This window comes from Temnothorax nylanderi, unplaced genomic scaffold (genome assembly GCF_030848795.1).
Source record: "Temnothorax nylanderi isolate EJ_2023f unplaced genomic scaffold, tnyl_v1.0 TNYL_tig0093_pilon, whole genome shotgun sequence".
NCBI lineage: Eukaryota > Metazoa > Arthropoda > Insecta > Hymenoptera > Formicidae > Temnothorax > Temnothorax nylanderi.
The window spans coordinates 581,158-683,471 of NW_027249155.1; the positions used below are offsets into that span (position 1 = coordinate 581,158).

At 37.1% G+C, this 102,314-nt stretch overlaps 15 protein-coding genes and 2 long non-coding RNA genes across 35 annotated transcripts; 9 read left to right on the forward strand and 8 right to left on the reverse strand.

Moving 5' to 3' along the window:
• Positions 1-1,916: 1,916 nt before the first annotated feature.
• LOC139775159 (nucleolar MIF4G domain-containing protein 1) lies at positions 1,917-7,016 on the forward strand. 4 transcript variants are annotated; one of them, XM_071710949.1, is made up of 10 exons: positions 1,917-2,092; positions 2,295-2,498; positions 2,763-3,238; positions 3,942-4,504; positions 4,652-4,936; positions 4,999-5,186; positions 5,335-5,510; positions 5,601-5,953; positions 6,399-6,530; positions 6,631-7,016. In XM_071710949.1, exons 3-10 carry the CDS (start codon positions 2,791-2,793, stop codon positions 6,919-6,921), a joined length of 2,436 nt encoding a protein of 811 aa, XP_071567050.1. In that variant the 5' UTR covers positions 1,917-2,092; positions 2,295-2,498; positions 2,763-2,790; the 3' UTR covers positions 6,922-7,016. The 4 variants fall into 4 exon arrangements, with proteins under 4 accessions (XP_071567050.1, XP_071567051.1, XP_071567049.1 ...); XM_071710950.1 differs by lacking the exon at positions 1,917-2,092 and adding an exon at positions 2,212-2,262 and having other exon boundaries at positions 2,366-2,498; XM_071710948.1 differs by lacking the exon at positions 1,917-2,092 and having other exon boundaries at positions 2,256-2,498.
• Positions 7,017-8,418: 1,402 nt separating this feature from the next.
• On the reverse strand, positions 8,419-12,065 carry LOC139775160 (lysozyme-like). Its single transcript, XM_071710952.1, has 4 exons — positions 11,902-12,065; positions 10,009-10,179; positions 8,975-9,057; positions 8,419-8,884 (listed from the first exon to the last, which is right to left on the reverse strand). The coding sequence occupies exons 1-4, from the start codon at positions 11,963-11,965 to the stop codon at positions 8,744-8,746; spliced, it is 459 nt and encodes a 152-aa protein (XP_071567053.1). The 5' UTR covers positions 11,966-12,065; the 3' UTR covers positions 8,419-8,743.
• Positions 12,066-16,672: 4,607 nt separating this feature from the next.
• Positions 16,673-21,646, reverse strand: LOC139775148 (lysozyme 2-like). Its single transcript, XM_071710937.1, has 4 exons — positions 21,485-21,646; positions 17,580-17,747; positions 17,295-17,368; positions 16,673-17,207 (listed from the first exon to the last, which is right to left on the reverse strand). The coding sequence occupies exons 1-4, from the start codon at positions 21,546-21,548 to the stop codon at positions 17,067-17,069; spliced, it is 447 nt and encodes a 148-aa protein (XP_071567038.1). The 5' UTR covers positions 21,549-21,646; the 3' UTR covers positions 16,673-17,066.
• Positions 21,647-23,642: 1,996 nt separating this feature from the next.
• On the reverse strand, positions 23,643-25,533 carry Eef1beta (elongation factor 1-beta). The gene is made up of 3 exons (XM_071710936.1): positions 25,308-25,533; positions 23,961-24,391; positions 23,643-23,858 (listed from the first exon to the last, which is right to left on the reverse strand). The coding sequence occupies exons 1-3, from the start codon at positions 25,385-25,387 to the stop codon at positions 23,704-23,706; spliced, it is 666 nt and encodes a 221-aa protein (XP_071567037.1). The 5' UTR covers positions 25,388-25,533; the 3' UTR covers positions 23,643-23,703.
• A 1,152-nt stretch (positions 25,534-26,685) lies between these two features.
• LOC139775146 (transmembrane protein 223) lies at positions 26,686-29,058 on the forward strand. Of its 5 annotated transcripts, none has more exons than XM_071710934.1 (5): positions 26,686-26,874; positions 27,023-27,267; positions 27,628-27,953; positions 28,122-28,264; positions 28,787-29,058. In XM_071710934.1, exons 2-5 carry the CDS (start codon positions 27,113-27,115, stop codon positions 28,799-28,801), a joined length of 639 nt encoding a protein of 212 aa, XP_071567035.1. In that variant the 5' UTR covers positions 26,686-26,874; positions 27,023-27,112; the 3' UTR covers positions 28,802-29,058. The 5 variants fall into 5 exon arrangements, with proteins under 5 accessions (XP_071567035.1, XP_071567033.1, XP_071567034.1 ...); XM_071710932.1 differs by having other exon boundaries at positions 26,688-26,892; positions 28,782-29,058; XM_071710933.1 differs by having other exon boundaries at positions 26,688-26,892; positions 27,087-27,267; positions 28,782-29,058.
• On the reverse strand, positions 28,317-33,042 carry LOC139775145 (uncharacterized). The gene is made up of 5 exons (XM_071710929.1): positions 32,541-33,042; positions 30,628-30,845; positions 30,282-30,496; positions 29,926-30,201; positions 28,317-29,658 (listed from the first exon to the last, which is right to left on the reverse strand). Exons 2-5 carry the CDS (start codon positions 30,760-30,762, stop codon positions 29,391-29,393), a joined length of 894 nt encoding a protein of 297 aa, XP_071567030.1. The 5' UTR covers positions 30,763-30,845; positions 32,541-33,042; the 3' UTR covers positions 28,317-29,390.
• Positions 33,043-34,752: 1,710 nt separating this feature from the next.
• On the forward strand, positions 34,753-36,587 carry LOC139775149 (microtubule nucleation factor SSNA1). The gene is made up of 3 exons (XM_071710938.1): positions 34,753-34,958; positions 35,320-35,519; positions 35,616-36,587. Exons 1-3 carry the CDS (start codon positions 34,877-34,879, stop codon positions 35,706-35,708), a joined length of 375 nt encoding a protein of 124 aa, XP_071567039.1. The 5' UTR covers positions 34,753-34,876; the 3' UTR covers positions 35,709-36,587.
• Brn (beta-1,3-galactosyltransferase brn) lies at positions 35,756-38,282 on the reverse strand. Its single transcript, XM_071710917.1, has 2 exons — positions 38,143-38,282; positions 35,756-37,889 (listed from the first exon to the last, which is right to left on the reverse strand). The coding sequence occupies exon 2, from the start codon at positions 37,827-37,829 to the stop codon at positions 36,447-36,449; it is 1,383 nt and encodes a 460-aa protein (XP_071567018.1). The 5' UTR covers positions 37,830-37,889; positions 38,143-38,282; the 3' UTR covers positions 35,756-36,446.
• Positions 38,283-42,235: 3,953 nt separating this feature from the next.
• On the forward strand, positions 42,236-45,114 carry LOC139775142 (probable G-protein coupled receptor B0563.6). 5 transcript variants are annotated; one of them, XM_071710919.1, is made up of 6 exons: positions 42,236-42,455; positions 42,670-42,961; positions 43,315-43,556; positions 43,850-44,151; positions 44,274-44,508; positions 44,647-45,114. In XM_071710919.1, exons 2-6 carry the CDS (start codon positions 42,670-42,672, stop codon positions 44,854-44,856), a joined length of 1,281 nt encoding a protein of 426 aa, XP_071567020.1. In that variant the 5' UTR covers positions 42,236-42,455; the 3' UTR covers positions 44,857-45,114. The 5 variants fall into 5 exon arrangements, with proteins under 5 accessions (XP_071567020.1, XP_071567021.1, XP_071567019.1 ...); XM_071710920.1 differs by having other exon boundaries at positions 42,696-42,961; XM_071710922.1 differs by having other exon boundaries at positions 42,237-42,455; positions 42,696-42,961; positions 43,330-43,556.
• Positions 45,115-45,475: 361 nt separating this feature from the next.
• Positions 45,476-53,092, forward strand: Gry (trafficking protein particle complex subunit 11 gry). Of its 2 annotated transcripts, XR_011718749.1 has the most exons (22): positions 45,476-45,831; positions 45,972-46,173; positions 46,277-46,446; positions 46,526-46,714; positions 46,781-46,954; positions 47,028-47,195; positions 47,266-47,470; positions 47,543-47,716; positions 47,799-47,877; positions 47,967-48,021; positions 48,178-48,385; positions 48,509-48,714; positions 48,789-49,094; positions 49,177-49,382; positions 49,499-49,635; positions 49,718-49,930; positions 50,027-50,190; positions 50,251-50,473; positions 50,539-50,647; positions 50,724-50,800; positions 50,873-51,466; positions 51,572-53,092. XR_011718749.1 is itself a non-coding variant. In XM_071710915.1 (21 exons), the coding sequence occupies exons 2-21, from the start codon at positions 45,985-45,987 to the stop codon at positions 50,897-50,899; spliced, it is 3,279 nt and encodes a 1,092-aa protein (XP_071567016.1). In that variant the 5' UTR covers positions 45,476-45,831; positions 45,972-45,984; the 3' UTR covers positions 50,900-53,092. The 2 variants fall into 2 exon arrangements, 1 of the variants encoding a protein (XP_071567016.1); XM_071710915.1 differs by having other exon boundaries at positions 50,873-53,092.
• LOC139775150 (uncharacterized) lies at positions 51,578-53,218 on the forward strand. Its single transcript, XM_071710939.1, has 3 exons — positions 51,578-51,682; positions 51,793-51,910; positions 52,640-53,218. Exons 1-3 carry the CDS (start codon positions 51,594-51,596, stop codon positions 52,766-52,768), a joined length of 336 nt encoding a protein of 111 aa, XP_071567040.1. The 5' UTR covers positions 51,578-51,593; the 3' UTR covers positions 52,769-53,218.
• A 1,737-nt stretch (positions 53,219-54,955) lies between these two features.
• On the reverse strand, positions 54,956-59,706 carry LOC139775144 (probable serine hydrolase). Of its 5 annotated transcripts, none has more exons than XM_071710928.1 (6): positions 59,590-59,706; positions 57,985-58,122; positions 57,852-57,896; positions 56,131-56,366; positions 55,429-55,776; positions 54,956-55,313 (listed from the first exon to the last, which is right to left on the reverse strand). In XM_071710928.1, the coding sequence occupies exons 2-6, from the start codon at positions 58,043-58,045 to the stop codon at positions 55,062-55,064; spliced, it is 942 nt and encodes a 313-aa protein (XP_071567029.1). In that variant the 5' UTR covers positions 58,046-58,122; positions 59,590-59,706; the 3' UTR covers positions 54,956-55,061. The 5 variants fall into 5 exon arrangements, with proteins under 5 accessions (XP_071567029.1, XP_071567027.1, XP_071567025.1 ...); XM_071710926.1 differs by having other exon boundaries at positions 59,476-59,625; XM_071710924.1 differs by lacking the exon at positions 59,590-59,706 and adding an exon at positions 58,332-58,787.
• A 1,919-nt stretch (positions 59,707-61,625) lies between these two features.
• LOC139775151 (AH receptor-interacting protein-like) lies at positions 61,626-64,354 on the forward strand. The gene is made up of 7 exons (XM_071710940.1): positions 61,626-62,134; positions 62,462-62,559; positions 62,650-62,829; positions 62,907-63,075; positions 63,258-63,444; positions 63,531-63,673; positions 63,767-64,354. Exons 2-7 carry the CDS (start codon positions 62,485-62,487, stop codon positions 63,967-63,969), a joined length of 957 nt encoding a protein of 318 aa, XP_071567041.1. The 5' UTR covers positions 61,626-62,134; positions 62,462-62,484; the 3' UTR covers positions 63,970-64,354.
• A 10,416-nt stretch (positions 64,355-74,770) lies between these two features.
• On the reverse strand, positions 74,771-77,331 carry LOC139775156 (uncharacterized). The gene is made up of 4 exons (XR_011718752.1): positions 76,389-77,331; positions 76,165-76,289; positions 75,826-75,906; positions 74,771-75,727 (listed from the first exon to the last, which is right to left on the reverse strand). It is a non-coding gene; the product is annotated as an uncharacterized lncRNA (long non-coding RNA).
• A 6,538-nt stretch (positions 77,332-83,869) lies between these two features.
• LOC139775116 (protein pelota-like) lies at positions 83,870-88,949 on the forward strand. Of its 3 annotated transcripts, none has more exons than XM_071710882.1 (11): positions 83,872-84,154; positions 85,399-85,844; positions 86,142-86,200; positions 86,279-86,371; positions 86,450-86,600; positions 87,039-87,152; positions 87,218-87,358; positions 87,457-87,679; positions 87,781-87,973; positions 88,073-88,179; positions 88,299-88,949. In XM_071710882.1, exons 3-11 carry the CDS (start codon positions 86,160-86,162, stop codon positions 88,394-88,396), a joined length of 1,161 nt encoding a protein of 386 aa, XP_071566983.1. In that variant the 5' UTR covers positions 83,872-84,154; positions 85,399-85,844; positions 86,142-86,159; the 3' UTR covers positions 88,397-88,949. The 3 variants fall into 3 exon arrangements, with proteins under 3 accessions (XP_071566984.1, XP_071566983.1, XP_071566982.1); XM_071710881.1 differs by having other exon boundaries at positions 85,459-85,844; XM_071710883.1 differs by lacking the exon at positions 85,399-85,844 and having other exon boundaries at positions 83,870-84,154.
• LOC139775117 (uncharacterized) lies at positions 88,822-90,399 on the reverse strand. The gene is made up of 2 exons (XR_011718743.1): positions 89,674-90,399; positions 88,822-89,584 (listed from the first exon to the last, which is right to left on the reverse strand). It is a non-coding gene; the product is annotated as an uncharacterized lncRNA (long non-coding RNA).
• A 205-nt stretch (positions 90,400-90,604) lies between these two features.
• LOC139775115 (pescadillo homolog) lies at positions 90,605-93,310 on the forward strand. Its single transcript, XM_071710880.1, has 8 exons — positions 90,605-90,764; positions 90,898-91,131; positions 91,206-91,713; positions 91,816-91,955; positions 92,041-92,300; positions 92,389-92,576; positions 92,662-92,861; positions 92,948-93,310. Exons 1-8 carry the CDS (start codon positions 90,741-90,743, stop codon positions 93,209-93,211), a joined length of 1,818 nt encoding a protein of 605 aa, XP_071566981.1. The 5' UTR covers positions 90,605-90,740; the 3' UTR covers positions 93,212-93,310.
• Positions 93,311-102,314: the final 9,004 nt, after the last annotated feature.

Sequence of the window (102,314 nt, forward strand, 5' to 3'; positions counted from 1 at the left end):
TTCAGAAAAATATACTGAACAACATATCCAAATTTCGCCATTTTCCGCTATCCCTAAGTATGTTTTTTATTAACAATTTATAAACAAATTTGTTTTTCTCCACAAATACGATGAATTTCGAAATTTTTGTAGAGATCAAAGTTGTAGAGCAGACAAATATCTACAAAAAATGTTCTTATGAATTTTTTGAAATATCTCATATTATTTGAGATATTTGCAACAAGAGCTACTAGGCTACGCGCGGAGCGGAGCGGAGAGTTCTAACAAGCACACGGCAGTCTCTACCGGTCGCTGCTAGTTCTCTAGGTTCTACAAGGAACTTGAGTTGGTTCTCGATACTAGTATATGTGTCTATGTATACACACACAAAATTATTAATTATTTAACAAAAAACCAAAAACAAAAAAATTAAAAAAAAATTAAAAATTAAAATCAAAAATTTAAAAATATTAAAAACAAAAACAATAAAAAAAACAAAAAATGGAGTGACAATCGAGCCAACAGCCTCCTTGTGGCCACCCTGGAAACAGATGCTAATTTATCTGGCTAATGTTGGCCGTAAGCGCGCAGCGCTATAATGTTTTGAGCTTCCGTTGCAAATATCTCAAATAATATGAGATATTTCGAAAAACTCATAAGAACATTTTTTGTAGATATTTGTCTGTTCTACAACTTTGATCTCTACAAAAATTTAAAAATTCATCGTATTTGTGGAGAAAAACGAATTTGTTTATAAATTGTTAATAAAAAACATACTTAGGGATAGCGGAAAATGGCGGAATTTGAATATGTTGTTCAGTATATTTTTCTGAACACAATGACGTAATAAAACCTTGTGTTGCAATTTTTTCTAGGTCTAATCGTATTTTGACTGGACTAATCATACGAAATTAAAATTAGGTCGGGGAGATTAAGGTAGTTCGATGATGAATGGCCGAAGTCAAAACAATGTTTATGATTTTTTTATTTATATAATTATAAAAAAATAGAATAACGCATCGCAAAGCTTCGTAACGACGTAAAAAGACCATTAGTAAGTAATTTTTACGTTGTAGAATAATATTTTGCCTGAAATAGATTAAAATAAAGTGTGTGTTAACGCGTCGCTTGACTAGTTTTTAACTTTAATTATTAATTTAAAAAAAACTGTACGGTGGATGGTGTTCACCTACAGTGTCCTCTTTCCATCGATATATATTGTTCAGACATTTTTGGCAAAAGATTTTTCGCAAACTCGTGTTATTCATAGGAAACTATACCTCTTTTCCTATTAGACCAATGTTAAAATCATTAAAACCACTTAATTTTGAAATTTAATAGCTTGAGAACGGGACGGTGAATTATCTTTTTTCTGGGCTTAATCGATTCAGGAGAGTTCCTTCTTTCGATATAAAAAATAAAACCTATCACTTTTGGCAAAAGTTGTTTCATCATCGAACTACCTTAACGCAGTCGTACAATAAATAGTCGAAAATTAACGCAATCGACCAATAAAAGTAACGACTTAACCGTTCTTTATTTGTTTGACTGCGTTAATTTATTATATTGCGTATATTACACGATATATTTTTGTTCTGGTGTATCTTTTTTTTTTACAATATTATTAGGTGTCATTTTGACATCATGTCTAATGACAACCTTTTCTGAACAAAATTATGTTATGACTGTCACAAAGACAGACTTAAAAGTTTTAATTCCGACAAGCTGCTCTCTCGAGTTCTTATATACTATCGTTCGAAGCATTTTAAATACGAGAAACGCCATCTAGCAGATGCCATCTAGCGGATGATCCGACATTCGCATACATAGATCTTATAGATAGGACTGAGACAATACATAGCAGACGCCTGTCCGGAGTAAGTTAGAGAGAGAAACATACTTTTCAGTACTCTTCTTCCTTAAAGTCAGGACCGTCTCTCCTCGAGTGCAGAGTGTGTGCCGCACACTCGGAAAAAGCAAGAGGATTACTTCAAACATATTTCACATAAGTGCTTCACAATTATATTCTCAATGTTAAGCAAAAGTGTACTCTGGTTGGAAAATTTCGCAATAGAAACGCGTGAAATTATTTATAAGCAACGGAATAACGCGTGTATGCGACTGAACCACAAATTACTTTTAACGAGTTTTAACGTATTTCCCAGCGAGAAATGACCCGTCGAATCGACGTCTATAGACGTCTAATTAGACGTCGATTCGACGGGTCATTTCTCGCTGGGTTATTGTTAAGGTAGTCCTTTCATGAGAATAAGTATTAGATAGGTACCTAAATTTGATATATGTTAAATATACAGTAATAAGGAGCATGTGTACGAAAAATCAGGCGTGAGGTTATCGACACTTTATAAGAAATAATAATATTAAGTCATTCTAAATGTGCGTTCGCGGTGTGCTACAACTCGAGGAAGTGAAGAACGAGACATCCGAGTGTATGTCTGCGCTCTTCTACCCGCCCGAAGCTGGCCGAGCCGCCGCTGCTGGGGGCTTGGAGGTTGGAGGTATCATTCCAATGCTTTTTTATATACCATCGTTCGTCGTATTTTAAATACGAGAAACGCCAGCTAGCGTGGTCATTTCTAATAGCGGCATCTCCCAACGTTGGCGCTGAAAGCGCTAGCACACATGTCACATAGCACATAGCGCACGTGTCTAATGAATTTTGAGGTTATAATCAGTTATGATGCTCAGTGATCTAAATCTAAATCAACATTTACTTTTATTGATATGTTGTATGAAGTATAATATATATATCGTGATATAAGCATTAAATAGAAAGCGTTTCTCCGCAAAATGGGGCGTATTCAACGTAAAAAGACACTGGATACTAAGAGCAAAATCAACAAAGCTAAATCAATACAGAAAACGCGCAAGCAGCTACGTAAAGAGAAAAGGCAACAAAAGAAGATAAGTAGAGCAGAGTATTATGAAAAGAAAAAGTCGAAAAATCAGTCGGGAAAAATTGTTCAAGTATCAGGGACTGACGGTGATAAATCGATGAAAATAGAAGAAAAAGATGACGTTGAGCAGGTGCCATCGACGAAGACGCAAAAACGACAGAAGTCTAAAGATACGAAGGAAAAAAGGATGCAGAAGAATGCAAAAAAGCAAAGAATGGTACAATTGAACCAGGCCAATATAGAGGAGGACAAGGCGATTAAACACTTGGAAAAGCAATTGAAGTTGAATAAACGAAAGAGCAAATCTATCCCAAAGTCTTTCGTATCAGATGGATTAGATTGTATCCTTGATCATTTACTTATTGTTAGACATTTATTTATAAGATTATTAAAATTTTTTATCCTGTATGGAGTTAAAGAAAAAAGTGCAAGGTTTAGAAAAGAGGTAGAATGGAGAAAATGAGAAAGAGAGAGCACAAGGATACTTTAATCTTTTTTGATCGCAGAAATGAATTAATCTTTATGTCGTAGATAATGAAGGACAATAGAAACAGAATAATAGGGCTAGATAAGATGCTAGAGCAAATGTATATGTAATAAGAGATAGATTTAGTGTAAATAATGTAAAGAAAAAAGTATAATATATGAGAATGTTGTATTGTGCAAAGTCGATGGTAACTTCAGGAAATTGAATAAATTCAATTGTAATTGTGTTGTATGTTCTGTATGGCTCTTTCTCTTTTGTTTTCTAAATAATACAGATTTGTAAGAATAATGAATTTACTCCAAACAAAATTTAAAATAGGCATTTAATTAACATATTATATGTGTATATAATATATGTACTTATATGTATGTACGTATATTTCTCTTCAAAGAAACGTATAGCTATATCATTTCTATATTTATATTAAAATACTACTAATTTTTACGTGAAAATTATTTTTATAAATTGTTAGGTTGTCTATATCTTAAATTTACATTTTCAGATTTATGCCAGAATTTTTTTGTTTAATCATTTATAGTTCCTTAACATTTAATTAGATCTCTTGGATTTTTGTGATTCGGAGAATAGAAGTCACATTGTTAAAACTGAGAAGCAATTGCAAAAAACTGAAGTGAGTAAAGAACTCGAAGAGGACTTGAACTTGGCTATTGGCGAGGAAGATATTGAGGATAGGCATGAAAATGACGAAGAAGATAGCATAGATGACAATGAAGATTCTGAACAAGATTCAGAAAATGAAAGTCTTTTGTCCGATCAAAATTTAACTCAAGATAATAACAAAGAAATTTCTTTAGAAGAGACAAATACAATAAACAAATCTAAAAAGTATGCAACAGATGACGAAGATGAGACAATGAATGAAGAGTTGAATCAGAGTGACGCATCAGAACAGTCAGATGATGAAGATTTATGGGAAGATATTTATGGTAGGCAAAGAGACAAAGGGGGTAACATTGTATCAAAGAAATATGTACCACCTGCTGGACGCATTGCAAGTAATATTTCTTCCGATGATGAGAAAGTTCGTAGATTGAAAAGACAGCTGAAAGGTATTTTAAATAAATTAGCAGAGCAAAATATGCATACCATTGTAAATCAGGTAATTAGTTATTAACACGTATATGCGTTTAGTCAAATATATATAGAAATAATGACCTTATTTATAATTATTTATAAATTAAATACTTTTATTAGGAAGAATGTTATTTTTGATTGACAAAGATTTATCTGAATATTTTTAATATAGGTAGAAGAAATGTATATGTCAAACAGTCGTAACGATATGAATGTAATGTTATCCAAACTAATGATGGAAAGTATAGTTGCACCAATATTAACTCCAGATCGACTTATCAGTGAACATATGATGTTAATCGCTGTATTACAAGCAAATGTTGGTACGGAAGTTGGCGCACATTTTTTGTTGACTATTGTAAAAAAGCTTCACCATATGTTTGAAGAATCTCATTGTGTTGAGAATAAGGAATTAGATAATATTATCCTTATGATTTCACATCTCTATAATTTCAAGGTAATATATTAATGCTGCTTTTTATGTGCTTATAGAGCATTTATGATTTTGTCTTTTTCTAGGTGTATGGTCATCGCCTTCTGTATCAAATATTAGAAAAACTAGCAGCAAAGTTTACAGAGAAGGAAATTGAACTGATTTTATTGATTTTAAGGACAGTGGGCTTTCAGTTAAGAAAAGACGATCCAATTGCTTTGAAGGAACTTATATTAAATTTGCAACAAAAGGCAAATAATGCTATCCTCGAAAAGTAAGTCTTATATTTTTAAATACTGTTTATGCACCAATACAGATACTTATTTTATTCTGAGTTACTTTTTCTAACTATTGCATAAATCCTTATTTACCTGCGTACTTTCATTTTTATGTTTTTAATCATATTACTATTATCTTTGTAGCTCGAGGGTCAAATTTATGTTAGATGTATTACTAGCAATAAAAAATAATAATGTGAGCAAAATACCACAGTATGATCCAACTCAGATAGAACACTTGAAGAAAATTCTAAAGAGTTTTATCCATAAGGGTAATAGTGTTGCACAATTTAATGTGACTTTAGAAGACTTACTACAAGGTATGAAAAATAATACATGGAATACAAACGAAAAATATTGAAATATTATTCTTAAATAATAAAGTTATATATTTTTCTATCTTTTTTTAGCCGATGAAAGAGGAAAATGGTGGATAGTAGGATCAGCCTGGACTGGTCTCAAGGATATTGGTAAATTAGAAAAGAATTCAGAAGACAAAAAACAAAAGTACAGTGAAGACATATTGGAGTTAGCACGAAAACAGAGAATGAATACTGATATCAGAAGAGATATCTTTTGCGTGCTTATGACAGCTGAAGATTATTTAGACGCATTTGAAAAAATGCATCACCTTGGTTTGAAAAATCAACAACAAAGGGAAATAATTTACGTTATCCTCAATTGTTGCATTCAAGAGAAAAAGTTCAATCCTTATTATGCTGTATTGGCGCAAAGGCTCTGTGATTCCGATAGAAAATATCAGGTACATAAATATAATTTTATATATAAAAAGTCTTGTCGCGTCTCTGTAATCTACATTGCGAAGAATTGGCGGCTTTAAATTGCCAGCTGTACTTTGCCTCTTTAAATTGCCAGCTGTACTTTGAATTAGCTGAACGAAGAAATCAATCAGGAAATTAATCAGCGATAAGAAAATAATTTTTCTGACAACAACCTGGCTCTTAAAACAGGAATCTGTGAGAAAACATTACTCTGTATGAGTGTGTCACGACTATTGCTTTTCTATATCACTTTATGTCGAGTAAAATTAATATTATTAGTAAAATTATATTATTTTCCGTTATTGATGAGAATACGGAAGTATCAAGTTCACGTGTGAATAATTTGCATATGGATTTCCGAGCGTAATAGTACATTATTATTTTGCTTTGTGTTCTATAATCATTAATAATGATTAATTGTTATAGTTAACTATACAATATGCATTGTGGGATAAATTAAAGGCATTGGATGATTTGAGTACAAAACAGTTAACAAATCTGGCAAAATTTTTGACCTTTCTATTCTTGGGCAAAGGTCTTCCTTTTTCCATTTTAAAGGTATAGAAATAATTATTTATTTTTTCTATAATTATTTTCTCCTACACTGATGCCTGTTATTATGTGATATTTAACTTTTATTATTACATAATAATTACAGGTTATTCAATTTACGGAATTAGACAAGTTAACCATGAGGCTTGTACGACAAATCATGCTGGGAATATTATTACACGAGAACGAGGAGGCCTGTTTAGAAGTATTTGGAAGAATATCTTTATCTCCAAAGTTGCAAACTTTCAGAGAAAGTCTTAGATTATTTATAAATCATTTTCTTGTAAAAAATATTTGTGCTTCTGAAAACTTACAGGAACATAGTGAATTATTGAAGAACCGGGCGAGGTTGGTAGATAAACTTTTAAGTACACGAGAGTCAAAACTTATATTTTAACTGATATTTTTATAATAATTAATGCATATGTAAAACATTTTATATGTATATATTAGATATAAAATTCTAGATATGAAATATAAATGTAAAAAATATATTTGTGTTACTTATACCTTTTCTATAAAATATTTAATATTTAATATGATATAAGGAATATTCAGTATTTTAAATAGTATATTATGTATATCACGGTATGAATTGTTATCATGTTACATTACATAATATACTGTAGTAATAGTATAATAGATATTATTTACATTGAAAAGTTCGTAAACACAACTTGTATTTATTTTTGTAAGTACTACCTAGCGACTCCATGCAACCGGATACATCAAGTCGATGAAGCCGTATGTAATCTTCACAATTGATCACTCCATTTTCCATTACAGTCCTATACAATTAACTATTAGATGTTACATCAGCGAAGACATGGGTAAGCCAAAATCTCAATATGAGCATGATTAATCTTACCCGACTGTGTTTAACCATATAACCTTGTACTGTATAACCAGCGCAGTACACGTCCTTAACACATTTACAATAGGCTATAATTTAAAAAAAAAGAATCGATTATTATATACTTTTATTACATTATAATTATGAAATTTGTATTTATTAGTCACTAAAGTTAAATAATATAAGCATGCAAACTATGGGCAGATTATATTAACGTTTGTTTAATCCTTATCGTCATATTTAAAGTACATATTTACATGATACGAAAATATCTATATAAAGCAAAATTAGTAGCGAAAATTTAACCAAATCACAGTCAGAATTAATTGACATTATTAGAATCGATATTCATATATGATTCCACACATACGCTTTTTTAGTATCTTTATTTCAAGAAACTAAAGTGGAAAGAAAAATTAAGTAATAACTGAAGAAGAACGTTATGTAACTAACATTCGAATTAATATCTTTGTGTCTTGTGCCAATTTTCTATTCAAAATTTGCAGAGCTTGAGATATATTAAAAATAAAAAGAAAGCAAGTCCTGAATCCTTTCGTGAAATTCGAGCGCGCCTTGCAGGGAAGTTAGTATCAATTATATCTGCAACGTTTAAAAAACTATATGCGTATTACGTAATTTAACGCGTATTACGAATCAATAAAAGAGGGAATTCCGCTTTTCCTTATATATATTTACACGTTTGATAACCGATGGCAGTCTATTAATTGATGTGTTCTGTGTTCGTAATGCTTATTATTCATTACGTAGACAAGATATTTGAAATTCTCGTTTTGCATCATTATGTGAATGATATAATATCTATCTACTCTTGTCTCAAGTTGTGATATCTCTAATTTTGTTTTCTTTTTGCAACTCCGTATTTTTCTGCTGTAAAGCTGATAACAAATGTTACTTTATACTATAGTTATTTAAATATACAGGGTGTCTGATAATAAGTGTAACTCGCAGAAAGTAGATAGAGTGGGTTAAACTAAATAGAAAGTCAAAAAATAATAAAAAAAAAGGCAATACGAGCCAGGCGCAGTAATTAGTGCGCAATATATTATATGAATAAGTAACTATAAAAATTAAATACGGACGTTTCAACTCTTTTTTGGGTCATTTTCAGCGTGATATCATTAAATTTCACGCGAATTACAAAGAAAACGAAGTTTAACGCAGTCATACGAAATTAAAATTAGGTCGGGGATTAACGCAGTCGTACAATAAATGGTCGAAAATTAACGCAATCGAACAATAAAAGTAACGACTTAACCGTTCTTTATTTGTTTGACTGCGTTAATTTATTATATTGCGTATATTACACGATATATTTGTTATTAAATATTAGCGTAATATACATATATTATTTATGTTGGAAGGTTTGTAAACACAACCTATATCTATTTTCGTAAACACTGCTTAGTAAGCCGGTGCAACCGTATGCGCCAAGTCGATGAAGACGTACGTAATCATCACAGTCGATCACTCCATCTCCGTTACAGTCCTATTCAATTAACGTTATGATTAAACGTATCATTAGCGTAGTATAAAACAAGTATGGGCCAAAATCTGAATGTGAACATGTTGATCTTACCCGACTGTGTTTAGCCATGTACGCTTGTACTGCATAACCAGCGCAGTATATATTCTTGGCACATTCGCGATAAGCTACATCGGCTATAATAAAGAAAAAATCGATTATTATGTATTATTATTATTATTATTATAAAAATGTATCTATTACTTACTAAAGTAAGAAGGCATACAAACTATGGGCAGATTATACTAATATTGACTTAATGCTAAATGCCATCATATTAGAGTATTCATGTAAAGTCTGTACTATATAAAATAAAGGGTAACGAAAAAAGTCAATAAAATTATTGTCAGAATTAATTAACATTATTAGTATTGATACATAGAATTCTATACATATGAACTCCTTTATAAGTGTTCTTATTATAATTTTAAGAAATAAAACTAAAAATAAATTAATGACTGAAGTAAAAAGTCATATAACGTTCGAAATTACCTTTCAAATATAATTTGAAATATCAAGAGACACGGTAGTGTCTCGCGCCAAGTACACGCGAAGCGAGACCGCACCGTGACTTTTTTACGCGAATGCACGATTTTAAAACAGTATACTGCATTTCTATTTTAATAATATTGTCCTTTCTTTAGGTTTAATTAAGTTGGAAATATATAATTCACAAAGAAACTACTTAATCAGATATCTAAAGACTTTTACAGAAATATCGTATATTTTCCGTTTCTATAGTTAATTAATAACGAATTTTCGAACACGTGCTGTTTCTGCAGTATTGTTCCGTTTTTAATCTACCGAATGGAGCAACCTTCTCAATGCGAATTAATAATATAAAGTGATTTCTTAGCTTAGCATTTGTTAAATTTATTTCTAAACATTTTTTTTATATTTACCTAAATACATATACATTACGTACATTTTTCTTCCATTTTTTTCTTTTTGGAGTATAATACTATAGGCTTACTCATTCCAATCACGAAATGTATAAAAAAGTGCGATTGTAAATAAAGGGGAAATAACTAGAAATTACTATTTCTAATAAATATCTAAGGTATTTTGTACAAGAGAAAGTAACACACCATCGTCGTCACTGCTCGATTTTCCGTTTGGAGGTGGTTTGCCAGCGTCAACCCAATAAGGTTTTGTTATCGAAAAGGGTCCACACGACGTGTCATCGCAACCAATAGTAGTATTACATCCTGTAGTAATTTCGCATAAACAGCCTAAGCAAACCAACGACATGAGTTGAGCTGTAATAAAAAATGGATATTTATACGTTATTAATACTAAAAGTTAGCAACATAAAAAAAGCAACAGCTTTAATTAATGCACTATCATACGCAGAAATAATCCAGCTGAAATAGAATGCGTCGATTAAACAAGGAAATATTATTTAGTTATTAATTAGCTTCCTAATTTTATTAAACAAAGTACATATATCGCTTTGAGCAAAATACTGATAAGTAATTCTGATAGATTCTCTTCTCGTGTTCAACTTTCAAAATCAAGTATATTACAATTTTATTTTATATCCTTGAATCTAAAGGAAAATATTTATCACAATGACAGTAATCAATTTTACAATTAATAATATTCTACTATCGCGAAGCAATAAAGAAGTAGAACAAACTATATTTGCATTAAAATAATCGATCACGGTTTTTTCGTTATTTTAATTTAGATTTTGTTACAAACAAAGTGCGTCTGTTGCAATATTATTTTATCGGATTTTCTGATTAATTGCTACTTCTGTAATCATTAACAATGTATTACGAAAACATAAGAAATTTCAGAATATTAATCGTGAGATTTGTTACGAACGGTCATACTTATTTTTGCCTATACGATATCGTTTACGTCATTGGCCAAGTTATATCGTTTCACAATAAGCATGTTAGTTAAATGATTTTTGTGATAAAACGTCACTAGACTGTAGCAGACTTTAGGATAGTATAATATAATTACATAAATACTTTATATTGAATGGTTATTAATAATTACTAAAAAATATATACTCAATGTGATTAGAAAAAAGAGTCAGCAGACAAATGAATTAAATATTAATTTTTATTCTTAACATGTGTGTATGAAAAATATTATATTAGATATATTATTTTATTTATTAGAGAAAGATATCTTTTAAAAAATATATTTTTTAAATCATAAATGATACCTCTAAACATAAACACAATAACATAATAAGAGAAAATTTGATTTTACAGATGAAATAGGGAAATCTTTAAATTGGTTGAAAGTCGCATAGCAGTCAGAAACGCACACAGTCATGGAATCATAAATATTTTTAAAAAACGCTGCGAGATACAAACTGTTATGATGATACATACGCGGCTGATAAAAATTCATGACACACTAGCGATAGCCGGATGCAATCGGATCTCTGTTTCTCAAATCAATTGAAGATTAATGCAAAATTTCTACTTCGCACAAAGTTTAATGAAATACTGCTTAAATTTTGAAAGCGCATTATACATAGAAAAAAAACAAAACAGAAATTGTGAAAAATATAGGCAGTTATTTTCCAAAGTAAATTCTGTTCTTCCAAATCAAGACAAGTTTTAGTACTATGTTTTTCTTTATTATTTTATTATTAAAAATTATGGTTTTAAAACTGATATTGCAAAGTTTATAACTCATATTCTTTAAATCAGCCAAAGTTAGTGATTTATGTAGTTGATTCCAATTCTATTTTCGTACACTGATAAAAAGTATTTTAGGATAAAACATTCCATTTGTAACATACTTCGGTTTTTAACGAGTCTTGAATCAATATTTTTTAAAATTATCAATTTCTCCAATTTTCAAGTACATTATTATTTAAAAATTATAACGTGGAAATAAAATTTGTAGCCATTGAATATAGTAGTAATATTTTTACAAGTTTTATACGTGTGAAAATAAGTCGTGTATTATAAATCTCACTTTTGTTAAAAAATGGAAAAACACTATCTTACCGTAAGTGTAAACGCCAAATAGCACGATCACTGTCACAAAGACCCACAAAACTTTAGCAAACATTTTAAAAATGTGTTGCTGCTGATTCACAAGGAGCAATGTTTATTAACGCACTGTGTTGGTTGACTGATGCTAAGTAATCCGTTCTTTTGAGCTCTTCTCGACGATCGTTTTCTTATATAAGGCGATAGCAGCCGCATGATGAATTAAGATGAAAATAAATGGCGAAGATATGAAGACAGAAAGACAAAAAGAAAAACCGTTTTAGACGTCCAAAAGATAAAAGTTTCATCATTGTTAAAATATCAAAAGTAAAAGTATGAAATTTTGGAAACAGGAATTAGAAGTAGCGGAAAATTAGCCTTATATTATGAGGTTTCGTTTGTGTTTAGATATTAATTCAGAATCGGTTGTTCTAATCAATTCGTCCAGAAAGATTTTTAAATAAGAGCGAATATGTGTTTTGAATGTGTTTTGAATGTCGACTTGTGTTCATGTGTTTGTGAAAAAATATTCTTTTTCTTGTGATATAAAATATTATACAGATATAGAAAGTATAAATAAATTGTAGATATAAATTTAAATATTAATAAAATTAATGTATTATTTGAATTTATGCAGTGTTTATATATATATATATATATATATATATATATATATATATATATATATATCATTTGATATAGAAATATCAAATAATGTTTCTATAAAATTAATTTATAAATAATTTATTTATGACTTAATAGAGCAATAAACGGGATCATAGTTAGCATTCAAAAATTACGGGAAACGATTATTTTTGTTCTTGTGTATTTCTTTTACAATATTATTAGGTGTCATTATGACACCATGGGACCTACAGTTTATAACGCCGATTCCGAACGGCTTTTTATTTTTTTTTACAATATTATTCGGTGTCATTTTGACACCATGGGACCTACAGTTTATAACGCCGATTCCGAACGGCTTTTTTTTTTTTTTTTTTTTTTTTTTTTTTTTTTTATGTTAATAAGGCATACTAAGGGCCGGTATTCATAATCGGATCTTATTTCGGTTTTATAAGATCTGACTATGAATACCAGTCTAAAAACTTCTGGAAAGTATTCCAACAAGCTGCTTTTATATACCATCGTTCGTATTTTAAATACGAGAAACGCCAGTTAGCGGATGCCATCTAGCGGATGATCCGACATTCGCATATATAGACCTTATGGACTGAGACGATACATAGCAGACGCCTGTCCGGAGTAAGTTAGAGAGAGAAACATACTTTTCAGTACTCCTCTTTCTTAAAGTCAGGACCGTCTCTCCTCGAGTGCAGAGTGTGTGCCGCACACTCGGAAATAGCAAGAGAATTACTTCAAACATATTTCACATAAGTACTTCACAATTATATTCTCAATGTTAAGCAAAAGTGTACTGGTTGGAAAATTTCGCAATAGAAACGCGTGAAATTATTTATAAGCAACGGAATAACGCGTGTATGCGACTGAACTACAAATTACTTTTAACGAGTTTTAACATATTTCCCAGTGAGAAATGATCCGTCGAATCGACGTCTATAGACGTCTAATTAGACGTCGATTCGACGGGTCATTTCTCGCTGGGTTATTGTTAAGGTAGTCCTTTCGTGAGAATATAAGTATTAGATAGGTACCTAAATTTGATATATGTTAAATACACAGTAATAAGGAGCATGTGTACGAAAAATCAGGTGAGGTTATCGACACTTTATAAGAAATAAGTCATTCTAAAGCGGGGAGCACACACTTCTGCACAACGCATAATGCGTAAGCATAAGAAAATTGATTGGTCCATACACATGTGCATAAGGAAATAGACCAATCAGTTTTCTTATGCTTACGTATTATGCGTTATGCAAAAGTCTGTGTTCCCCACATGTGCGTTCGCGGTATGCTACAATTCGAGGAAGAACGAGACATCCGAGTGTATGTCTGCGCTCTTCTACCAGCCCGAAGCTGGCCGAGCCGCGCCGAGCCGCCGCCGAGCGCCCAGCGCACACGTACACGGCTCCGTCAGCTGTGTGCGTGTCCCCACCAGGCGCGCAGGCAGCGGGCAAAATAGCACCATTGGCATCTCTGCTAATGGGTGGGAGTGTGGTCTAGCGGTAAAGCGCCAGACTGATAACCGCGAGGAAGCGGGTTCGAGTCCCACCTGGCCGCCTGAGCGGTCTCGAAATTAAATTAAATTGGCATTCGTGCCAGGTTGTTGGTCCACACTTGGTCAAACACGTAGCAAGCAAGCTACGTGTGTGTGTCACCTAAAACTTGATAGTTTATTAGTAAGGTTTTTTTTTTTTTTTTTTTTTTTTTTTTTTTTTTTTTTTTTTTTTAGTGCTCTGTCTGGGTATATGCTAGTAATTTGGATAAATATATTACTAAATTTTAGTAATATTAAAGTTGATAAAAGTAAAAGTTATAAGATTATTGATTATTTCATATAGTTTTTACTGTAGAACTTTTATTCAAAAAATGTTTTACGATATTATCTTTTGGATATCATAAATGAGAAATTTATATGTTGACGTGCATATATCAGTTCTTATTTAGACATCATAAGTAAGAACTCTATATATTGACAAACTTCAAATATCTTATAACGACGTCCTGTTTGAGAAATCTTTTAGATATAATTTTTATGATATCTCTCTGCTCTCAAAAAGCGGTGCATCAGATAACATTCTGACATCTTTATATGTATAATCGTTTAAAATCGAAGGAATTAGCAATTTTGAGATAGCGCATAGCTGGTACGTGTGTCAGCGTGGTCGACTTCGTAGTTGACGAGTTTGAGATTGATTCCGACCGAGTCATTTCACACAAACCTCGATGAAATAACGTAGTTTGGTGTTGTTAACCCAAGAACGGACATCTGGAGCTACTTAAACATGCCCGTGGCGAAAAAATAAAGCTCACGTTTCAGTAATTAATGTGCTTTTTTCATTTTTTAAATATTTCTTTGGTTTCTTCTTACTTTTTTTCAGAAAATGTTGAGTAAATCTATATACATATTGTTTTCAAGTACTGATAAATTATACAACAGTCCAAAATATGCAATATGTAAATATATAATGCAATATGTAATAGCAGTAACTTCTAATATGGGTGTAAAAGTAGGTTAAATGACCGTTTATGCAAAGAAATGAGGTGCCCGTTCGGGTTAACGAAGTCGTGGGCGTAATATTCAAACAATAAAATAAATACATTCATAAAGTATCTGGCGAAGCAAAAGAGCTCTTTTTCAGTAAATCATAAAATTAATATTATATTACACAGAATATGCGTTTCGTTCAAATATTACACGAATCGTATAATGTTTGTTTAGCACCTTCTACGCAAAATGCAAAATATGCAATACGATTTGAAAATATGATATTTATGTTGTAACATTCGATTCGTTGCATTTCATATGGCAGTCTGATTTTTATTAAACTTTCAATAACTAGAATAAAATAAAAACTGTTAGGTGCAAAAATTAAATTTTAGTATGCAAAATATAGCGAAATGAGATTATAAGATTATCGTTATAAATATGTGATTAGGTGATAGGTGAGGAATAAGAATTTGGTGCTTGGTTTAATAAAAGCCTGTTCAAGTTTTTACTCGCGAATAAAAGGCTTCTTCTTTGTCTCATTGAGCAAGACAAAAAAACAATAATAATGAATTATTATTAGACGCTAAAGTTTTTGTCAGTCAAATCCTTACGCAAAGGTCACTAAACATGTGTATATGCTACATTAATGTAATTACGATCTATCAGCGTTGCCTTAGCGATAGCGACTAGCACTATAAGAAGCCCTCCGCAAAAGATTTAATATTCCACGTATTTGTATAATTTGATTATAACATTATTAGCAAAACGCATAATCATGATAATAAGTTAAAATGCAATAAGGATATAACAACAATTGATACATAAACACGTAATAATACGTGGACTCCGATTATGAACCTCAAGTATTTTTAATATGATTATGAAAATATGAAAATGTGCGAATATCGACGTACACCTTCAATCGTATTGATTTTATACATGTGACCATGAGAAACGGTAGTATATCTTGTGTCAAGGGCATGCACTATCAACGTGCAGTGAAACCGATCTGCGTAGCTATATTTTATATATTTTATATAATGTAATATTTAAAATTGCATTACAAATTTTATAATTGTAACTTAGGATTGAAAGAACTGATATTAAAATTAATATAATCTCATATGATATTAATTTATAAATAATTTATAAATAATATGTTATAAAATAATATGCTATAAAATTCTACACATGATTTTATAAACGTTTTAACAAAAAGTTGCATATATGTATAATTTTTAAAATTAATGTCATTTAATTATTGTTACCTTATTACTTTTTCTTTTACTTGATTATCTTTTTTTGAGAATAGTTTTTTGTGATTTGCTAAATATTAACAAATAGAAAAATTTCTTAATGTCCATAATTATTACTTGGCGCCGTCGATAATTATGTCGTAAAATTATTCGCTTTTTTACCAATCAAATAATTTTCAAATTAAGAAAATATAAATTCTCAAAAATCAACTATAACAATAAGTATAAAAAAAGTGTAATCAGTTAGGAAGTTATATAAGCATTAACTGAAATTTGAAGAACCACGATTTTTCCTAAAATTTTCTTATTAATTACGCAAAATGTGAAAACTCGATAATTTTATAAAATATAATATAAGAAGAATTTCAGGAAATTGTGATGTTAGTAAAAATTCCACATATTAAATTTTTAAAGCTTTTATTATAAATGTTTTTGCGTTAGCTATATTAGCATAAGTAAGACTGATTATTATGCGTCAAATACACAATCATACAGCATGAATATTTAAGTAAGTTAAAATTAATACAATGCGACATATTAAAGTATGTGGAACACCACGTGCACACATATATGTTTTCGATTGATATATTTGTTGCATATCAAATCCTAAGAGATAAACTTATACTAGATAAAATTTAATGGGCAAAACTAGAGGCGGGAACTAGTTTCGTTGCTAATAATAATGAATGACTGTATCACAAATATTTGATAAAGATACAAGATGGGTTTTCATCGGACATGTATATTACGATAATTAAGGGATTGTTATTAGGCGGTAGTGTAACATACACATATTATTGATTTTGGAAGGTTTGTAAACACAACTTGAATTTATTCTCATATTTGCTGTTTAGCGCGCCGTTGCAGGCGTTTGCGCCAAGTCGATGAATACGCAAATAATCTTCGCAGTCGATCACTCCATTTCCGGTGCAGTCCTATTTAATTAATGCACATTAGTTGTTAAGATGAAGAAGTGTAGTATAAGCCGAAATCTCTACATGAAAATTGAGTGAATTACTTACGTGACCGAATTTGGCCATATAGCTTTGTACTGCACCAGCAGCACAGTAGGGATCATTGACGCATCTGGCATAAGCTATAATAAAAAAAAGAGAAGCAATTATTATAGAATTCTTATATTTATCAATCAGGTTATAACATTTATATTTATTATTTAGTCATTAAAATAAATAATATAGACATACAATTTATACAATGATTATATTAACGTTGGTTGACAAAGAAATGGAAATTATTTCCATTATTTGAATGTCTAAAGTATCTTAATATAAAAGAAAGTAACTGACCATCGTCACTGGTTGGCTCGTTGTTCAGAGTTGGTTTACCGGCGTCAGACCAGTAGCCCCATGTTATGGCGAAGGGTCCACATACGGATCCAGAACACCCGCGAGTGGTGTTACATCCTGTGCTAACTTCGCATATACAGCCTAAACAGACCTGCGATATAACTTGAGCTGAAATAAAAAACAGAGATGCAAATTAATATGTAAAAACTAGAAATGTATGACGTTTTTTTAATATCTTATCATACGCAAAATAATCGAGCAGAAATAGAGTACACTGATGAAACAGAAAAGTATCATCTAATTAGTAACTCTAACTTTCTATTTTTATTAAACAAAAGGAATATAAGTCGCTTCGAACAAAATAATGATATTTATAAATTTGACAAAATAATTTTGATACAAAAATTCCTCTCTTTATGTTAGACTTTCGAAGTCATGCAAAGTTTGTTACAATTCTATTTTATATTCTCAAATCTCTATATAGAATATAGATTTTCAATGTTACTCAAATTGAACTTAATTAATAATAACAATAATAACAATAATAATTAATATGACAATATATCGTAATTGAATTTCTGTATTTTTTTAAGATTTGTTGAAATAAAATATTTACGTTACGAATCTTTGAGAAACAAAAATATCAGCATTTAAAACGCGGATTAGGACGATGCACTTGCGATAGAATTATAATAAGAACATAAAAGTTGCTTGACTTCCAGACTCTACAATATATGAAACCGGAATTTTCGGTGTGTGATATCACTTGATACATATATCTCGCAACATTATACACAGCTTATGTATTTGTACCTGCACGGGCGCGGTTGTTTTGTATAGCGTCACGGTTAAAAATATAACTTAAATCAGCTCATGAATTTAAATTACAACTCATTCAGAGATGGCCACGACGACTGTTATAGTGAAAACCTTTCTTTCGTTCAATTCCTGTTCTTTTATTATATCTCCTTTGTTATTTCTATAACGGCCTAGGTAGCATATTTATATCAAAATATGACGTAGAGTTGAATTTTTTTCAAGTAATTAACGATTGTGATAAAATAAGAGTATTGTGATAATTAAATAAATACAAAATGCATGTATATTTTATAATATATCTTGTAACATCTTATTATCTTGTTTTAAATAAAATAATTTTATATAATTTTGATTTTCACAATCCTCTGACGTCTTAATGACGTCTCTAACGCTAACGTCAATAATACACCATTAAAACGTCTTTAGACGTCATCCTGCTACATGGCTACGTTATTGAACCGTCATTAAAACGTCTTTAAAAGGTTAAAAAAGTTCATGAAGTCACTGTTAGTAGATAATCCCCCAGCTACGCCTGCTAGCTGGGGGCTATCTAAAGTCAGAGCGAGTGGATTATACTCAAAAAATCAAACGTGTAGAACATAAAACTCTTTTCAGTATCGTTGAATGAATTACATTGTTTCACTTGCAAGTATAGCACCCTCCGTATTTGAATGTATGCCGTAATATATTATTAGTGTTGATTTCACACTTCTTTTCTTTCTGTGTATTACGATTAAACTTTAATCAAAGTGCAAATGCATATTCTGTTTAAATTATAGATTTACGATGATGAGTTGCAGAACTTGATCCACCCAACCAGTTTTAACGATCCGCATTTTTTAAGTCAGATTATAAACGGATCATTCTTATAACTCCCACTAGTTGGGTGCGGCCTGAAGCGGTTCATTTAATGAAGTCAAGACCTTTCTGTATCTTTGATCTGCTTGTATCTTTTGATCGCTAATCACAGATGCTGTGTATAGTCAATACCGTTAGATCTTTTATCTTTATAATCGATAATCAGTAAAACTGTACAATTTGATTCAAGGCCAATATGAGCTCATAAAGCGTAGGTATGCGTTCATTTTTTCTTTCACTCAATTCACACTCAGGACTGTGGAGCGAAAAAGACCTTAGTAAAGATTGAAACCAGTTTCGAAATACCAACTAAGGAATCTTTTGTATGCATAAAGAATCAAATATAAGACTGTTAGAAATGCCCCCCCCCCAAAAAAAGAGAGGAGAAAAAAGATAATCGTTCCGTTACACGTATATATTTACATTTTAAACTTATATTAGCTTGAATTAAATTTTATTATTTTTGGTGGATCTATACAGATGAGTATTATCATTGTTAGTTGATAATTAGTATGTCCAAATTGCTTTTAAAAAAACACATATAAATAACTTTTAACATATAATATACATATATTGATTCCATTCTAATAACATTTAATATGATGTGAATATTGCTCTATAATTTTAATTAATATTTCTTTTCGGTTAAAACTTTGCATCATGTGATGGATAGTAGGCAGTTATAGTTAACTGACTGTAGTTTATTATCGCGAGGCTATATATATTGCAATAACGCAAGAAAATAAAACGAGGAAATAAAACAAGGAAATTATACGGGAAAACGAGACACAGACACAAATGATATATTCGCATTAGAGTAATCAAACATGTTTTCTATATTTGGATTTCGTTATCTTAATTTGGATCGTCGCGAGCAGACCGCAACTATATATTCATATTGCATCGTCACTTTACCAATTAAATCTCGTCTAATAATTGCTATTTCTGTAATCGTCATCAACGATGTATCATTAAAACATAGTTGAAGAATACTAGTCATAACATGCATTATTGTAAACCGAGCACAAAGTTATATTTACTTACGGTATCTTTTATGGTGAAGTTATATCAATTCACGGTAAACATATATCACTTGATTTTTGTGACAAATAATATCATATAAAGCCAACAGATTATAGCAGACTTTTGACAATGTGATATGATTTATGATTATAATCACTTAACACTTTTGTCTTACATAGTCTCTAATAATCACTAAAAAACATATATAGGTACACAATGTGATTAAAGATTTAAAAAGAGAGAGAGAGAGAGAAAAGAGGTGCGAGTTAAATATTATTATTCATTCCTAACATGTGTACATATATATTAGAAATATTATACATATATTATTTTGTATATTAGATATTATTTTTTTCTTTTAAAGGTTTTAAATGACGTTTCTAATATTAGCACAATAAAATAATAGGGGAAAGGTTATAGAGATGGAATAAGAGAGTTAACTCTTTTGAGATTAGCCGACGTATTGCATAACAGTCAGGGACGTGGTCATGGACACAAAAATATGTTTTAAAGAATTCTGTGAGATACAGACTGCTATTAATGACGCGACTGATAAAAATTCCTGGAACTAACAGTAGCCGGATCTGATCGGATCTATTGTTTCTCAAATTGATCGAAGATTAATGCAGAATTTCACTTTGTGCAAAATGTAAGTTTAATAAAATATTGCTTAAATATTTAAAACGGATTATATAAACAAATATACATATAAACGGAAAATGTGGAAAACGGGCAGTAAGTTTGTATTACAAATTTTAATGTTTGAAATCAAGACAGATTTTGTTATTATTAAGTGTCTTCAAACTTGTATTTCAAAATTTTTAGCTGAAACTTTCTGAATCAAACAAAATATCTAATAAATTCTGTTCTAAAATCAGATTTCAAATAATATTTTATATTCACACATTCATAGAGAGTATTTTGGGGCTAAAATATATAATTTGTAATATACCTCAGTTTTTAATGAATTCTTGAATCAAAATTTTTTCAGATTGTCATATTTCTGCAATTTTTAAGCGAATATATTATTTCACATTCATAACATGTAAATTTTCTTGAAATTTCTAGCTTATATTTATTAATTGCTACGTAATATTATAATAACGTGCTTAAATCAGAACTTTCATACATTTAGAGAAAATTCGCGTTGTAATTCGTATTATAAATCTTCTATTAAAAAATAAAAAAAAACATCGATAGCTCACCGGAAGTATAAACGCAAAATAGCGTGATTATTGTCACAGTAACACACGAGACTCTCGCAAACATCTCGAAGATGTGATGCTGCTGATCCGTAAGAAACAACGTCTACTGCGCACTGTACTGGTCGACTGGTACGAGGTGATCCACGCTTTCGAACACTTCTCGACGATCGCTTTCTTATATATACGGCGATAACAACGCGTGACGAAGGCGAGGACAAACGATGAGGATACGAAGACACAGGAAGAGCGGGGAAAGGAAGAACCGTTCGCGGCCGAAGGACAAGAATCTCATCGTTATTTGCGCCAGAAGAAAAAGAGAAACGAAATTCCAAACACGTTTTCCAAACGGGATTGGAAATAGCCGAAAATTAGCAGTCAGATGATGTTCTGTTGTTTGATATTAAGTTAGGAATCGTTCCGTTCTTCATCAAGTAAATTTTTTTAACAACAGCGAATATGTACTTTGGAAAAGAATCTTCTAAGCGCGTAGCAATAGTCTTTAAAAATTAAATTAAACAGTTCTTCAAAATTAGAAGATATTCCGCAAATGTCTATATACATAATTTTTATATCGATAAGCTGAAAGAAGAGACAAATTTTTCTTCTATTTTTTATTACTTATTACATGGAATTTGCTAAATTATTAAAATAAGACATTTGCATATCGGTATATAAATCATATGAATAGTTATCATTACAAAGATATTAATTAATTTATGATATCTTGATTGCAATTAGTGAAGAATATTTATTCTTATATTATATTAATATTTATCAATTCTGTATATAATTTTATGCTATAATTATTTATATTAAAAGAATGTAACTTAATATACGTTTAGGATCTCATATGTTGTCATAGTTCTTATACTGCATCTTTCGACTTCTTTTATTCAAAACTTGCAAAACTCGAGAGATATTAAAAACAGAAAAAAAGCAAGTCCTGCATCCTTTCATGAAGTTTTGCAGTGAAAGTATCGACGTTAGCATGTCAATATATAAAAATCTGCGATAAAAACAAGAAGATGAAAGAAAAGAATACTAAGATCTGATCTTGCATTGTTTTACAGTAGAAGAGAACAAATCTTGAATTTTAATCCTGCATCTTTTCGCGATCCCTAACGCCCGTCCTGATAAATGGCAGATCGTCGTTACTTGGAAACTTGCAACACAGAATCGTGAAGAGACTACGACAACCGGATCCCAAGTTCAATGTCAATGCCCTAGGGACGCACCTCTCCTCGATGATCTTACAATTGATATTTTTCCTTGAGAACAAGTTTATAAGGGACGGCAAGCGCGCGTGAAGAGCGCGCGTGTCGCTCGTACGTTGCGCCATCGGCATACTATTTACTATTATTAGCCCAAATTATTCATTTAAATTTTGAAATAAGAAATTTTGATGCATATTACGAACCAATACGAAAGAGAGGGAATTCCATTTTTCTATATATATGCCCGATAACGGTTGATTGATCAACGTGTTTGCTTATTATTTATTACGTCTACAAGATATATGAAATTCCCGTTGCGTCATCGTATAAGCGATATAACATGAATAACATGATATAATGTCTGTACAACTCTTGTCCGCAGCTGACAATATCTGTAATTTGTTTTCTTATTGCAGTTTCTTTCCTGCTGAAGCCGATACTAGTTTGAATTATAATTTTTTAAACCTATATATAATTATAAAAATCGCATGGCAAAAAATTAATATTTTTAAATTGAAGCTGCAGGTAACCGTTATATGATAGTATTGACGTATTTCATATGTTATATACAATATTTTTTATTATAAAATCGTTATATTCTCTTATAGTAATAATTGCAATATTGAAACTTTTACGTTAATATATAATCTTTTCAGAGTTACATATTTCATTCTATTTATTTTGACATAGATAATATATTTATGGATATTCTGTAAAAAAAACTAATGAGATGGAATAGAACGTGCATAAAAACGTATAAATGCGAATGATTATTTGTGCGTGCGTGCTGCATATATATATTCGACAATATTAAAATTTACCTAATAATGTATACACGTAAGGTATTAAAATGAACACATGCAATGAAGCTTTAATAGAATTGTATTACTCTTGAAGACTGCACAAGGAATCCTTCGGGTATATTAAGAGAGTAACAAATTGCGTATATACAAACAATTAATATTTATTAATCCAATATTAAAAGTAATGAGCTGTTTCTGTTTCTTAGATCTTGTTGAACGAAGCAATGTCTACGGATTGAACGAATTCCTCGAATTCTTGAATCTGTTCAATCAGAAAATCCACCGATACTTTCTCGTCTTCTATCACGCACATTATTTGTAACTTGTTTATGCCGTAGCCCACTGGGACAAGTTTTGCTGAAAAATATATATATAATTCAGTTGTATAATTTGCTTACGTCGATCTACGTATATCTGTCGAAAGAGCGACAACTTACGAAAGTATACGAAGGTACTTACATGCACCCCAAACAAGACCGTCCATCTCAATCGATCTCACTGCGTTTTCCATCAACTTCATATCGGTTTCATCTCCCCAGCTCTTCACGTCCAGCACGATACTCGACTTGGCAATGACCGCGGGTTTTTTTGATTTTTTCTCCGCGTACGCCTTTAACCTTTCCTCCCTGATTTTCGCAGCTTCCGCATCCTCGTCTTCGTCCGAACCAAATAGATCTAGGTCGTCGTCGTCGTCGTTTGCCTTTCCCGTAGACGAAGCCGGCGGGGCACCGGCGGTGCTAAAGATGGCAGGTGCTTTCTTTTCTCCGGGAAGTGACTTAAAGTCGTAGGATTTTATGTGGTTGTACCAACGGAGTACATGAGGATTTGAAGATGACGGTGCCTTCCCCAATGCTTCGAGTACTGCAACATCGGCCTGAGTTGGTTGCCACCTATCGAGTGTAAATTCTTCTATATGATACGTTATCTTGTATCAAAGTCAATCCTTATTACACATTGCGTATTACTAAAAAGGACATTACAATTCCTAGTAGTGTTTCGATCGGAAACTTTAATACCACTTTAGTGTTATTAATGAGTTATTGATACAGTTAATTTGATACCAATTTTTCAATTTCATTACCATTCTTACTATGAACAAATTAATAATATTGTACAAACAATACATAAAATTTTCAAAAAATAAACGCAATTTCTTTTATATAAAAAAATCTCCATTAATATCTAAAGAAAAATTATCTTTTCCATGTGTAATATTGTTTATTTTGCGGTATATGTTATTTACAGAATATAAAAGAAAGAATGATATTAGAGTGACAAACATAAAGGGTATTTTGAACTACGCATGCCAGAAGTCATTGAGATTCTTATTCTTATGCGTATATTCAAATAGGTACGTACGTATAGATAACAAATCACATACGGAACCGTATGTAGAACAAATTCGTCAAGGAACTTGCAAAGAGTTAATTCTACGGAAGGTTTACCAAAAAGGATAGGTAGGAAGAAGATGAAAGAGACGTAAAAATAAATGCACGATGTGTGCGTGTGCGTATGCGTATGTGCTGTCCGTGTGACACATGTCCATACGTGACACTGGAAACGTCGTGTTTTACGAGTTTTATCTCGGCCGGGGACCGAGAGCCGCAAACGGGGAAGATGCTGCGCAGGTGCTCGTGACGGGACACCGGACGGTCGCTCCTCGTGGGAGAACGAGACGGCGGGAGTGCGCCGTGATGTGTACACGAGGCGAAAATGAGAAATAGGGAGGCAAGATGCCGACAAGCAGAGCACGTGTACCGGAGGGACGTTGGAGTCGCGCCGAGAACGCGCTAGAAGTAGGCTCACCCCTCGATATAACTGCGGTCGGCGAGATAGCCGTTGAGATCCTCGACGCCTTTATCGGTCTTCAGGTCACCGACAGCCATGGCGAAAATATATTCCGGGCGAGTAAATAGTTGACCGTGAGCTCGACGAGTCAGTAGCGGGGACCCCTTCGTCTGATCGCCGGAAGAGAGAGCTGCGCGCGGCGAGGCGGCGAGGCGGCGAGGCGGCGAGGGGCCGCCGCGGCCGGATCCGACGGCCCGGAGTCCGGACCCGGTTCGCGTAGCTCGATTTGAGAGCAGCGACGTGACGGTGACGTTTGTTCCGGCGCGCCTACTCGGCGGCGCTAGCGAATACGATGGCGCGCGGGGCGCCTGAGCTGAATCCGCCTGACGATGGCGGATCTAGTGAAATGATAATGGGCGCGTTCAGCAGACACAACTGTTGCACAACTGTTGAGTTCGTCTTATTAACACTCTGCGTTGATTGGTTGGTTCTAAAAGTAAGAGGCAATCACGTTCGACTGCTACTGAGCTGCTTGGTCGGCTGAACGCGACCAATGCCGGGACGAGATGAGAGAAGAGCCAATCCGATAGCGACGACTGCTGGCAACCAATCCTGTTGTAGAAGAGCACTGTCATATTTGTCAGGTTAGTCAGGTAAGACCTCATCCAACCAATGAAATGACCGAAAGCCCGTATCAGACTACGGATTGGGATTGAGATTGGATTGAAATTTGACCAATCAGAGCAAAGTTTACTAAACTTGAGATTAGTTTTCTCTGTTCTGATTGATTAAATTTCAATCCAATCTCAATCCCAATCCGTAGTCTGATACGAGCTTAACAAGTCTCAAGATTGTCATTAAACAATGGACAAAAATATCACTCATTCGCGTAAACATATTGTACTCTGGAATGTAAACTGCATGCTTAGATTGCTTGGACGACGGGTTGATTAGGGAACAATTACTGTCTCTGTTTAGCGAATTTTATAATTGATTGATGATTTTCTATTGTTCTCGAAAAGTACAACAAATAGAATAAAAGACGAGCTGGTTCTCCATCTCTTTCGTCTCATTTTCTTTGTATTTTTTATCAGGCCTGTTTTTTTTTAGCTGAACGGTTTATCTTTCCTCTTTTTCTTTTCACGTTGGAGAGAAAAAGAGAAAATATGAACTGTTCAGATAAAAAGAACAGACCTATCCTTTCTCTTTTTCTTTCGAACGTATATTTATCTTATTGGTCGCGTTCAGCAGACCAAGCCGCTCAGTAGCAGTCGAACGTGATTGGCTCTTACTTTTAGAACCAACAAATCAACGCAGAGTGTTAATAAGACGAACTCAACAGTTGTGCAGCAGTTGTGTCTGCTGAACGCGCCCATTTTAAGTGCAGAAAGAGTACGATGTAGTGTAGCTCCAAACTGGCCTCGTGTTTACCTTTTCTTATGTGCTTCCTAACCTAGCGTAAGAAATGTTAGGATTTTATCGTTGAATTGAATATTTATAAATAAAATTCACGAATTACAGGAATTGCACGTGTTCGCAGGAAAAACTTCGTAAAAATATAATTTAAATCTCGTGTATTTTTCAGGTAAAATTAACTCAATAGGTATATACGTGTATATCTTAGGTAACGAATAAATTTAATAAAAAAAGAAAGACAAAATTAAGTAAGATTGACATAAATATAATGTAAATGTCTGTAAATGAAGAAGAATAAGAAAAATTTTTATTTATAGGAAATGATGTTAAAAGCCTATTAACATTTAATTACAAGAAGTTACTAAAAATTATTTCTTGTAGTGACGCAAGACGAACACTATTCCAAAATGTTGAGTTTAATTTTCAAGCATTTTATTACTCCTAAAACTGTATTAACTCAAATGCGATCCATCCATGGGATAGCGCAAAAATATTTTATGAGTGACGAGAATATATCTTCAGCAACAATGGCTATTAGAATGTTTCTAATGAGACATGTAAGGTAAAACACATAATTATATTGAAACTTTTGATATAATATATCTCATATAAGTAATATATTTTAGTTGATTAAAGTCGAAAGAGTTAATATTTGCGCATATATATGGGATATTCTCGATCTCTATTGTTATGTATTTTAATTACAGGTGAAAGAAATTGAACACAAAAAATGGAATATTATTGTCAATATTTTAAGCTACAATTATTTGTGACACTCAGTTATTCTATCATTAAGAAATTGGTAACTCCAAATTGAATTCATGAATGTTAAAAGTGACAATAACTCTAGAATATCCTGTATATTTTACAATTATAAATTGATAATATAATATCTTACAAAATAATATAAATAAAATTGCAGATTATCTAATGGAGCAACACGACCAACAAGTTTTTTAAGACCTAATGGGTTGCTACAAAATGTATTAATACAGCGTCGACAAATGTCACAATTGGATATAAATACGAATGTACGGAACAACGTAGTTTTATATAAACTTGAAAAGAGTGCATATTACCGATATATGCGAATTTTTTCAATTGGACAATTATTTGGTTGGTCAGTATTGGCTTTTTATACTTATAAGCCATCATTCTGGGATATATTCTATACTGACATAAAGTTTAAGGAATTTTGTTACAACCATATGTTTCGACTTAGCACATTTATTTGTGCAATTCTTGCAGGTGAGAATCACTTTTTATACTCATATATAATATAATAAAAATTAGTATTTTATACGTATGCGTAAGAGAGATTTATATTTTTATTTTCTAAACAATTCTTCATATTTATAAAAAAATGGAGCAGATAAATTGTGCCCTTTTTTGAAACTGTATGTATTTATTTTGTAGGTCCTATCATGTTTTTAATCATTTATGCTACATGCGCTCGTAGCATCAAGTACATTATCTTAAATAAAGGTGGTGAAACACTTTCAATTACTACGTTTCACATGCGAAAGAATAAATCCACCATAAGCGTACCAGTGGATATGGTAAGAATTATTTGTATATAGTTATGAATGAGACTAATAAACATTTCATATATAATATTAATAATAATGAATATATTTCAATTTTTTCGACTTAACTGGCCACAATTCAGTACAAAATCACGTTTCAGCCGTTGGTTTGGGCCCTTATCAAGTGTAAAATTAGCTCATAAATTCCTTATGTATGGTGGTAACATGTCATGTCTTCGGCATCGAAGTAAAAAAATTAATTGCTGTTTAATAGTGTAAGATTTGGTCTTGATGTTAATCCAATTTTTCAATAATTTAGTGCTATCACTTCCATAGCGTTGACTCGTGGTATAAAAGAAACTTCTAATAAGAGACACCATTGTTTCAGTCGAAGGTGAATAATTTACGAGCTAATTTTACACTTGATAAGAAATTGTTTATTATTATTAATAATAATATATAACGCTTTTAGAGCGTCAATATAAAGATAAACAAAATGTTTTTCTTTTATATTTTTGAAACATTCCTCATTTGAGATATTCTTTTTAAGGTCAGATGCACCGCAGATAGAACCAGCAGAGGAGGAGTCTTACCAATTAAAATACAAAATAGATCCTTTTACTACCTGATTGATAAACAAGGCACGTTTGTAAATCCAAAACTTTTTGATTATGTAACAGGATAATTGCTTACATTTATGGATAAGTAGTATTATTTTATGAATATCTTCTCTTGTTATAATACATTGTACAAATTTTTATAAAAAAATGGAATTATTGTTACATATATTTATGCTTTATATATAAAATATAAATACATACTTAGAATTGCCTATTATTAAAAATGTTAATGTACCGATACACTAAATTGCGAATTATCAAGTTAACGCGGAAAATTCTATATGTTATTTTTGGGGGAAAGAGATTATTCTTTTTACAGATTATTTATATTGGTATTATAAAAAAGTACATTTACAAATTATATTTTTTCGAAAAAGAATATTAGTACAGTATCTATGCACAAATACACATAAGTACTATATTTCATTGCACTGAGATTAGTTTTTTATTCGTCATTGGTTTTTAAAACCCTTTATATAAGAGTTGGCAGAATGATGGGTATTTTAAATTAATGGTCAATACCATTTCTCATATTCCAATCAATATCTCTGACTCTGCCTGTCATAATACTTTCCCGAGTATTTGCTGTATCGATCGCTGTAGCCATCATCCTGATATTTGTCTTCCGTTTTATAATAAACTTCAGGTGCTGTAGAACCAACACGACCTTGCCAGTAATGAGTCCAGTATAAATCTTCTGGATTGATATCGTGTGGGTGTTTGGCATTTCTGAACACATGTACGCAATACACGAGGCTACCAATCAGTGTCAAAAAGCCAAACACAAGAAATATTATTCCCAAAATCCTACAAAAGATATTTACATTACAAATACAATTTTATAGGATATGGTATCTCTAATTAATAGTACCTCTAATATCTCTAATTTTTTGTACAATATATACATTTTACATACTCTCAACTATACATCTATATATCATGCTTTTCCTTTACGTTACGAATAATCATTAAAAATATGCAATTATAATTTGTCCTTTACAACTGAAGTAATTGAACTTATTTAAAAAATGTAAAATTCACGCGATGTAAAAATTTATTACGTAGTACTCTTACCAAACGACTAATGGCTGGAAGAATTGTATGACGATAACGAAGCCTAGAGTAACTAGAATCAAGCCAAGATTGAGAAGTAACATAAGGCAACAGACGCCCTTAGTGTTTGGACAGAACGGATTAGGCGTCGACATGGTTTCCACAATTATACCGCCTTTCCGTGACGTACGAGTTTTCACTGTCGAGGTGCCTGACCTGCCGGAACCGTAGCTATAATGACTAGGCGCTCTGTGATCCAATCTGGAGCTTGGTGCGAGGCTGGGACGTGATACTCGACTGTAACATAAAGTATACATTTTGTACTACGAGTATATTTACGGGATAATTGAATATTATATGTTTATAAATTTTGCAACCTTATGTCGGAAGTAGCTCTGTACGCAGCGCTGGTGACATATATATCTGAACCATTGTCACAAATGCTGCCGTGCGAGGCACTTTTGCGAAGCGGATGCAAACTATGCTTCGAAGATCCGGACAATACCGAGTCACGAGTATTATGCGCACTTCTGGATCTCCTATCTTCTTCTCTGTCATACCTATCTGCGTGGTTCTTTCTTGGAGGTTTCACCTGAAAAAGAAGAATTTTATAGAAAATAAAAATAACGACTAAATATACAATAAGAATGTGTACACCAATATAATAGAATAGAAGACTTTAAGTTAAAAGAATATCTTTGCTAGGGATATAAGATGCATTACCATGGTAGTATGTTCGTTAGCAACGATATATTCAGACACGGTGCGATCCGAAGGAGCTCTGTGGCTCTCCTCGCCGTCCGTAATATAATCACGATTTGCGTTAATGTGATATCCAGCATATCTCGAAGCATGCATTTTGGAGTCTGTATCAATCGACTCGCGCACAGGGAATGTCAAAGACAAGCACGTGACTAATCAGAAATGTCCGTTTAGCTCATCTGAAACAGAAATAAATATTAATTTATCCACAGATTGTCGAAAATTATGAACTACAGATGCGATAAAGGGCAGGAGAGGATTACGTTTAGACTGCACGGACACAACGTAAAAGCGCATCCGTTTTCATTCCTATTTAAAATATATCGCATATTTTAAAAGAGACTCATGCATCGGATGCATTATTTATGCTATCACCCACAACGAATATGCTTTCGCTGAAAGGAACGGACATTCGCGGATATTTTCGTTTTTAGTTTCATTCAGCAGCGGCCCGTTTGAGGCACGTTCTATCCAATTGTGTAGTCCTCCACGGTCGAATGCAAATTTATTGTTAGGTATAGCGTTCCTGTAAGTGCTGCCTGCGCATAACGATTGCAAAACGATGCATCATTATGGGATTGTCTCGCGATCCGTAGGCAGTGCCCACGGCGCGCCGTTCATCGCATTGGGCAAATCCTTATTTAGTACGATGATGTCACTTGACAAGGACATGTGCAACGTCTTCGATCAGTAATGCGCGCGTACTCTTTGCCCCCCTCTCCGATTCGTTCCCCCGCGATTCTTTCAAGACGGTCTTTCGTTTTGATTCGTTTCACGATATAAATTATAGAGAGAAGAGTCATATCTGTCACAGTTATGTCTTTATTAAACACGTACGTTCAGCGCGTCGTGATATTTCTTTGACCTTTATTGTAAAAAAAAACATTTCCTGCGATTGCATCCTCAAGAGCAAAATATATTTCATGATAAGCGATGTAACGACGATCGGATTTCACGTCGTTCCGAAATCGCTTCGAGGTGATTTAATTCAGCCCTGTGAGAGATACATATCTAATTAAAATCGATCACGAGAAATTATCATTTCTCCGGAATTAAACGCCCGTATTGCCAGATCTAAACTAATCTTAAATAACTCGATCTCCCTTTTTGTGTTAGAAAAGTGTTGTCGTAGTAAGACGAAATAAAATATGGAATGTGGATGAAATATGGATGGTGCGAGTGAGTTTTAGAGAAAATTGTAAACCAAGTCCATTTCTTGGCGATACATAAGCTGAAATTAATATTAAAAAAAATATGTATATAACTCGATCGATCTCTTTTTTCTCTCTAATTTCACGAGAATTTATCTCAAGCGATCGACCTGAGAATTCGCCAACAGCTCGCTCGAATTCATTTACTTTCTACAAAATAAATATGTGACAAACTGTATCGACGATTAATTAATGCCATTCGTCGTCTAAAATACGTTCACTCTCGTCAGCTAACCGGTTATTAAACTCCCGCATCACGTTTTTCTCGCGTTAGTCGCGATTTTTAAACGGACCCGTGCACGCAGGAGACGAAAGCAGCGGACTGCGACGCGCGCAGGCGCCGTAGATCCGATGCGACCTGTGCGCGCAGCACGTCCTCCCACGATATAAATCCCCGAAAAACGAAGAAAAAAGAGCGAGCAAGAGAGAGAGAGAGAGAAAGAGAGAGAGAAAACGGTCAATGAGGAGATGTTCAAGCGAAGCGTACACGCGGGACCGAGACCGAGATCGCGTCGCGAGGGACGCACACGCGCTCGCATCGATCGGCGCGTGCGGATCTCTTCATGGATCGGGATCGAGATCGCTCGGGAGAGGGCCGCTCGAAAAGCCCAGAAATGCTGGGGACCCTCGAGAGGATCGGGGACCAGTCGTGGGCTGGCGTACCTTGCTCGGGAGGGATTACGGTCCCTCGCGTGTGCCGATCCTTATCCGCGGGCGATTCCTCTCCTCGTGGTGACGCGCTGGCCGAACGTGGCGTGCCTGGATCGTCGCGACATATCGATCGCTCACGCGAATATTCGCCGCCTCCTTTGGTCCATCCCGTGTTTCTCTCTTCCTCTCTTTCTCGCTCTCCCTCTCTCTATCTCTCTTTCTCTTTCTTTCCTTCTTTCCTCCTTGAGATCGGTCGTCCCTGGTCGTCCCTGCACTCGCCCGAAGAGCACTCGCGACTCCGCGACGATTCCGACGGCGACGGCGCGTTCGCGCGGATCCGCGAAACTCGAGAGAGCTCGAGCTCGAGACGCGATCGACGGCCCCGGACTCCGGAGCGGCACGGCGCGATCGAGCCCCGCTGCTCTCTCGTCCGTCTCGCGGCCGAAGTCGCTGGAATGGTCGGCGGCCGTCCCGCGACCGCGAGCGAAAGGTGTGTTTATCACGGCGTGTGCTTTTCCACCACGCACTCTCGTCTGACGCCTTTAAAAGGCGAGCTCAGGTGTGCGCGCTAACTAGTCCTCGCCGCCCGCGATCGCGCTTCCATCCGGCGCGTCCCTCCTCTTCCTCCTCTTCCTCTGTGCGAATTAAAGATATTAAACGGACGCGAAATCAGGTCGCTCGTCTCGCGAAGGGAGATCTATCTGAGCTTTATAGGTATACGACCTACGATCTTGTTCCAGAAATTGTCCGAACGCAAAATGTAGAATGCAAATGACATACAGAACGTATCTTTTAGAGTTCGAGAAATAAAAATGAAACCCGCAGAACCCTAACAGCACACGTGAAAATGTTTTGGAGGATATCGCAAAAGTATAAGATCATGGGAACATCCCTGTATAATATTATTATATAGGGATGTCCCATGTCAGGTGCATTCTATTTATTTAAATGATATATGTCTTGTTACATTGGGGAAGCTTTCTTATCGAGTTGCACTTTCTGCTTGAATACGTATTTACGTCTAGAACAGAATACAATTCTAACTATTGATAATTAAAAATGTAAAATGCGAAACGACGATAGAATGTTTTCGTGCAGTTTGCGCGTCACATATATGTTAACGCTCAATCAACTTTTTGCTTCTTCGTGTCTCATGAAGAGTAAGGATTTTGTGATGATCCTCGAATCAAGATAATAACTGATACAAGAACACTGTGGTACCTTAGACTTCGAAAGTAGTTTTACGATCGTACGCGGTTATGCAATATAGATTCAGGATTCGGCTCAGAAAAAGAAAACTGGTTTTGAAAGCAGTCCAGTTAAGCCCCGATCTCGGGGATCAAGAATTAATCTGCAAAGTGAGTTGGTGTTATCTCGTGAATTTTCTGTTAAGGCAAATATATATCGATTTTCGTTAATCGTAAATCGTATTTATATATCTCAAAGGCTCGAAACTACGAAGGATCAATCAAATTTCGATTGTCCTATCGCGTTTCGCTTTTATATTCCGATTAATTTTTAGTTGAATTTGAACTCGGATTTTCGGCTCACTACTAAAGCGCATATCTCTCTGCGCCACAATCGTCACAAATATTATTAATTGTCTCGTATATATTTTGTATAGTCTCCTATATTTCAAATAAAAAGTATTTTAATTTTCCTTTTACCTATTAAATACAACTTTAAATGAAAACAACAGATTCTGCTCGGTTTTTGCTACCTATCTGTCGTCAGATTGCATTACGCAGATCCTGAAATGTGTACACTTATAATTAGAAAAATTAAAAATAATCAAAATTAATCATTTCTGTCGGCTAATTGCCCGCAACCCGTAGTGCAATACAGCCTTTTATATAGTGAGTTCATCAAAGTAGAAATAATTGTACATTACTTTCTACACTTGTAGTATAGAAAATAATTTACATTTTACCACACATTTAATTACTACGGTTTTTACACTTAAATTTATGCTTCTGCATTATTTGAATTTATTCAAGTATAACTTAAAAGTCAAATTATTTACAATATACGTCTATTAAAAATATTTAAAGATTTTTACATTTAGATGTATAAGAATGTCTCTTGATGTTAATTTTCTATTTTCTCTGGATTTTTATGCGTAGATCGTAACGATCGTAAGTAACTCGAGAAAAAGAAAAATCTTTTCGTACTTCTATGGCGCCCGACACGCATGCGCGAGGCGTCGCTCGCGGGAAATCGCGCGCCAAAACCGAAGTCCAACAGTCCGTTCGCCCAAAAGAGTTCCGATAACGTGTTGGTGAACATCGACCTCTCTTTCTTTTTTGACAGCCCTGACGTCATCGTCCGCGTTTAGATACACATTTTATATGAAGTTTCCCGTGAATGGAGGGTTCACGATGTCACAACACGGAGCTGCTCTGCAAACGTATAATCAGGAGCTCGTCAAATGTAAGTCCCGTTTAACCTAAAAATTATTTGTTACTTCATAAGTTTACGAGGAAGATAAGCGGAGTGGTATGACACAACAGAGAGATTAGTTTGAGTTTTTTGATTGGTCTGATTTTGGAGATTTGAAATAAAATACAAGTACAATATACGCTTGTGCTACATAACCCCGTAGCGTTAGACACCATAATTGCAAAACAAGAATTTGTCACTCAAATATCAGATCTCCAAACACTTTATACCACCATATCATGACTCGATAGCTTTAGTTCCCCTTTAACGGGATTACTTTGATCGTTTCGATGATCAGTCTCTCGTTGGATGTACCTATACCTGTACCTGAAAAAGAAACTTGTTTTCCTAGGTTTAGAAGAGATGAAGCTGAAGCGATCGGAACTTCAAGCTCAGATAGAGTCCCAGGAAGAAGAGAAGAACAACTTGCAACGTGAAATCGAAAAGATGTCGTGTAAGCTTACACAGTTGAACGACAGTTTGGCAAAAAGAATCACGGTCAGAAACGAATACGATAGAACAATTGCCGATACCGAGACAGCTTATGTGAAGGTAAAGGTATTTTTGTATTTTTGAGTATGTTTTAAATCGGATATGGTAATCTTACCGGTATCGTGCATCTCTCAAGTTATTTTTGTCTTATTGTAGATTCTAGAGAGTTCCCAATTATTGCTTAATATGATCAAAAAAGAAGCTGTCAGCCTGGATCAAACTTTAGTTAAAGCCGAACAGTATCGATAATAAGATATAAATTAGAATTCGATAAAAAATTTATGAGGGGCCAGATATCCAGAAAATGTATTTATTAAATTATCAATGGATGCATTATCACAGAGATATAGTTTATTAATTAACAAGTACAAAATTGTAAATATAGACTTTTAGAACATACGAGTTTTTTTATAGCCTCTACAAAATTTATGAACTATACAAACGCATATTTATGTTAATTATGTTATTTGACTATTTTATAGAAATAACATTAATCAGTCTATATGTGTGATTAAATAAAATTTATAACCGAACGATAATCGATTTATAAACTCGAACGAATACATATTCGGTATATAATTTATCACGAAATAATTATAAGTAGATACTATTAACAATATTGTTTTACTTAAATGTGATGCGTGAATAATATGTATAATACTAACAATTTAACTTTTTATTAAAGGGTATTATGTATATAAAGACTGATATGGGATAAAATCTATTCTAGAAAAGTTACAGAATATTTTTTACAATAAAACCCGAACGTTTTCATATAATTATTATTTTACATTGCCATATTTTATCTTCCTTCATATGTATGTACATACATGTGTATATCAATTGCATTTTAACTTCTTTAAGATATTCTTGTCAAGATATGCTATTGCGACACTTTATTTTCCACTCTTAACTGGAAACCCGTGTGGACCCATCTAAATCCATGTGATAATATATATTACGAATTTCTTGCGTTATTTTATAGATTTAAGCGTTTCCGAGAGCTTTCTGCTCGTTCCATATTTGTAAGAGTTCGTTTGGATCTTCGTATCCATGAGATGTTATGACATACTTGTAACTATATTTTGTGTAAGCTTTCTTATAAAAATGAAACTCTTCGCAATGAAACGGTACTATATCAGCTTTCTTAGCTACTAAACCTAAAAAGATGTCGTCGAATCTGAAGTGCTTAGTATAGAAACTTGTGTAGTACAAGTCCAAAAGGGCTTCCTTGGACAGGATATATGCACCGGCTGTGACATATGGCGGCCACAAATGATACGGATATTCTTTTAACGTGACGTACCATTTAGAGAACTTATGCCGATGTGGCGCAGATCGCATAAATACGAATCCAGCGAACAGTCTAATGTCATCTGGCAGCTCCAAATCGAAAAACTGTCGTTTTACTCTATTCAACGTAGTTGTATTTAGCCTGAGCAATTGTTCCTTTTCTATCTTGCGGCTTTCATTAATCTGACTATCTTGTTTCTCATACACATTTTTCTGACTATCGTTATTTGTAGATTCGTGAATAGCAAAACTATGCGTAAAAGACATTTTGATTGTTGGGTCGTACGTCGCATTTTTATTATTAAAATTAACGTCATTATAATCGATTAAATCCGACCGTTTGATTTCTCTTTTGTGCGCACTGTACACCTTTCTAGATTCCATTAAGTGAAATGGATAGTTAGCCGGGTTTCTAATAAACGTCACTACATTCTTTACCGATACGTACATATCGTCATCGACAAACATGTAGAACTTTGAATTGGTACAATACTTGACTAACCACTTGAAACTCATCATTGTTTTTATAGTATTATTATAATACGAGTCTACGAAGTCTGCCTGTACAATATCCTTGTAGATCCCTGCCTCTAGTTTTAGTTTGGCCTCCACTTCCTCGTCCTCCGGATGTCTGCCCACTACAAAAATAGTCCTCGCTGGCACATCGAAGAACCTCTTTTCAATTCCCCATGAATTACGTATAGCGGTCCTTCTATCAAAATTCTCTATAGCAGACTTGACTATGTATACAAGACGAAGCGTGTCGTCCGCATCTTCTTTACACTTTTGTGGCTGCTTCAAGATGAAAGCATATCTGTACTCGTTTATCGGCTCAATCTCGGGCTTCTCGTTGCGTCGCAGAGCACTCACGAACTCGTGTACGTTGCCTTCGTACGGATACACAAAGTTCTCATCGTACGTGATCTCAAATAAGTGCACAAACGCTCCGAAAAATTCTAGGAGCGCTATCATGCCGAAGCAAAAGAGCACGTATCCCAGTTTAACTTTTGACACGGCACGTCGACATCTTTGAAAATAAAGGCGGAATAAGTAGTGTTCGAGCAGGTAACAGCACATTTTGTCAGCCAAATTTCCGCATAATATTCCGTGTAAGTTTTCTCCCCTGAGTTCCCAACCCTGCAATAGAAAATTTTCCACGTTTAATATTTTTTATTTATAAAAACACCATCTTCACACGAGTTGATTATCAAGAAATAATGTCTTTAATTTATTGTCCCTTTCTATAATTTGAGAACACAGCAGCTATTAAAAGGCAGTACATTTTTTTCTGCAACGTGCAATAATTTAATTGGTCCGATCGTTCAATTAAATTAATTATATTATACAGAAGTCTACGCGTAGAGCTCGAATTTATTAAGTGGCAACTTACGGATTATCGACAATCATTTCTCGTTCAGATAATACAGAAGAACGTACAGATATCTTGTCATTTTAAAAATATAAATGCGAAAAGATGCAGCATGCAGCATTCCCTTTATTTTTTTTTCTTCAACGCCATCTAACCGATCCCTTTCGGGAATATTACAAGTGCATTCGGAAGTGGATCGTGGCGCCTCTGTAGGAAATGCTCCAACTAAAAGTCTGATCGTGTGCAGCGGACTTGACAAAGTCAATAATTGCGGCTTGAAAAGGGTCTTGTCACATCAAGTTTCCTGTTAGACGGAAAAAAATTCTCAGAAGATAACATTTTATGTGCTGCGATCGAGATTCAGATATTTTTCAAATTATATTTAAAATACAATTTAAAATATAGTGTGTTTGAAATATATAATTAAAATAAATAATATACGAGAACACAGAGAAAACAAAGATCATATTTATTTCATATTAATTTTTAATTATTTTATATTTAGAATATTATTGTGCGATCTTGTGCATATTTATATATTTTTTTATTATATTGTATGATTTTTGTTTATAATTTTAACTTATTATTTGTTAGATTTAATCGCAGTTACTATTTTTTCGTTTTTTTTCCCCCAAAACGCGCTGGCGAGGTTGACCCTATCGCATTCATTGTCCACATACCTGTTCGTTTGTCGTGCTTGCGAATAAACTCAGTGACTCGGAAGGATGCACAGTTTGCGTTTTATTTCGGGTTGATTGGTTACCGATTGGCAATTCGATATTGAAACACTTCCGAGTACAATTTGCAAAAAAATGAATTTATAATAATTGTATTAGCAATCTCTATATATAACGTTTTAACAATGTTAGTTATCTGCGTTCATGTCAAATGACATTTCTGTGAATTAATCTCTTGTGTAATTAATATATATTCAATCCACTTTAAGATGTCGAAAATTTCATGACAGCAGAAATTGCTTCCGGTTGAATCAATTTTTTTAATTTTCTCCACAGAAATATGGATAAGATAATTAGAGATTAAAGAGATATGAGAAATGTAACCCAGGTAGCAAGCACTCGTCATTTTGACGTCAAATGACGTCAAAAGACGTCAAAATGACAGACTTTTGACGTCAATTGACGTCAAAATGACGAGTCTTGCTACCTGAGAATGTTTATCAATATGTACAATTAAATAAGTAATGTACAATTAATTAAGTAATGTACAATTAAATAAATAAGTTGGTAATTAACTAAAGATTTTTCGATATTGAAAGTATCGTAAGTAAGCAAGTAAAAAAAAATAAGTAAACAAAACTAAAGGAAAAAATGAGCTTTATTGAGAGTCGAACGAGAGAGATTAGTTTTGTAATTAACAATTTAGTACAAAATTAGAAAATGTACATACGTTTCGGTTTTACTTTGAGCTATCTTCAGCAAAGTAGACACACACACACACACACACACACACACAAAGATAGTATAATTTTCACGAGACAATACTAGCAAAATTTTGCTAACATTCGTAGTTTGCAAAATGATTGAACTAGAAATGAAAATTGAACCTAATCGATAAAGAGAAACGAGATTAACTCACCAAAACCAGTTCAGGGAACGTGACATTGACAAATAGAATAGTAAAAACATCCAAAAATAAGATAATTCGATAATTCTTAAGTGGCGGTAGTTGATACAATTGAGACAATATGATACAATTAAAAAACGGACCTTTTAAATGACAATTGATTCGTTCTGACAAATCTTGACTCGACAGAATTAAATTACGCGAATTCGGTATCGAGTGTGCATATATGTAATATATAAATTGTTGTTGTTAGTCGCAATAGCTTATGATATCGAACACTTTGAAATTCAATGCACTTGTTGAAATTTTTTAAGATATTTTCGTTTCTGGCCAAGAAAGCCGGAGGAGCTTTAAAGACGTAGCGGTACCCTATCAAATTTATCCTTTTATATTTCGTTACATTGTTACATTGTTCATTATATATAAGGAGGTCTTTCTTCGCTTTGTAGAAGCGTTAGAAACAGCCTGTCGCGAATCGAGATTCTTGAGTCCGCTGTTACTCGAATTGCGCTCTTCCTCGCGTTATTAAGAAAACATCGTGAGTTAAAATTTTGACGGAAGTCAGAATTCTTATTGCGTCGGAACAGTCGCGCGTAGTCGCTTTGACGTATCCTTTACTGTCGCCCTTTTTCTATCTTCGGATTCCTTCATCTCCTCCTCCTTTGATCGCAAATCGATCATCCTATATAACAACAACTTTGTATCTTCTTCTCACACAGCATCGTCTTTGTAAGCTGCTTCCTCGACATTTTTATCCACGGCACTATACACAGAAAAAAAAGAAATGTTGAAAGAAGACTTACCATATACCATACTCGTATATACGCAAGAATCTATAATCTTGAAATAACATAATATATTGCGTTAAACGAAGAAAACTTGCTTGAATGAAGTCATTTATATAGTTCAACCAAGAAAAAAAAGTTGAAACGAAGAGTTGAAATCCTTATAAGAAGATTATAGATTGTTGCGTATATACGAGTGTATATAAATGTTGATTTGACATTTCTTTTTTTTTTTTTTCTGTGCACTCGCTCGTGTGTCGACGTTCGAGAAGGACCGCCTTTCCTCGTCGAAGTGGTCTTCCTCGCGCAAGAATTGCTCATTCTCTGCCGCGGCTCATTCATTTCACATCGCGAATGAATTGCGAGTCCGTTTCTTTTCCGCGCGAAAACGACGAGCTCCTTATCATGCCGAGGCGCCTCGGACTCGCCTGCCGTCGCCGGTGGGTCTTTATCGATCGACCGAGCGGAAACGCGATCGGGCGAGAGAAATGTCTCTGACAATGTTTTCCGCTCGAAGGAATCAGCGACGTCGTGGTCGTGGGGATATCCTCCTTCGGCATTGGCGACTATCCATCGATCGCGTCTCACGGATATGGGCGTTTGCTCGGCTCGGCGGCGCCTTTCGACCTCGATTCCGATAATTTGACACCGCGATTATTAATCTCCATATCGAGATTCCATCGTTCATTCATCGTCATCTCGCTGCTTGCCGTTGATATCATCGCTTCCGTCGGAGTTTCTGACGATCTTCTGAGGACTTTTCGAAAGAAAGGACTTGATTTTTCGGATTAGTCCTGTCATTTTCAAAATTTACAACTTTTTTAACTAATCGTTGAACCGTAGAGAGTATACATATCTCTTTTCTTGGAACGTATCGAGTGCCGGAAGACAATCCGTCTTAGAGATTACACGTATGTCATATTTTCCGCGGAAACAAACGACAAATTTATTGTCCGCTCGTTCATTAGCCCACGATCTTTTCATATTGTTTTGCAAATACGAATCTGATTCTCATTTAGTTTGATAAATTTATTATTCTCTTTGCGTTACCATCTAATCGCGCTGTCACAAAACCGCCGGAAACAATACCAAAATTTCAGTGCAACATCGCTTTTCGAAAGGCAGAAAACGCTAGAAAACTCGATATTTCTCTTTTCCCTTTATTTCATAATTTCCACGAATCACTTGAACATATATTTATGGCGTCGTTATCAAGTGCGATATAATCAGGATAGCTGTAAATTCACAATATTCTCTAATAAATAAACAAGTAATGGCTAAGTATGCAGTAAGACGTGAGCAGTAAACTATTGACCAACCACAATCGATTATTCTTGAATTGTAAAAATCCCATTAGTCAACAGCTTACTGCTTACGTCTTACTGCATACTGTTGCGGCTATTGTAGACGAGCCATAATAATGAAATGACCGAAAGGTGATGATAGCTTTTTAAACAAAGGAACACATTTGTAATGCAATATGATAACCCTGATTAACTGCATTTTAATCTTTCTTCATTGCATAATCTGTATTATCTCCACGGTGAAGTATTTGTCCGTAAACAACAATTAATAATAGACCCTTGTTGTTTGTTCAAGCAGCTTGACCTTAATAAAGGGTTTAAGTCTATCATTCTATTACGTGTTTAAATAAACCCCATATGCCTTGGCGTTACCTTCCCGGGGCTTGCGCAGTGTATATTTTTCCGAAGCAAGACCCATGAGGTGGATATGCCACAGGTAAACCTGTTAGAGTCTATCATGTCTTTATTGAAAGTAGATTTGCAGCTGGCTAAGAGCGAGAAGAGGAGAAACGAACGGCCAGATGTGCGTGTAAGAGAGACGCGAAACGTCATTTAGATCACTTTGTCGACAGTACAAGTTCTCTAACGACGATTTTATAAATATAAATTCGTATAATTGACAATCAACGGAACGTACAATGCTGACAGGAGTGATCGACGGGTTCGTATATCGCAGTTCCATAGTAAATCCTTCATTAGCAAACACACGTCGTCTTGTTCCTACTTTACTCTTAATTATATATTTTAACAAATGTTAGTTGAGTTAATTGAGCGGCACAAACCGTTTATTACGAAACAACCAATTTTTAACAATCACATACTTTTATCTTCGTCGGCAATAATATTTGTTACTTCTTTTCTATGACACATGCGAGATGCCCGATGAAGATGCTTTTTGCAGTACTCAGTTGTGCTGCGAGGATGACAACTTTACTGTCGGGCGCACGCCTATCGACGTTGACGACGACATTACTCGGAGCCAGGCATCGTCCTTGATATGGACCGCTTACGGCGTCGTAGTCCCGATCATATTGGCCGTCGGCGTTTTCGGCAATGCGGCGATCCTTGTCGTGCTGTCCGGCCCAATGTTTCGCGGTATCGCGTACTTGTACCTCAACGGACTCGCGCTGGCGCACATCGGCGTTATCCTGTCTTGGATAACAATCAGTTTGTACCAATTCGATATCAATTTGATCCCGACAGCGCGCACTGCGGAAGAAAACACTGCTTGATTGAAAAAGAAAAAGAAACCGACTGTTGCGTCCACGTCCAAACTAATGAATTGAATTGATTTAACAGAACGCGAGGACACTTGACTCATTCGTCAATTAATACTGTCACTCGTGCGACAATTGTATTCGATTACAATTAATTCTGTATTGACACAGTTTGTATCAGCGTGTGTAATTCTTGGTCGATTAACTTACATTCGTTTGCACAATAGCAGTCTTTTTTCTCAGTGCTCAATAGTAATCATATAAATAAGGTGTTACGACACGATTATATTTATGTAACTATAGATATACATGTTTCAGCGCCGAGATTGGGCTACGGCATGAGCAACAATTACCCATCAGCTTTCTACCATGCTCATGTTGAACTCGTTGTTCTGAACGCCTTCTCGGCCGCCAGTGTTTTTATCATGGTCTGCTTAATTGTAGATCGATACATTTTTGTATTCTTCCCGGCGCGCATTCGCACCGGAAACGTGCGCAAGAACGTCAATTCCTTCGTACTGTCTTCTTTCATTGCCGGTTTCATGGTAAGCTGTTTTACGTAAAATGACACTCTTATCTTTTATCGAACTATTTAGGCTCTCTTATGTAAAAAAAATTTGCATATCGAACGCTCTTTTACGAACAATTTTTTCTTCTAAAAAGCCGTTGGCGAATCGGCACGAATGATAAACAGCGTTGTCGCTTATTGATTTATTCGATACCGCCGGTTTTCTCGATCAACTGTTTTACATGGGCGATATTAAACGAGCGGATGCAATAGGCATATGTAATAATTAATACAACGCATTGTTAGATACACATTTTATTCTGTTTATAGATTAGTGGTCCGCTATCGGTTATGAGAATCGTTTATGCGGAGCAAGATGGATCCGGCGGTTCTTTTACATTACGCGAAAACGTGGTCGTTACGCAAAGTGCGATGTGGAGATCGTATATTTGGATAATGGAGATCATAGTGCGAATTTGCCCGTCGATCATATTTATCGTACTGAATAGTCTGGTCATTAAGAGATTTCTACAGCTGAATGTGCAAAGCCGACAATTCCACACCGTTTCAGACAAATTTCGGACCAACAACGCGCCCGATACGTCGTTATTGTCTCGCAATCGAGGATACAAGTATAATAATGTCTAATTAAAAAAAAATTGATTTTATTTTTAGTTTCTTTAAAGCAAAAAATTAGATATTATATATTTCTGGTCTCACCGGCCAGAGTGCTTACAAAAATCACTCTTTGCAGAGAGGAGCAACACTTGGCGATATTGACGACAACGATGATTCTATGCTTTTTTGTAACGGCTGTCCCGCCAAGTCTCACGCCGATACTGTATACCGATCGTCGCCCGTTGGACCTCGATTACCAAACGTTTCGAGTTTATTCGGCGATCGTCGAGCTCAGCAATTATGCCATTTATATTCTTATATATCTTGTCTGCAGTACGGAATTTCGAAGGGAGTTGCTGCGAATTCTACAAGTAAGCTCGTGGTACAATCGCGTGTTCATCGACCGTGACAATTCTACTAATTTGAAAATCCTATACAACTGCATATTTATAACTGCAGAGAATATTCGCAATTGATGAGGGTACAATTTTATTAATTTTTGCAAACAGGGAAAATGTAATGAAAATACGGGGCAGGACGTTGGTCAGCCGATAGGCGAGATCGAGGACTACAGCCGGCATGGCACTACTGTTCGACTGACACCGGAACATACCAAATTGAATTCCCCCGAGTCGCCGACCAAAGAAACAAAATTGGAGGAAGACGCGCAGCCGTCAGAGGCTACTTCTTTTATGTTAGAACACCGTGTGATCGCATAATTATACGTTTGCGCATTAGGATAAAAGGCAATCGGTTTATATTTGTTCTATGTATCATATGTATTTGTATTTGTTATATACACGGTACATTTCTGACGCGTCCGTAATGGAACTCTAGCTGTGTACAATTATAATGCAGGCTTTGAATTAATGTACAAAATCGTTTAATCGTTTCAAGTATTATATAATTCTGTATTATACCAATGTGTGTATATCAATTTCTGTATTATTATAATATATACCGCTAATTTGGATTAATTAGATTGAGGTAAATTTAAAATTCGATAGTCGCGATCCTTTCTCCTTTTGCATATCGAATCGCATTCGATAAATTTTTTCTTTGTGCCTGTGCTTTTCGCTTTTCCTCTTTTTTTTCTCTTTATTATACATTTTCGGATGCATTTGTAATGGAACTCTACGTGTGGTTAATGGCTTTGATTTAAGGTCTCAAATGATTAATCTCAATATTATAATTCTATTTTTATTTATATTTATCAATGTATATGTATTGTATAATATACAATTTAGAATATATATCGATAATTCGAATTAGATTAATTTAAATTCAAAGATTGATATCGACTAGCTCTTTTCTTTCCGTATCTCGATAAGACAACATGGACGATATGTTTCCTTCTTTTGGCTGAACTTTTTTTTTCTTCGTCTATTCTCCTTTTCTTTCTCTTTTCTTTCCTAATTATACATCTATTTTATCTTATCTTAAGTGCGGAAAGTACAACGTGGTGCAACTAAGGAACAAGTTCCACCGCGACTACGCGTCGCACTTTCCGCACACGAATTCTAACCTAACGTGCACCTTTTTCGCTGATGACAATTCATAACCTTAGATCTGAACTGTCAAAGTGCAAAATGACATACATATATTAATTACGGTGTCTAATCTGATCTAATCGCAAAATAATCTGCATATTAGTAACGTGTTATTCCATGTAGCTCGTTCGTAAGCAGATTCAGGTATTATTTGTATAAGAAACAATATTAAAAGACTAGTATACAAATAATATTAAAGAGCCGAGAGGAGAAATTTCTAAACATATAATACGCCTGAAAACTTGTGAGAGTTATCACATATTAATTGTTATTTATTCTTCTAGTAAAGGCCTCACAATGTTTGAGTTGCCGGCAGAATTGATAGCTAAGCCTTTAGCTCTGATAGGTTTGACTGGATTAGACATTGCAAATCCAGTACATCGCTCTATCTGGGATGCATTCAGCAATAATCGTAGACCAGATTGCGCAGCCGTTCAGTTTAAGCTGCTCAGTTTAGCGCACGAATTTCCTACTGTCAAACCAAAGGTATGTTTGACAGTATAATGTCTGCTGGGACACACGTGTGAAGAAAGTACTCAATCGATATTATTTGTCTGGTATTGCTACGTATTGTCTTTATACATTTCAGCGTAGCTCGTACGAATGGTACATACCCAAAGGAATTTTAAAACGGAACTGGATGAACAAGTATCTCAATGACATTCCTTCTGTAGTGGTTGTGTTCTATGATTTAGATTGGAATGATCCTCTATGGAATGAGAAAAAGATGGAATGTGCTTCCAGAGTCCAATCTTTAAGGTAACATTTTATAATCTGTTTAGGGTGTAATTTATTATATTTTTGATGTGTTAGACCGAGCAATATGATGTTTTTTTAGAGCTGCCCTTGATGGGAGAAGTACGAAAATAGCTGTAGTATTGATACAACATGCCGTTCAACCGCTTCCCGGTGCCGAGGACGTAGTCGCAACTGAGCGTGCAACAGCGCTGTGTGGTGCTTGTGATTTAACAGCAAAGCTTTTATATATTCTGCCACACGCTGATCACTTATTGGGATATATATCTAGGTTTTTAATTTGATTATTTTTCATTTCTGTATATTTGAAGGAAATAACAAATCTTGTTTATTACAGACTAGAGACGGCGTTCTACGATTTGGCGCAAAACTTTTATCATCACGAATATCGGAATGTCAAAACTCATCGCGATCAACTCACTAAGAATGTTCATCAGTACTTATTCGTTCGTCATCAATTTAAAATGGCATTCTTGAACGAACTCAAGCAAGAACTGCATCTTGCTCAAAAGTAAAATTAAAAATATGAACAACCGTGTATCGCAATTTATATATACATATATGTACATATAAATGTTTTGCAGGCATTATATGCAAGCTTACCACAATCTTCTAGAAACAAGAATGACAGATGCGAACGCAGTAGAAATAAAAACTATTGCTGGCTTTATAAATTACAAGTTATGCAGAATAATGTTTAGTTTAAATCTTCCAAAAGATGCTATTTCTCAGTTTAGACTTCACACAGAAAGGTATTAATATATTTATTACAATAATTAATAAAATTTTTTATTTTTAACAATAATGACCGTTTATTTTTAGATTTAAACTAAAAACTGGTCCAAAGGAACTTATGTTTGAACATCATGCTTGGATGAGTAGCCAGTTCTCTACATTTGCAGAATTATTTGATGAGGCTATTCGTCAAGGATTACCTGCTGTTCAAACGCAACATCCGGGATATTATTTCCAATTAGCTGCCAATCACGCAAGTTTACGACAATCTGCGTGTAAAGAACTCTGTCAGGTACAAATGTTGTTTTTTTAACAAATACATCATGCTTTCTGTTATAATACTTAAGTTTCAATACTATTTTAGCATATAAATAGCTATCCAGATCCAGATCCATTACTAGGTGAAGAGAAACTCGAATTTTATGGACAACGGCCATGGCGACCTGGGAAATTAAGTGCAGAACCGGCAGACACTGCTAGAGAGGCCATCGGCATACAAGCTTTACAATACAGGGAGAAGACTGCAGTTAATCATTCTGTAAGATAATTATTTATATATCTATGCTTTTAAGTAACGTGTGATAAATGAATCGTTGTAAAACATTTGCATTCCTTTTCAGATAATAATTATCGGTTTACTAGGAAATGCGATATCACAATTCAAAGTGTACCGTTGTCCGAGAATGCGGCGATTATTAGGTACAATATGTCTTTGAAAATTTAGAGATAAAAATTACTTGTAATATTACTCATAAAATACGTACATTTTCTTTTCTTTTTTTTTACAGTCGTGCAAATGGCAGAAGAATACTTCAATGCTCGGGATTATGGCAAAGTTCTTACGTAAGTTAATTGAATGTTTTCTCTGTACTTATAATGAGAGCCTTTAGCAAATAAAACTTTGTCGGCATTTAGGCGGCAAAGTTATCGATTCTTTCGTTATTTCCTTTAGACTATCCTCGTGCGTTAATATAGAAATCGTAAAATTTGATTGATCAGATTATTGATGCACATGTTGTGGGAATATCATGGAGAACGATGGCCGGTCTTACTCACAGATATCTTAAAGAATGCGTTGCGAGCCGCGTATTTGTCGACCAGTATTCAAGACTATCTTACTCTGGCCTTTGAAGCTTTAGGACCTTCAACTACATTCTCAGTGGAACGACAAGCTGTTATTTATAACAATATCATGAATATACTACAGGTCAGTTCGATGAAGCATTTATGTTTCGCTACTGGCTATATAATAATCATTGTATAAGTAAATGAGAGTTTACTTTATTTGGTATGAAAATTAACAAAAAAATGACTTAACATTTGGTAACAGAAGAAACCACCGAATCCAGAGCCAGATCTGCCAGACGATATTAAGCATCTTGCCATGGAGAAATGGATGCTGGAACTAAATCGTTCGGAGCCAAATATTTTTACAATTGATGACAATAACATGACATCATTTGTTGATCTTAAAGCAAGGTTCTTGCAACAAACATATGCAGTGAATACAATGATAACAGTGGAAGTTGTCGTAAGGTATTTAAATATGTCTTAATACGTAGAAATATAGCTTTAAAAATTACTGGAAGTCATTTTATCTTTAACTGCAGGAATTCTTACTGTGGTATCATTGAATTGTCTAATGCGTCAATAACAGTCAGTGGACCAGGTTACAATGCTGACATTCCAATTGGTGAGGCTCAACAATCAGATCTTATTTTTCAAGCAAAGGAAACGAAAAAGTTCTACTTCAACTTTAAAGCGCCTCATCAAAATGATGGCGTAGAAATTCGTATTAGCACAGTTTCCTTACAAATGGGTGATAGCGCGCATTGTTGTATCATATTGAGATTCTCAGCTATGGGTAGAGAAACGAATTTGTTGGATCGTTTGTATCCTGAGATACAACAACTTCGGTATGTTTATAGAAGCTTAATATCTATTCTTGGTATTCAATAGTCATTTGAGAAGAACTAATATAATTTTTATTTGCATCAGTGGAGGCGAGTTTGAGGCAATAAGACCGTTAATTCACACGGAGATCAAACAGGAAGAATCAAGTTTAAGTTTAGACGCAAAATCCAATAATCCTGCGCTTTTAGGCGAATGGCTACCTATCACGATATCCTTGTCAGTTAATGAGAATGTTAATGCAATCTGTTTATATGTAATACTTGTATCAGATGGTAGCAACGAGCAATCGAGTATGTTTTCACGCTTTCGTAGTATTTTATTTTTTTTGGAAATAATTTTTTTCTATCTAATCTTGTAATACTATTCTCTGTTTCTATCAACTAAGCTATTTTACAATGTATTTCAGCTGAATTAAGCATTAATATGCTTAGTAAAGAGTCAAAAGTATCTATTCTTGTTGGTGATATGGTAAGAGGTGCCTCAGCCAAACATATTGTGCATATTAGAGCACATAAAGTAGGCGATAGAAATATTATAATAAAGGTACTTATAAATAATTATCTCCAAAAATTAATATATCAACTCATTATAACACGTATTATCATTTACCATGATTATGTAACAGGCCGACTATACTAGACCCGAGCAAATTAGGGGAAGTAAAGAATTAACATATTCGTTGATGGTTAAGAAACCATTCGAGGTTGCAACACAGTTTTACACTACACTGTTCGAACCACTGACAAAAGGTTTTGTTAACGAATCTTTTATCATTATGCCTCACATTACATGTGTTTCCCCATGGCCTATAAACATTCTAAGTACATCTGTAGAACTGGTAAGTCTCCACAGAATACATGTATATAATTCAATCATTTTATAAGTTTGTGTTTGGGAAATTAGAACGTTGTGATAAATTCAAATTTGTAATTAGGCAGATTCCATTCAAAGAGAGGACACTCTCGACAACCAGGAGTCCATTTTGGCGGGTGTGAAACTCTGTGATGGTGAAACAGGGACTGACGCCTATTGTTTGATCCCAAAGATAGGTGGCGAGCAACCAATTAGTATTGGAGTATATACTATCAAGTGGAAAAGGTAAAAGTAACTTTAAGTTAAGATTTATAATACAGTCTGTAATCTCCGTTATTTTTATAGAGCAAATGACGAAACCGCATTGGAAACTAGTAGTAGCGTAACGCTAGCTCCTTTATGGGTCGAAGACGCGGTGATCGGATTGGAAGCCAAAATGCCAGCCCACGGATGGGTGCGAACGCCATTCTGTATATCGTATTTTATAAAAAACCATTCCGATTACCTCGTCACTTTGCGCTTAGCTATGGAAGGCAGTGATGCCTTCATGTTTGCTGGACAAAAACAAGTATGTGATGCACGCTTGTATTACACATGGTGTTACGCAATGACCTTATTGAGCATTTTTTTCAGGTTGATATTTACATACTACCTAGAAATGTTCGAAGGGTTGATTGGATTTTACGCCCGCTGGTCGCCGGTTTTGTTGCTCTTCCAACATTATCGCTAACTGTACCTGCAGGTAATAATATCTCCTGTATAGAACAATTTAAATATTTTATATTTGCATTTATTTGATACACAACTATAATGTACAGATGAGGAACACAAGTTGGGTAAAGGACGACTATCAGAGATGATTGAACGTTCATTACCAAGTCATATATATATACTGGTAAGAATAAAAGTCACATATCAATAAAAATGCTTTAATAACGCTATATTGTAATGTATTATATTTTTGCAGCCGAAATCGCAGTCTTTAGGAGAATAAATAAATTCGACATTGGGATCTTCTTTCTAAGAAAAAAAATATATCTTCCCTTAATCAAATTGTATTATAATATTATAATATACATTTTGCACAGACAATTAAATAAGCTAATATGTGTATCATATTTATATATATTAGAGTTATGGATATATAAATTTTTCTTGGATATAATTTATTTAAAGTATTTTATTATTGTAGTTTTAATTAAATTTAATTAAATATATATTATAAGATTACAATATTGTAAATTTTTAACATATACTCGTTAAATGTTAAGGGTCGATTCAGACACAGCCGTGCCGTACCCGTACCGTATCACGGACAGAAACATTAGACAAGGCTGGAGACACATTAGACAAGGATGGAGACAATAGGAATCCTTGTCTAATGTTTCTGTCCGTGATACGGTACGGGTACGGCACGGCTGTGTCTGAATCGACCTTAAATGAACATCACACTGCTATAGTGCCATAGTTCATACATAAATATCGATTGTTTTTAGAGTACGAGGAACATTACGTTAAGCGTTACCATGGAAACCATGCAATCTACAGTACACTAGTGAACGTACGATTGTTTTCCTTTTCTGCTTCTTTATTATAGAATAATCTTGGTCAATAATTGTAAAAACATTAATTGTGAATGAATATTGATAATTATACTCGCGTATAGTAGACCACAACGGTTCCACGAAATGGCGAGGAGCGGCGGTATTGATATTGGAAGTGTTTTTGACGAATATCTGCAAAAAGAACAGCAATTCGAACAAGAAATAGAAGAACGGTATTTACGCTGAAATTGAATATCTGTTAATATTGTTATAAGTATTCGTGCATGTACATATAACTTTTCCTGATCAACGAAAATCGCGTTATCTCTATTTTATTTTGCAGCAACAAATTACGTCGCGAGATTCGCAATGGGAATATTTCCAAAGTTTCTGACTCGTCGCCAACGAATTTGCCTTTAAATTTAGAAAAATCTCGTATTCGTAATCAGGCTCTTCTGAAGGTTTGCTATAACATACTTTTTACACAAAAAAAATATGAAAAATGTTATTTAAAGCAAAAATCAGTGTTTGTAGAATGTAGAAGATATATGCAAACTATGTTGAACATATTTTATTTTGAAGTAATTTTACTGATAAGTCCACAGTGTTATTTATATTAGATATCTATCGTTTTGTTATATTTTTCGCAATTGGAAATTTATGATAAAGGCACTTTGAATGGTTTCGATGGCTCTATTCAGATTCAGAATAGAATTTTAGTTACAATTTTATGTAACTATAGAATTCTATTCTAATTTTATGTATTATTGTGATACTGTAATACATAAAATAGTATTACTGTAATATATATTACTGTAATACTGTAAAAAAACATAGAGATTAATACAAAAAATATAGAGAGAAATCAGAATACACACATTAAAATACATAGTGTATATAAAATTATAAATACATTCTATTTTTTGAAATCAGACATTAATTATGGATATTATCTAAAATGGGCTTAATTTAATATTTTTAACTATAAACTATTAAAATTTTTAAATTGAAAGGAGTAATATTTTTTTGCAAGGTATGATGAAATGTTTGTAAAACTATATGTATGTACTGCGCGATATGTGTGTGTGTGTGTGTGTGTGTGTATCCATACATTCTTATATATAAGGTATTATATATCGAATAATAGAACTTGTATGAAATTGGGAACTTACATATTATTTTTACGGCAGGATTTGGAGATGTCTAGAGCACGTCTGAGAACTTACGCTTCTTACACGCCTACCGATGCGGAATTGCAGCAGATTTCGTTGGCCTATCGAAGTCGTCTTTCCAGAAATATGCAAGACGCGGAATCATGACAAGCTTATTTCGGCGTAATCGATTACTCGTCATGTGATCTTTTCAACCTGATAACTCGAGCCGAACGAACAAACTTACAAATGAAAAGTTTGTTGATCGTTGGGATCGATGGATCGGGTTGATTGGCGCGTGGTCTATTTTATGACGTGGCTGCTTCTTCGCGTGTCGAACGACGTGAGAACTGATCCGTAAAATGTGCGAAACACGAGCACAATATTTTTGCGCGCTTCCCTGCCGCGTACGGTTGTCACAATCGGATTCGAGTTATTGCAAACAACGGCTATCATTTTTGTTAAGTATAAAATAAAGGAAATTGTCGAACAGACTGTTATATCTTACACAAATCTATATTATCGTCGCTCATAAAATAATTATCACCACACACGTTAACATATATATTACATTGTAACTCGAACAGCGACAACGTATAATATATTGCAAAACGGATATATGCTCGCGGTTGACTTCTTACTTTCCAGCGAAATACGAGCCGTAGACTGAAATCTAACAAAGCTAATTTCCATTCTAATCTATCCGTTCAAAGGTCTCAAGAGGCTTAATTATAAAGGCAAAGACGTTGCCTTTTGAGGACAATCGCGTAGCGAGTGTTGGAACTTACCATGCGATAGACCGATGGCTCTTTTTATTCGGCGCCGTCCAGGAGCTTCCTCGAGGAATTGTGCGCGGAAGGATGCGTATAAGGAGGATGCGTGGACAAGTGGCGAACGGTGTTCACCTGCGCGCTCACGCGTGCCATATTCATATTTATTTTCTATGTGCAATGGCATTATCATCGCCGATAATTACCGGCGTGCACAACGTGCATACACGATAGGACGGCCACGTATCCAGAAATTGCCCGATAAGAAGGCTTCGGGGCCAATAATTCGCTGGGAGAACTCCGCGTTTATTTCAAGCTGCCTTTTTTTTTTACACACGACTCGCAAACGCGAATCCCGACGTTTCGCGGACTATTTTTTATTTCGCAGGCGTGACTTCTCGACGTTGAATTCGCCGGCAGAGATTAGATTTACAATTTTATCGTCGGCCTCGTCACACGAAATGGTTCTTCGTACTTCGCAAAATGCGCAATTTATGCAAATTATCGTAGAAGTCGCGCGTCCTTGCCCGTAACTTCACTTACCTTTCGCGCCTTCGGAAAAATACTTGAAAGAGACTAATTGTTAATTGTGAGCAACGCGCAAACGTTCTGTACACGTCGCAAGAAAATCTAGAAGGACTGGAAGGCACACGAAATTAAACGTGACGAATGCGTTTTCGGGAGTATAATTTTGTATATTTATACGTGGCGTACAACCGTAGCAGCTGAGTAAACGGAATAATGCTGTGACTTCTTACTTTGACCATTGTGATGCCCGCAAACATCTGTATCAACAGCCTCATTATCTCGAGGATACCATTCCTTTCGCAATTTGGTCAGAGATCCCGCGCTACACCTCTCACGAATGTATTCATAAATTAACGTTTTAATTAATTTGAATTAATTAATTTTTTTCTCGAAATCAAGATAAAATAAAGATTAGCTCGTTCTCAGGAATATCTCAATCAAAACAAAAAATGTAGATAAAAAGATCTAAATAATCTAAATAAATCGAAAAATCTAAACCTAAATATGTATACAGTATTCGATTGAAAAGGACTTGAATATAGATTGAAATTAATTCCACCCGCTTCTTGATTGTGAATATAACGAGTACACTTATGTATTACACTTGAAACATTATATCACACGAACATCCGCACTTGTCGATTCACGTTATACATTATATTCTTACATGGACTTTTCGAAATCATTTTATATTATTTCTATACGACTTCGCGCAATGCTACAAAAATATATATTTTCGTTTTATGAATTTATCTATCTAGAGCGCGTGTTGTGGATCACGCTTTTAAAGCCATTAAAAGACATTTTATGGGATTGATATAGAATATCGCGTTTCCTCATGTTTATTGTTTGTCCGACTGTAGTTCGAACCGGTTCGTTGTATTTGATGATTACTTAACTGTCAGGCATTAATACATTATTGCCGCCGCTAGTGTTCATTGGACGATGCGTAATGTTTGCTGACCTTGGTGACCAAAGTAGACCAAGACGATTATATTAGGTATTTTATTTCATTTTTTTCATAGCAAACTTATGAAATAAATCACAAAAAAAGATATTAACATTAAATAATTTATTAACTACCACGTACATCACGTGCACATCCTAATCACAAAACCTTATCTTAAGTAACTGCATTCGTTAATAACTAAACGATATTACTATTAATTCTGTAAAAAATTCTTGATTATAGGCGCAATTTTTTCAGGCTCATTCAAATGTACGTGATGCGTGCCTTTCACCTCATGATATTCAAATTTCCTAGCTCCTAGTTTTATGACGTCTAATACTTTCTGATAATTTTCAGGTCGTCCGAATTTCATTCCAGGAACAGCACGAATGTTGAGATAAGCACATTTTATCTGAGATGCGTATTCAAGTACTAAATCTAGAGACAACATGCCTAAAAGGGAAACCTAAAAAGGAAATAAAATAATTTTAAACAACATTAAAATACGTTATTCTTAGAATCAAATCTACGTTTCACTTTTCGCTAGATAATATACTGTACAGTTAATTAAGTCTTTTTACCTTTAGTCTTGGATCACGAGAAAAATAATATTTGTCCTTTTCATATGCTTGTTGCATACCACGTTTCATTAATATTTCTGCTCCTTCCTTCGTTATAGAACCATCATATGCTTGTTCTACTATCTCAACCATTTCATCGTAATCGTAGCATGGTACACTGTCCAATGTTAACAATTCGTAATTCAAAAATCTGTCAATGTATTCTCCGGTGAGCGCAGCCGTTTTCTTTTCATCCATTGTGCTCGGACTAACGATATCCAAACTTATAAGAGCATCGACTTCATCTGGGTATGATGCTGCATATAGAAATGATATACAACCACCCAATGAGTGTCCAAGAAGTCTGACCTATTTTCACAATACAATAAGCTTAACTTAATACATATGCAACGTATAACAGTACATATTAGATAGTGCAATATTATTTTTTGTTTTGTTATTTCTATATACATAAAATTCTAAAACGCACAATAACACATGTATGTTAAAACATTCACATTAACATAATTCCCATATTTATAAAAAAAAAGCCATGCAGTACGCTTGAAGGAAACATAAATATAATTGCAATTCAAGTGCAAACAAGGATGACTGTTAGATATGTATGAGACTGTGAGAACACATAAGTATCATATTGTTGCAAAAGATTGTAATATTGATCTCAATTAAACAGTGAGTGGGTAAACTTATCCACTCGCTAACCTTATTCCATTTGAAATGTTTAACAATTCTACGAAGGAATATGACACCGTCCCAATAGACATAATAGAATTGACTCTTTGGGTAGTGCGAAGATAAACCGTGCCCCGGCATATCCAAGCAAAGAACAGAAACGTCATCGGACAGCAATGGCATTAACGCGTCAAAACTGCCTGCGTTATCTTGGCGCCCGTGTAATGCCAGTATCGGTTGGAGCTCACTAGGACCCCACCATTTGCCTGCAGGTAAGAGTCCCATAATTATTTTATTTTATTTAACTTTTTTTCTAGCTTATGACATCAAGGCGCGGATCTTGCTCCAATAAACTTGTAGCAATTTGTTAAATGAAAAGAGATGAATTTTATAATCTTAAAAATGCAACAAAGTTACAGCTGAGTTAAAAAGCCTTTCTTGTCCATTATTTGAGGATTTAATGTAACACATAATATACAGTTATACAACGATACTTTGCATAATCTAATATCTTTAGAGCCACACTTCGACCAAGCTCCGATTAACTTAATCGTTGATTAGTCCATTGGAAATGACTAATCGCATTTGTCAATCTATTTAATGAGCAAATGCGATTGGTCATTTCCAATGGACTAATCAACGATTAAGTTAATCGGAGCTTGGTCGAAGTGGCCCTTTAAACAATCAATGTGCTAGTATTTAAGAGTTGTAATATTTGTATCAAATATATTACGCATACATATAACAGTCAGCCTTTTTAAACATTTTTATTAATAATCACAATGTATTTAAGCGCAATGTGAATATGAAATAGCAAATGTAATAATGCGCTATATCTCAATGTTGAACGTACATACATATAAATGCCATTGCAAAATGTAAATATTCCAAATTAAAAATGCAAATTAAGTGATTGGTAGTATAAATAGTTTTCACATACTCCATAAGTTAAGCTGCAATTGCATTTAACTTCTGCAAAATAAAGTATATAAAACCCATGCTTTTTTCCCATGTCACCGTTATACTTATAGACCGCTGTTACACGCCGCCCTTAATCGGGTTTAATAACATCGGTAGTTCTTAGGCTGGCAAATCACAGCTATTCTCTTCTTCTAAAGAATGAGTGTGATTGGCTAGTCTAAGTACTACCGATGTTATTAAACCCGATTAACGGCGCCGTGTAACAGCGGTCATAGTTTATATAAAAAACAAGATTTACATATCGCTGTATAACATTGACTCGCTGGCTAACCTTGTTCCACTTGTAATATTTAACAATTCTACGCAGCGCGATAACCCCATCCCAAAATACATAGTAGAACTGTCCGAGTGGTAGATGAGAGGAAAGGCCGTGACCAGGCAGATCTATACTCAGTATAGCTATGTTCGGCAATAATTGTACCAAGGTGTCAAAAGTGCTCGAATTGTCCTGCCAGCCGTGTATCGCCACTATAGGCTGCTTATCTGCCGGTCCCCACCATTCTCCTAAATTTATCAGTACGTTGAATTTTATGTGACATTTATAGAGTCGTTAACGCTTTTTAATTTACGGTGTCCTCGAGCTAACTCTCGCGAAAACATATTTACGACATGTGTCCGACATTCTCCACGGGTGCGACAATATTACGATTATATTGCATAAATACGTGATATAGAGTAAAATTATCTTTCCATCTCGAAACGCCGATGTACTTTACGATATCAGACGAGATCAGAATACACAAGACGTAACCTGGTACCCTGGTACTGACCTCTAATGTAGCCCCATGGCATCGGTATCTCTACTTCCTTGACATCTGCAGAAAAGCGGATATTCAATTATTGTGCAAAAAGATACTTTTAAAATATTTTAAATAGACGAGATGGCAGTGTCGAAGAACTAACCTCCTTTCTTGTATCCATTCGTGGCACTTTCAGCCGAAACCTTTCTCTCCTTAATATCCATGTCTCGACGTGACGGTTTCCGACCAAAATTCAGGCTTGCTCGACAGAACTCGTGGTTCTCGTGTGCTGTCAGTAAAACTGCAAATAGAAAAATCGTCGATCACTATATCGACCGCACAAAAGAGCAACCTCACGGCCACGAATCTTGGGGAAGATGGATTTCGTTTTTCAGCGGATACGCGGACGCGGACATTCATCGAGACCTTAAAAAAAACTCACATATTTTGTGTGTATCCGGAGGCACGGAGGCTGAATTCGTCCGTGAAAAAGAACGTCGTTCTCGTCACCTGTTTCTCGTCGAGCGCGACGATTTCGTAATCATCGCTTCTCGAAGGTCATCATATGTTACGAAGACACGTTCTGATCTGACGTTCAGGAAATCGATAATTGATCGTCGGCCGCGTTCGGAGAAAACTGTGCGGCTCGCGTGCGTGACTATGCTGTCTGTGTGAGCGGACTGACACAGCCGGTATTTATAGTTGAATCTTAAGACCGTCTTAAGTACGATCTTAAGATGTCATTAACCAATCACAGAGCCGTATTAGCATCGTTAGCGAATCGCGCGTCTAATAACAATAAAGCCCCTTGCACAATGCTGACAATGCCAGGCAACAGCAGGCAACAGGCAATAGGAACAGGAAATGACAAAAAAAAAAAACGTTAATTACAACCTATAAAATTCGTATGCTACGATTGGTTGGCAACAGGCAATAGGCACAGAATTTCCAAGGTGACGGAAACTCTGTGTGTCTATTGCCTGTTTCACTGTTTATTCTGCATTTATACATAATTTCTGATTTCTATTCCCTGCTCCTATTGCCTGTTGCCTGGCATTGTGCAAAAGGCCCTGCGAATATTACTGTAATAAATATTAATAAATATTGGGATATAGAAATGTGAATACTCTTATATTTATATCTTATATTTTATTCTTTTCCATTGTGCGTTACGTTTAATTATTATTATTTTTCTAATTCCGATTCCTAATATTTAATATTTATTCTTGTGCCTAAATATGTGCTCTCTATTGTGCGCAGGGCCTAACGGGACGACGCGACGTCACTGGCGGCGTTGGCGTTGGATCGCGCGATTGGTCGGCTCCCGCACGCGTAATCGCGGAGCGGCGTGCTTTTGAATCGATTTATATTTCGCACTTCCGAGAGATAATAGGCACGTGGAAAAGAAGAAAAGTAATAGACGCGCGAAGGGAAAGGAATAGATAGAGGGGGGAAGAGAAAGCGATCGTGTGAGAGAGTGCAATGCGATATGCCACTGCGCATTTAAGGCTCAGTCACAATGAGAAAAATAAGGAATAAGATAAAGGAATAAGGAATAAGGGAATGTACTGAAGTGAGATGCGACATTCCCTTATTCCTTATTCCTTTATCTTATTCCTTATTTTTCTCATTGTGACTGAGCCCTTACTTTTACCTCTATATCGCGCAATCGTTGTCTCGCCTATTCGCTTAGTCACGGCACTTCCGCCTCCGTGCCTCCTCTGCTCTGCTCCTTTCTTTCCTAACGCAGGTGTCAGATGTCAATTACCTCGTTTGAACTTTCGCGACACTGGAGGAGAAGCCGAAGAGAAGGAGGAAGGAAATCTCGGGGCCCCGATAGATTCGCACGCGCGAATCGCAGACCTCTCGCCGCCTGCAGATATATACTGCCGATATTTCTCTGGCGCACACCAACCATTCCATTAATATTAATGATTATTAATGATAATATTATCTTATATTGCGTCATGTTTTTTTTACCGCACGAACCAAACCGGTGTATCCTGCGACTATTAATACGTTTACGCGAGCGTTATTACATCTGTAGTAACTTACGATAATTCCTTCGCGTGCACAGGATTTTGTAGTAACTTAATTACGATAATTTACTCCGCGTAAACGAGTGAATTATCGTAAGTTACTACAGAAGTAACGCTCGCGTAAACGTAGTATGTTACGCGTGAGACACACGGGGGGTGAGACACGAATCTGTTGAGGTAAAACTGAAAGGTGAAACCCAGCGTTTTGCCGAGTAGCGAGCTGTCGTCATCTTGACATCAAATGACGACATTTTAGTCGTCATTTTTGACGTCATAATGACGACTAATGATGCCAGCTTTTGCTACCTGAGTGACCCAAGCTTTCAGGCGACGATGCAAAGAAAGGAGATTATAAAATACAGTGCAACAATGCCGAAAGTTCACTATAAATTATTGATGAGAACTGAGCGCAGCACAATGTAGATCTTTGTTTAATAAGTAGGCCGGTTCTCTTCGTTGAAATAATCGCAATTAATGCAACGCGTCCTAATCTATATACATATATAAAAATTAGAATGTCTCTGTGTGTGTATATGTTCCCTTTAATTGTTAATTCCTAAGCCCTTTGACCGATCTGGATCAAATTTTGCACAGTTTATACTCTCTAGATCCTTGTGGAAAATATAATTAAGCTACCATGAAACCCCCCTGGACATCCCACCCTCTCCCCCTGATTTCATCCCTTCAACATTGATAATATATATGCAGTTGGGCAACGCCAGGTAGTTTAGCTATATATATATAGTGTTAGAAATAATAATTGATTCGATTTTGAGGGAAAAATCTAGAATTTCTTATAGAGAAGGGAATAAGAATTGAGCGAGATTTCGGGTCGGTTGGTTGAGAAAGATGGAATTCGTTAGGTAGGACTAAATTAAATTTAAGCATAGTTATAATTTCGTGGAGAAGCTAACAAATAAAAAAATTACTTTTTATTGTTGCTACACGGGTAGCGCGATAAAAGATCTAATTTTACACTAAAGACATGATATTAGGCATTGTTTGTTAAAGAATCGTCTCGGAGAAAATTCGAAAATATTAGTAATCTTGAAACTTTATTGCGACAGCAATTTTGCGGCACGTAATGTTCGCGCATAAAATTTGAGCTTGTTTTTGCATATGCGAGCGATATGACTTCGCGCGACAAGGACGTGTAAAACTAGTTCGTAAAATCGTCCAACATTCTTGTAAATGCAATATTTAATTAGAAGCGTGACCTCGCCGTGCGCAGCCGATATTTTCACGTTCGCCGTTCGTGATTACGAACGCCTGATGCAACGTGCAGCTATCGAGTAATTAATTTTTCAAATCTGAATAAATTAGTCCTGGCGTTCGCGCTTTCGGACTCCATAATTTTTTAACACGATTTTAACGTGATTTCAACAAAATTAATATCTGACATCGTAGATTATATCTCATTATTATCTGAACACGTTGAGAATCGTACCTACGGCGACGAATTCTCTCTTGGATTTCCTGGAAACTTGATTTGCTAAAATTACTTTTTTACGCGATATGAAAAAATATTTTCAAAGGCGTAGCGTGATGTCATGTAGTTTAATTTAAACATAAAATATCTATATATATTTCGGATAAATAAATAAATATATGTATTTATCAGTAAGATATATTACTACGATTTGTGCAGCGATCAAGTTATTATAACTTTCCCTTGCGGAAGTGTGAAAAGTGAAAAATTTCACATGAACCTTAATTATCACGTGACGTGTTTTGTGCGATTATGTAATTTTAATCAGAACGAGTGGAAAGTGAAAGCCAAAAAGTTCCGCTCGAGAAATTACATAACATATAGTCTTGTTAAAATCCTATAAACTTTTGTTTAACCCATTTTTTTCTAAAATCGAAAAGAAAAGAAGTTTGGAAGGGGATCATTTAAAACGGCATTCTATATTTAATAAAATATCTTTTAACAAAAAACAAGAAAGCGCAAAAGGGCAATTTTAAAGGGCATATATATATATATATATATATATATATATAATGCAATTACCACACTCCACAGTATAACCAGAGAGGTTTCTCTCTGGTATATAACCATCATCCTTTTTCAGAAAAATTGCGGAACCTTAGATCGATATGATACTTCGCTAAAATGTGAAAAATGCAACAGGTGCAATGGAAATAAGGAATAAACTCCGATTTTATTGATTATTCGTTTTCGATATTTGTTCAATACGTAAGGGTGATATCACTAGTCCCTGCCTGCAAGTAAAATCTGATAACTCGACGAAATACCGAGCAGTAGTGTAATAAGTGAGTTTTGCATAATCATTATTCGGTGATAAATCATAATACAATGATAATGATTGCAAGTTATTTGTTTACAAAAATATACTCTATTATTTATATATTTACGTATAAGGATTAAAGTTTTGCCATATTGTTCTTTAAATAAATTGTTGAGGTTATGAAGCTGCTTTCAAATTAAGCTTTCAAAGATCATATTGCTTCTGTACTTTAAATTGCTGTGATAACATACGTGGCGAACATAGTCGTAACATTTTGCCTTAATAATCAGATCAGACCAAAGTTTCTATCAAAAGTACAATATTCGTTCTTCAAATATTATCCATTATTTAGATACCCGCACATACCCTATCATAATGGATAACGAGTACATAGTCAAAACTGTTCTTCATGCTGGGTCAGAAATGATTAATTTTGTACCAGGAACAAAGGTACGTGTATATCCTGTTTTTTCTAACCATACAAGATTTCTACTTGTAAACTTTGTTATGAACGGTTACTTTTAATTAGCTTTCTTCTAGGTTATATTTCACTTTAGAACCACAAAATGTGATTCCGACAAAACAGTGATAGATGACAGTAGGACGATGGGAAATCCAATGGAACTCATATTAGGGAAGAAATTCAAGTTGGAAGTATGGGAAGCAATTGTACAAAAAATGGCATTGAACGAAGTCGCCTGTTTCAAAGTGCATAAAAGTGTATGTTTGTGATACTTATTGCTGCAACCATCATGCACTTAACGTGGAGTATACTTTTATGATGAATCCTGTTTTAGCTAGTGACTACATATCCTTTTGTCTCCAAGACACTAAGAGAGGCTGGCAAGCCCCAATCACAAAAACGTAGTCATCACTGTTGCGGCGTTACTCTCCAGAATGAAGGCATTGGGTATGCCGATCTGGACGAACTTATAAAATATCCTCAAGATTTGGAATTTACAATAGGTACAAATATATAATCAATAAAACATCATATACTTCATCAGAACTAAATATAAGAATTTCCAATATACTTTTAATGATTTTTTACATTTATCTTTCTTTTTCACAGCGTTAAAGTGCAAAGATAGATTTTAAATAAACCTAGAAAACAGCAGGATTAACAAAGAAACTCTTGTATCTTACAGAGCTTGTCAAAGTGGTATTGCCAAATGAATATGAGAAAGAGTCGTGGCAAATGACAGAGAATGAGAAGCTTGAAAGCATTCCGCATCTGAAGGAAAAGGGAAATGCTTTATTCAGAGAAAAAAAACATGACAGCGCATCTGAAATATACGCAAAGGCGATAGGAATATTAGAACAACTCATGCTAGCGTAAGTCTTTGAAACTCGATTGTGCGATTAAGACGTAAGAACACGACCACATTATAAATTGTAATAAATCGATATTTGATTTTTAGCGAAAAACCGAACGATGAAGAATGGTTATCCTTGAATCGAATGAAGATACCATTGCTTTTGAACTATGCGCAATGTAAACTGTTGAATAAAGAATATTATTCAGTTATTGAACATTGTACAACAGTTCTAAAAACAGAGCCAGGTATGTAGAAATTTATTACAAGATCAACATCAGGTTGATCAAATTGAAAAAAGCAATATCAGAATACCATAGAGTTTTCTTTTTTACTTAAAGATAATGTGAAGGCACTTTATCGAAGGGGTAAGGCTTACATTGGTGCGTGGGACGAAAAAAATGCCACCGGAGATTTAAGGAAGGCTGCTGAAATTGATCCCTCTCTACAGAATACTGTCGAAAAGGAATTACAGGCATTTGCAGCAGCCATCAAAGAGAAGGACAGTGTACAAAAAGAGAAATTATCAAAAATGTTTAAATGAGCTTATAAACCTCATTTCGATGTTATTAACGTGAAATTAATTCATAAGTATTTGCATCGAGTCAATTTATATAAATCGTTTTCTTTTTTTAAAAAGAATAGACTAGCTTTTTATTAGCTTCCATCACTAAATGCCTATATCTATATTCTGAAAACAATATTAAATCTATTGTGTATATGTGTTAGAGATTTAGAGAAATAATCTATCGCACAAAACATATCTTTATATAAATTTCTTATCGTGCAAGTACTTAAGAGATGAGAATTATGTGCATTAATATAAATCATTGTAAAAAGAATACTATTATTGATGATAAAAGAACTGATATATTTATTATTTATTATTATAAATAAGGGACAAGAAAATAAACTATATATATTATTAACACTCATGTTTTAATGTGAAGTTTTGAAAGGTACGAAATAATGAACCGATTTATTATGTAAACGTAATTATTTGAGATTTGTTAATTATCACGCAGAGCACATCATGTTTTTTTTTTGACACATACGAATAGTGCCATCTGGGCTGCGTTCGGAAACGTCACCCGGGTCAGAGAGAAGGATGAGAGTGGTCATGCCCGCATTTTAGGTGGTCCCCGTCCATGAGCGCCTCTATGTGCACAAAACGTGCACATTGAACTACGTAGCCATGTCCACGAAAATTTCTGATGGGTAACGCGTTATGTGCACGCTCTATTGGTTCTGTTCCGTGCTATGTGCACGATCTTTTGGTTCTGTTCCGTGCTATGTCGAAAGCGTCGGTAATGCATAATACTTGTATGGAGGGGATGTGCTGGCCGCGGCGGCCGCGCTCGACGCTCGGCAACACTCGGCAAGCTTCGAGCCAGTTCGAGCGAAGAGAGAAGGACAGACATACGATCTGCTGTCTCCTTATTATGATGTAGCTGTAGCTGCTTAGCACGCATTTCGGGTATCGCGTCTCGCGTCTCACCAAGCGTCGAGTCTCGAGTTGGCAAATCGACGATGCGTTGCGTTACATTTATGTTTCCACTTACGAATTTTAATTGTTATGTTTATAAATATATATTTATTTAATTATATTATATATGAAATTTATAAATATAAAATTTACAAATATAATTAAATAAATATTAACAAACATAAAAATTAAAGTTTGTAAGGATAATGTATAAAAATAGCAATCCTTGTTTTTGCCCATACGCTTTTTTATCTGAAAAAAGTCCTACATTAAAAACATTAACTTTAGCACAGTATAGCATAATATTTAAAAATATTTAAATGCATAATAATAATTAAATAAATATTAACTATCGAGAAAAAAATTGTAGTGTTGTTTTTACTCTTATTAAGTATATAATTTTAGCTATCCATGTTTAAACGACCAAATCACGAGCGCCAAAAGAGAGATATTGGATTAAAATAGAAACAATTTATTAAACAAACAATACACACGGTTAACGTTTCGACTGTACTTATAGTCTTCTTCGGAACGGATTGCTATGAAAGAAGAAAATAAATATCAAAAAACATGATAACGTGTTTAAGTTAACATTTTAAAACATTAAACAATCTCTTAATAATAATATAAATAAAATAAACAATCTAATTCAATCACAAATATAAAAACGCCGAAATAATCGAATAAAACGATGACAATATAACTATAAAATTTATTTATATTGAGAAGTAAAGAAGGTAATCTCTTCCATCAGAAAAAAATGTAAAAAATTGTTAAGGAGATATTCTGGTTTGAAAAGTCATAAAGAAAGATATTTTTCAGGAATTTTTTGCAGGGAAACGAAAAGAGCGAATAACGCTAAACTGTATATACATGTTTATTTAGCCTTATTTTGAAAATATATTTTTAGTTTTAAGTAATAAAAATGCTCTTCTTTTCCATATTATATCCTGTCATTAGAAGGTGTAAATGACAGACGCGAGACGGTGTAAATGATTCTAGCTGTTCTAAGTATCTGAAACGCAAAAACCAAAAATTTTTTTATTCAGGAGAAGTGTGGCTATCGTCTGAACTAGAACTAAACTAATATTTCCATTCTGGCGGCCTTTTTATTAAAAATATTATAACTTTTTTCGAAACTTTGGAAGTATTTTATTAAAAGAAAAAAAAACTAATAAACGTATAATGTTTATTCTAGTTCAGACGATAGTCACACTTCTCTTCTGAATAAGAAAAATTTTGGTTTTTGCGTTTCTGATACCTAGAACAGTTGGAATCATTTACATCGTCTTTCATTTATACCTTATTCTAGTGACCAGGATATAACATAGAAAATAGAGCATTTTTGTTACTTAAAAAATAAAAATATATTCTCAAAATAATGTTAAAAGAACATGAAAAGTTTAATGTTATTCGCTTTCTCCGTTTCCTACAAAAAATTCATGAAAAATACCTATTTTTACGAACTTTCAAATCAAAATACTTCCTTAATTTATTATTTGTTATTAATATATATTGTTGGTAATTCATATATAAGTAATTAGAAAGCATATAGTACAAAATAGTTTCAATATTCAAATTATTGCAATAATGAAGAAATCAATTATTTACAATATATTTACATTTTCTTCTGTGTCTGTATCGTATGTATTATTGCAGACAAGTTTCTTTGCACGTTTACATTTCTTTTGCAGATTTTTTACAAGCTTATCTTTCACAAGTGTGATATGTCAAATACAGACAAGATTTTTGCACGCTCATCTGTTATAAGCGTAATGTCAATTGCAAGATTTTCATAATCAAACGTTCAACATTTTCGACATTTTTCTACAAACGAGGGACCAGCAATATCGTCCGCAGCATGTAGCCTCATAGGCCAGTCAATTTACGGTTTTAATCGAATTTGAATTCGGAAGTTTAATTTATGTGCCATTCGATATAGTAAATGGCACTGCAGATATAAACATATCAATTTTGTGCTTTGTAAAAAAATAATAACAATAAAATATAAATTATAAAAAATTGGTCCCTTTCGACCTTTTACTCGAAACGCTGCGAAAACCGTTCGAAATACAGCAAAATTGCACAAAGATAATTTTGTAGAGAATTAAATTTCCTATAAAAAGATCCGGGAGGAGGGCATTTCTCTTGTAAAATTAATAGCTCAGACATGAGCCGAAGTCGCGCGATCAGGAATTCGCCAGTCGCTAGCTCTGGTTAGTTGTAAAATTCAATATCAATACTTTAGCATTGAATGAAAACTCTCAAAAAATTCAAGGCTTAACTAGGTAAAATAGGAAAGCTATTTCTGGGTTCAAACATTTTTTTATCGATAAATTCAAATTATGACAGTTGTGTGACAAAAATTTATTTTTCGTTCGATACTGTATAACTTTGATCGGCTATATCTCGGAAAGTATTAACCGGAGTTCTATTCTTCCTCTATGAGAAAGCCAAATTAATAAATACTTATTATGCATCAAATAAAACACAAGAGCTTTCTCATAGAAGAAGCTTTATGAGTGAGCGAAATCAAATGGTTGATGAAGCAACGTGCAAATTCTTAATTTGCACACTTAACAATGGTGAAGAAGCGATGTGCAAATTCCTATAGGAATTTATTAATTTTGAATTCGAAGTATAGGTTCCAATCGAAATCCGCATGAATATAGAAACCGGGCTAATTAAGAACCAGCGCGGTAAATGATGCGCGAAAGTTTTATTTATATTTTTATTTTACATATTTTCCAACCTTTGACTGCGTGACGACTAGATTTGCCAGACTTGAAACACAGAACCTGGAAGAAAGTTCCAGGTTCGAACCCCCTGGCAGAGGTAATATTTTTCGCAATGATTTCTTTACAGTTATTTAGATGCATATAGCATCAAAAATTAAATCGAATCGATTTAATTAGGTGAAGGGGGGGATGATTTTACTACTCCAACCGGAGCTGTGTTTCAAGTCTAACAAATTTAGTCGTCAAATGTTAAATGTAACGCAACGCATCGTCGATTTGCCAACTCGAGACTCGACGCTTGGTGAGACGCGAGACGCGATACCCGAAATGCGTGCTAAGCAGCTACAGCTACATCATAATAAGGAGACAGCAGATCGTATGTCTGTCCTTCTCTCTTCGCTCGAACTGGCTCGAAGCTTGCCGAGTGTTGCCGAGCGTCGAGCGCGGCCGCCGCGGCCAGCACATCCCCTCCATACAAGTATTATGCATTACCGACGCTTTCGACATAGCACGGAACAGAACCAAAAGATCGTGCACATAGCACGGAACAGAACCAATAGAGCGTGCACATAACGCGTTACCCATCAGAAATTTTCGTGGACATGGCTACGTAGTTCAATGTGCACGTTTTGTGCACATAGAGGCGCTCATGGACGGGGACCACCTAAAATGCGGGCATGACCACTCTCATCCTTCTCTCTGCCAACACTAACTCAATATACATGTGTGTGTTGGTGTATCTGCGAGCACATCCGTGAGATATAAGGTCTGTTTTCTGTTGCTGCACTGCTGAACTAGTGCACTCTAGTACAGAGTTCTGTACTACAGAGTTCTGTACTACAGAGTTCTGTACTAGAGTGCACTAGTTCAGCAGTGCAGCAACAGAAAACAGACCTTATATCTCACGGATGTGCTCACAGATACACCAACACACACATGTATATTGAGTTAGTGTTGGTGACGCCGCCATGACAGGACTGGACGCCATGGCGCCATCTGCCCCGAGTTTTACACCAAACATTCCTAATTGGCTGTGTGGCTTCACAGAAGATAGCCAATGGCCCCTCAAAAGTCGAGACCAGCATTTCCGTGCTTTGATTACCGACAGACTTTGCCCCTTACCGACAGACTTTGCCCCTAGGATTGAGTCCGGACTAACCAGAGAGAAGGATGAGAGGCGCAATGACGGCGATTTTCTTGGGACGCTTTTGCTAGGCCGTACAGTAGCGCCACACATCCACTTTCAGGAATTGGAACTACGAGTCACATCCACTTTTCGATAGTGTCGATGAATTTGGTTCAAGTCCGTGCTATGTATACATCCACTTTTCGATATTGTCGGTCTTTGATGGTTCGTGTACGAACTACCCAGCTGGAGGGGATATGCTGCCGCAGCGGCGGCACGCGCCGGCTATGCGACGTTGCCACGATGCCACGCATTTTGGGTATCGTGTCTCGTGCCTCGCCGACTGCCAAGTCGACGATGCGCTACGTCATATTTATAAATATTTATTTAATCATATTTACAATTTTTATATTTATAACTTTTAAATATGCATATATATATATGGAGGGGTTAAAGCCATAGTGATGGTGTAAGTCACTTTTTTTAACCTATCGAGTTAAGTTCATAGATGCAGTCTACACATGCAGATATGTTGAAAAAAGAAGAAAAAAAAGTGGTCAAAAAAATTGACTTACACCACTATGGCTTTAACCCCTCCATATATATATATGCATATTAAAAAAAATATATATACAATATTTATTTATAAATGTAAAAATTATAAATAAAATGAAATAAATATTTATAAACACTAATTCAGGAAGGCAAAAATTTAGGAGTTAGCTTTAGGAGTAGAGAGAGCTATGTATAAATGAAATATATATTAATTGTTACTTTATTATTTATTGAAGATTATTTTTGGTAATAATATGTTGATGCCCGATATATTTTTTTCTTCACCAGCTCCGCCTCTTCCTATTCTTCTGCCTCTGCCTCTTTCTCGGCCTCTACCTCTCCCTCGCATCGCGATAAAACAAGACAAAAAGAAAAAGAAAAGGAAATATGTGTGTGTGTGTGTGTGTGTGTGTGTATGTGTGTGCAGCGTTACAGCGTAACATATGTCTTAGATCTTAGATTGTTATCTATACTAATTTATTTTGTAAATATACATATACATAAAAAAAATATGTTTTACGCTGTTATATATTATTTATTATATATATAGAATATTTAAAAAATATTAAAAAATGTACAAAAGTAAATACGAAACGCACATATTTATTTTATTTTAAAAATTTATTGAAGCAAAAACATTTTAGTAAACAGTTTATACGAATTATTTATTCAAATTGTTTGTTATTATCTAATAATTTTTGATAGTATATAATCTTGATAAGACTTTCTTGCCTTGCCCCCTTGCCTTGACATGCCCCTTGCCAAGCCTTGCCATGCCCCCTTGCCGTGCCATGCCCATCCCTCGCTCCCTCGCTCCCACGCTCCTCGCTCACTATCTCTCTCTCTCTCTCTCTCTCTCTCTCTCTCTCTCTCTCTCTCTTTCTCTCTCTCTCTCGCTCTTTCTCGCTCTGCTCCTCGGGCGGTTTATTCGTGGCCGCTCCTTCGCCGGCCATCCTCCGGCATGCGTTTAATCCATCGGCCATCCACCAGCCATCCTCCGGCGTGCGTTTAATCCACCGGCCATTCTCCGCCGAGCGTTTAATCCATCGGCCATCCACCAGCCATCCTCCGGCGTGCGTTTAATCCATCGGCCTTCCACCAGCCATCGTCCGGCGTGCGTTTAATCCACCGGCCATCCTCCGGCGTGCGTTGAATCCATCGGCCATCCACCAGCCATCCTCCGGCGTGCGTTTAATCCACCGGCCATCCTCCGCCGAGCGTTTAATCCATCGGCCATCCACCAGCCATCCTCCGGCGTGCGTTTATTTCATCGGCCATCCACCAGCCATCCTCCGGCGTGCGTTTAATCCACCGGCCATCCTCCGGCGTGCGTTGAATCCATCGGCCATCCACCAGCCATCCTCCGGCGTGAGTTCAATCCACCGGCCATCCTCCGGCGTGCGTTTAATCCACCGGCCATCCTCCGGCATGCGTTTAATCCATCGGCCATCCACTAGCCATCCTCCGGCGTGCGTTTAATCCACCGGCCATCCTCCGGCGTGCGTTGAATCCATCGGCCATCCACCAGCCATTCTCCGGCGTGCGTTTAATCCACCGGCCATCCTCCGGCGTGCGTTTAATCCATCAGCCATCCACCAGCCTTCCTCCGGCGTGCGTTTAATCCACCGGCCATCCTCCGGCGTGCGTTTAATCACTCAGCCATCCACCAGCCATTCTCCGGCGTGCGTTTAATCCATCGGGCATCCACCAGCCATCCTCCGGCGTGCGTTTAATCCATCGGCCATCCACCACCCATTTTCCGGCGTGCGTTCAATCCACCGGCCATCCTCCGGCGTGCGTTTAATCCACCGGCCATCCTCCGGCGTGCGTTGAATCCATCGGCCATCCACCAGCCATTCTCCGGCGTGCGTTCAATCCACCGGCCATCCTCCGGCGTGCGTTTAATCCACCAGCCATCCTCCGGCGAGCGTTTAATCCATCGGCCATCCACCAGCCATCCTCAGGCGTGCGTTTAATCCACCGGCCATCCTCCGGCGTGCGTTGAATCCATCGGCCATCCACCAGCCATCCTCCGGCGAGCGTTTAATCCACCGGCCATCCTCCGCCGAGCGTTTAATCCATCGGCCATCCACCAGCCATCCTCCGGCGTGCGTTTAATCCATCGGCCATCCACCAGCCATCCTCCGGCGTGCGTTTAATCCACCGGCCATCCTCCGGCGTGCGTTGAATCCATCGGCCATCCACCAGCCATTCTCCGGCGTGCGTTCAATCCACCGGCCATCCTCCGGCGTGCGTTTAATCCACCAGCCATCCTCCGGCGAGCGTTTAATCCATCGGCCATCCACCAGCCATCCTCCGGCGTGCGTTTAATCCATCGGCCATCCTCCGTCGTGCGTTTAATCCATCGGCTATCCACCAGCCATCCTCCGGCGTGCGTTTAATCCACCGGCCATCCTCCGGCGTGCGTTTAATCCATCGGCCATCCACCAGCCATCCTCCGGCGTGCGTTCAATCCACCGGCCATCCTCCGGCGTGCGTTTAATCCATCGGCCATCCTCCGGCGTGCGTTTAATCCATCGGCCGTCCATCAGCCATCCTCCGTCTTTCGTTTAATCCATCGGTCATCCACCAGCCATCCTCCGGCGTGCGTTTAATCCATCGGCCATCCACCAGCCATCCACCAGCTATCCTCCGGCGTGCGTTTAATCCATCGGCCATCCACCAGCCATACTCCGGCTTTCGTTTAATCCATCGGTCATCCACCAGCCATCCTCCGGGGTGCGTTTAATCCATCGGCCATCCATCAGTCCTCCTCCTTACTTACTCGGTTAGGAGGAGCGCGTGCCCCGAGGTCGTGCCCCGGCGGTCACGGTGTTCTACAGCCAAGCGTGTCAGAGTGGCGTGAGGCCTCGCGGCCGATCGCCGTTAATACTCCCGCGTGATCCGATTCGAGGGACGCCAGGGTTTTGTTTTAATGTCTGCACTATAGTGTAGACATTATGTGTAGCCATGGCTCGGTGTTTGGATAACTTTATGGGACCAGTATAACATGCAGCGTCAATGAAATTAGAAGTTGTATCGTTAGATAATGAAGATATGGAAGGTGTTGAAGATGTTGTGGATTGACAATTTGTTGCATTGAAAGAACCACTTTTGTAGCAGTATCTTTAAGAATGCTCTGTAAATTAGGTATGAATAAAATTTAGTTTATTATTAGATAACTGATTAAAATTAGTTAAATATTTCCGCCAATGGCTGCCGAGCCATAGTTACAATAGGCGGCCGATAAGTGGCGGCGGCGTCACTTGTGAAATGATTAATTTGTTAATTTTTCAATAAAAATGCAATAAATCATTAAAATAATGATGGAGCAATAAGGAGCAATCGTTCTATGCCGGATTTAGTTGCATAGAGTTATTAGAAATATGTTTTTGAGTGAAAGTTATAACTTTTACGTTTTTTTTAAATATCTTAAAAAATAATAATTTTAAAAGGAGAGCAATTGTTGATTCTGAGGGAGCAATTAGGGAGCAATCGTTTGAGCTATAGTTTATTAAAAAATATGAACTTCCAGCGCCAACTTATTTCCGGTGATTTCAGCAGTGATGTCAGATGCTCGACGCTCGGTCAGCCGCGAGCCGGCGAGAATCGTGCTAGGCTTCTCGACGCTCACGCTCGCGCGCGCGCACCTAGGTCTTGTCGTACTTATTAATTACTTATAATATTTATTGATTTTATATATATACATATAAAATAAATAAATAAATAAATAAATAAATATAAATATATATAATATATAATATAAAAAAAAATATATATATATATATATGAAGCCGAGACCGAGGATTAATGAACAATACTATTGTTATTATATAATAATAAAGAAAACTTATTTTGTAATTTGAAAATAATTTCTAATTTTTTTATTAGCAAATCGTTAACTTTCCTAAAGTTGTTAGAAAATATGCGAATAATTTTAATGATTGTCAAATAATTTTCCTAGTTTATATGTATTACATAACAACTTATTGCGAAAAAACCCTGACTGAGATAATATTTTTTCGCAATAAATTCTTTACAGTAATATTCGGGGAAAGAGGGGATGTTAGATACGATTTGTATCAGCATCAAAAATTAAATCGATTTGCGATTTATTTAAGTAAATTTACTGTTCTAACGAAAAAACTGTGTTTCAAGACCGACAATTCGTTGGCGCGCAGTTTAGTTCGAAATAGTATTAGAAATTCACACGGAAATTATTTGCTACTTAGATCCTAGCTCGGACTTGATGGCGTTCTTATATTATATTAATTTAATGTCAAATATACAGTCTTAATAACTAATTTTTGAAGAAAATTTATAGTTTTTAGAGAAAGAAAATTCTCGAAATTATCGATGATTATACGTGATATAAAATTTGAATATCCCATTTGTTTTCAAACTTTGTGCGCTCGCCGCAGTGACTATTGTTAAAATGCAATGCATTCTGCGCTCGCCGCAGTGACTACTGTCAAAATGCATTCTGCGCTCGCCGCAGTGACTACTGTCAAAATGCATTCTGCTCTTAGCGCTGTTTATAATGTGCAAATAAAATATACGCTCGCTCATCTATCTGCATTAGTGTCATCTTGTGCACTGTGTTCATACAAGAATTCGTGCAAATGGAGTAAATTGCTACCCATATGTGCACATGGGTGCATTTATATCTTACCGTTTAGAGTACAAAATATCTATTCTCTAATGGGTAGATATGATTGCAACCCGTCTGTAATACACAGCAGCGTGTTTATAATCCAGTAAGTAAATTAATAGCAAATTGTTGCCAATTTGGCATTAAACTCACTTACAAAGAACTTTGCCCATTTTTATAAAGGTTTTAGGCCCCTCGCGTTTAGTAACGAGATTTAAAATGAAAGATTATTGTTAGAAGATCGAAATATTTCTATATAAACATAATCCTTTATTGTAAGTTAATACCGTTCAGAGATACACTCTTTGAAAAATTAGAAAAATGTACGAAATGGCTTTGTTTCATTCGATTTTTCGACGTCCTAGGCACCTCCCTGTGATGACGGATAATAAACTATTTTAATATATCAATTGAAGTACTTTATACAAATAAATTTGTTACTACTGATCCAGCTAATTGCAAGTTTCTGGATGTGAGTCAGGGATATTCAAAATAATTGATTGTAACCATTACCACTATCACCACGGAAAAAAGTCCTGGATGCCGAGAAATCGAATGAAAGAATGCTATATAGTATATTTTTCTAATGTTTCAGAAAGTGTATCTCTAAACAATGTCGACTTAGAGGATTATGTCTGTAGAATATTCTGATCCTCTAACAATAATTTTTTATTTTAGCAAAGTCTCGTTGTTAGACGCGAGGGTTCTAAAATAGACAGGGTTTTTTGTGGCAAATCCAATTATTAATAAAGTGAAACGTGATATAAAATAATGTAAAATCTCATAAAGTGAGAGAATGTAAATGTAATGTTTTATTATAAAATAACAATAAATATTTTAAAATTGAAAAATCTTCCTATACTTATCTTCCCTATAATCATGTAATGGTCATCACCTGCGATGACGTTTAAAATTTCCAAAGAACTTTGTTCCCAATTGCAAATAACACTTATATAATACTAAAAAGCAACGTACATTAAAATATGTTTAACGCATTACATTTGTTTTGCTTTTTCACTTAACTTTTGCATATACCCTACAATAGATTAGGCAGTAAAAATAATCAATAACTCAATAACATAAATGTTTTGTCGTTTATAGATCTTCACAAGTTCGAATTCCATTTCAACGATGACAAAATCTTTTCCTGTTCATATTTTTTATTGTTTCTATCGTATATCGACTGATATCTTTCGGGAGGTCGTATCTTAAAAACTGTCACTTTACAGGATTCGTAAATTTTTGTTTTGTTGATAAGCAACAAACAAGATAGTTTGCTTTACTTTCAAAAGTATAGTGATTTGGAATTAAAATACAGCTTTATTGTTTAATTTGATATTATTCGTGGAAAACAAACGCAAAAACGCAATTTTTATAGATACGACGTACTTTAAAATTGTAATCAAATAAACAAGTTACGACATATTTAGTTTTAAATAACATTTATTATTGTTATTTAAAAATAAATATGTCGTATCTTGTTCATTATTTGATTATAATTTTGAAGTGCAAATTTGTCGTATCTACAAATACGAGAAAATACGAGAAAATTTTGACAACCAATTCATTTTTGGTAATCTATTTTAAGATAGGATGTAGACACTTAGCTTCGGGGTTGCCTGACTAAGCGTTTAAGCAGAAAAACCGGAAATTGTGTAAAATCGACCTCGAATTGTGTAAGATACGACCTCACAGCTTCGCAGGATTCCCTCGCTGCTCCGATGTCACCTTCTGCGTCGTTATTTTCTGAAACATTCAAATGAACGATTCGATTAAGTAAAGACAGAAGAAATAAAAAATTTGTGACATAAATGACATAGTACGTGAAAATCAATTACACTCACCACCTTCTTTTAGGCTGCTCGGGATGTCCCTCGTGTTCCCTCGATGCGAAGCAACGTTGCTCCTTCCCGCGTGGATATTTTCTGTAACATAAAAATAATCGAATCGATTAAATAATTGTCACGCGCATCGAACATCTTATTCGTTATTCAGATTAATATTATATTTTAAATTACTTCTTCGAAAAAAATTTTTACGTTAGAATCAACTTGAATCAAATTTTTCAAAATATTTCTTTTTACTAATTTAAATTTCGAAACACGATTTAATGTAACAACTGAATAAGCACAAACAAAAAAAGAGATTCTATATCTTTAGAAAAAATAAAAAGTAACATTTACCAGAAGTGTTGGTACGCCGATGCCCGATGCCTATCCTAGGCCTCCTCCTCCTCTCAGGCTGCTCGGAATGTCAGCTACGCAGGATTCCCTCGCTGCTCCGATGTCACCTTCTGCGTCGTTATTTTCTGAAACATTCAAATAAACGATTCGATTAAGTAAAGACAGAAGAGATAGAAAATTTTTGGACATAAGTGACATAGTACGTGAAAATCAATTAAACTCACCACTTTCTTTCATGCTGTTCCGGTCTCGAGCCACATTGAGACTCGTGGCAATGCAGTGTGACTTCATCCCTTAAGCAAGAAAAATCAAGAAGCATTTCAGCTATATTGCATTAATTTTACAACGTTTTTGCAATATAGTCGAAATGTTTCTTGACTGTTCTTGCTTAATGGAAATGTAATTGCTGAAAGGAATTAAAAATTATTCCCTACCTACGTTTTAACTAGGTCCCTTTTTTTTTTTTTTTTTTTTACGTGGTGGAAATCTTCCATCACTGGAATCCCCACGACGTCCTGGAGGCAACCCGTCAGCAGTGGCAACCAGTCACGGTGGCTATGCCACCGATCGGGGAGCACCACTGGTCGGGGAGTGCCTCCATTCTTCCGGGGTTTGAGTGACCAGTGACCCCCCTTTCGGGAGGAAGACCCCCCCTTCCCCGGGGCGGGGCGGGGGGAGTGCCGGATTCTGCGGAGAGCAGAACATTAAAGTTCCGCCATTTCCCCGCAGCCTACCGGCTAAAACCACCACGAGTGACCCTAACAGAGGATTTATTTATTACACGCTCACTGCTGAGAAAAGCGTGATGTCGCCGAAGGCAGACAGGGGGAGGATTTATTTGTTACACGCTCACTGCTGAGAAAAGCGTGATGTCGCCGAAGGCAGACAGGAGGAGGATTTATTTTTTACACGCTCACTGCTGAGAAAAGCGTGATGTCGCCGAAGGCAGACAGGGGGAGGATTTATTTGTTACACGCTCACTGCTGAGAAAAGCGTGATGTCGCCGAAGGCAGACAGGAGGAGGATTTATTTTTTACACGCTCACTACTGGAGAAAAGCGTGATGTCGCCGAAGGCAGACAGGAGGAGGATTTACTTATTACACGCTCACTACTGGAGAAAAGCGTGATGTCGCCGAAGGCAGACAGGAGGAGGATTTACTTTTTACACGCTCACTACTGGAGAAAAGCGTGATGTCGCCGAAGGCAGACAGGAGGAGGATTTACTTTTACACGCTCACTACTGGAGAAAAGCGTGATGTCGCCGAAGGCAGACAGGAGGAGGATTTACTTTTTACACGCTCACTACTGGAGAAAAGCGTGATGTCGCCGAAGGCAGACAGGAGGAGGATTTACTTTTTACACGCTCACTACTGGAGAAAAGCGTGATGTCGCCGAAGGCAGACAGGAGGAGGATTTACTTTTTACACGCTCACTACTGGAGAAAAGCGTGATGTCGCCGAAGGCAGACAGGAGGAGGATTTACTTTTTACACGCTCACTACTGGAGAAAAGCGTGATGTCGCCGAAGGCAGACAGGAGGAGGATTTACTTTTTACACGCTCACTACTGGAGAAAAGCGTGATGTCGCCGAAGGCAGACAGGAGGAGGATTTACTTATTACACGCTCACTACTGGAGAAAAGCGTGATGTCGCCGAAGGCAGACAGGAGGAGGATTTACTTTTTACACGCTCACTACTGGAGAAAAGCGTGATGTCGCCGAAGGCAGACAGGAGGAGGATTTACTTTTTACACGCTCACTACTGGAGAAAAGCGTGATGTCGCCGAAGGCAGACAGGAGGAGGATTTACTTATTACACGCTCACTACTGGAGAAAAGCGTGATGTCGCCGAAGGCAGACAGGAGGAGGATTTACTTATTACACGCTCACTACTGGAGAAAAGCGTGATGTCGCCGAAGGCAGACAGGAGGAGGATTTACTTTTTACACGCTCACTACTGGAGAAAAGCGTGATGTCGCCGAAGGCAGACAGGAGGAGGATTTACTTTTACACGCTCACTACTGGAGAAAAGCGTGATGTCGCCGAAGGCAGACAGGAGGAGGATTTACTTTTTACACGCTCACTACTGGAGAAAAGCGTGATGTCGCCGAAGGCAGACAGGAGGAGGATTTACTTTTTACACGCTCACTACTGGAGAAAAGCGTGATGTCGCCGAAGGCAGACAGGAGGAGGATTTACTTATTACACGCTCACTACTGGAGAAAAGCGTGATGTCGCCGAAGGCAGACAGGAGGAGGATTTACTTTTTACACGCTCACTACTGGAGAAAAGCGTGATGTCGCCGAAGGCAGACAGGAGGAGGATTTACTTATTACACGCTCACTACTGGAGAAAAGCGTGATGTCGCCGAAGGCAGACAGGAGGAGGATTTACTTTTTACACGCTCACTACTGGAGAAAAGCGTGATGTCGCCGAAGGCAGACAGGAGGAGGATTTACTTATTACACGCTCACTACTGGAGAAAAGCGTGATGTCGCCGAAGGCAGACAGGAGGAGGATTTACTTATTACACGCTCACTACTGGAGAAAAGCGTGATGTCGCCGAAGGCAGACAGGAGGAGGATTTACTTTTTACACGCTCACTACTGGAGAAAAGCGTGATGTCGCCGAAGGCAGACAGGAGGAGGATTTACTTTTTACACGCTCACTACTGGAGAAAAGCGTGATGTCGCCGAAGGCAGACAGGAGGAGGATTTACTTATTACACGCTCACTACTGGAGAAAAGCGTGATGTCGCCGAAGGCAGACAGGAGGAGGATTTACTTATTACACGCTCACTACTGGAGAAAAGCGTGATGTCGCCGAAGGCAGACAGGAGGAGGATTTACTTATTACACGCTCACTACTGGAGAAAAGCGTGATGTCGCCGAAGGCAGACCCTTAGGAGGATTTACTTATTACACGCTCACTACTGAGAAAAGCGTGGTGTCGTTCCGCAGACAACGCGACGCGATTTCTTACACGCTTAACGTTCTAAGCGTGGTGTCGTTCCGCAGACAACGCGACGCGGGAGTCTGGGTGGCCGAAGCCAACGACAGACTCCTAAGCAGGGCAGCCGGACCCCCGGTTTTCTGTCAGGGTTTTCCTTCCCTTAGGTCGGTTAGGAGAGCCTAAGCTCCTCCCTCACGGCTCCGACCAGCCGAGCGGACTTTTTATAGAGGCCGCTTACCTCGCGAGTCCTTAAAAGGACTCCCCGGTCCACGACAGACCCGTAGGGCTGCCGTAGATTGCGGTACTGGTGTGCTCGGGTACTCCGGGTGCGCAAAACCCGTAGTGGAGGGCTCCCCCGTGCCCCTAAAGGGTCCGGGAGGACTCCCCCCACCCCCTGGAGGGAAGATTTATTACACGCTTAACTTTATCAGCGTGATGTCTTTAGCAGACAAAATTTTTTACACGCTTAATTTTTTTCAAGCGTGATGTCTTTTGCAGACAAGATTTTTTACACGCTTAACTTTATAAGCGTGATGTCATTTATAGACAAGATTTTTTACACGATTAACTTTATAAGCGTGACGTCGTTTATAGACAAGATTTTTTACACGCTTAATTTTTTCGAGCGTGATGTCATGAGTGCCGGATTCTGCAGAGAGCAGAACATTAAAGTTCCGCCATTTCCCCGCAGCCTACCGGCTAAAACCACCACGAGTGACCGTAACACCGCGTCGAGCGAGCAAGGGGGGAAGTCGCGCAGTCGCGCCGCGTGTCACTGCCGCCGGTAGACAACGCGCCTATTTATACGGTCGAGCGAGCAAGGGGGGAAGTCGCGCCGCGTGTCACTGCCGCCGGTAGACAACGCGCCTATTTATACGGTCGAGCGAGCAAGGGGGGAAGTCGCGCCGCGTGTCACTGCCGACGGTAGACAACGCGCCTATTTATACGGTCGAGCGAGCAAGGGGGGAAGTCGCGCCGCGTGTCACTGCCGACGGTAGACAACGCGCCTATTTATACGGTCGAGCGAGCAAGGGGGGAAGTCGCGCCGCGTGTCACTGCCGACGGTAGACAACGCGCCTATTTATACGGTCGAGCGAGCAAGGGGGGAAGTCGCGCCGCGTGTCACTGCCGCCGGTAGACAACGCGCCTATTTATACGGTCGAGCGAGCAAGGGGGGAAGTCGCGCCGCGTGTCACTGCCGACGGTAGACAACGCGCCTATTTATACGGTCGAGCGAGCAAGGGGGGAAGTCGCGCCGCGTGTCACTGCCGACGGTAGACAACGCGCCTATTTATACGGTCGAGCGAGCAAGGGGGGAAGTCGCGCCGCGTGTCACTGCCGCCGGTAGACAACGCGCCTATTTATACGGTCGAGCGAGCAAGGGGGGAAGTCGCGCCGCGTGTCACTGCCGCCGGTAGACAACGCGCCTATTTATACGGTCGAGCGAGCAAGGGGGGAAGTCGCGCCGCGTGTCACTGCCGACGGTAGACAACGCGCCTATTTATACGGTCGAGCGAGCAAGGGGGGAAGTCGCGCCGCGTGTCACTGCCGACGGTAGACAACGCGCCTATTTATACGGTCGAGCGAGCAAGGGGGGAAGTCGCGCCGCGTGTCACTGCCGCCGGTAGACAACGCGCCTATTTATACGGTCGAGCGAGCAAGGGGGGAAGTCGCGCCGCGTGTCACTGCCGCCGGTAGACAACGCGCCTATTTATACGGTCGAGCGAGCAAGGGGGGAAGTCGCGCCGCGTGTCACTGCCGCCGGTAGACAACGCGCCTATTTATACGGTCGAGCGAGCAAGGGGGGAAGTCGCGCCGCGTGTCACTGCCGACGGTAGACAACGCGCCTATTTATACGGTCGAGCGAGCAAGGGGGGAAGTCGCGCCGCGTGTCACTGCCGCCGGTAGACAACGCGCCTATTTATACGGTCGAGCGAGCAAGGGGGGAAGTCGCGCCGCGTGTCACTGCCGCCGGTAGACAACGCGCCTATTTATACGGTCGAGCGAGCAAGGGGGGAAGTCGCGCCGCGTGTCACTGCCGCCGGTAGACAACGCGCCTATTTATACGGTCGAGCGAGCAAGGGGGGAAGTCGCGCCGCGTGTCACTGCCGACGGTAGACAACGCGCCTATTTATACGGTCGAGCGAGCAAGGGGGGAAGTCGCGCCGCGTGTCACTGCCGACGGTAGACAACGCGCCTATTTATACGGTCGAGCGAGCAAGGGGGGAAGTCGCGCCGCGTGTCACTGCCGCCGGTAGACAACGCGCCTATTTATACGGTCGAGCGAGCAAGGGGGGAAGTCGCGCCGCGTGTCACTGCCGCCGGTAGACAACGCGCCTATTTATACGGTCGAGCGAGCAAGGGGGGAAGTCGCGCCGCGTGTCACTGCCGCCGGTAGACAACGCGCCTATTTATACGGTCGAGCGAGCAAGGGGGGAAGTCGCGCCGCGTGTCACTGCCGCCGGTAGACAACGCGCCTATTTATACGGTCGAGCGAGCAAGGGGGGAAGTCGCGCCGCGTGTCACTGCCGCCGGTAGACAACGCGCCTATTTATACGGTCGAGCGAGCAAGGGGGGAAGTCGCGCCGCGTGTCACTGCCGCCGGTAGACAACGCGCCTATTTATACGGTCGAGCAAGCAAGGGGGGAAGTCGCGCCGCGTGTCACTGCCGCCGGTAGACAACGCGCCTATTTATACGGTCAAGCGAGCAAGGGGGGAAGTCGCGCCGCGTGTCACTGCCGCCGCGAGACTCGTTACCTCAATAAAAAAAATTTTTGACTCACCAACTCGATGCGCAACGGACGGAGTTATGCAGCCACGTAGCTACGATGATACTGTAACATACAAACATAAGATTCAAATTTTAAAAATGCTCCAAATAATCAACATTTCAAAAGATAATTTTTACGCCTTTCTAATTCGTCTTTTAATGAGATATTTAGCAATAATTAGTTATTTTCTGAAAACGATTTTTATAAGAATAAAATTTTGAATAATTTCTCTTTTTGTAATTATTTCTAATTTATCGAGATAACAATTCGAATAAATAAAAAAGAACTATTAATTTTTATCAGATAAGAGATGATACTCACCCCAAGGTTGCTCCGCCGATGCTCGATGTCTCTCTCAGACCTCCTCCTCCTCTCAGGACGTCAGGCCTCCTCCTCTCACCGCACAGGACACTCGCGAGAAACTCGCGGATAACAAACTACAATCGCGCGCGGACTAATTTCAGTAAAAGTCTTTCTCGCGCGATACTGTACGGCACTCCCGTTTAAAAAAGTCCTTTAGTCCGATTACTTGTACGGCACTCCTGAAGCAAACGCGACGAACCGGTTGCGGTTCGTTCATTCAATAAAATCGGCGGACGAGGGTACGTTAGCTTCCCCGTCTTTGGATTTTTATCCAAGCAGAACAAGAGTTTTGCTCGGGTAAAATCCTCGTACTGGGTACTGGGCCTTCCCACCTCGCCAAGGTCGTACCCATGGGAAGGAAGTACTTTACTCTGCAGTAATATAAAAGCAGGTAACATAGATTTTTCGTGCATATTTGAAGGAGTCGCAACGCCGATTGCCCCAATTCGTCCCGCGTTTCATCACTGCCGACCGTGTGGCTGTCGCGTTAATGGCGATGAAATGTTGGAAGATCTTGACGCGAGATACTACGCGAATAAAGTGGACGGTTAGTAAAGACACGTGCAGTTGATTAAACAAAACCACAATTAAGATTAAATATCGTACGCACATTACGTATCGAGCACGTAAATCTCGCGTATGTAAGTACTATATTAATGCATGCTTTGCACAACGAGGAGCCGCGGATTACGCGGCACGAAATACACGAAAATAAGAAATATTCATGAACGAGCGTTGTATGTTATGTTGTATCACAGCGTGCTATTACTTGAATCACGATACGATTTCACGTTGTCACTCGGCCCTCTTTCCGCTCTTCGAAAAGAATCGGGGATAATCGCACGACAATTCCGGCACAGCACACAGCACGTTCAAAGCACGACACGATTCGAGATATGCCGCGTAAATGAATGCCATGCACATTCGATACTTTCGATAGTCCAGACATATGGCGGCCCGGGGCGGGACGAGCGATTATCGCCCGCGAATATCACGATGAGACTGCAAATCACTCACAACTCACAATTGCCGTCACAGGTACCTTCGCCTCGACATCTCCGCCTCGAGCGAGGGATTCAATTCGCGCGATACATTCATTCACGACACTTGATACACTTGATCTTGATGCAAATTATTGAGCGCGTCGTCGATTATTCCCGCGAAATCGAGGAGCAGGAATGCCAATCGCGCGAACGAGCGCGCATTCCGAATAACAGCACCAACGGCACGGAGCACAAACACTTCACACCTGTCCGAAATTCATCGGGAGAATGATTGAGTAACATATCCGCGGGTAACGGTATTCCGAGCGTCGACGAAAACAAGTTAGCAAGGCCGTCTCGCCGATGGAAACAATCGTCCGCGCGCCGACTTTGAACGTACGCTGCTCCGAAATCGGCGGATTCATTCAACGATCGTGGCATCGTGACAACGCGACGTGACTGACTGCGACAGCCGAACTGCCGAGTACCGCAGTGCCACGTGCCGCGTGCCGCGCCGGGCGCCGGCGCGCGGCGGCGGGCGGCGAGAGCGACTGAACGTGATTCGGCCGGATTCGGGGGCTCCTGGCTCGACTCGCCGCGCGGCGCGCGCGAAAGTAATACGTTACTCGTTGTACGTCGGTACGAGTCGCGGCACTCGCGGCGAGACGTCATTGTTGCTCGTGTAATTTCTTTCTCGTGAAAGAAAAGAAATCCTCCGGTTACAGAGTGTGTGTGTGTGTGTGTGTGTGTGTGTGTGTGTTGCAAGCTGAATGTACGCCGAATATTCTGTATTCTGTTTCTTCTCGTGTCGACTGCAACGTCTGCAACGAGTGGGATGGCCGAAAGGACGCCCGTACGTCGTATCACCCTCCCGTTCCTCCCGGCTGTGATTTGACGGGTCTCCTGCAATGTGCCGTGATCGGTAAGTGAATTGTGCATGAGAGACAAATGATTCGAAGCGCGACACATCCGAATCTTTAATAGAATCGTTGTCCCGCGTGTCGCAGCGAGACGATAACCTCGGAATTCGTGTCGTGTCTCTTGCCTCCGTTTCGATTTCTACTTCGAATGAGTGAATCGCGTGGAAAGACGCTTCGGTGAATAGCTCGAATCTCTCACTAAGCACGGGAATTAATAATCTATTAAGTAATTAAAGAGAATGATCGCGCGTTTGGCGTTATGTCACTTTGCTCGTCGCGATCGCGAACGATCGTGAACGAAGGAGCGAGCTTGCTCCAAAATGCGTATGAGCGTCGAGAGTGCTAATTAACAAGCTCAAACGTGTGTATGCGAATACAATTGCGTTTTTCGTTCAAGAACAGACACGTAATTTGCTCGTTCACGTAATTCACGTAATTCGTTACGTTTACAAATGTTTCAAATTTATTTGTATGTGCTCCTAATCTAACTTTGTAGAAAATTAACATTAATATGTATCGTTTGTAAAAATTTCGTCGCGATCGTTCTTGCAGCGCGGTGATCGCGCATACCATAAATTCCATAAAAGACGATAAACCGTCGTCAAGATACTTAAAAATTATAAAACATTCCCTGTTGCTTGTTCCCCAAATATTATTCGTTTTGCTTACAAAATTGTCCATAAAGGCCTATATTGTCTCGTATTCGGATCTTTAAATTGATAGGAGATACATATATCTTGAAATAACTCAGACAACATACATGTCCAAAAGCGGGTCTTTCAGATGTCTTACGAAAAGATGGCTAAAAGACGTCTAAAAGACGTCTTATGTCCTGATTTTGGATATTGTGCTGTCTGGGAAGTGTGAAAGTGAAAGAAGAGAAAAAGTGAGAGAGGGAGAGATGAGGGCTATTAGATATTTAACATATAATATAAATATTTAAAATAAGTTAATATTTATCGATACATGTAAGATATTCTCGATTGTAATTGGTCGAGGATCAGTTTAATATTTATATCTTACATGTATCGATAAATGTTAACTTATTTTATATATTTATATTATCTGTATGTTTAATATCTAATAGTGATAGCCCTCTCTCCCTCTCACACTTTTTCTCTTTCCGACACTGCCGATAAAACATCATTCTAGTGCGCGTCCGTGCTACATCGCAAATGTTATGTAATATATATTATATATATATATATATATATATATATACAACAAAATGATGTTTTATCGGCAGTATCGGAAAATGAACGTGGCTACGTAGTACCAATTTCGATAATGGATGTACTGGCGGTAGTGTACAGGGGCTTTCGACGGTCCCAGGAAAAAGGCCGGGATGGCCTCTCTCAGGCTTCTCTCTGCCCGGGTACACACGGGTATACTCCCTTCTCCTTCTAACTCGCTGAGATAGAAAGAGAAGGGAGTATACTCGTGTGCACTCGGGTGACGTTTCCGAACGCAGCCCTGTAGGAGATAAATTTGAGGTTATCTACGAATCACGTTTCACGTTTACGAAGATTGCGAATGGTTGCGATCGTGAACGTGGTTGCGAATGAATCGCCGATTGAAAAACGAGGAGTATCATGTTTGACATATGGCTTGATTTATTGTGCGACGCTTCGAGTAAAGAAAACATAAATTCGATAATGTTCCTAAAGATATAATCGTGCAATAAATATAAAGGTAAATTTCTGATTCTATTATGACTCTTGGATGTTTTCGAACCAAGTATCATCATGGTTTAACCTATAAGTACGAGTTTTGCTTTTCTTCTACAATATATAATCATATTGTTTATTTCTCACTATTTCTCAGTAATACGTTTGTACGTTAAATTTCTTTCCATATATTAGTTTTTACATGATATAAAATTTTGATAAAGAAGCATATTTACATTAAGTTTAATTTATAAAACTCTTAACTGCATGACAATAAATGTCTTGTTTATAGAAAATATAACTTGTATTTTTTATATTTAAGATAAAAATATTCTTCAAGATGAAGTTAGTATCAAGATACGTAGATAAAGATGGAGAAGGGTAAATATATATCTTGCGTATAAATATATTAATATAATCTTAAGACTGAACGTAATACTAGAATTAATGAATCTCTAGGCGAGTGTCTCTTGTCCCTGAAAATACCGAGGATATGTGGCACGCCTATAATCTCATTAGCGAAGGAGACTTTGTAAGCTGTTCTACTATCAGGTATATTCAAATTTGTGTAATAATGTTACATTTAATTTTAACCAATGCTATTTTGTCAATTCTCTGTATTTAATTTAGGAAAGTGCAAACGGAATCTGCAACTGGTAGCTCTAACAGCTATAGAGTCAGAACTACTTTAACGATATGTGTAGAAAATATTGATTTTGATACGCAAGCATGTGTTCTACGACTTAAAGGTAGAAATGTGGAAGAAAATAAGTATGTTAAGGTAAGTTAAATGGCGATACTTAGATTTTGATTGCAGTTGATTTCTATTGATGTTTAAAAGAATGTCTTATATTAGTGCCAAGTGTTCATTATATATCATTGAAGTGCACAGTTTGTGAGATTTTATAGTGAATTTTTTTGAGTACATGATGCTAAAGTGGATTAAGGCAGTCCATTTGTAATTGGTTTTGTACATTTAATTTAAATAAATTTTTTTTGTTCACATTTCTATTTACGTTATTATTTGCATTATGTTGGTATTATAGTAGAGGAATTGACTCATATTTTAGACCATCTGAACGATCTCAATTATAGAACCTTGTGTCAGAGTTATTCTTCATATATATTTTTATGCTCACTTAGCTCTAACAGTCATTATTTTAAATATTAAGTTAGTAAAATGTTTGATTTGTAATTACATTTGTTTTTTATTTTACAGACAGGAGCATATCACACACTGGATGTTGAGCAAAATCGGAAATTCAGTATTACTAAAACTAAATGGGATTCTATCGCTTTGGAAAGAGTCGATACTGCATGCGACCCTGCACAGGTTAATAATTTTCGAAAAGAAAGATTTGTATATTTACTGTAACTTTCTTTTTTATTTTGTTTTAGAATGCTGATGTAGCTGCTGCAATTATGCAAGAAGGCATAGCACAAATTTGTTTGATAACTTCCAACATGACAATAGTCCGTGCGAAAATTGATCAAGTTATACCAAGGAAGAGGAAAGGACACGTTTCACAACATGAAAAGGTTCGAGAAACATTTTACGCTAGTATTAAAACGTATAGAAACATTTTATGCGGACAAGTATAAGAAGAATTTCTAACTGGACATATATACATATTTAGGGTTTGGCGCGATTTTACGAGAGCATTATGCAAGGCATATTAAGGCACATCAATTTTGATCTAGTGAAATGCATTATCCTTGCCAGCCCTGGTTTTGTGAAAGATCAGTTTATGGATTACATGATACAACAAGCTGTTAAATCTGATAATAAAGTAATCCTAGATAATAAAAGTAAATTTTTGCTAGTTCACACTAGTTCGGGTTTTAAACATTCATTAAAAGGTAGTGTATATGTATCTATAAAATCTCAACGAGCATAATGCTTGCAAAGTACAATTGTCTCTTATTGTATTTATATTTACTATGATCCATTGTTACAACAGAAGTTCTAGCTGATCCTGCTGTAGTCTCTCGAATTTCTGATACTAAAGCAGCAGGAGAAGTAAGGGCTCTAGAGGCATTTTATAATATTCTGCAGACGGATCCTGCTAGAGCATTTTATGGCAAGAAACATGTTGAAAAAGCCAGCGCTGCTCAAGCAGTGGAAACTCTACTTATATCAGATAAATTATTCAGGTGATTTTATTACCCTCCTACTTGTCTCAATATTAATTTTACTTGATTCTACTTTATAATACATTTCCTGTACTTTTGTTTCCAACCATCGTGGTTCAGGTGTCAAGACGTAGCACTGAGAAAGGAATATGTTGAGCTGGTTGAAAGTGTGAAAGACTCAGGTGGCGATGTTAAAATATTTTCGAGTCTGCATGTCTCGGGTGAACGTAAGTTTTGTATGAATAATATCTATCTCAAACTTGGAAAATATAAACAAAATATATTTATTGTGTCCTAATGTGCATGTTAATTATGTATTAAAACAAAATTACGATTTTGTTTTCAGAATTAGAGCAATTAACTGGGATAGCAGCTTTATTACGTTTTCCAATGCCGGAGCTGGAAGACGAAAGCGAGGATGGTAGCGACTCGGAAGAAGATTAGAAGCACTATTAATATGCTAACAATTTTGTATATATTTGTGCTGTGCGCAATCAAAAATATCATATTAATAGTAAAAAGAAAAAATCTTTATATTTATTTATTAACCATACGAGAGGTTTGCATTTTCATAATTTAAATCACAGTACAATCTGAAAATGTTGCATCTAGAAATGCGTTATATTGCGATCGCTTGTGTATTATCACTATGTGAAGAAACAAGTACGAAACTTTGACATACATCATAACTTAATATCTCATTAGTAGTATATTTTGCGTTGCTCAGAAAAATTCATAAATATGATTAAATTTACATTAATTTACATCAATAAAGAGGAAATTAATATACAGGGTGTCCCAAGGTTTTTCCGGACGAACTTTAGTAGATGGTCTATGAGCAGAAATAAGAAAAAAATGTTACATAAACGTAGGTTTCAAAATGCTTTATTAGAAAGTTAGCAAAAATATGAAATACATATGTAAGGAACAATTTCAATTAAGTTTACGTTTGAATGTACCGTCCGGCCACATCAATACAAGCTGTACATCGCTTTAATATTGAATTTGTCATCCTAAGAATTTCTTGCTGATTTTGCTTTATCTCTGCAGCTGCGTTGATAATTCTTTGTATTAATTCGTCTCTTGACTTGACTTTTGTTCGATAAACTTTGTTTTTCATTGTCCTCCACAGATAGAAGTCTAACGGCGTAAGATCCGGTGATTTTGGAGGCCAAGATATCGGACTTTCTCGACCAATCCACCTTTTGGGATAATGTTCGTTTAACCACTGTTGTACTTGTTTTGCAGAATATGTTGGGCATCCATTTAGCTGTATCCACATGTGTTGGCGAGACAGTAAAGGTACATCTTCGAGAGCAATTGTTAAATCGTTACTGAGAAGGTTTAAAAAAGTACGCGCAGTTAAATGTTCTGGCAAGAAATAGGGACCAATTAGCATGTCGTTGTACATGCCCATCCATACATTACAGCTGAAGTCACGTCGTAAACATTTTTCTAGCACAGCGCATGGATCTTCGTATGGCCTTACCCATACATGGTTGCTTTGAACTTTGACAACACCGCTTCTCGTAAATATAGCCTTGTCAGTCCATAGTATCCTTGATGGGAAAAGGTCATCTTTTTGTACTTGTTGCACGTACCATTCACAGAATTGTATTCGCCTTTCGTAATCTGTTGGCAGAAGTTTTTATATGTATCAGTGTGAAATGATAGGGATACCTGTTTACCAGCTCGCATTGTTCTCCAAGTCCAAACCATACTTCGAGATTGCTGTAGCTGATATGACGTTGGCCAAATCCTTGCAGTAGGGTCATTATACTCATTATCAAGACTTTTTTTAGAACGACGCATAGCTCCACGCTGTTCTGCCAACGGACGAAATGAACTGGTCAAGCGTAATTGCAAATAAACATACTGGTAAAGACTGCGTGTGATGTGGCATTCTTCTGTTAGGGTATATACAGCGTGTCACTCACTTCTTCAACGTGAAATTTTAACTTTTGCATAAACTTTTTAATAAAGCTTTTAGAACTTATGTTTATATAACATTTTTTCATTATTTCTGCTCATAGAATATTCTACTAAAGTTTGTACGGAAAGAATTGAGACACCCTGTATATAATTGATATATATACTTACAGAAGTAAAATATAAGTATATTAATATACAATAAGTACATATAAGTATATCTGGAGAGCGGCGTTTTGCTCGATACCATTTACTTACGTTTTACTCGATTGCTTGATAGCTCGCACCCACTTTCAACTGTTTCAACAGTGGAACTATTTGGCGGGAGACCACATTTGCGAATTGACTTCTTCTTCTTCTTCTTCGTGATTGGCCACGTTCAGCAGAACATTTATTTTGCAACTGTGTAAGTTTTCCAGTGGGACTCAATTGACCACGTTGACTAATTGGCTGATTTAAAATAGAAATTTCTGATTGGCTAGTCCAGTGGAAAAATTCCGGGCACCGGGGGCTGTGAGTGGCTGTGGAAGTCAATCGCAACTGGTCAAACGAGACGCTCCCTGCTCTCGAAGTTTTCTGAGTTCCAGATTGGATTATTCCTCTAGATCTGTAATAAGAATAATCTGGACGTCACTGGAAAAGCAGAGCTCTCATTGGATATCGCTCATCGCTTATCGCGTCTAGTGCGCGAGCGCCATAAGAAAATACCTTTCCTCTATCGACTCCATCTTCTTTATACTCTCTGATACGGAGGATACGGTTCGAATTATTTGCACGTGTTGCGTGTTTACGCTTGTGCATTTTACATGTTGGCATGTAATTTTATTATATTTAAGTATTAAATATAAAGCACATTACAATGGTTGTAATAGGTAAAAAGAAGGTGAGTGGATTTTTTTATTTGATATGATATTTACCTCATTTTGTCTAGACGAGGAGGTTATGTTAAAATTTCTGTGGAAATTTAATGGAGCGACATTCCTGTGGATTAAAATCGATATCTTTGAAATTTGCAGTATCAAAGTGGTGAGGGAGCGCAATTTATGACGAGGAGAGCTGCCCTCAGGAAATTACAATTGACGCTAAATGATTTCCGCAAGTTATGTATATTGAAAGGTATATACCCAAGGGAGCCACGCAACCGTAAAAGAGCACAAAAGGGTGAGCCTGGCATTAAAACCTTGTATCACAAGAAGGATATTCAGTTTTTGATGCACGAACCAATCATATGGAAATTAAGAGAGTACAAGGTATAACATAACTTCTTGGAATCAAATGTTTATAGTGGTTTATAAGTGTAGCTCTATTAGCATATGTTTTTCAGATATTTAACAGAAAAGTTGGACGCGCGAAGGCAATGAGAGATTTTGCCAAAGTAAAGAGATATTTGAGTAACCATCCTACATTAAAGATAGATCATATAGTCAAGGAGCGTTATCCAACTTTCATAGATGCATTACGCGACTTAGACGATTGTCTGACTCTCTGCTTTTTATTCAGCACATTTCCGTCATTGGCTCATATACCGAGAGATCAGTCATTGTTGTGTAGGAGATTAACTATGGAATTCCTTCATGCCGTTATTGCTGCCAAAGCATTGCGTAAAGTATTCATATCCATCAAAGGCTACTACTACCAGGCGGAGATAAAAGGGCAAACGATAACGTGGATAGTGCCGCATCACTTTTGTTTCGAGCCTCAAGCAAAGAACGAAGTTGATTTTAAGATCATGTCTACGTTTGTAGAATTCTATATCGTGATGCTTGGTTTTGTGAATTACAGACTGTATCATACTCTGAATTTGCATTATCCTCCCAAATTGACAAATTCTGGTGAGTAAGATTTATTATTATTAACACAAATTACCGATATATTTAACATTTCAAATATGTGAAACTTAATTTAATTATAAAATTAAATATTCTATTATACAGGAAATGTTGAACAAACACTGGTTGATGAAGAAGCATACGTCTCGGAGAGAATAAATGCATTAAATGTTCCATTAATCAATTTAGATTCTTCAGTACCAGCGGTTGAAGATGACGATATTGAAATAGATCAATTTTCAAATGTAAGTAAAAGTGCTAACTAATTTTATATTTGATACGTCAATTCTGTAGATAAAATCTGAATATATTATTGATTGTGCCTTTTAGGAGACAGACACTGCCAAGGTCGAAGCTGCTAAGGCAGAAGCTGAAAAAATACGGAAACTGAGAAATTTATTTAAAGGCATAAAAGTTTTTATTAATAGAGAGGTTCCCAGGGAGCCATTAGTATTTATTTTACGTTGCTTTGGCGGGGAAGTGTCTTGGGATAAGTTACTCTTTGTCGGAGCCACTTTCGATGAGAATGATGAAACGATAACCCACCAGATTGTAGATAGACCAAGCATGAATAAACAATATATATCGAGGTGCTATATCTGTTTTAAATCTGGTTTATTATGTTTAGTGTTTATATGCATACAACTTTTCTGAATTTTCAATATAATTTTCTTTCAGATATTACATTCAGCCACAATGGGTGTTCGACAGTGTGAACGCCAGAGAATTATTGCCTGTAGAGAAATACTTAATGGGTGCTATACTTCCACCTCATCTCTCACCATTTACAGAAGGTCGGCAAGATCAAACGTACATTCCTCCAGAGGAGCGTGCTCTCATGGACCCTGATTATAAACTAAACAATCGTAAGATTTTGATTTTGGATGAGTATATAGAAATTAAAGATGGAATTCTATCTAATTTAAATTTGACTTATATTTGTTCGTTTAGTGGAATCAGAGTCAGATGAAGAAGAGGAGGATGTTGATGACAAGAACGAGAATGAAGAAGAGAAAATTGAAGCTGAGGACGATTTGAGTTCAGGAAGCGATGAGGAAATGGAAGACGAGGAAGAGGACGACGATAATGATGTACAGATTACTGAGCATAAAGAGAAGGAGAAAATGAAGAAACAAGCTCAATTACAAGAGGTTTTGTTATTACAATTTTGTATAATAACTTTTTGAAATAATCTAGCGAAAATTGATCTTTGCTATCAATATTTATAAATTCGCAGAAAAAGAAGATGAAGGTACAGACTGGTGAGATCACGAAGGAAATTCCATGGGAGAAAGCCCGATTGGAGAAGCAGGAGTACCGTCTCAGAGAGAAGATGATTAAGAAGAAACATCGCAAATTGTACAAGAGTATGATGAAAGGTAGAGAAGAAAGAGCTAAACAAATCTGGCTCTTGCGAAAGAAGAGGCGTATCCACGATGCTAAGGAGAAAGAGAAGCGAAAAGAGCAAAGGAAAGCAAACAGGGATAAATCTATCAAATAAAATAACGATAGATTACTAAAATACAAAATAAAATAAATTCTTTATGTATCCCATTTCCTACTTGGTAATAAATATAAGAAGGAAGAATAAAATAAGAAATGTTATAAAATGTATATTTCATCCATAATATGCTACGATTATCATGTAGCAGCTGCGAGATTACATAAAATTTTTTCATTTGAATTGATTTTACGTATATTCTTTTTTATACAAATCAGCTGTAATATATTCTGTAATCAGTATAACATATTGATTGCAGGATGCAGAGACGCTCGTGTGAGATTAGCTTCTCCGCGAATCGACAGATACAGTTATGTATAATGGCAGATGCCTTTTTACCTAGTCCTCCCACCGGAAGCCCACGCGCTTGACGATCCTGGTCTTTTTCAGCGAAGGACCCTGAAGGCCAGTCCACCCACGCACACTGGCCCACGCAAAACTTTCTATATATGCACGGGTCAGATCGCGGCTGCCATTTACCCGTGGACCCGTGTACGCGCGACCATGGAGCTGGGTGAAATTCGAAATCATCAATAATGCAAACTTCTGACATTTAAATGATTTATTTCAGATTTTATTTCTCCGCGATGTGTCAGATCCGGGATTTTCGGATGCGCTGCAGGCCAAGCTCGACAAGGGTGCTCTCTCTTCTAAGAGCCATTTACTTTTTCGCAATTACATCGCGCAATAGTCTCCCGTTGCGCCAAGCCCTCTGTAAAAATTCCTTCGCGTCTCGCCGATCTCCCACGAACGCGGTAGAGGTCGTACGTTGATCTTGAAGGAACTGCAGAGTGGAAGGCTGCTGGCTGCTTGTAATAGGGCACGTTTCTCTTATTGGGTTGTCGATACCATACGCCGCCTGCGATCGTCCCCGTGACTTTCGCTAGGCGAACCTATGCGAACTACAACTAGTATCGAAGGACAGAGTCATTTGATAGCGGATACATTATTGCCCAGTGCATCCGGCCGCACTCCGCACTCCGCACAGTCCGCGTACCAGCCGCGCATCACCTTGAATCGAGCCTCCGGTACTCCGGTGTGACGCCGCGAGTGGGATGCAACTGAAACGTGTTTCTGGAGCTGCATACCTCTATATAACGAATTCTCATTTTTTATGTTTATTAATAACCGAGGGTATCATCCTGGGATATTCAAAAGTCGATGTCCGCTGCGAATTTAAATTAATATTGATTAACAATTCGAGGATAATTATAATTGTATTTATGCTTTAATTTCGAGAATTGTAATTAATCGTGGGTAATAATTAACCGGGAAAAATTTCTGATCGACGACACTTTTGCCATACGTTTTTTACTCTCGTTTCCTTTCTCGTTTCATTTCTCACAGCGGCGTAAGTGCGACAGCATTTTTTTTTTTTTTGGCCGACTATATTTAGCGCCGCGAAAGTAAGGATCGGATTCACCGTTGCTACGTGTCATTGCAATTTTCGTCGCGCACGCAGTCAGTGCGCGACGCAAGCTTCTTTCAAGTTCCGAATGCCAGGCACGTTCTCTTCGCGCGACCTGTCGCGCCTGCGAGCCGTCCCGATCGCTTCCAGAGTCTCGTGGAATCTCCTCGAGCTCTCGTTCCCAACGTTCTTCGACTTCTTCGTTAATCTTCAATCCGCAATATAATTCTTACGTATTCTGATACAGATCAGTCCGGATGAGTGGCACCTGACGATGTTTATTCATGAGTTTCTTTGGATCGCGTAGGGGGAATGCCGAAGAATGTGCATCCGATCCGATCCGACGTCGTCTTCGAATCCTCGAGACATCATTGCGCTTTTTCACTTTAATGCAAAGATATGAGGAAAAAGATGAACGGTAGAACGATTAAATTACTTTATATAATTCCGACCGCAAATTCTTCACGCTCGCCCGTGAAGAATTCACATGCGCGCGTATAGCGTGTTCTCGCAACGTGGTAAATTACGTCGGCGGCAGCTCTGGGATAGAAACGCCTCGGACGGGAAGAAAAACGTCGCGAGCCGGTCGCATCGATTTCTTCGGTTATTTGCAATGATGACCGAACCGATGTCGGTCCGATGTTCGCCGTCGCGACGCGCAACGGCGAGGGACCAACACGGGAGAACTGGAGAAGTGGAGAACGAGAGCGCGCGGGGCCCGCGTACGTATGCTTACGCGCGTGTGCATGTGTGTGTGTATGTGTGTGCGCGCGCTGCGTGGTACATTGGGCGCTTACGTCATTCTCGCTATTCCTGTTCCAGGTTCTCCCGGCCCATCTTCGTCCGGCATGTCCTGAAAAACCGTTGCCCTCGGAAACCTTGCGCGCGAGAATATCTTAGAAGAGATCCCTAATCGCGGCTTCTCTCGCCCTCTCCTCTTTCACGAGTCTTCCGAGTGACCTCGACGACGCTCCGTCGCGTCGTCCGTTACGGATTCGTAAATCGTGGTCTCGGCGCCGCGACAATGTCAGGATACGCCCATATATCGTCCTTTTACGCGAAACCGAAGCTATAATAAATATCCTGCATGCTCCATTAGGCAGGACGGGTTAATTTAATTATCCAGCCACGATGAGTCACGGTTCAAATTTGCCTCAACCTGCTGTACTTCAATTTATACTTTAACACATTAGGAAGTTAAATTATATTCTTCCAAAACTCTAATTATCTCTAATTCCTGATGATTATTCCACGTTTTTATTTTCCCAAGCGTATTACGTGCCACAGAAATTATTTTATCGCGCTACATAAAAAGCTGAAAATTTATTTATATCCTCCAAGTTGCCTTCCAAGTCACTTTTATTTCTTATTTCGGTCACTTTTTAAAATAATTCTCTCTTGTTTCTTATTTCGATCACAGAGAAAGAAGTTGTTATTGTACAGACGTGTTTTTAGAATAATAAACTATTCTCTTTTTCTTCTTTGCTTTCCTTCTAAAGGAAGAGGCTTACTTTTCGCGACATTTTATTTGCAGGATTCGATTGTGTTTTCTGCGGTAAGATATGTTTCTTGGGGAATTACGGTCGTCAACGACCGTCTTTTGCGACTTTCGAGCTTTTTCTTCGAAATGAAAATACCGCGGCACTCGATTTGGCGCGAGATGTGAGGGACAGCGTGGGACACGCACGGACATTCGACTGCCCACGTAGCCGACCGTAACATACCCGGCTTGCGAAATGTCGGGGGTCTCGAAAATTCCGCTCCGCGAAGCCGCCAATTTCGGAGAAAGTGTCATTCGCGCAATTTTCTGGTACCTTGTTCTAAAATGCCGCAACGGCAGCTCACCTGCTGAAGAGAATCGAGTTGGCAATTGACAACGTTCGTCGAGAGAACGCATTTTACACATATTTTAGTTTTTATTTCGAAGTTAGCGAACAGCGTAAGCATTTCCCAGAAAATTTATTTCTTTTTTTTTAATCCCTTTTTTAATAAGAATTAAGACTTAATAAAGAAGTCACGCTCGTTTTAAGCGTAAGTCAACCAGCCAACATATGAGCAGAAGAAGAATGTTTAAAGTAATATCTAATTTATTCTCAATAGCTGAGTAAAATTGAACGTTTCGTCTGTACTTTGGAATTGGATAAGAAAATATTTATCTTTAGTCACTCGTTGAAGAAAATTATAAAAAAATTAAATTTCTTGATAAAAGTTAAATATACAAAACTTAAGGTAAATATTTCTTCGATTTACTTTCTCTGCAATCAGTTGCACAAACTTATTCCAAGAAAAAGATAAAATCAGGAACGAAAGAGACAGAGAATACTCATTTTGTCTTGCGTAAGGAACGAGACGCAAGTAAATTGTAATATCCTTAAATAAAAAGAGAAAACAATTTCAAAGATGAGGAAAATCAACCTAATATAAAGTATATAAAATCATCTATTTTCCTTTATAAGATCCGCCTCCTTTTGGCGTAAAAGAGGATTAGCGTTGGGTAGCTGCGAAGTAAGACGCGATCATAGCGAGGGAATGGAAATTAAGAAGACAGTAAACGGGTGCTCGCCACGAGGATAAGCGAATAATTACGCAAGCGAGGTAACCGCGGGATAGAGTTGTTAATGCGCATCGCGGCGGATAATGAGGTGTATTGAGAACCGAAAGTAAAGTGGCTTCCGTTCCCGGAGCTTCCGTCACGCGGCGTAGCTCGCGTATAGCTGAAGGATCCGTTGCCGGTACATCCATCGTGTCCATGAATCTCTTTCGGTCGTTGATTCTAGTTAAGAATAACTCGACGCAGTGACGAACGTAGACGTTTTGGCGCCTCGGAGCTTACCGTACGTACATATGCCGTGACATCCTCGCCGAGCGATTTCTCGTCTCCGTTTGTTCTCGTAATCCGGTAGTCTTAACACAGCGTGATGTGTAATAAATTATAAAAAGAATACGGACGTTAATCGTTTGCACGACCGCTGCGCCGGCCGCTGAGCTCGTCACTCTTTCGGTGACTTCAACGGCCGACTTGAATGGACGGGACGACGTCACTCGGTAATTTCAACGCCCGGTCTAAGAATGTCGTCTTGTGGATGTAGACAATGTAGACATGCTCTTTTGACTTGCGCGGCGTGCTGTCATCATATCGCTCTCGAGTGTCATCGTATCGTTCTCTCTGGTAGAAAAAAGTACGCAATAGCTCGCTGACGCCAACCGTGCTAATTTGCTACACAAGAATATCACACATGAATAAAGGAGTTCAATTAGTTTGATCTTGATAATAATATGCTTTTTCTCCGTTTCCCCAGCTTATTTCTCCTCTCGTTAATCAACTCGATAAAAGATAAGACAAGAAATAAAATTTTTTTAACGTGCAAAGAATCATTTAATTGCTTTAGTCGCGTCGTCGGTTACCGATCATTGTATTTCGCTCTCGCACGACGTTCGCACGTGACACTCGTTTAAATAGCTCGGGACGGTGAGCGCGCGGCGGCGGCGTTACGGCATTAGCTAATCTAGGAATTCCTGTTGCACGCGCGCGGCTCGCGGAAAGAAGCGCATTATCGGATGTTATATGTTGCGATGCGTACGCGGCTCGCATTGTTGCGCAACGCGATGATGAATCAACGGATCGGCGGCGATCATTCACTGCGCCGCGCCGGGGAGACAGACGCGTGCCCAACCAACAACGCCGCGTTCGCAAATTGGCCAATTATCACGGTAAAACCATCGTTCTAGCACCGGCCCGGCACACGCACACCGCGCTATCGGAATGATGCGCGCGGCGCGGCGAAAATACCGCTTATAGGCGAAGCGTTTAAGCTTACGCTCGCGAACGATAAATATATCTGCCAGTAATTGCGCCTCTCTTCCCTCCACCCACTTGTTTTCGCGACGATTCGCGGCGAGCCTACTCCGCGCAGATAATTATTTACGTTAATAAAGGAACGCGCTGAGGACCCGCGGGATTCTCCTCGTCGGCGTGATATCGCGCGTAAGCAAAGGGGAACGAGATATCTTGCCGGCACGTCGCGCCGCGCCGCGCCGCGGCGCGGCCGCCGCCGACGAGTTTATACATTACCAGAGATGCTTATCCCCGCTTCGCGTAATCATGTGCCTACGCTGATAAATGCGGATGTATAAATTACAAATTTTGTTTGCTTATATTTCACTGCGGTCATCGTCGGCGCGACGTGCCATTACGGACAGATAATTAGGTACGGCAAAATTGATCTTCCTTATCTCTCAATATATACGTGTGTATACGTATATCGTACGATTTATGGAAAGGCGTGCAAATTTAAACTTATTGTTTTTGCAAAAGAGAAAGCCAAAGAAAGTGATGATCGAAATTATCTCGATGAAAAAGGCAAAAGAAACGTATTCTTTTTTTATTACTTAATCTCTCGAGATTATCTGGTTATATTATAAGATTTATATTATCTTCTCGTTATCCTCGTTCCACGGGACACGCGACTAAAGGGTAAACGTCCTGGTATCTCATTTCGCGTATATGCGCGGCCGGCGCGTGCCCTAAAAAGACATCGGTTTGCAAGGTGGTTTCGCAACAAACGCCCAGCCACCGTCGCGCAGCTTTTGAAATCCGATCGAGCCGATCGCCGCAGGTCGAACCTGCCGACGCCAGTCGTTCGCAGGTCCCGGCGAGGCGGATGAGACGGCGTCGTCGAAGGGAATACGAAATGAACGCGCTCCGTCGCGAACCCGTTACCCACACCAGCGAGAATCGGCTTGTACGAGCGCGTCTCGCAGGAATTCATCGAGCGCGTTCGAAAGGTACTTTTATGCAGGGCCGTAGGTACGCTCTGACCCGTATTTTCCATTCCGAGCATCTTTTTGCGCTAAATAACAACGGTCTAGGTTCTTTTTTTGCTATTGGATCATTTATTTGAAAGAGCTAAACTCAAAATTAAAATGGCTGATATTAAGTGCAACGCGCTAAACATAATAGATGAGAACGCCGACCTTTAACATGGAGAACCGCGAATATGCCGATCACGATTATTAATAACGTTCGTTCTATACGATACATAGAACGAAATATCAACAAAATATACAAATCACCCGATTCATTTGTACGAGTGCCGAGACAACTTTATCATCCAAGGTGATTATTTAGTTAAAGCTTTATTTTTTCGCAGGAGAGTATTATATCTTCGTATCATAAGATCTGAAAATAAAAGAAATCTCTGAGTATGGTGTATCAAGTACAGGATATGGTGAAAAATAAGATCGTTTATTGTGCGAAGGCATAAGTAAGTAGGTAAATGAACAATTATATTATAATAAAATATTGATATTTAAGTATTGCAAACTGTAATGAAAGATGGAAAAGTATGGTACCTTTCATATTCATTATTTTGTCTGTGTTTGTGATCGCTGTAAGTTTTAATGATGGACGGGACCATTAATGCGTGAATACAGAACAAAAAAGCGGCTTCGATCATATAACGCAGACGACTTTTTGAACGCAATTAATTTATAAGAATAATCGCGCCTCGGAGATGATGAGTGAGCATAATAATAACTGCTTCACGATGATTAGGAATGTAAAAAATACTGGTTGAAGAGAATGGAAGTGAGTCAGCAAAGAAACTTTTAGTATGACTCGAATTTTCTACAATTATTTATATACAAATATATATTCTTTCGCGCAAAGCTAATTTTTAACATAAAATTTGAGATAAAATTTAATCTGTAAAGAGAGCGAAAAATTAGAAAAATTTTCTTTTTTTTTTAAATATTCAATCACTACTGCCTTTGTTTTCTCGGTGCAAAACAAAGTGCCAGAAGCGTTTGTCCTCGTTAGAAATTAACCCGTTTCTCGAGGCGTTTTCTTCAGTCACGGAATCCACATTGCGCGGCGCGTTGCAGATTTTTAGGAAGCGCCTGTTTATCTTTGCACGACAAGTTATTCAGTGCGTTCATTAGAAATTTTTATAATGCCACTTCGTGGCAGCGCGCGGATGTTTATTCATAACGCCGATTGTCCGTGTACATCACCCGTGGGGACCGTGCGGAGGTTCTCGCACTCTCGAATCGGTCAAACCGTGCGTAGAAGTGTGCGCGATAAATTAAACATAATAATGTAAACTGTGTATACTTGCGCGTGTATACCGCGGATTCTTCTCGCGACCCGCGCCTGCGAGACGCCCCGAGGCGTCCCGGGTTCACCGACACCGACACCATCGCGCTCACAGATTCTACAGGCTACAATGTCATTAAAACCGATACTGAAATCCGCGTATCATTGTTATTAAAGTTTTGCATAAATAATAAATAGGAGAGAACGACAAGATATTTTTCAAAATATCAAAAATTTTTTCCAAATTTGTCCAAAGATTAAAAAATCATTCTGAATCCATTAGGAGTGCTAGTGCTGATTTTATTTGCTCGTTTTATGGTATTGGATATTCATAAATTCTTATTCCAAACAAAGTTAATACAACTTAAAATTAAAAAAAAACTGCGAATCTTAATTTCTTCTTAATTATTTTAAAAAAAATGCGTGTATTAGATCTTTTCAGTGTGCTATAATTGAAAGTTTAATCGAAAGAAATTCCTAAGACAATCTTTTAGTATTAACTAGAATTTTGTTTTTCTGGTTCCGACAGAGAAATATGAAATGCAAAGGCAGTGGCATTCCTCCAGATTTGCAATGCGTAAGGATTTATATTATAGATATTTTTCTAGCATCTCCCTGGATCCTATGAATTTTTCTTTTCCGCGGATCGGCGTAACGATCCGTGATGGATACACAGCGCAATCTTTTGAGGCATCGAGCAGCGATCCATGAGACTCTCAGTAGATCTGGCTTCCGTGAATCCGACCAACGATCTGTTTACTGCATAGCAGGCAGCGACGATTCTGTCAGCAACCTAGTCTTTTATTTACTGATTTTTCAGGTTATACGAACGGATATACATACTCGAATTTATATATACAGTGGTTCGGCATTATTCTTCATTTTCTACAACTTGAAATGCATATTCAAATAGATAATTTCTGTTTTGTATTTTTTTGGAAAACGCTCATTAATATCACTTAATACATCACTAATTATATTATGTCAATGCATCACTGTTAATTTGCTTCAGTCAGTTGATTTTTATGCATTTATGTGGCAGAAGACTGGACCGTAACTAAATTACCTTGTGTAATATCATACTGATGAGAAAATTATACTTGATGCAAAGATGAATGTAGATTTCATATACCTGTAATGTTCAAGCGAACGGACTTCAGTTCGTATCTAATCATTATCTGGTTCAACCAGTATCGTCGACCCTTTCAGGAAGAATGTTACTTTGAAGATAATATCAACGATTCTTTTAGAGCAGTCGCTGATAGCATTTGTAAAGAACGTTCATCCGCCGCTATCCAACTGTTAATACGTAAGTTAATAACTCTTTCATAATTCGTTCCATACCTCTTAGTCTTATTGTATCCTTTATCCTGCGATATCATCTTCGTTAAAATATACAAATTAATTTAAGAAACAAAAATCAGACTGCGTGATTTAACATTTAAGGGACTAATTGGATTTTCTTAGATATCCTATTTTAATATCATCCTTTAACGATAATTAGTAATACTGATTCAAGGATGTTTTTATACGGCATGATTCTTGATGTATTCGTGCATGCTTTAAAGTACACTAATCGCTATTACTTTGAACATTTTAAG

What these genes read in the sequence shown, in the direction of transcription:
- LOC139775149 (XM_071710938.1), top strand. Translation starts at nt 34,877, where the DNA reads ATGAAGTTTCCCGTGAATGGAGGGTTCACGATGTCACAACACGGAGCT. An exon ending in TAATCAGGAGCTCGTCAAAT is followed by an intron (nt 34,959 to 35,319) that starts GTAAGTCCCGTT and finishes TTGTTTTCCTAG; the next exon opens with GTTTAGAAGAGATGAAGCTG. An exon ending in CCGAGACAGCTTATGTGAAG is followed by an intron (nt 35,520 to 35,615) that starts GTAAAGGTATTT and finishes GTCTTATTGTAG; the next exon opens with ATTCTAGAGAGTTCCCAATT.
- LOC139775160 (XM_071710952.1), bottom strand. Translation starts at nt 11,965, where the DNA reads ATGTTTGCTAAAGTTTTGTGGGTCTTTGTGACAGTGATCGTGCTATTT. An exon ending in ATTTGGCGTTTACACTTACG is followed by an intron (nt 10,180 to 11,901) that starts GTAAGATAGTGT and finishes TTTTTATTACAG; the next exon opens with CTCAACTCATGTCGTTGGTT. An exon ending in ATCGAGCAGTGACGACGATG is followed by an intron (nt 9,058 to 10,008) that starts GTGTGTTACTTT and finishes TCTTTATTATAG; the next exon opens with CCGATGTAGCTTATCGCGAA.
- LOC139775151 (XM_071710940.1), top strand. Translation starts at nt 62,485, where the DNA reads ATGGATAACGAGTACATAGTCAAAACTGTTCTTCATGCTGGGTCAGAA. An exon ending in GTTTCAAAGTGCATAAAAGT is followed by an intron (nt 62,830 to 62,906) that starts GTATGTTTGTGA and finishes ATCCTGTTTTAG; the next exon opens with CTAGTGACTACATATCCTTT. An exon ending in AGTTCTAAAAACAGAGCCAG is followed by an intron (nt 63,674 to 63,766) that starts GTATGTAGAAAT and finishes TTTTACTTAAAG; the next exon opens with ATAATGTGAAGGCACTTTAT.
- Eef1beta (XM_071710936.1), bottom strand. Translation starts at nt 25,387, where the DNA reads ATGGCTGTCGGTGACCTGAAGACCGATAAAGGCGTCGAGGATCTCAAC. An exon ending in GACCGCAGTTATATCGAGGG is followed by an intron (nt 24,392 to 25,307) that starts GTGAGCCTACTT and finishes TACACTCGATAG; the next exon opens with GTGGCAACCAACTCAGGCCG. An exon ending in CGGTCTTGTTTGGGGTGCAT is followed by an intron (nt 23,859 to 23,960) that starts GTAAGTACCTTC and finishes TATATTTTTCAG; the next exon opens with CAAAACTTGTCCCAGTGGGC.
- LOC139775115 (XM_071710880.1), top strand. Translation starts at nt 90,741, where the DNA reads ATGGTTGTAATAGGTAAAAAGAAG. An exon ending in TTGTAATAGGTAAAAAGAAG is followed by an intron (nt 90,765 to 90,897) that starts GTGAGTGGATTT and finishes TGAAATTTGCAG; the next exon opens with TATCAAAGTGGTGAGGGAGC. An exon ending in AATAAACAATATATATCGAG is followed by an intron (nt 92,301 to 92,388) that starts GTGCTATATCTG and finishes ATTTTCTTTCAG; the next exon opens with ATATTACATTCAGCCACAAT.
- LOC139775146 (XM_071710932.1), top strand. Translation starts at nt 27,113, where the DNA reads ATGTTGAGTTTAATTTTCAAGCATTTTATTACTCCTAAAACTGTATTA. An exon ending in TTTCTAATGAGACATGTAAG is followed by an intron (nt 27,268 to 27,627) that starts GTAAAACACATA and finishes ATAAAATTGCAG; the next exon opens with ATTATCTAATGGAGCAACAC. An exon ending in TATTTGTGCAATTCTTGCAG is followed by an intron (nt 27,954 to 28,121) that starts GTGAGAATCACT and finishes TTTATTTTGTAG; the next exon opens with GTCCTATCATGTTTTTAATC.
- LOC139775142 (XM_071710918.1), top strand. Translation starts at nt 42,670, where the DNA reads ATGCCCGATGAAGATGCTTTTTGCAGTACTCAGTTGTGCTGCGAGGAT. An exon ending in CCTGTCTTGGATAACAATCA is followed by an intron (nt 42,962 to 43,314) that starts GTTTGTACCAAT and finishes ATGTAACTATAG; the next exon opens with ATATACATGTTTCAGCGCCG. An exon ending in AGTTGCTGCGAATTCTACAA is followed by an intron (nt 44,509 to 44,646) that starts GTAAGCTCGTGG and finishes TTTTGCAAACAG; the next exon opens with GGAAAATGTAATGAAAATAC.
- LOC139775159 (XM_071710949.1), top strand. Translation starts at nt 2,791, where the DNA reads ATGGGGCGTATTCAACGTAAAAAGACACTGGATACTAAGAGCAAAATC. An exon ending in CACATCTCTATAATTTCAAG is followed by an intron (nt 4,937 to 4,998) that starts GTAATATATTAA and finishes GTCTTTTTCTAG; the next exon opens with GTGTATGGTCATCGCCTTCT. An exon ending in TTTAGAAGACTTACTACAAG is followed by an intron (nt 5,511 to 5,600) that starts GTATGAAAAATA and finishes ATCTTTTTTTAG; the next exon opens with CCGATGAAAGAGGAAAATGG.
- Gry (XM_071710915.1), top strand. Translation starts at nt 45,985, where the DNA reads ATGTTTGAGTTGCCGGCAGAATTGATAGCTAAGCCTTTAGCTCTGATA. An exon ending in GAACTGCATCTTGCTCAAAA is followed by an intron (nt 46,955 to 47,027) that starts GTAAAATTAAAA and finishes AATGTTTTGCAG; the next exon opens with GCATTATATGCAAGCTTACC. An exon ending in ACAGTGGAAGTTGTCGTAAG is followed by an intron (nt 48,715 to 48,788) that starts GTATTTAAATAT and finishes CTTTAACTGCAG; the next exon opens with GAATTCTTACTGTGGTATCA.
- LOC139775148 (XM_071710937.1), bottom strand. Translation starts at nt 21,548, where the DNA reads ATGTTTGCGAGAGTCTCGTGTGTTACTGTGACAATAATCACGCTATTT. An exon ending in ATTTTGCGTTTATACTTCCG is followed by an intron (nt 17,748 to 21,484) that starts GTGAGCTATCGA and finishes TTTTTATTTCAG; the next exon opens with CTCAAGTTATATCGCAGGTC. An exon ending in ATATGGCCAAATTCGGTCAC is followed by an intron (nt 17,208 to 17,294) that starts GTAAGTAATTCA and finishes TTAATTAAATAG; the next exon opens with GACTGCACCGGAAATGGAGT.
- LOC139775144 (XM_071710928.1), bottom strand. Translation starts at nt 58,045, where the DNA reads ATGGATATTAAGGAGAGAAAGGTTTCGGCTGAAAGTGCCACGAATGGA. An exon ending in GAATGGATACAAGAAAGGAG is followed by an intron (nt 57,897 to 57,984) that starts GTTAGTTCTTCG and finishes GCTTTTCTGCAG; the next exon opens with ATGTCAAGGAAGTAGAGATA. An exon ending in CTCGTGATCCAAGACTAAAG is followed by an intron (nt 55,314 to 55,428) that starts GTAAAAAGACTT and finishes TTTCCTTTTTAG; the next exon opens with GTTTCCCTTTTAGGCATGTT.
- LOC139775116 (XM_071710883.1), top strand. Translation starts at nt 86,160, where the DNA reads ATGAAGTTAGTATCAAGATACGTAGATAAAGATGGAGAAGG. An exon ending in AAGAAAATAAGTATGTTAAG is followed by an intron (nt 86,601 to 87,038) that starts GTAAGTTAAATG and finishes TTTATTTTACAG; the next exon opens with ACAGGAGCATATCACACACT. An exon ending in ATATCAGATAAATTATTCAG is followed by an intron (nt 87,974 to 88,072) that starts GTGATTTTATTA and finishes ATCGTGGTTCAG; the next exon opens with GTGTCAAGACGTAGCACTGA.
- LOC139775145 (XM_071710929.1), bottom strand. Translation starts at nt 30,762, where the DNA reads ATGCATGCTTCGAGATATGCTGGATATCACATTAACGCAAATCGTGAT. An exon ending in CTAACGAACATACTACCATG is followed by an intron (nt 30,497 to 30,627) that starts GTAATGCATCTT and finishes CTTCTTTTTCAG; the next exon opens with GTGAAACCTCCAAGAAAGAA. An exon ending in AGAGCTACTTCCGACATAAG is followed by an intron (nt 30,202 to 30,281) that starts GTTGCAAAATTT and finishes TTTATGTTACAG; the next exon opens with TCGAGTATCACGTCCCAGCC.
- LOC139775150 (XM_071710939.1), top strand. Translation starts at nt 51,594, where the DNA reads ATGGCGAGGAGCGGCGGTATTGATATTGGAAGTGTTTTTGACGAATAT. An exon ending in GAACAAGAAATAGAAGAACG is followed by an intron (nt 51,683 to 51,792) that starts GTATTTACGCTG and finishes TTTATTTTGCAG; the next exon opens with CAACAAATTACGTCGCGAGA. An exon ending in GTAATCAGGCTCTTCTGAAG is followed by an intron (nt 51,911 to 52,639) that starts GTTTGCTATAAC and finishes TTTTTACGGCAG; the next exon opens with GATTTGGAGATGTCTAGAGC.
- Brn (XM_071710917.1), bottom strand. Translation starts at nt 37,829, where the DNA reads ATGTGCTGTTACCTGCTCGAACACTACTTATTCCGCCTTTATTTTCAA.